General features: G+C 45.0%; 1 protein-coding gene across 4 annotated transcripts; it reads left to right on the forward strand.

Annotated features, from left to right (window-relative positions):
• Positions 1–18,904: 18,904 nt before the first annotated feature.
• On the forward strand, positions 18,905–99,432 carry ELOVL5 (ELOVL fatty acid elongase 5). Of its 4 annotated transcripts, none has more exons than XM_083177330.1 (8): positions 18,905–19,054; positions 23,975–24,041; positions 27,129–27,316; positions 74,398–74,475; positions 79,580–79,751; positions 83,145–83,269; positions 83,851–83,985; positions 96,422–99,432. In XM_083177330.1, exons 2-8 carry the CDS (start codon positions 23,984–23,986, stop codon positions 96,551–96,553), a joined length of 888 nt encoding a protein of 295 aa, XP_083033456.1. In that variant the 5' UTR covers positions 18,905–19,054; positions 23,975–23,983; the 3' UTR covers positions 96,554–99,432. The 4 variants fall into 4 exon arrangements, with proteins under 4 accessions (XP_083033456.1, XP_083033457.1, XP_083033459.1 ...); XM_083177331.1 differs by having other exon boundaries at positions 18,943–19,082; XM_083177333.1 differs by lacking the exon at positions 18,905–19,054 and adding an exon at positions 19,172–19,269.
• The last annotated feature ends 44,747 nt before the right edge of the window (positions 99,433–144,179 follow it).

Raw genomic sequence — 144,179 nt, forward strand, 5'->3', positions numbered from 1 at the left:
CCCCCTCCGGCGCCGATCGGGGCCCCCCGCGGCGAGATCGGAGGGTGCCGATCGGTTGCCATGGCAGCCAGGGGTCTAATGTAGACCCCTGTGCTGGCCATGTCAGCATTCCTATTACATCCTGCCTGAGGCAGGATGTAATAGGAAGTGCTGAAAATCACTATGTTCAGCCATAGAGCTCTATGGCTGAACCTAGTACAGGCGATCGCGCCCCCTAGTGGTCAAGTACACTAGGGGGCCTTGTAGTAAAAGTAAAAAAAAAAAAAAAGAAGTTAAAAAATAAAAAAAAAATAAAAAAAATATTAAAAGTTCAAATCACCCCCCTTTCCCCATTTCACAAATAAAAATAAATAAAAAATAAAAAAAATAAACATATTTGGTATCGCCGCGTTCCTAAAAGTCCGATCTATTAAAATATAACATTAGTTATCCCGCACGGTTAAAGGCGTAAACGGAAAAAAATTCCCAACGCCAAAACTACGTTTTTTGGTCGCATCGCCTACCCAAAAAAAAGTAACTAAAAGAGATCAAAAAGTCGCCCATATCCCATAATGGTATTAATTAAAAAGTACACTTCAGCCCGCAAAAAATGAGCCCTCACCCAGGTCCGTAGGTGGAAAAATAAAAAAGTTATAAGCCGCAGAACATGGCGACGTGACGCAAATTAGAAAAACCGTAAAATTTTCTATTTTTTTTTTTAGTGGTAAAACGTAACGAAAACTATATAAGTTTGGTATCACCGGAATCGTAACGACCCATAGAATAAAGATAACCCATCATTTTAAACGAACTATGAACTCCAAAAAAACCGTAACCAGCGCAAAATTGGGGAATTGCGTTTTTTTTAATTGCGTTTTTTTTTCCATTTTACCCCACATTGAATTATTTCCTGATTCCCCAGAATATTATACGGTATAGTAAATGGTACCATTAAAAAGTACAACTTGTCCCGCAAAAAAAAAGCCCTCATGTGTCTATATAGCCGGAAAATTAAAAAAGTTACGCTTATTTGAACGCGAGGAGAAAAAAAAAGTTAACAAAAAACGCCCCGTCGGGAAGGGGTTAAACAAATGGGGTTATGCAAATCGTATGCAAATTGTATGCAAATCATGCGGTCCGATTTGCATACAATCCGATCCCAATCGGATCCCATCTGTATTCAGATGAATGGATCTTATGCTGGGTACACACCAGGACGACTAGGGCCCGATCCCCACAATCTAGATCCAATTCCGATCAATTGGATGTAGATTGTGTGCTGATTGGGCCCTTTTCTGACCTGGTGTGGACCGATACCGATCCGATGCGCGGTCCCGCGGGTCGGTCGGTCGTTATTGAGATCCTACCTGCTGCAGGTAGGATCTCAATGACGACCATACAGCCGGGTGCGGGTCGGCATCGGATCGGACCCGCTCACGGTGCACATCGTGAGCGGGTCGTGCCCCCCCGCGTCATCGTGAGCGGGTCGGACGAGAAACTGACGACCCGCTCACGATGTGCATTGTGAGCGGGTCGTCCTGGTGTGTACCCCACATTAGACAGATCCTACCTGCAGCAGGTAGGATCGGAATCGGATCCAATTCGGATCCAACCAAACGATTTTGACCCAATCTGCATCCAATCGGTCTGAATTGGATCCAGATTGATGGGATTGTGCCCAAATCGTTTTGGTGTGTACCCAGCATTAGGCTTCGCTGCCAGTGAGCTCACAGTAATAAACTCTTTGCAATGCCTATAGGTGGGATGTGCCGATTACAGGCTATGAATTGATTGGTCCACAAGTCAGTACTGATACTCTATTGCACCGTAGATAAACCACAGGACCATATTCAGAAATACTACTTCTAAAGCAATAGCACTGAGCAACAAATTATCTGACAGCCGGCATCCCGATCAGTAAGTATACAGGGCTGGCTAGCGTGCGGCAGGGGAAGTGGGAGGGTTAGATTTTGACATGGATGAGAGCACTTAGGGGTGGCTATGGGGGGGAAGAGGGGCTAGGCTGCTTCAAGGTAGGGTTACAAGGGGCAGGATACCTACGTGACCAGTCAGGATTCTGGCCGCCTGCATCCTGAACACCTGTCATCCATATTGGGGCATCACGGTCGGTGTAATGGTTAGCATTACTGCCTCACAGCGCTGAGGTCATGGGTTCAATACCCACCATGGCCCTAACTGTGCGGAGTTTGTATATTCTCCCCGTGTTTGTGTGGGTTTACTCCGGTTTCCTCCCACAATCCAAAAATATAGTGGTAGGTCAATTGATTTCCCCCCCCAAAAAAAAATTAACCCTAGAACGTCTGTGTGTGCGTGTACATGGTTAGGGAATATAGATTGTAAGCTCCACTGGGGCAGGGACTGATGTGACTGTTCAACTATACTCTGTAAAGCGCTGCGGAATATGTATGCGCTATATAAGAAACTGTTAATAAATAAATAAATCCCACTGTCACTTCATGTTTCAGAGGTATTCGGACTTGTAGTGATCAAGGCAATAGTATCTGTGAGCAGAACCTCAGCTTGTATACCTTACTTATAGAGTTGGAGTATTCTCTGCACAAGCCCATAGTGGTCACATTCTGTGGTTGAATCTTGCACAATGGCCTTATACAACACCTATTGCTAAGGTGTATTTCCTCCTCTATAAAAGTATAACCTGTTTTTCCAGACCTACTTTTGTTATTAACTAGTGCCAATTGGCAGCATTCATCATTTGCCACGGCATCACAGTAAATTGCATACACATGGGAACTGATTTAGGGCCTTATTCTGGTTCACTCTCAGAGGCAAATTCCTTTTCAAATGGACAAAACCATGTGCACTGCAGGTGGGGAAGATGTTATTTGTGCAGATATAATTAGATTTGGGTGGGGTTTTACTTCAAAGTGAGATCTATAGTGCAGTGTAGAAATAAAGCAGTCAGTATTTTCCCTGCACAGAAACAAAATAACTCACCCAAATCTAACTCTCTCTGCACATTTTATATCTTCCCCCCCTGCAGTGCACATGGTTATTTCCATTTGAGATGGAATTTGCCTCTGAGAGTGTAATAAGGCCCTTAGTGTTTGCCACTTTAAAAAAAGTTCATCCGGCTTCCCGTACCTCTGGAGAACGCGTACGCTGTTACATACGGCCCATAGTGATGTCCGACGATGGACAGATCCCTCAATACATACTAGATACTGTAAGTACACTAGTCTGAGTGCTTACGCCTGCTCTGGAACAAGCGCAGTCAACAATCTATTTGTTGGTGCATTTGCAGTATTATAAAATTCACAGGAACGGTAAGCAGCGCCATATGCATCTAACTCATAATCAGTCCCATTGTATCTATACATGAATGCTCTGCAAAGCAATGAAAGTATATCAAAGTTCATGTATCAAGTCAATAGGCCAATATAGGTTAATAGTTTGGACTGCTGCTTGGACAATATAATGCATCAGCCAACCAGCCTCCATCGCATAAGTAGCTGTCTACTGTAATTCACCAATAAGATGCATTGAGTGTCCGGTGATTATTATTACAATTATTATTTAAGCTTCTTGAAATAGATATTTATCATACCGCTATTGGTTGTGGAAAACCATTCCCATCACCTAAACCAAATGAGATGCTGGGCTGTGACCTTCAAGAAATGTGTTGGGAAAGAACATTGATGTTAATTCCTGCCTCTAACCTGCCAATGTACAGTATCACACGGCTGAAATATTCTGCAGAGGTCCCTACATACTGTCTATATTGATGAGCCATTAATTTAAAATGAGGAGAACTATCAAACTTGGGCTGTCAGTGAGGACCAAGGATAGGTTTAAAAACCAGGTAGTTAAGGTAATGGGCCTAATATAAGTCATGCCTCTCCTCCAGCATAGTAAAGTGTTAAACAGTAGATCTAATGCATGAGGTCAGCAGTAGATCAGTATTATGCTGTACTCTGTACTTTCATGTGATTTGTCTGTTCTATAAAAAGCAATAGCATAGTAGACATTACTATTAAAGTACATAATAAAGAACATATTTTATCAAGACTGGCAACATTATGAAATTATTACATACAAAGCAAATTACAGTAACATTTACTAATGTCATGATATAATAATATATTCCTGTTCATTTAATAGTATTTTCAATTGAACTATACATGTAAATGGTCTTACTAATACATGTTGCATTTATATTTGGGTCTGATCTATAGTAGAATGTATAGTATTTATTTATAGAACTTAAGGTTGAACAATGTTAAATGCATCTGTAGAAACAATGGGGCAGATGTACAGTATTAACCAGTGTTACAGGTAAGTGCATTTATGCACTTATTGTTGGTTAACTGGGGGGGATTAGGTTTTTTATAATGTACTAACTGTGCACCTAACGTGCATTAGGGACAGCCCAACGAGTGTCGCTGGGGGGCGATGATAAGGGGAGCCGTTACCACTGGGCATTACGGCTCTCCTTATCGGCTGGGGGAGAGTAATACAGTCGGCCACTACGGGTGCCTGGTTCTCCACAATATGCAGGAGAAGCGGGACCCGTTATTTTTTAAATGTGGATAAATCTGCCCCATTGAACCTTAAATCTAGATCACAGGTTCTCAAACTTGGTCCTCAGGACCCCACACAGTACATGTTTTGCAGGCCTCCTCACAGAATCACAAGTGATACAATTAGCTTCACCTGTGTATCCTTTACAATGTGTCAATGAGTAATGAATTCTCCTGTGCACCTGCCAGGTGACCTGGAAAATGTGAACTGTGTGGGGTCCTAAGGACCGAGTTTGAAAATCCATGATCTAGATCATCCTAGAAACTTTGAATTTGATGGCAGTTAAAAACCATTTGGCCCATCTAGTCTGCCATTTTTTTTACCTTTTAATAAACCTACCCCATTTGATGCTTAGCATCAGTTTCAAAATATACACCTTGTAAATAACGCATTCCCGGACTGCTCTCTCAAATAGGTGCACTCACTCAGCATCTGCATGCTCTCAGGACTTATACAGTACATTAGCACTCCTTAATCACCTCTCCAAGCACAAGAGGCCAGAAGTGCAAGAGTCGCACACAAGGTGATTGTAGTTGTGGGCTGCCACAGAAGCCTGAATTACTACCGTATGTGGGTACTAATAGACGTACATGCATGTGCAAGTGGAAAGCTGTACCACCCATTGATTTTACACCAGCTGCAGCAACTGGCATCATTATCAGCACTTGCGCTAGTCTCATGATAAGTACTGAAGATGCCTGAAACAGGCTTCCTTCCCCATATATTGAACTCTCTTGGAGCATTACGTACAGTGCCTATACCTCCCAACATGACCCTCTCCAGGAAGGACACATTGCTCTGCTCCTGCACTTCTCTCTTGGGGCAATATTCAATGCTCCCGATTCACAGTTTTTCCGCCGAATCGGGCTGTTTTCACTCGTTGCAGTGAATTTTTTTCACTGAAAATATGATTCACACTATTCAATGTTCACTGTTCGCCGAAAGCGAACCGTGAATGCCAGCCAGTTCTCCGTTTCATGCTCGCTGCAATTCGCTGGTGTATTTCAATTGGGTTTTCACTGAGATTCACCGAGAGTGTATTCAATGCTAGGATGGAGAACTGCTTTCACCATGATTTTTGCCATGATTCACCATTTTGCATTCAACATCTTTTTAAGGTGGGTTGGGGGGAGAGGGGGTGAAGTTACCGCCTCGTGTAGGGGGCACAAAAAGATATGGGATGCTTCGCCAAGCTGCAGTGTGGGTAGGGGGTAGTCAACCTCCTATATAGTATAGAGAAGAAAAGGGGGGTACACTGCGCTAAAGAATTAGGGTGTAATAAACATTGTGTGCCAATGGAATGTAAAAATAATGTATTTATTTAAAAAGCATAAATAAGAACATGGGGTGTGACATAGAATAAAAATATATAAATTCACCAGATGGAATTGGTAGAGGGGTGTTAAAAATTGTCCAGTAGATAGGGTACCGTATTTTTGTAGCCACTAGTAGATAGGTCCGTTCCTATATTGTCTCCTTGTGAGTAGCTGGGTTATATGGTGACCAAATGTCCAGAGTCACCCGCGGTAGGAGTAGATGTGGAGTGTTAATCTCCTCTTAGAATGGATGTCCTCCGTTCGGGTTTAGTCCTGGATGGGTCCTTTGTTAGGTTCCCAATAAATATCCGTGATGTTTAAGGATAATGTAATAGGAGACTGGTCCGGATCTAGGTAATTAGAGATGGCAAGGGTATCACACCTTGATAAAGCCAATTCTTGGCGAAACGCGTTGGTGAATCAAGAGGGTGCCCTTATCCAGTTTTGGACCCTTGCCATCTCTAATTACCTAGATCCGGACCAGTCTCCTATTACATTATCCTAAAACATCACGGATATTTATTGGGAACCTAACAAAGGACCCATCCAGGACTAAACCCGAACGGAGGACATCCATTCTAAGAGGAGATTAACACTCCACATCTACTCCTACCGCGGGTGACTCTGGACATTTGGTCACCATATAACCCAGCTACTCACAAGGAGAGTCGCAAAATCGCAGGAAATATGGTCGCTGAGCGACCATATTGCCCGCAATGGGAGTGTGCACCGCGCTCCCGTTTTTGCCCCTGTGGTGATCGCTGGTCGCAGGAACATGCTCCTGCGACCAGCTGATTACCACTGCCGGGCTCCCCCCAGCAGTTTCTTTTTCATCAGCGACCATCTCTGGTCGCTGATGTAAAGTAGAAACTGAGCAATATATTGCTCAGCCATATATTGCTCAGCAATATATGGCTGAGCAATATATCTCCCCTGTGTGTACACAGCAAAACACCTTTCTTATCAATTAACTAGCTGAACACAGATGAGGGTAATAATACATTAAGAGGAAAGTCCAGGAGCAGAACATTTTTATATACAATGATTCTAGTTTGTTATTATATTAATTTACTTTTGCTACCACCTTGGGAATTGTCTTTTCCCTTTATTTCGCTGCAAGAACCCTACACGTATAGGAGACCTGTATATCTGCATATATATGTTCATATATTTTTCTCCAACTATCTATATGTAGTTTGGATGGAGTTTGTGTCATATGAAGAAATCGCTGATATAATACTGTAAAGTCTTTGTGTACAAGGGTGAATATTGAAACATTTTTTAAATATAGGTCTCATGTTTATGAGCGCTCTAAATCCTCCTTATTACTGAAATGCAAAATAGGTTTCAATGAATATGTAAAGCCCCGTACACACGGGGGGAGATATATTGCTCAGCAATATATTGCTCAGTTTCTTCTTTTCATCAGCAACCACAGATGGTCGCTGATGAAAGGGAACCTCTGCCGGCGGTACCGCAGAGGTAATCAGCTGGTCGCAGGAGCAAGCTCCTGCAACCAGCGATTATAACAGGGCTGAAAACGGGAGCGCGCACCCGGCGATTTATCGCTGGGGCACACTCCCATCACTGGCAATATGGTCGCCAGCGACCATATTTCCAGCGATTTCAGCCCCTATCGCCCCCGTGTGTACACAGCTCTAGAAGAAATGTATTTACACTTACCTTTGTAACACTACCCACCTTTATCTTTGCCCATGGACCAGACTGTGGGCCCCATTCAGACCTGATTGCACGGTTCTGAATGTCGCATAGCAGGCAATAATCAATGTACATTGCATGTGTGTGTGTGCGCAATGCTTGTGCTGCAATCAAGTCCTGCTAGTTTTTCTGTTCGCTGGTCATATGCACAGTACTTGACAGGAAGTGTGTGTTTGAGGGTGGGAACCGACCGTTTCATGGCAAAGCCAAGAAAAATGCAGGATGTGACGAAAAAAAATGCTGGGATTGTCAGAAAAGGCAGGTTTGCCAAATCCTGTTAGGGGAGGGTGTGTGACATCAGTAGCCGCGCAGATGTGCCTGTTTTCATTGCTGCAGCCGAGTAAGTCCTGGATGTGCGGCAGCTGCAGTGACTGGTGCCCAGTGTAAAAATCATTTAATGGTGAGCAGCTTCTGACTCATTTGTACCCGAGCCATATTGGTGTGCAGCTATATATATATATATATTCATCCACACAGCAAGCACATACTGTACATTTGGAAGGTGGGAGTTTACTGGAGCGGGGTGATGGCCAAACATCATATTGTACCCCTCAGAAGAAGACAATACACATTTTAGGGTCTTCCCAAGCACACCCCATTTCAAATATGGGAGGAGGCACTAATAGGTTTTGTAGCTCCCAAGTTGGATAAAGGGGCTGACAGCAGAAATGTATTCCTTACATTTGTATATCATCACATTTTGGTCAGCAATGTGACCTTTCACAAGAAGCACAGCCTTATACGGCCTACACACATGCCGATATTAAGGCATTTTCTAAGCGAAAGTCACTTAGAAAATGGCCCTACACCGGTGTATGTGCAGGGGCTATAGCTTCAGCAATGTACATCCCCGCGCGTCGCTGTTGCTGGCCGAGATTGATGAGCAGTGTCCATCAATCTCGGCATTGCCAGGGTTCTCTCACCAGAGAACATTGGCGCTGTCAGCTCGCTCAGCACATAGAGCTGACAGCTCGCTCTGTGTGTGGGCTGTCAGCTCTGTGTGCTGAGCGACAGAGGCACAGAACCGCCCAATCTAGCAAAGATAGGTCGCCCTATACACATTGGCCATGTGTGTAGGGCCCATTACACTAGAATTAGCAAAGCATTAAAGGTGCCAAACAACAGCACATGCTTTTGGCTGTAACTTTTGGTGTTTTGCTGACAGCGGTCAGGTGAATTCCTGGTGAGTGCCCGTTATTTTTATGATATACATAGATATAGATCTTGGAAGAGGTCACAGCGGTGGACACCCCAGCAGTGGAGCAGAATTGTATAGCTGTGAGTACAGGTTATCTCTACAGTAATATAGATAGATATTGTAAGTATAGTTTATGTGTAGTGCCATAGCCAAGAAAATGTTCTAGTTGTTTGCTTAGGTATTGCTACAATATTTGTTTGTGGGTCGTGATATGTATGGGCAGATCCATTTACCAAGGAATTAAAGGATATAATAAAGAATGTGGTTAATAGGGAGCGGTACTATCTTTTAGCATTGTATAATGAAGACAATAGTGTCCAAACATTTGTAATGCCAATTGTACCCCAATCAGATCAACCCCAAAGGATTTATGAGATGATGATGTGTTTTCTGCTAGGTCCTTGAAGGCTGTAAAGGCTTCCTATTATTATAGGGTACCTGAAGCACAATGTTTTACTTTCATCTGAAGTGGATTGGCAAGCAGCCTAATGCATGTTTTACCATGTTCCTAGTAAATGTGATTGTAAATCACAAATGCTCACTTGTGCATTTGGATTCCTCCCATAGCTGTTTCTCTGACATTTCCTGTATTGATACAAGACATGCCATTTTCAATGGTTATATTGGCTGCACTACAATAAGCGCTTCCCCTAGTGCTGTCACTGGTCCAAGGGACAAAGTACCATACTCTGCAAACTAATACACACAGCCGGAAATCCATCTGAAGATATATTTTAATAACCTGCTGTAATTGCAGAATTGTAATTGTAAAGCTGACAACTCCCCCCCCCTACTGTGCAAGAGACACTTATGCGCATTAAAGCCATTGTTTAGTTGGGTTTTGGATTTATATACTATATAGACTTATATACTTAAAAGTTTAAACCAGTGTCAACTTTATGAATGTCGACTTTCCCCATGTCCACCTAATGCTTGTGTCAACCTAATGACTCTGTCAACCTAACCCCATGTCGGACTTCGGTAATGTCGACCTTCATGCATGTTGACCGTCAGTGGTTGACCTAATGCTTGTCGACCTAGTGACCATGTCCCCATAAAACTGGGCTCTTACTCTGGATTGAAGAAATACTAGATGATATGACCACCCACTTCTTGCCAGTATCAGAATATGGTGAACTGAATGTTAAGTTATTGCATGGCAGGCAGTGTAATACAGATTGGACCCAATTCAAACCTGAATGCTGGGCTGCAATTCATCAGTGCCCAGCATTCAGTTAGCCGCCTCCCCGCCAGAGTGAAAATCCACCCCTGTGCACGGCTATGAATGCGAATAGGGGGAATCCATTACCATCAAATAGAATCCTCCCCCACCACCACCACAAGCCCCATCTGCAGCATCCGTGTAGTGAAATACTTACTGCGCGCTGCGATGATCACGGAGAGTTCAGGGTCGGTGCTGACATCATCAGTCCTCATTGAAAATGCCCCGGATATGTCTGCGGATGGGTGCCACCACAAAACACCGTCCGACTGTCAATCATCTAGTGAACGACCAGCGATGAAAAGCTATCACTGGCTTGTTCGAGGAGATGGCCTTGCATATGCACACACAAAGCATGCGCAGCACTGCACATGGGTCTGAACCGGGCCTATAGCCCAGCCCCTGCAGTCTAAATGTACAGAGCGGAGTACAGTCTCTAGTCAGGGGCAAATGCAGGATTTTCAGAAGGGGGTTTCCAGAGGGGCGGAGCAAAGCACGGAGATGGACACTTAGGTGACCCAGTATATGCTTTGATGTCCCGCGGGTGGTAGGGGGTATTATATCCACCGCTCAGCATGTAGGGCCTGGATCAGTAATTTCCACTAATTACCAGGGGTGGATTTAGGGATGAGGGCGCCCCTAGGCACAACAATAATGTTCACCGCCCCCCCCCCCCCCCACCACCACCACCACCACCACCTGATTTATAAAAAAGCCACTAACTGACATGTTATTTTATTATGAAAGGGGGAGAGTCCAGCTTTTGGAATATAACCTCAGAAAAACTCTAAGTCAGACAGAACCTGAAATATTTGACTGGGAAGTGCAATTAACAGGCTTGGGGACCACTGCTTTGAAGTCAGCTATCTCTGGTTCCCAAGGTCCGATTTTAAAAATTCTTGTACTCTTGGAAAGAGGGGACCCTCAGCTTTCAGCCTAGGTCCCTTAGACTCCTGGGTGGGTTTCTGGGTACTCGGAAACCCCCCTGCGTGCGCTACTGCTAGTGGCTTGGTGTATAGTTTGGAAGAAGCACAGAAAAGTAGTACAAGAAACAGAACAATTTTATCCAGCAATAGAACAGTAGAAAGTGTAAAGATAAAATGAGGCTGGCACCACTAAGAACAGCCTTAACTCCAATCCAGGATTGTGATAGTCACTGCATTGCAGCCAAGATAAAAAGAAGGGGGCTTTCCAATACATGCCCTGGGGATGGGAACAAAAGATCTCTGACCAAAAATAGAAATAATTTGCACACCGTGTACTGTACTTATATAGACATATATAATAAATGGAATTATCATGCCTACATTCCAATTGAAATTTCACGGGGTATGGGTCATTGTGTCAACAATATTTAGGTTGACATGCATTGGGCCAACCACTGAAGGTCGACACCTGAAATATGTTGACATGGCTAAGATTGATAGGGTTGGTAGGTTGAAACAAGCATTAGGTCGACAATGGGAAGGTCCACAGTCAAAATGTCGATATGAGTTTTTAAAAAATAAAATTGAGCCGACATATGCCAACAGGCGGTATTTCATGCCCTACCATCCACTACAGTGTTTTGGGAGAATAAAATAGTGTGCCGAGCACATCGAGGCACCGTGCTTGAAGCAAGCCATGCGAGGGGACGTGGTACACTCTGATGGTGTCCATGTGCACTATGATCATCATCTGGTACAAAATGTATAAAAAAATTAATGTTGACCTTTTGACTGTCGACCTTCCCAATGTCGTACACCAGGGGTGGCCAACCGGTCAGAGGTAAAGAGCCGAAAAATATCGGTAGTCAAGCTAAAGAGCCGACATCATGCGCGCGCCGAAGGCGCATGCGCCAAAAAAAGGGGCGTAGTCTATTTTGACCCCTTGGGTGGGTGTGATACAAATATGCCTCCAATAGTGCAGTGCCATATATACATATGCCCCCAATAGTGCCAGATACACATATGCCCCCCACGGTGCCAGGTATGCACCACAAACTGCTATGCCCCCACAGTGCCACAAACTGCTATGCCCCCACAGTGCAAATTTCCCAGCAGCAGCACTCACCGTTGTTGCTGCTGCTGCCAGGTGTGGAGAGGACAGTCTGGTGTCCCCCTGCAGTCCTCCTGTCATGTCACTGATGGGAGGAGAACACAGCACACCGTGCGTCTCCTTCCCCCTCACTTCCCTGTGACTGGGCCGCTCACCAATCAAAGCTTGCTGGCCGGCTCCTGATTGGCTGCTGGCCCACGAGCTCTGATTGGCGGACGGCCCAGTCACAAGGATGCACAGTAAGGGGTAGGAGAGATGCGGGATGCGCGCTCTCCTCCCCTCAGAAGGAGAAGGGATTCAGGGACCCGGCAGCAAGGGGGACTGGGACAGACGGTGGGCGGCGGGCAGCAGTGGGAGCAGGAGCCGCACTTTACAAGGGGGAGAGCCGCATGAGGCTCAAGAGCCACAGGTTGGCCACCACTGTCGTACACCATACAACCCTGTCGACCTTTGCTACGTCGACCTATTTCAGGTGTCAACTTAAGCCCTGTTGACCTCCAGTGGTTGAATCAAATCATGTTGATCTAAGTAGGGTCGACCCAGTGACTCCTACCACTTTATGACAGTGCCTGCTAATGCCTCAAACAGATAATGCCTCTATTATCTAAATTCTGTCGTATAAAACGTATCTGTTTATGATGTTATCACTCCTGTCCTCTTCGAGGAATTGTGAATTGGGTGTGAATTATTAGATAGACAGTGTCTAGGTCGACAGGGTCAAAAGGTCGACATGGGAAAGGTTAACAGGGTCAAAATGTCAACAGGGTCAAAATGTCAACATTGCCGTGGCTGGCTCTTATTGGTCGCTCCTTCGGCAGCCAGGATTGGCTCCCGAAGGCCACCATTTTAAAATGTGGGAGCTCAGCAGCCCAAATGGCGCAGAGTACGGGGAGCCACTCCACCCACTGCACTGTCTCCACCGTGTTCCACAAGCGCGTGTAACCAGTCTGAGGCCAGTAGTGCCTGTGATGACCATCCCCTCCCTCCCCCCTAGCGGGACTCCCCATCCCCTTTCCTTACAGACAGGACCGCATATAGATCCAGTGGAGGAGGAAGTGAGATACTGGGGCCATCGTCGGCTCGAAGGTAAGAGACGGAGAGTGGCGGGGTGAGTAAGTACAGCGATTTTTGGCGTAGTCCCCGCCCCCGTGCCTCTTACACATAGCACAGTGCAATTTGCACTATGTGCTATGCAATTTTGACTCTATATAAATCAATGGTTCAATGGTTTGGTTCAAAGATGGCGCTGATATTACACCAGTGCAGCCCACCTCACACACAAGACCTTCACCACATGCTTAAAATCTAGTAAATTGCAAAAAGGGATTTGTGTATATGGGCGCTTCGGTGATAAAAACAAATAGAGATCCAGTACATACACACTTTAAGGAATCCACCTGTTTGATTCAGGGTCTGATTTTAAGACCTTTAACCTGATGAGACATAAGCCAAAACAAAACCTAGTGCAATTCTGTTAGGCAAATATACAATTTATTAGTCTTGCAGGACACTTACAAACAAACAGATTAAAAAGGCATGTAACCACCGACTGTGGTAGAATATTCCTTCAATACCGGGGTTTTACCGTCCGCAGCAGGTCCCAGAATGAAATTAGGGATAGTGAGGGAGAGGGTGCCGGCTCCACTGTCCTCCACCGATACTGTGCTTCTGGTTATCTCCTCAGTATAAGGTTTCAATGTCACCAACCTGATGCATTTCGGACTTTCCTAGTCCTTCATCAGAGGCTTCTATATAAATCGACAGTGCAGATCGCCCTGTGTGTACACAGTATTACAGAGTTGAGTAGTGGTGGTATGCAACATGACCCTCCTTGTATGTTCTTGGGTGGCGCGGCGATATGGCAGGTGCCTATCAGTACCTCACCTCGCACATTCCCCTCCCTCCCCAAGTCCCCTCTCAGCCGCCCGACCAGAACACCATGCAGGGTAAGGCAGGCCTGGTGACAGGGGGGTCAAGGGGGACAGTCGTCCCGGGCCCCGCCGATCTGAGGGGCCCTGCCGCTCAGTACCACAGCTCGCACATTCCCCTCCCTCCCCGAGTCCCCTCTCAGCCAACCGGCCAGAACACCATGCGGGGCCAGGATTAAGAAAGGAACGGCAACACGGGGCTGCATGGGGCGGGGGTTCATGGGACTCGACGAGCGAGAGGCTACACGGGGCTCGGGAGGCGGAGCATTGGAAGCAGAGGAATGCTGTTCTGTGGAGGAGAGGCTGGGGAAAGAAATCCATGCATGCATCAATGTGCAGGTGAGCAGCGCTGGCCACTGTATGCCGCAGGGTAAGGGATTGCGTCAGTGTGATAGAACGCTGGGTGAAGGCTTGCATCAGTCTGATAGAATGCAGGGTAAGAGATGGCGTCAGTGTAGTAGAGCACAGGCCGCAGGGCGAGGGAATGCATCAGTGTGACAGAACACAGGCTGTAGGGTAAGGGATTGTGTCAGTGTGATAAAACGCAGGCCGTAGGGTAAGGGATTGCGTCAGTGTGATAGAGCACAGGATGAGGGAATGCGTCAGTGTGATAAAACGCAGGCCGCAGGGTGAGGGAGTGCGTCAGTGTAATAGAGCACAGGCCGCAGGGTGAGGGACTGCATCAGTGTGACAGAACACAGGCCGCAGGGTAAGGGATTGCGTCAGTGTGATAGAGCGCAGGGTGAGGGAATGCGTCAGTGTGATAAAACGCAGGCCGCAGGGTGAGGGAGTGCGTCAGTGTAATAGAGCACAGGCCGCAGGGTGAGGGACTGCATCAGTGTGATAGAACACAGGCCGCAGGGTAAGGGATTGCGTCAGTGTGATAGAGCGCAGGGTGAGGGAATGCGTCAGTGTGATAAAACGCAGGCCGCAGGGTGAGGGAGTGCGTCAGTGTAATAGAGCACAGGCCGCAGGGTGAGGGACTGCATCAGTGTGATAGAACACAGGCCGCAGGGTGAGGGATTGCGTCAGTGTGATAGAACACAGGCCGCAGAGTAAGGGATTGCATCAATGTGATAGAACACAGGATAGGGATGGCCATCGACCATCGATGATTTGAAATCATTGTTGAATACTTTTGCCATCGATGGGGAAGAATCAGATTGTTTCCCTCCATTGATGGAACAATGTTTTGCTTTTTTTTTTAAAGTGCCAGGACACTGAGCATATCTCCGCCCCGACACCCATGAAGCCCCGCCCCCATGTTTTCATTGGCCCACAGAACAAACAATCAAACACAATGGATGACCATCAATATCGATGGTCAGCCATTGCATAGTTTAGCACTATCGATGGCCAGTTGCCATCGATGGCACCCATCGATGGCAATGGCAACAATGGCGATCCCTAATGCAGGGTGAGGGATTGCAGGGTGAGGTGAGCACGGCAGTTTGATTGAGCGCAGGCTGCAGAAATAGAGCTGCTCCCAGAAATTTCTCCCAGTCTAGTATTCCATCCCAATCTAACCCTCCCTCCCTGCTCCACAGCAATCCAGTAATGGGCACAGGGCGCTTCCAGTATGTGTTCCATAATAGGGGGGGTGGGGATCCGCAGAGATATCCGTGTATGGGGCCCCAAGAATTCTGTTGCAAGCCCTGGGAACGGCAGTCAGGCAAATAGCCGCACAGCCAGGGGTCAGGAGCAGTCGGGCAGCATTTGAGCCATATACTAAAGAAGCTCAGCTCTACTCTGTATTAATTTAGACATGAGCCTACTAATCCCTGAATTGAAAGCACCAAACCGAGGACATCCCTGTGATTTTAGGCCAGAATCCAGGTAACCCAATGCTGGGATTGGCCATCCTAGGCTCATTTTACAATCTTTAAAACCATGCATAACAATTGTAATCGTGGGACACATGTACTAAGCCTTGGAGAGGGATAAAGTGGAAAGAGATGAACTATAAATGTAGTAAGAATTACATTACGGCATAGATGGGGCAGTATTCAATGAGGATAATTTGCCCTGTTTCATGGCGAATTTGTGCCATTTTTTACATTGGAAGGTGATTTTTTGGGTCAGAAAGTGAATCACCCTATTTAACGTGCACTTTTTGCCGTCTTTCTAAGTGATTTTCGCCGTGTGTCACCGTGTAGCAAATCGCCATCTTTTCATGGTGAAGTGGAAAGTGAACTTTTAAAATAAAGTTGTTGTTGTTTTACATTTAGTGTAAAAAAATCAGGAATTTTATTCTGAGAAGGGGCATGCTATTTTTATTCATGTGCTTATAGCACATGAATATATATTAAATAATAATTAAAAAAAAATTTTTTTACACAGAGCAGCCAGCAGGGGGCCGGGAGTCGAGAGCTGCTCATTAGATATTCATATATTCACTGCTCCCGATCATTACATATGCACGATCGGGTGCAGTGAATACCTGGTCCCCTGTTGGCTCTCCCGGGGGGCAGCCTGTGCTGCCTGGCTCCCGGGGAGCCCACCTCCCCCCCACATACGTTCTGGGGCAGTGTGAACCCCTGCGTCCGCCCACTCACCATCAGGAGAAGCGAGCCCCTGCGACGTTGAATAGGGGGGACAGCGAGGCTCCGGAACACGGCGGGCAGTGGCGAGTGTGCAGCGAATCCTAAACAGGATATGGCCCATGGAGTGACCAGTGTGCCAGCGGATGAGACTTGTGCATGCATATGCACACCATTCATTTCCATGATTGTCTGCCAGGCTGTGACTAGTCAAAAGTTGAATAATGAAGCCTGCTGCAACGTGTAAGCCCATGTATACAATGAGCGTAGCTGCATCTGTATCAAGCAGTTAGCATCTGTTATTTTTCAAACACAGCAGCAAATTGGTTGGTATGAGATGTACTGAAGCTGGGGTTCATCACTAACATATGCATACCTCCCAACTTTGTGGTCGCCAGACCCAGGACACTGCTGATGCGTGCCGAAATGGGGGGCGTGGCCTAATTTCAGGGGTGTGTCCTATACTCGCAGCTCTCCCGCGAGGCCACGCCTTCATTTTGCGGCTATGGGGGCATGACTCAGAGGCTCTGTGAGCCTCTAGCCATGCCCCCAGCCCCCTGGCTGCGGGAATAGACGCTGTGCGCATTCGCACAGCGTTTATTCCCCGCTGCTTACCAGCCGACAGGGGGGACTCCCAACAGCCCCCCCTCACCACGGGACACTGCCGCCCCCGGGTGGGACAGCGGGACAGGCCCTAATAATCGGGACTGTCCCGCTAAAATAGGGACTGTTGGGAGGTATGCATATGCAGACCCCCACCACAGCATATCGCAGGGAAAGGCAACTATCAGAGCCCCTGGCCGGGATGCATTAAAATCTGCAGCCCACCTTATCGATATAATCGCAAATGCTCTAACATATGCGATTAGTAACACAAAGGGCAGCTCTTGAGGATAAGAGCTGCACTTTGCGAAGCAGTCGGCAAGGGGGTGAGTGGGACCCTGGCGGTTCTCCCCTCTCCAGATGATGCTGCAGGGCTCTCCTCCCTGTACCCGGAAGGGGAAGTACGGGGCATGAGAGGAGGAGGTCACTGGTCTGCACAGCAGGAGGCAGCCCAGATACAGGTGAGGGGGGAGCGGTGGGGGTAGTGGAAGGCGGGTCATAGTAAGAAGCTAATAGGCTTTTATGGGGTATCGCCATCTTTTGCTGGAGATCCCCCCTGCCGCGGTAACCCAGCACGTGGGTTTATCTGTAAACAAAAATGCAGTAAAAACTCTGTTTTCTTTAGAGCATCCCGCCCCTGTAGGCGGGATCATCTAACATCCGTAGCCCCACTTTGCGGGCTAACACAAAAATAATAATCATATATGCCGTAACATGTACGATAATTATTGCAAAGTACAATTATTGCTTGCGCTAAGAGCTGTCCTTTGCGCTGTGCTGGCGATGTGCGGCGGGTCCCCCCTCCCTCCCTGGACCCTTACCCGGCTGCTGCTCGGCCAGGGCTCCGCCTCCTCCTCCCTGCACCTGGAACTGGGTGCAGGGAGGAGGACGTCATTGGTCCAGGCAGAACAGCAGGAGGTGCCCAGGCACAGGTGAGGGCGGCGGTGCGGATCGGCGGGGGTGGCACGGGGCGGCGGGGAACAGGAAGGGATGTCCATAGGCTTCTAGTTCCATCTAGAACTGGCGTAACCCCCTGAGGCGAAGCCCCGGCGGTGGGGCTTTGCTGCTTTTGAAAATGTGGTAAACCCCCGAAAACTGGTTTTTTATTGCATTTTTTAGTTTGTGCATCTCGTCCTGTGTCTGCAACAACATACATTCAGCTGAAAGGACCACATATTGCAATGCAATCCTAAGCGGTAGATCCTACCCAGACTGCATTGCAAATAAGATCCTATAGTAAATGAGCACCATAGAGAGGGCTATCCTTTTCTAGCTACATACGGTATGTACCCCGTAAGTGGTGGGACGATGTACCACACTGCAGATGTAATTCTTAGTACATCCCGTCCCTTAACGCTCTCCACTTTATCTCTCTCCTCCATGTCTCATCAGACAGTGCTATAGTCTAGATCCCTCCCATAGACAAGGCAGCAATAAGTATGGCTCAAATAAGCATGAGATGCGGGTACAGCGCGTCCTCCAGGGGGCAAAGCGCAACAGTTATGGAAACTTCTGACACTCGGCGCCGGTTGCGTGTCTGTGTAACCGTCACAACCGGCTCGGGGCAGCCGGTACTATTACCGCCCTGTCCTCAGCCCTCGTTGTCCCCGGCCACAGCCATCATCATCAGCTGTTGGGTTACTTCTAGCCCTCCCCTCCGCCCATCTCCTGAAGCTACTGCCTTCCTCCCCGTCTCCGCCGCCCTCTGTCTGGTCCCCACTCCCTATCATCCTGACCTGTATCACTAAGTTCTCCCTCCTCCCCTCCCCATCATCAGGCGAGCCTCCTCACGCGTCCCCGCTCCCCCGCTGTGTGTGGCTGGGAGCGGCCGTGCTCCGCCCCGGGGCGGGGCTACAGCGCAGCACACACTGCCGGCAGGCCGGGCCCCTGGGAGGGGAGAGCCGCACTCGCTAGTGACACACAGCAGCCTCCTCCGGACCCGGACACCGAGAGTGAGTCCCGCTGCCCGCACATCTAACGGTACCCGGGGGAGGGGGCGATGCCGGGGGGTGGGCAGCGGGAAGCGGGAACAGTGCCGGGACAAGTCGCCCCTAAGTCTCTATTAATCTCCATCACTTGTGACTGGGTGTGTGAGGCACAGCGCGCTGCCGGGTGACAGGAGCCCATCCGCTGCCGCTAGCAGCAGGGCGGGGGCAGACCATGGGGGGTAAGAGGTTTGGGAGAAGCAGAGGGGGCAACCTGTTGTGGGTGGGCAAATGGGGAAGCATAGTTTGGAAGGGCAAATGGGGGCAGCCTGGCAGGGTGTGGGCGGGTGTATGGGGTAACGGGATTTCCTAGGCCAAATAGGGCAACATAGTATATGTGTGTGTGTGTGTGTGTGTGTGTGTGTGTGTGTGTGTGTGTGTGTGTGTGTGTGTGTGTGTGTGTGTGTGTGTGTGTGTGTGTGTGTGTGTGTGTGTGTGTGTGTGTGTGTGTGTGTGTGTGTGCGCGGTGTTGCTGCCTGGACTCACGTGTGCGGCTGCTGGATGATGTCAGGAGCAGCCGTGCACTCGCCGCTGTATATGGCAGCAGCATTGTCATTTCCTCTGCCTTATAGGGGTCCTCCTCCCTCACCCCAGCCCTCCCCTCCCTGACTGTCGCCACTTTCTCCGTCCTGCCAGGCAGCTGGGTGTGTGACATATATCTGCCACCTGCTGTGTAACTATTGCCCCCAGCCAGGGTGACTGCAGCTGCCCGTTACTCCAGCACCACCTGTTCCGCATCCTTATTCCGGCCGCGCACTGTCACTGGGTGAGTGTGAGCGGTCATATGCAGCACTGTCACTGTGTGAGTGTGGTCATATGCGTCACTGTGTGTGTGAGTGAGTGTGAGTGCGGTCATATGCAGCACTGTCACAGTGTGAGTGAGTGTGGTCATATGCAGCACTGTCACTGTGTGAGTGAGTGTGAGTGCGGTCATATGCAGCACTGTGAGTGTGAGTGCTGTCATGTGCAGCACTGTCACTGTGTAAGTGAGTGTGAGTGTGGTCATATGCAGCCGCAGCGCTCACACTGGCAGCAGGTGTCTGCTGCCTCTGATCACCGCCACTACACAGAGGTGCCACCGGCTTCCCCTGCTCCCTGTGTCCCCTGCTCTCTATTTATTTTCACTGATATTATTCTGGAACATTCTTTGTGTCTACCTAACCAATAAGAACCACTTTTGTTTGCTTCTATCGTTACCAACATATATCCCTCTCTCCTCTCTATATAACATGTCTTTCTGACTATTACATTCAACAGGCTGTGGATGCATAAGTGTGAATGCAATTCATTTGTACAAAATCATTTTTGTGTGTGCTGTTTTTGTTCAGGGGGTTTATATATTTATTCGCAGCATTGAATTGGGTAGAATCTATATTTCCAGCCTCTTTGTATGACTGAAAGTAAACTATATCTCCGGATTGAGGTTATTGCATGGTTTATGCAACATTCATCCATTGTGCTGGGAGATGGTATTAATTCAACTTCTTCCTTTTAGCCATTATTCAGGTAATGGAAGTTGAAGTTGTCTGAGGCCAGCACACCTGCTAGGACAATGTCTTGTGCAGAAGAACACATTGTGCCTTCACAGAGGAATATACAGTATTATATGTTATCAGTGCCTGGGCAGTCATGCAGGCTGGCTGTTGTTGGACTAGCCCTTGCATATTGTGGACTTGGTACATGGAAATTCACACTTAAGATAAATACAAATATTGCTTGTCAAAACAAAAACTTACCAGCCAAAGATTTTTTTTAAAGATAGCAGAATTCCTAAAATCAACATTATTTTAATTCACTCAAAGTGCCAACTTTTATTATTATTATTATTAGAATTTTATTTATAAGGCGCCACAAGTGTTTTGCAGTGCCGTACAATGGAATTAGCCGCAGCTTCCATTATTGTGGGTTAAAAACCTATGGCCAGAACTTTTTGTTATTAAACTACAAAAGTTTGTGTTATGTTAATGCAAGTCTCAGTGAGAGTTAACAAAGATTTGAGTTTGCGCTGTGTAGGTGCAAATTAGGGGGGAAAAAATATTTTAAGCTAAAAATTTAAGGATCTGTTTCAGATCCTTTGGTATACCCCCTTGCATGGGGATTGTAGTATTCTTATCTGACACCGGTTGGGATTGCCTTCTTCAGGTCATCGGTATGTACAGTAACTTAATAAAACATTCTCTAAAATACTTTAGAACAGGAATGGCTATTGATGGTTTCCACCATCCCTGCTGGGGGAAATGTCAGACAGGAGGTCAAATCCGGGAACAAGGCAGAGCATAGTGGGCCTCCAAGCTGAGGGGGAAAAACATTGCTTCCTCATAACAATCTATGGAAGAGAACTATGGGATCTGCACCTTCAATGACAAAACCATTGATAGCTGCTTTGGGGCATCATATTGTACCAAATAATTTAGCACTTTTTTTAGCACCTAGGACCTATGTGTTGTCTTTTTTTTTTTGGTTTACCAATATAGCACTGGTGGTGGTTGTCTTTTCCTGACCTGAGGTTTCCTGTACCTTGTACTTAGGGTGCATACACATTAGACAATTTTTAAACGATATACACAATAATGACATTTTCAAGCATATTGTGTGTATGCAATATGGGCCTAATTAACACTTGACCACTGACTACAGAATTTGCAGATCAAGTGATTATGGAATGACTGTGCATATGACCTGTACAGTATGTCTCAAGCAAGTGCAAGGGGAATTATTGACAGAAAATGTGTGTGGATCGTAAATGTAATCCCTTCGCAGTTTGACTGACAGTAGGCCGGCAGTTAAGGGTGCTAGCCTGCCATTTTGTGGGTGTGTCTAAAAAAACACAGGTGTGCCCAGGCTTTGTTGAAGAGGGTCTGTGATGTCAGTAATGACCAATTCCAGCCTGTCTTATGCTGGCCACACATCAGAACAACTTTCCTCCAACCATCCAACTAGTTGCTTGGATTGAATAAAAATATGGTACTGGATTGGAGCAAAGGACAATCAGAACTGATCTCACAAACCCAGGAAAATGCACAAAAACATAGTCAAATTGTTTCAATCAAACAGGTTCAACTACAGTACCGTGTCTGAGAGACAGGTTTAGTCCTTTTCCAGATTTTGGGAGCAAATTTCTAAAGTAAATATTACATTTGCTCCCTTCCAGTACCATATTTTTATTCTATCCAAGCAACTAGTTGGATGGTTGGAGGAAAGTTGGTCTGATGTGTGGCCAGCATTAGTAGTATCAGTGGAAGCCTCTGACCTACTCACAATTGCACAGAGGACAAAAACTTTTCGATGGTTTGGGAATTGTGTATGGACGTGCGAGTGTATGGCGATTAGCGATCCATTTTCAATTGTCTCACAATTTAGCAAGAGGCATCTGAGTTGTGTCTTTCTCACAGTCCACTGCACATTCTCACATTAGCAATCAAGTCTGAATTAGGCCCTATATCATTAAGGATGCCTGCCTCCATGGGTCGTTAGTGATGTCCTTTGTCGTCTGTACATGCAGTCAATCAAAGGATATCATCAATGACAGCATACTACTGGAATGTGGCCACTAACAATATCATTTGTAAAATCTCTCTGTGCAGTGGCGGAACATGTGGGTGGTGAGCCCGGGGCAATAATATAATTTACATCGCACCTGCTGCACCAATGGTAGTTCCACCTCTGGCTCAGTGTGTGTGTGTGCACCGCATTGTTTGTCATGGACTTCCAAGCTGGGAAATTGTTGACAAAATTGCTTCATTTGCAGTGTTGTGTAATGTGTATGCGCCTATACTGTTAGGGTCCCACCACGGGAGGTCACCTGTGGCCAAAATTATGCTAAGCACCTAAAATTCTATCTGTTATATTCCAGAGTTTGATATAATTATTCTGATTAGCATTATTATGTATTTAAGCGTGTGCACCTGCATTTTCTATTTTTCTTCTGTGTAGAACTACAAGTTTCAGCATGGTGGCACTTCTCAATATTTTCAGAATTAGGGTTTGCAGTCCAAGGCCCCCACATAGGAACCATCCCTGTTTTAGAGACAAAGGTGCTTATGTGGGTTGGGATCGTTTGTTCTACAGCATGTTGGTCGACATGGTTCTAGGTCGACATGGGTTTAGGTCAATAGGTCGACACAAGCATTAGGTCGACAGTGTCTAGGTTGACAGTCAAATGGTCGACATTTTTTTTTTTTTTTTTTACCCGAATGTCGACATGGACACAGTTTCCAGTGCACCGCATCCCCTCACATCTGCAATGTTTTGGGCACGGTGCCTAGCTGCACTCGGCACAATATTTTATTCTCCCACCACGTCATATTGGATGGTAGGGCATGAAATACCGCCAGTCGGCACATGTGGGCTCAAAAAACAGTGAAAAACTGTCGACCTAATGCTTGTGTCGACCTAGACCCATGTCAACCTTGACCCATGTCAACCTATCCTCATGTCGACCTAACGGTGTCGACCTAATGCTTGTGACCAACATGCTGTAGACCATATCCTGCTTCTGTAATAGTCTGTGAGCTGCACACTGGAAATTATGGTTCGTCTGCCCATAAAGTATGCATAGCGTTTCACTTTTTCCACATTTTCTTATGTTACAGCATTATTCCAAAATGGAATTTTCCCCTCAAAATTCTACACACAATACCCCATAATGACGACATGAAAAAAACTAAGAAATAATTTGCTCAATACTTTGTTGAAGCACCTTTGGCAGCAATTACAGTCTCATGTCTTTTTGCATATGATGCCACAAGCTTAGCACACCTATATTTGGGCGGTTTGCAGACTATTAAATACGCCCCAGTTTCTTTTAGTATGGTATCTATACAATTCTTTAGAACTAGCCTGTAAATCATTACTGAACCAATTAAAACTATTTTCTGTATTCTATAGGTTGCAAATATGGAGGCCATGGACAAAGCATTAAATGAATATATAGATAATTTGCTTGGTCCTAGAGGTAAGTTTTTGTTTTCATATGTAAATACTGATTATCTATTATGTTTTATTGCTAGTTATTTACATTTCTGTCTTTGTGTATTTGTTTCATGTTCTAAAAGGTATCATTATTATGTCAGAAGTCAGCATAGAAGAGGCTGGGATAGTAGGGCTGGAAGTTACTGCATATACCTTATGGATATGGGATTCATAGTTGGGACATGCATGTGAAGCTTTAGGCACAGTAAAGCTGGCCATACATCTACAGATTTATTGTAAAGGTGCCCATACACGCACCGATCCCGGCGCTGCGATCTGTGCTTTGAGGTGCGTGCTCCCGCTGCACCTCATCGCACAGTACAAAAAGTGCTGCACATACTTTTTGTACTTGCTTTGCATCGCATTGCATGCACAACGCATGCAATGCGATGCAATGATATTATAGCCCAGAACGCACGCCGGATCGGTGCGTGTATGGGCACCTTTAGACCTGGTTGGTTGGAACAAACACCTGGTAATGGATGAGAGCAGATGACCGTTGACCATTTGCTTTGAAATGCTGAAAAACTGCCATTCAGATATTACCAGCCAGTTCAGACAATTTATTTATTAACAGTTTCTTTTATAGCGCATACATATTAAGCAGTGCTTTACAGAGAATATTTGAACATTCACATCAGTCCCTGCCCCAGTGGAGCTTACAATCTATATTCCCTACCACATGTACATGCACACACAGACATTCTAGGGTTAATTTTGTTGGAAGCCAATTAACCTACCAGTATTTTTTTTGGATTGTGGGAGGAAACCGGATTACCCGGAGTAAACCCACGCAAGCACGGGGAGAATATACAAACTCCGCACAGTTGGGCCATGGTGGGGATTGAACCCATGACCTCAGCGCTGTGAGGCAGTAATGCTAACCACTACACCATCTGTGCTGCATGGCCAGCTTTACACAAGATAGTACACAAAAAAAAGGTCAATTGAGGAGGGATAGATTTGTGTTACCATCATAGTGGTGGTAATGGGGAACAAACTATTACTCAAGAGAAGAGGAAAATGGTGGGAAAATCAAAGAATAAAAGTATTTTGTGGAAGAGAGTAGTGGAAGTGGGAAAGAGATGTGCCAGGGGTACAGATGCTTAAGCAGCACAAATGATGTGCAGGAGAAAATATTAGTCATGAATGACCTGATGTGATGCTGCCTGATGTTGATACATCCGGCAGATTTGCATCCCCCAAAGTAATCTATGGGGGATTTGGCTGAGAGCAGGGCAGGAGAGATCACATTTTATGGAAAGGTTCTATTGTGTTATAATGAGTGCAGAGGATGTGTCTACTGTTACTGAGGCAGTGAACTGAGGGTTATGGATTAAAGGGTCAACAGTGCCTAGATAGACAGCCAATAGGTCAACACCAAAAGATCGACATGCACAAGGCCGATATTGACAAAAGGTTCACACATGAAAAGGTCGACATGTGTTTTATAGTTTCTTTTTATTTTTGATGTTGAAACCTGTGCACGTGGACCCCAAATTAGTGTATCTCGTACCCTTGCATGGCTCGCTTCGTTCAACTTGTTTCAAACCACATTACCACTCCCAACCGGAGTCCACGTGGTATTAAAATATATAAAAAAATTGTGAAAAATTCATGTTGGCCTCTTAATGTTTCAACCATTGCCATGTTATTTTGACCTTATGCATGTCAACGTTTTTGTGAATTTTTGGTGTCAACCAATTAACTGTCAACCTAGATATTGTCAACCTTTCATCCAGATACCGATCGGAGGGTGTGTGTAAGAAAGTGAGTGTTTTGGCACGAGGTGATTTCTTGTTGAATGGTGCACAATCCACCTTTGAAGTAAAAGGCAGTTATGGGTTATGAGAGAAGAAGGTGCATGATAGAGTAACAAGAGATGTGAATTGGTTGGGGTGTGCATTCAGGGAATGGGGAGGATCCAGCTAATGCAGGACAGTGGATGATGTGTTGCTGGTCTACTGGCAGAGATAATGGAGTATGCAGCCTCTCATTCTTACATTTACAATTACGAGTAGGCTCCGTGGGTCCAGAGAGCGCTAACAGCAATGCGAGTTGAGCACATTGGATCCACCAACTCACTAGAGGTGGTATAAATCCTCGATACATTCTTGTTTGTGGTGCGATTAAACTCCGCAGTGAGCTTTGTCTTCATGAGGCAGCCTTGCTGCAGCCCACATCAAGCCCACATGGTATACAGTCGTTGGGTCGACACATATAAGGTCAACATGCATTGGGTTGACCACCAAATGTCCAAATGGCTTAGGTGGACACTTGAAATAGGTGAACATGCCTAAGGTCGACATGGTTGGAATGTCGACACAAGCAATAAGTCAACGGTCAAAAGGTTGACATGGGCTTTTCACTTTGTTTTTTTGAGCTGACATGTGCTGACAGACGGTAATTCATGCCTTACCATCCTCTAGGGCATGGTGGGAGAATAGTGTGTCCGAAGCATGGCGAGTGCAGCGAACCATGCAAGGGGACGCATTGCACCAATACGGTGTCCATGTCGACATTCTGGACAAAACAAAAGTCAAAACCCCATGTCGACCTAGCCATTGTCAACCGAATGCTTGTGTCAACCTAAGCCATGTCGACCCAAGGCATGTCGACCTAATATCGGTTGACCCAATGACCCATACCCCGCTGCACAGCGTTATTTCTACTTTGCGTGGATTTGTCCCTCTGAAATGTAATCTCTCTGCACGTTACATCTGCCCCACCTGTGTGCAGCATGATTTTACCAAGGTGCACAGTTACATGCTTATATTTTCTAGGCTCCTAACTCAGGATAAGCCCATAGCCTAACTACTGTATGATGTGGATTAGTCCCTAATGCTTCAGCTGTGTGCGGCCTACTTCGTCCAGACCCCTCCTCTATCGCCAATTGATATATTTATGATGTGATGCTTGTGTTGCTCTCATGCTTCCAAGAACTACTTATTTAATTATTTGAAGATATGTTGACCAGCACTGGTCTAAATACAAATATTTGCATATCCTCCACTATAAATATAATTATTATAATATTGTGTTGTAATATGGTGATTTTATTTTGTTACAGACCCTCGAGTGAAAGGATGGTTACTCCTGGATAATTACATCCCCACATTTATTTTCACTGTCCTGTATTTATTAATTGTATGGATAGGACCAAAGTACATGCAAAACAGGCAACCCGTTTCATGCCGAGGGATTCTAGTGGTTTATAACATTGGGCTTACACTGCTGTCACTGTACATGTTTTATGAGGTAAGATATTGTATGTTGCCTATTACAGAAAATCCCCATGTTATAAAGGGCAATTCCAGTCTTCACATTATTCTTTTTTGCTCAAATACCCCCTTTAATGCAGTAAATTCATAGGAAATTACTCCATTTCACGCAATGGCCACATTGTACTGCAGTAGTGTCCTCATACATTATAACTGCAGTCGTGCCAATCAGCCCCTCTCAGCTCGCCAAGTCAAGTGAGTCTCTGCTAGCACAGGGCATCTTTTTTGTGAAGACAATGCATCTTAGTCACAACATGATTATATGAAGATGCACCAGAGACTGTGCTAATTCATTTGATATGTGACAATCTGTATACCAAGTGCTATAATGCAACACTTCAGTCTTTTCCATGCCAAGTGCTGTTGTGCTTCATATATACAGACTCAGTTGCATAGAGATATACAAGTATTGCATATCAAATTACTCAGCACTGTCTCCCTCTGTCTCCAACACTGTTGTGTTGTGATTAAGACACATTTCAAAAAAAGATGTCCAGTGCTGGCAGAGTGCCAGGCACCTTGCACTTCATGGCATATTGAGGATAGATGCATGAGCACACATTTGTATCCTGGAAGGACACAAATAGTTTTTTCTGACACCCCATAGAGGGAGGGGCACAGAAAACCTTGTGATGTCAGAGGTACTTAATCTGACTGTGTGCAGCTGAGCAATGTTGTGATGCTATGTGGCACACCACTATTAACTGAATTCCCAGTATAGGAGCTTCTACCCAGAATCCATACTCGTATACCTTCTTGGAAGTCACCACTTGGTTCTGCTAGGTGGTAATAAAATACTAAAACTAGACTTGTCCTTTACGAAGTGAGCTAACAGTCTAATTTATCAGATTGACATGATCATTTAATTACAATTGTGTTATAAAGGACATCTTGGAATAATTGCATTTTATGAGAAGTAAGAGACACTGTTTGGTACACTTAGGGGGATATTCAATCGCCGTCGAGCATCTCCCGTGGGGGAGATGCTCGACGGTCCCTATTCAATGCTGTCTTCCCCGACAGCATTGAACAGGGTTTCCTGGCAGAACGAGCCCGACATCTCTAGCTGTCGGGCTCGTTCTGCCGAGAACAGCCGGGAAGTGATGAGCTGCCGGCTGCATCTCGTCACTTCCCGGCCGCAACTCGCGGCCATGCCCCCTTCTCATCCCGCCTGCATGTTCTCGGTCGAGCTGACCGAGAACGGGACTGGGTCACGGCAGTCGAGCAAGCTCGTCTGCCGTGACCAGAAGATTGAATACCCCCCTAAGTGTTATTTAATAACAATATGAAATAAATCATTTGCATCCATTTTGGCATTTTGCTTACAAAATTTAATTTATGCCAAGCATCGCTGGTTCTTTACTGACCAAAGATCAGTTTGTTTGTTTTTAAAGTGTGTGTTTTTAAAGACCCCCTGCACATTCACCCTATCACTGCTGCTAATGATTTCTGTGCAGGGTAAATACTGCTTTATTTTTATACTGAAATTTAGATTTCAGTTTCAACAAACCCCACCCAAATCTTAAACATCCCAACATCTTATGTGTACCTTTAGCATGTCATACTTTTACATTCTTATCTTACATAACTAAACCTGAAATAAAGACTCGGAGGCATAGCTTTGGCAGAAATTGTTAACTGATTTATTTGTAGCAATATTTTAAGCTAGATTGATTATTTAAATTAGATTGATTAATTAATGGTGGCCAAGAAAGAACGGCTACTACTATAACTCCACCCCAACTCTAAACATAACTGGCCTAACTCAAAAAACAAGCGGTATCCAACTCCACCCAACAGCAGTGACTACCCACCCAGCCGGGTGGGGTCGCTGTCCTCGAACGGGTGATCCAGCGAAAGGCCTAAGCCAATGAGAGGTGAGTGCACCGCAAACAAGCCATTAAAACGTCAACATCAACACGTAGTGTGAGCTAAATGATTAAATCTGCCGTTCTTTCCCGCCTATCAGCTAACGCGATTAAATCCCACCACCCTCAATAAAACAACAGGGAAGGAAGGGCGGGGAATTCTGCAGGAAGAAGAGGAAGTCTCCTCCTCTTCCTGCTATCTTAACTTCAGTCAACCTAGCCAGCCCTATGCCCCTATTGGATCACCGAGTCACATGCATCCCAGTGTGACACGCAGATGGGGATATTTAATTCACTCCATGTCAAGTGCTGGCATTACGTTACTCAACTCTGCACATTTTACATCGGCTCTATTTGCAGTGCAACATGGTTTTGCCCAATTGTGGCCTTTTTTTTTCTTTTTTTGCTATGCTAACAAAGATAATTCAGGTCCTTAATGCAGAACATTCTCAGTGTTAAAGAAACAGGTGCGATTTAAAATGTACTTTTTATCTCCTTTTCTTAATTCATAAGACAGCAGCTATACATATAAGTTTGTTTTATCATGGCAGCTTTTCAAAGCTATCTTCACACTGCTATGTATCTTATTGTTACCATTTTATCATGTCTGTTCAGATTTTTAGTATTTGATATTTTCTAAAACTGACCTTTGTTAGCATTAATAAGTAAGTATCTAAGTGCCAGTGGAATGCACTCACTCCAGAACAGTAAATATATTTGGAATTTTTGTCTTGGAAACACATTGTTCTTTGTTCCTGAAATCCAAGGGTTCACATAATATAATCTACTTACAATTGCAGTCTAGGCTTACAAGGTATCACACCATGTAACGGTATCTTTAATGGATTGGTGTAGAAACTGCCTACGTACGTTAGATTACAAAGTATATTAGATAAGTGAAATATTTGCATATCAGGGTATTTGCCACTTATGCCCCTTTCAGACCGCACTTTGTAAAGGGTATATTGCCGTTTTTTTACCGTTTTAAAACGATAATCTGTGCGGTCTGAAAGGTGCAGATCCAATTAACCGGTTTGAAAATACAGTTTTTTCAAACCGGTTAAAATGCAGGGTCCTACCCGTTTCAGACCCGGTATTTTGGGATCAAAATCGGGTCTGAAACGGTATTTAGGACCCAGCCAACGAGCTGGGTCCTAAATTCAGAGCAGCGAATATTTAATGAGCACTCATTAAATATTCGCAGCACTGGAGCCGCCCCCCGCGCGTGTCGACCCCCCGCGCATGTGTCAACACCCCCCCACACACACACGCATCGCGTGTGTCGACACCCGCCGTGCAGCCGGTACCTTCGTTGTGGATCCCGGCAGTGAAGTATGGTCGGGGAAGCACTTATGAAAAAAAAGCGTCTTTCAGAAAATGGCTGCCCCATAGGAAAACCTGTTTTAAAAAACTGTCTTTCGTATGGGGGCAGCCATTTTCCGAAAGTCACTTTTCTTATAAGAAAAGTGACTTTCGGAAAATGGCTGCCCCCATACGAAAGACAGTTTTTTAAAACTGATTTTCCTATGGGGCAGCCATTTTCTGAAAGACGCTTTTTTTCATAAGTGCTTCCCCGACCAACTGCAGTGCCGGATCACGCAACGGAGGTATCGGGGGGGGGTGTTAACCCCCAGGGGAGGGGGGGCGGCGGCGGCGCGCGCTGAAGACTGGCTTTGACCCTGTTTTTGGAAAGTTTCCTAAAACGGGTCTGCCAGTGTCAAAAAAACCGCACTTAAACGGTAATATACCGTTTAAGAGATGCGGTGTGAAAGGGGTTTTACCTGGCAGACCCGTTTTTGGAAACGTTTCCAAATACAGGGTCAAAGCCAGTTTTGTGGTCTGAAAGCAGCATTAATGTACTGTTGGTATCCTTGTTTTCTAAGGCAGCGGTTAAGATTAAGCATTAATATTAATTGCTACATATACTGTAAGTGAAATTCTCTGTACTGTGTATGCTTGGATATTATAGTTCTTCATAAAGAGAATTACCATGTTCTGTAGTTACTCGGCGCGATTCAAAGATGGACACGTTAGCACAGCCGCTGCAGCAGGCATCTTGTATTAATAGAGGCATCCTGACAGCATCAGATCACTGTGAGTGACATCTGTCATATGAGTAGTCAGATGATTCCATATAGCTGGGATGCAGCCACTGACCTCTGCGCGGCCAGAAAATACACCCCTAATTTCTGAAACATTGCTCTTGATTAACCGTTCCGCAACCCTAAATGGCTGCAGCATGTTGGTCCTGCTGTGGCTTAGGGGGCGCTGTGCCCATCATCGCATACAGAAATTACGTATGAATGCAGATCTCAACACATGAAGTTTGCATACATTACACAATCTGGTCCATTCTTTCCCCCATGGACCCATGTTTTTCCCTCCCATGAAGTCACAATACCCACGTGGCCTTATGATCGCTTTCTCTTTAACACTTAGACCTGTTGCTATTATACACTTGTTTCCCTGCTGTATGTATAATGCCTTATGTATGATTTACAACAGAGGTTCCAAACTCAGTCATCCAGGCAACCTAACAGTCCAGATTTTAAGGATAATAATGGTTGAGCATAGATGGTTAAACCAAATTGACTGAGGTATGAATTAAGTCATCTGTGCTCAAGCACAGTTATCCTTAAAACCTGTACTGTCAGCATCTTGAAGACTGAGTTTGGGAACATCTGGATTAGAATACGGTGTATTTCTAAGCATATTTGTATCTAGTTCTATTCTACAAGTTCACATTTGCTAAAAGTGAGAAGGCATATTTCAGTTCAGAAGGCAGGCAATGCATGCACATAATAAATGGCTTCTAGTGGGAGCCATTTCAATTGGAGTCCCATGTTTAGCTCTGTAAAAGTTCTTACAAGCTTGTAAATATAACTCACATCTTCTGATTTGTACATTATTTTATTAATAATAATAATAATAATAGCTAGTAGCCTTTTTCATTGAGAGTATTGGAATTATATAAATGAAACACTCGGGTCTTTTTGTTTTTTTTATTGTCTGGTCAGTAAATTGATAACGGTGTTTATAGACTGTATTGCTAACAAACCAGTTAATGAGTGCATGTGGATCCCTCCAGTAGATGTCTTACTATCATTAGTTTGGCTGCTGTGATCTGCTCACATTGTTGAATTGGTACTTATAATATGGAGAGGATTACTCTCAGAACTCGGCGACTTTTGTTATAAATTAGGACTATTAATAAATATATAATAATAAAAAGAATTTATTCAATGAGGGGGTTTTACACATTAAAAGGGATAACAAGTTCACAAAGCATGTAATAAAATTCAGGGGTTCAGGGGGTATAAGAAAAAAGTTAAAAAATCGGAATGAGAAAAAAAAAAACGTCAGTGGATACTTTTTAAAAGACACAATGCATATACTGAATAAAAGGCGTCTTTTAACATAGAGTAAGAAAGATAAAGTGCTTAGCTCATGTGCAGAAGGTGAGGTAGATTAGAAGCTTCCCAACATGTTTCGTCTGTGTGACTTCCTCAGGTACTTATAATAGTCTCGCTGTGTGAAATCATATTTCCATTTGGGTTTTTTTAATAGAAAGATAACTAATGTTTGTATTTAGAATAACTTTTATATAATTCTATAATATATTTGGTAAATGCATCCTATATTATTTATTTATAATCCAGATCTAGGACTATATAGAATTCAATATTGTAATGCTGGGCATACATCAAGGCGATTTGGTCAGATTTCGGCCGATTGCAAGCAATCGGCCCGGCCCTAACGGCGGGGGGGGGGGGGGGGGGGGGGCGCCCAAAACGTAGCTACGCCACTGTCAATATGCTTATCCCAAGCATGTTTAAATTGTACTACTGTATTTGCCTCTACCACCTCAGATGGGAGGCTATTCCACTTATCTACTACTCTTTCTGTGAAGTAATTCTTCCTCACATTTCCCCTGAATCTTCCTCCCTCTAGTGTCAGTGCATGTCCTCGTGTTCTGCTGCTCCTCTTCCTGTGAAGAATGTCTCCCACCTGTACCTTGTTAAAACCCTTGATATATTTGAAAGTTTCTATCATGTCCCCCCTTTCCCTTCTCTGCTCTAAAGTATACATATTTTAAAAAATGCAAATTTTATATATAAAATGCATCAATATTTGAAGTACAAATATTTGAATTAATATGGCTTCATTGGATATATTACAATTGCATCCATTTGAATGTGGCCAGTCCCTCAATGAACAAATTGAATGGTTTTGCACAAAGTTCCACTTGTAAGGATAATGTAGTAGGAGTGATCTCACCACTGGAGCAATGCTGGGTTTCTTGTAATCCGCTATCCAATGTATTCATAGTAGCATGGTTGTCTGTGTTTGCATGATTAGCAGGTGATCACTGGAGGAAGATCCATGGAGTCAATGTTGTGACCCGCATTGCCCCCTCTATGATATGGTGGAATTTTGCAGGTTTAAAATTGGTGGTGGAGAGTGTCATGGATCAAAGATGAAGGCTAACCGGTTGCTCTGCTAAGCCTTTTCACCTTAAAAAAGCGGTGGGAAAGACAGCACGTCTTTTCACAGGTTTATTGTCCGGTGACGTGGATTGCTGCGCGATCACATGACCAGAAGTCCTATCGACAGCATCTCATTTGAAGACAGCTACATACATGATCTGGAGGCATGTGGGTTTTGTTTACATCACATGTCCGGAAGTCAACACCGATAGCGCCCTGCGATCCCGGGTCCACGGGAGGCAGTGTACTGCGAGCGCAGTGTACTTATTAAGTTAAGACACCCGATCCCAATTGAGGGCTACAAATACTTTTGAAACTTTTAGTAGAGAAATAGGAAATCTATTTAGATGAATGGTCAGACCTGTACATCAATTCCGGTTAGGCCTATATCTGGCCGGGAGGTGGTATATATATTTATATATCACGCTAGACGCTCCCAACACTCCACCTTAAAAAAGACGCTCAGGAGTGTCGAAACATGTTGGAGGAGTGCTTGAGGCACCCAGATTCAGTGGAGACACAGTATGAACACCCAGGTTTCATCCTACTGGCTATACCATCTTGTGACACCTTATCTACAGTACGAGGACTGTGACGAATAGAAAATAAACCATTATATATACATCTCTGTACCTGTTCAAGTAATCCTGTGTGAGTATTAACACAAAGATACAGCTATAGGAGTTATCCCAAGTGTTTTCATGTAAGCACATGTAATCAATTTACTGCATGGTCATTTAACACTGCGGTGACAACCTAAGGATACCCTGATTGGAGTTCACCCACGGTTGCTTCTGTAAGCACGTATAAGTACTTACCATTTGTGGATATTTGGAGAGCCCCTCTATGTCACTGGATATACATCAGATCTTTGCCTGACCCTTCCTTTTTTGTATTTTTTTTTTACATATACATTGATACGGACAGTGGAGTCAGTTTATACTACTAAAAGGATAGTTGGAGACCTGTGCTATGGGTGTATGTATAGGGTGTTGAATTGAAACTATGGAGAGTGATGTAAGTACAGGACAATGTTGCGTAAAGTAAATCTAATTTATTGGTCACAATGCCACTAACCCCTTCCCGACATTGCCTTTTATGGTATTTTTTTTTTTTTTTTCCTCCTTGCGTTCAAATAAGCGTAACGCCTATATAGACACATGAGGGCTTTTTTTTTGCGGGACAAGTTGTACTTTCTAATGGTACCATTTACTATACCGTATAATATTCTGGGGAATCAGGAAATAATTCAATGTGGGGTAAAAAGAAAAAAAAACGCAATTCCACAATTTTGCGCTGGTTACGGTTTTTTTGGAGTTCATAGTTCGTTTAAAATGATGGGTTATCTTTATTCTATGGGTCGTTGCGATTCCGGTGATACCAAACTTCTATAGTTTTCGTTACGTTTTACGACAAAAAAAAAAAATAGAATATGTTACGGTTTTTCGAATTTGCGTCGCGTCGCCATGTTCTGCGGCTTATAACTTTTTTATTTTTCCACCTACGGACCTGGGTGAGGGCTCATTTTTTGCGGGCTGAAGTGTACTTTTTAATTAATACCATTATGGGATATGGGCGACTTTCTGATCTCTTTTAGCTATTTTTTTTTTTTGGGTAGGCGATGCGACCAAAAAACGTAGTTTTGGCGTTGGGGATTATTTTCCGCTTACGCCTTTAACCGTGCGGGATAACTAATGTTATATTTTAATAGATCGGACTTTTAGGAACGCGGCGATACCAAATATGTTTATTTTTTTTATTTTTTATTTATTTTTATTTGGGAAATGGGGAAAGGGGGGTGATTTGAACTTTTAATATTTTTTTATTTTTTTTTATTTTTAAACTTTATTTTTTTTTTTTTGTTACTTTTACTACAAGGCCCCCTAGTGTACTTGACCACTAGGGGGCGCGATCGCCTGTACTAGGTTCAGCCATAGAGCTCTATGGCTGAACGTAGTGATTTTATGCACTTCCTATTACATCCTGCCTGAGGCAGGATGTAATAGGTATGCATACACGGCCAGCACAGGGGTCTACATTAGACCCCTGGCTACCATGGCAACCGATCGGCACCCTCCGATCTCGCTGCGGGGGGCGCCGGAGGGGGGCGCCCCCCCCCCTCCGATCAGCTATTTAAGCACTGCGGGCGCTTTGCCCGCGGTGCTTAAAGGGTTAAACGGCCACGATCGGCGAACTCGCCGCTCGTGGCCGTGAGAGCAGGGACCTGGCTGTAATATACAGCCATTACCTGCTCTCTTTCAAGCCAGCTCACTCCGTGAGCTGGCTTGATTCCCCCGCAACCGACATATGACGTAAATATACGTCATATGTCGGGAAGGGGCTAAATAAAACAATAATGCTTCAGAGTAAAGTAATGCAAAAAAAAATAAATGAAAATAAATTAATGAAAAATAGCAAGTCAAGATCAGCAAGAATTGTCCATGCAAACACTGCTGATCCTGAAAAGGTGTCTGCGGTCTGTTTGCATGTCTTGCTGAATGCTAAGGTGAAAGGAGAGAAGGAAGAGTTCCCCTGTCTGCCACTGGCAGACTGCTCATAAACTGTACTCAAAAGACACCTGAGGCAGGCACTTGATGAGCCGGAGGTGTTGGAAATGTATTTGCAGGACGTGTCTGGGGCTTAGTTGCGGGGTGAGTCACAGGGGGTTAACAGTTGTGCTATAGTGGCACCAGAGGCTGGTGTCCCTAAACCCCTGGTGGTGCACTTGCACATACCTTGTGTCCCGGTGTTCTTCCTGGCCAACCATCCCTCGCCGTGTCACTCCAGAATCTTCTGCTAGCGTCTGCGATGCAGTGCAGGCTCGCCAGCTGTCGGTCCACGTTGCTTCAACGCCAACACACGCTACTTTCGGGTTACGCAATGCAGCAGTCGCTGGGAGCGCAGTGTCAGTGGAGTGATGTGCGCTCAACTCCACAGGGATGAGGAAACTCAGCTCAGTGTGACAGAGGTGTGGGTGTCTCCAACGCGTATCAACCTGTAACAGGTCTTCTTCAGGGAGAGGTGATGCAGCAGAACCATTAGAAAGCTGAAAGTACGAGTCACAGAACATATGAGAAACATCAGCAAAGGAATAAAAACTCACAGCCTGTCCCTGCATTTCAAAGACAAACATGAAAGCATCCCCAGCACATTGTCAGTAATAGGGATTAAAACAGTTTAAAATAATTGGAGAGGAGGAGACTATATCAAATCCATTAACAAAGAAGAACTTAGATGGATGTACATACTTAAAACCTTGACCCCAAGAGGCCTGAACATCAGTGATATCAGATCCATCAGTACACTATAATATTCGGAACTGAGGGCATTAAGCCCACACACAATATGGCTGCCTTAGCATCAGGTGCTGTGACCAGCATGGCACAGCACGTGTTAACCCCATTGCTGTTTAAATTATACTCTTAGAATCCTTCAATTAAGGTCACTTTAGCATACACTTCAATATTCTTTCATCCTGTACTCTTTTACCACTTTATACTGTCCTCTTTCTCACACTGAGGGCATTTACCCATAGCCAAGATGACCACCGGACGGCCACCCATAGCATGATATAAAGATTCCCCCTCCCAGCATTCTGCTGCATCACTTTCCCTGAAGAAGACCTGTTAAAGGTCGATACGCTTTGGAGACACCCACACCTCCTTCACACTGAGCTAAGTCTCCTCCCCCCTGCACTGTGTAGCGTGTGTTGGTGTTGAAGCGACATGGAATGACAGCTGGCGAGCCTGCACTGCACCACAGACGCCAGCAGAAGATCCTGTAGTGACACGGAGAGGGATGGTCGGGCCAGGAAGAACCCCGGGACACCAGGTATGTGCAAATGCACCACCTCTGGTGCCACTATAGCACCACCGTTAACCCCCTGTGACTCACCCCCGCAACCAACCCCCGGACATGTTCTGCAAATATATTTCCCGCATCTCCGGTCACCACACTCATCAGCTCATCAAGTGCCTACCTTAGGTGTCTTTTGAGTACGGAGAACTCTTCCTTCTCTTCTTTCACCTTAGAATTCAGCAAGACATGCAAACAGACTGCAGACACCTTTTAAGGCACAGCAGTTTTTCCATGGACAATTCTTGCTGATCTTGTTATCTTGCTATTTTTCATTCTTTCATTTATTTTCTTTTGGTTTTTTTTTTGCATTACTTTATTCTGAAGCATTATTGTTTTATTTAGTGGCATTGTGACCAATACATTACATTTACTTTACGCAACATTGTCCTGTACTTACATCACTCTCCATAGTTTCAATCCGGTCGGATGGAAGCTCCGGTGGATGGGAGCTCACATGCGTGCGACCATCCCCGGCCCCTGGAGAACGGGCGCACTGTGGACGGAGGAGGATGGATGGGGAGAAGGAATAGCGAGGACCTGGCGGCACAGTTACTGGCGGCACGGTGAACACACACCCCGGCCGGTACGGGCGCACCGCCACGGCCCGGCATGAGGACCACCCCCATGCAGGAGGAGTTGGAAGAGGACACAGCACGGGACCCGGCCGCTGCCTCAACACCAGAGGCGCACAGCTCGGCGCCCGAGACAACATCAGAGGCTCAGGACCCGGCCCCCGGGACGACAGCAGAGGCTCAGGACCCGGCCGCAGGCTCGGTCCCCGGCATGACCTCTGAGGCGGCGACCCCCATTGGCACCAGGCGGCGGCACCCGGCCATGACAGAGGAAGAGATCAGGCCCCAACCGCTGACCCCCAGCAACAGCAGATGCGGGAGCCCTCTATTCTGTGAAGGTGCCCCCCCAGGGAGGAGGTATGATTAGACTATCAGGAGCAGCGGTGTGGAACTCAGCCCAGGGAGGGCCCAACTCCAGCCCCAGGCCTCACTGACTCTCCCCAGGCCTCAGTGACTCTCTCCCCCCACCACCACCACCGCCCATGCTGGCTCTCCACACTGGTCCTCCTACAGGAAGTTGGCGCCGCAAATGGCTGCCTAGGGTCTGTGCACTCAGCCATATGTAACCTTGTGTCTCCTGTGTGATAACTGTACTGTCTCTGCTGTAACTGCGGTGTCTTTGCTCATACTGTTACCTGCCTGGTTGCTGCAATGACCAGTGGCATCGCTGATGGCTGCCTAGGCACTGTGCAGCTTGGCGGGTATATGTTCTCTGTGTGCCATTATACTGTCCCTGCCTATATTGTTACCTACCTGGCTGCTGAAGCCACCAGTGGCGGCATGGGTGGCTGCCTAGGCGCTGTGCAGCTCGGCGGGTATGTGTTCCCTGTGTGATACTGTACTGTCCCTGCTTATATTACCTACCTGACTGCTGCAGTGACTATTGGCGCCGCTGATGGCTGCCTAGACACTGTGCTGCTCAGCGGGCATGTGTTCCCCCGCAATTAATGTCTCAATGTAATGTATGTAGTCCCCCCCCCCTTCATCCCTGCTTGATTCTGCACTGTATATCCACAAAAAATCCCTAGTGTGCACAAGCACACATGGCCAATAAGGTTGATTCTATTCTATACATACACCCACAGTGCAGGTCTCCACCTATACTTTTATTATTGCCACCAAGAGGGTGGCCTCTCCCTTATTGGAGCCCAGCACCTGCAACTGTATACCATCCAGAGAGCGCCAACCCCCCCTGTATTCAGTTTATACTACACAGACATCGTCATCCAATTTGGACATCCAGAACTTTAGTTGTGGGACTTTCCTTTTTTATGTGAGACAAATGTTGGCGCAGTCATTCCTGTACTCTTTGTTCCATGTTATTCCATAAGTTGTGATAGTTACTTATTCCGGTTGATCTATATTATCTCTTTATCATATACAGTGCAGCCTTTTTGCTAACGCTGACACTGCTGCTGCAATTGACATCCATTCCATGTTCAAAGTCCAACAGAATGTGTCGTTTACCCATTATTTTTTAGTGGGTAGTGATACAATACATTAGTCTTTGCAAACTTTTTACTGTACTTTCCGTTCTTGTGCACATTTAGACATCCTACATCAGCATTTGTTAGTTAGTTAACTAGCTCAGTTTAAACCATAATTCTGCTTCCATAACATTCTCTGAATGGCTGCTTGCAAAGGCATCCAATGTCTTATACAATATACAAAGTATAGAGTATTTAGGAATATCACACATTTCCTACATTGATAGGGGCCAGTTGCTGTAAATATTAATTATTAGGGTTTTATCTAGCATTTGGTACTTCCTAGGATCCTCCAGTGCAGTTAAATGAAGCGGAATTCCCAAATATAGGACAATGGCCCTTATTCTGGTTGACTTGCAAAGCTGAGGATTTTGCAAGTTTTACAAGTCCACCAAAAGCTGGCTGCACGGCCACCCGTCGCCCCTTGCACGCCAAGTTCCCCGCGTGGCAGCGAATGGATGTTTAGCATAAACATCTATTTTGTAGCCTTGGATGCGAGGGAGAAATAATTTGATGGTATCCGCTGACGTGAGCTGCTAGATGCGAACGGGATGGCAAACTACCAGTCCCGTGCAAACTAGCAGTTTGCCATGCCTGCTCACACCGAGCATCTGCTCAATACGGCAACACTAGACAGTGACTTCTACAGACCATTTCTAGAAATAAAGGGCATTGGGTATGAGGCATTTTGGCTTATAAGCTCTCATGAATGGTAACTTTGCCTACAAAATTGGAAAATGTCTGTATTTATTGCTAAAATGTGAATGTCCTCATTCCGATGTGTCTAATGGCATATTTATTAACTCAACGAAAGAAATTTTGGAGCCAGTTCAGACCTATTCGTACATGTCCAAGGGCCAGCTTACTGAGTCCCAGAGTGCCCGCCCTACCGAAACACCCCCCCCCTCCCACCGCTGTATCCCTTTGCAACCATGCGAGGGGATCTGTTAGGAAAACACATACCCTTGCATGTGCCAATCAGATGGGAGGGCCCTGATAACCGGCCAGTCTTTCCAAAATATATTTTCAAATTCACCAGCCGCTTCACACTACGCCACCCGGCAAATGCTGCTACTAGCTCCCAGTCGCTACTCTGACCCCGCTTCCCGGACCTCCGCCCTTCCGAACCCCGCCGTTGCCTGGACCCCGCTGCTGCCAGCTCCCCAGGTGTTTTTTTACATACAATAAATCGCATGTGGGACAAACAGTTTGTGGGGAGCGGTAGGCAATTTATTTAAATACATGGATTGGCATCCCTAATCAGAAGTATTGTGGATGCTGCATTCTCCTGTATTTTGGAATATTTGCATGCCATAATAAAATATTGGCGATAAGCATGTGGATTTTGGGGGACTACTGGAGGGCAAGGAGTAGGTTAAGGGTCAGGCTGTTCTGGGGTTAGGGAGGGGATAAGGGTGGTTAGCTGGTGAAGTACTGGGGGAGCAAGGTGTTGGTTATGGGCCAGGCTGTTCTGGGGTTAGGGAGGGATAAGGGTGGTTAGCTGGTGCAGTACTAAGCGGGCAAGGTGTTTGTTAGGGGCCAGGTTGTTCTGGGGTTAGGGAGGGGTAAGGGTGGTTAGCTGGTGCAGTACTTGGGAGGGGGGGGCAAGGAGTGAGCTAGGATTGAGTGATTACAGATTATCTAAACCTACACCAGAAAGAAACCTCACCTGCCTGCCCACACACCACCCACTTATTAAATAATTACTATCCTACAGGTCAGGGAGTGCAGCTACGTGCAGAGCTGCCTTCACGTGGGATACTGGGTCCGCTAGCCTTCTATGTTACCGGGGTCACCTTTATGCCTGGTGCTGGAGCTGCCTGACCCTGTACTGCAAGATTCCGACTCACGCATCAGCTGCATCTGGGAAAAGCGCCAAAGAGCTGACTCCTCCTTTATAGTCCTCTCTGCAGCGGTGCTGTGGATAAGTCATTCATTTGACCAGTAGCCAATCCTAGTTGAGTGCTTTTCCAGGGACTCAGCCAATATAGGGGCTAATTCAGGACAGTTCACACTGACAATCAATTGTGCAGTTTCCAGATGATACGGAGGGCTGGGATCTGGCAGCATTTTAGGAAATAGTGGCATGTTGCCCCGTTTTCTGAGAGTGAACAGGCCAAGGACTGCATCGCAAGGCGCAGTTTCCTAAGCCTTGCAAGCCGCCCTGTGACAGACTTACTCTGGCTTAGCCGTCGCAGAGGATGTTCCTCTAGCACTGTGATTACATCGCAGACTAAAGCAATCACAGATGCAGGCAGAGGTAGTATGCGCCTCCTTCTGCATCTGCATTGCTATAGATCGCATATGATAAGCTGCTGCAAGGAGCTTATCATATACCATCCATGCTAAATATGGGCCATAGGGGATATTTGCAATCACTGCATTTCAGTCAAATAAAATAACAATTGGATTTGATTAAAAACTATATTACACAAGCAGCTGACATTTGTCCATATTTCTTATATACTGTACATATATAATGTACATTTTTGTGCACATATATATGCAATTGTATGTTGCACCTAAACAAGTTTAAAGGGGTGTAAAATACAATAATTTCATGTAAGTGTACATTTTCTTTTGTTGTTAATTAACCCTTTGAATGCCAAGTAAATTTGTCAAAATTGGCGTGAAAATTGGCAAACAAACATTTTCATTCCTCATAATGACCTGTAATATTTACCTTATATAGGAAATATAATCTTTTTTTACACATTATTTTTTAATTGAATTTATGTAACAAATGTGAGCGATTTTGGCATCTTTAGCAGATATTTTGCACATCTCTCATGGAGATGTTGGCACTAAAAGGGTTAAGCACAGTAGACCTTTCTTAAGCCAGATTGCATGTATTGTGAAATGACTATGATTTGCACTGTAGAAGTGGATTGTAATTATAGCATGTATAGTAGGACACTAATTATACATATTGTATGGTACAGGCAGATGAGTAAAATAGAAAGTCATCCTCATAGACACCGATTCAGTGCATTATCAGTATATTCACTTTACATTTCTAATATAACTATACTGGTACATACTTCTATAAATTTGCTTTTATAATTTTAATAGAATTAATGAGAATAAAAACACCCATCACCCATCTAAAATGTACTATTTGTAATTAGATCCACATATTGTTTAGGAAATTAACTCTATGGGGTGTATTCAATGTGGCCAGTGTAGAGTTCTATATGGTAACACCAGCGAGGGGGTCAATCGGCAGGGATCAAAGAATAAAGCGATCCTTGCTGTTTAACCCATGCGCCAGCCGCTCACCCAATTCAACGTTCTGGGGGAATACTCGTTGTCAGGGGACGGCAAGGATTCCCCCAAACAGTGAGGCCCGTGGCTAATGCAGGGAGTCCGCTGTATTTAGCCGCTAGTCTCGCTGTTTTGTGGGCCACATATGCCGGTTCCCCCTTGCTCCAAAATCATAGCGAGGGGGAATCGACATATGCAGGGGTTTCAGTTGACAGCTCACCAGCAGCATTGAATACTGCCCTATAGCTCTGTATTATAGTTAGTACCACTTATCACAGTGATTCTCAAACTTTTTTGAATCACAGCACCCTAGAACATCAACATTTTTCAAGGCACCCCTAAGCCAAATGTTTCTTATTGAAATTCAGGGGGAAAAACTTGAAGTACGGTACTTATGGTATACACGGCGCCCATCGCATCGTATACCATAAGCCTTACAATGGTATGCAATGTGACGCAATGGCACCCGATGTTATAGAATTTAAAATCGTATACCATTGTATATGGCATAGAAAAATGGCATACAATGCGATGGTATACGATTTTAAATTGTATAAGCACCCTAATGGGTGTTTTCAATGTTAAATGGCCCCCCTATAAGATTATTAATTGTGAAAGCACCGTAATGGGTGCTTACAATGTTAAAAGCACCCCCACGCCACCCCCAGTATCAACGCCAACCCGAAGCGTAGCGAGCCCGCGAGGGGCAGCGGTACGTGTCCTCCGACCTTTTTATACCCCCACTATCCACGTCGGCGTGGAGTTGATTTTAGATAGTGTGGCGAGCCACCGAGCCCGAAACGCGGCGAGCCAAAAGCGTGGCGAGCCCCGCGAGGGGACGCGGAATACATGTACAGTAATACGCGTCTCCGCGCGGGGCTCGCAGCGCTCGCCACGCTTCAGGCTCGATGACTTGCTGCGCTCGCCACACTATATAAAATCAACTCCACGCCGACATAGATAATGGGGGTATGAAAAGGTCGGAGGACGCGTACCGCCGCCCCTCGCGGGCTCGCTGCGCTCGCCACTCTTCGGGTTGGCGTTCATAGTGGGGGTGGCGTGGGGGTGCATTTAACATTGTAAGCACCCATTAGGGTGCTTATACAATTAAAAATCGTATAGGGGGGCCAAAATCACATCGCATGCAGCTATATGGCATGCGATGCGATCCAATGCATAAGATGCCATACGATTGAAAATCGTGGGCGCCGTGCTAGGAAACAAGTACCTGAAGTACATTGTGTTTATATATATATATATTATATATATTGTCACAGTTCTGTGGTGAGGGACAGGATTTGCTTCTGTTTGTCCACATACAATATGTGATGATTGGCAGCCACCAGCAGTGGTATCTCCTGTTATATTGCCCATAAATAATATGAATTGATCCTGGTCCACCATCCCAAGGCACCCCTGCAAGTGTCCTGAGGCACCCCAGGGTGCCTAGGCACACAATTTGGAAACCACTGACTGATCATATAGCATATAGCTATACTATGGGCTTGATTCAGACACGCTTGCTGGGCTGCCAGGAGGTAGCCCAAACAATTAACGGACAGCCGCACATGCATGAGCAGTCACACCAAAGACAGCAAGTAAAATAGTAATTTAGGTTGAAAAAAAAAGTCAGTCCATCGAGTTCAACCTGTTTAACTAGTCTAAGTCATAACTACTGTATATAATTCCCTTTATTGCCACAAATGTATCTAATTTTAGTTTAAACTCATTTACTGTAATCGCTGTTACCACATTTTCTGGCAAAGAGTTCCAGAACTTAACTGCTCTAATGGTGAAGAAACTCCTTCTTAATTCCATATGGAATTTATATTCCTTGAGCCTCAGTGCATGCCCGTGTGTACAGTCTTGATATTTAATAAGTCTTCTAGTTCATTATGATTTCCAATCCTGTATTTATATACTGATCATATCTCAACCTCTGTTTTCCATGTGTTCAGCCTGTATCTGTACATGTTTAGCCTGTATCTTTATATTCTAGTGACTCAAGACACCTTATTAGTTTAGTTGCCCTTCTCTGGAACCTGTTCCAGTTAATTTATGTATTTTTTTAAGGTGAACACAGTACTCTAAGTGTGGCTTCACCAATGATTTATAAAGGGGCACTATCACACTGGCATTCCCCTTTTAATGCATGCCATGGTCCTGTTTGCCTTTGCTACATCACTTGAGCAGTGTGCTCTATTTCTCAACCTGTCATCTATGATGACCCATAAATCCTTTTCCACTGTAGAGTTCCCCATATTAACTTAATTTAACTTAGAACTAGCATGTTCATTTTTGCTTCCATAATGAATTACTTTGCCTTTATCTACATTTATATCGCAACTTCCACCTATCTGTCCACATTTTTAGTCATTTTGCAGTGCTTCCACATCCCCTTCTGAATTAATTTCCTTACTCAATTTTGTGTCATCTGTGAATATTGCAATTTTACTTTTAAGGCCATTCCTTATATGTTTTATGAATATATTAAACAAAGTGGGACCCAATAATGATCCTTGCGGGGCTCCACTTTGGACCTTTCCACAGCTGGAGTGTTTACCATTTACCACTACACTCTGTTCACAATCATACAACCAATTTTTTATCCAAGTACAAATGATTTCACCTACCCCTAGGTTACCAAGTTTTCTCAACCTTTTATATGGCACTGTGTCAAATGTGTTTGTAAAATCAAGAAGAATTACATCCAGTGATTTCCCTGTCCAACTTCCTGCTGACTTCTTCGTAGAAACAAATTAAGTTTGTCTGGCATGATCTATTTTTAACAAACTCATGTTGAGCCTTTCTTATCACTTTGTCGTGTTCTAAGAAATCTTGGATGCTATCTCTTATTATCCCCTCTATTTTCCCCACAATGGATGTTAGGCTGAAGGGTCTATAATTTGCAGGGTTTATTTTACTACCCTTTTTCAATATTGGCACACCAGTCCCTCTTTTTTCAATATTGGCACGCCAGTCCCTTGATACCGTACCCAAAATTACTGAGTCCTTGAAGATCAGATATAATGGCAGTGCTATGACAGAGCTCAGTTCTTTTAGAACCCTTGGATGTATTTTGTCCGGGCCTGGAGATTTGTTAATATTTAGATCATGTAATCTATTTTTAACTATTTCCACACTCAAACATAAAGCTGGAGAGCTCTCAAGAGATGCGCTTTCTTTTTGTGGGAAAACATCTGAAAACTCTTCTCTTGTAAACACTGAAACAAAAAATTAATTGTATATTTCCGCTTTTTCTTCTTCCTCTATTAACTGGATACCTTGCTTCTTTTTTCAATCTTCCAATATTCTCTTTCCTTAGCCGCTTTCCATTTACATAACTGTATAATTTTTTGGGGTTTGATTTGCTATCTGAGGCTATTTTCTTTGATTATGTCTTTACATTTCTTGTTACACTCCATAGCCATTTTTAAATTTGACAAGTATGTTTTTGTAAAGTGTGCCACCTTTCTGTGGTATTTATACCTCTAAATAATTATTTCCAGTTTATGTCTTTTAAGGCTTCCTCAAACTTAGCTTAGTTAGCTTTTCTACAATTTAAAGACTTGGTCAAAACAGATATAACCATCTTTGGTAAAATTTGAATCAAACATGATCATAATTTAATCACTGTTACCCAGTGTCTCCCTTGTGGTTATGTTTGAAGGAATGTCCCCATTGTTACTTATCAAAAAGTCCAGGATGTTGATATTTTTAGTTGGTTTCTCAATAAACTGATATAAATAATGATCATTTAAAGTTTTCAATAAAACATTTCCCTTGGTGGTATTACCTATCATATCTTCCCACTTTATGGGGTGTTTTCAATGCGGCCGGCAAGGGGGTTAAATGGCGGGAATAGCAGAAAACAAGCGATCCTCACTGTTTAACCCCCGCGCCGGCTGCTCACCCTATTCAACGGCGCAGGGAAATCCTCACTGTCAGAGGACAGAGAGGATTCCCCCAAACAGCGGGGCTCGCGGGGAATGCAGGGAGCCCACTGCATTTAGCCACGAGTTTTGCGGTTTCATCTGCCGCATACGCCGTTTCTCCCTCGCTCCAAAAATGGATCAAGGGGGAAGCAGCGTATGCAGGGGGGTCAGTTGAATACTGACTCTGCGAGCTGTGACAGCAAGCAGGCAGCCCTGCAAGCTGTCACAGCTTGTAGAAAGCATTGAATATACCCCTATGTCTGGATAGTTAAAATCACCTACAATAATAACGTCCCCTAAGCTGTCTGCTTTTTCAATTTGAAATAGGAGGTCTCTTTCCTCTTCCGCATTAATGTTGGTTGGTTTATAGCATGTCCCTTTTATTCGATTTTTTGCACACTTATTATTTCCTGTAATTTCCACCCATATAGATTCTACCGACTTCCCTGTTCCCATATCTTCCCTCATCTAGGGTTTTAGGGAATGTTTAACATATAAACATGCACCCCCTCCCCTTCTGTTATCTTTTCTGAAAAGGGTATATCCCTCCAAGGTAGCCACCCAGTCATGTGATTGATTCCACTAAGTTTCTGTAATGCCAATAAGATCAAATTGTTCCTGTTAAACCAAGGCCTCTAGCTCTTTATCAGTTAAGCTCCTAGTATTTTCACAAAGAGATTTCAGAGTCCGCTTTTCCTTGCGACTTATCGAGTTACCTGTAAATGTCACATTAGATTCCTTAAAAGACAAAGCAGTTTCACTGATTTGGCCAGAAATTGGTTGTTGAACTCTCTTAAGTTGCCCATACACGGTGCAATTATTGTATGCAATTTGGACTAGATCACATTGCATAAATATTTCTAAAGCTTACCTTGCTCACCAAGTCCCCCCTTCCCCTTACTTCCTCCTTATAGCTGACTTTTCCCTCTATGCTGCCCTAGTTTGTTGCTCTATCCTTGCTTACTATTCCCTCCCTCCATGCTTTTCATGGACCTCAGTTCATCCCATTCACAAATGGAAGTTTGGTCCCCCCCACACACAAACACCTTTATAATCAGTGCTCTTAGCTGATCTATAGGGACCGTTGCCTGCACTGAATTGGCAGGGATCAAGCCATGTTGTGCGACAGCAGCCAGTGGGTCAGGATCAGACTCATAAGATTCAGCCATCTTCAATATGCAGAATCAGCGTTCAGTGGTGGGTCCCATCTCATGGTCCAGCAGAGGCAGGTGCACTGTCACTTTCTGCAGCCCAGGCTCAGCAGTACCAGGTGGGAGCAGTCATGTTTTATATTGCAGATGTTGTCAAGGCTCCTAGAAGAGAGGTGATTAAACCTGCAGTGATTGCAACACAGAGCTCCGTTGGAAGAGCAGGGATCATACTTGGATCCTACTGTGACCTACACAGTTGCTGCTGTACATGCAGATGACCCTTCAGGGCTTGGAGTCATTATACAGAAGGTGACCCGGATTTAACCCTTTGAATTGCTGGGTTGGGCAATCCAGGATATAAGCTGTGATGCTTTCACACTGCAGCACAACCTGGGTCCATACTGTACGTCACCAATCTGGCAATAACTAGGGTCCAAGGTGCGGTGTGAAAGGAGTATTAGTGAGATAGGTTGGCTGATGATGTAGCTGGGGAGGTCACTCCCTGCCTAGCAATGGTGCAGTCTTGTGACAAGAAGACCCCCAAAGAGTGTGGACACCTGACCCACAGAGCTTCTAACAAAGCGAGCAGCTGAAGGCAGTGCAGAAGCTGTGACCAGGTGGGTGACCTAGCCCCGGAGCAGAAAGATTGCCATGTAGGGTAAAGGGAGTCAATAAATTACCTGCTGTAATCATTCCTATGTTACAGTATAATCCAGCCAGAAAAGCAAGCGGTAGGAGAAGGTTAACACACAGTAGTAGATTCTCTTCTACTTAAACTGTTTTCACCCAGAGCAGGAGGTAGGATTTTTGGTTTTATTGATCGCAACTAAAAGGCACAGGCAATAAAATTAGATCTTCTTTTATCTGATTTCCAGGCAAAACAAACTGGATTCATTAAGTGGGTTGGTTTAAAGATAAGGGTAAATGCCCTTGCCTCACTGCAGTCCCGGCACCTACATTGCCTAAAGAAAATCATGGGTGTGAATTAAAAATTTTACTTTATATAAATAGACACTAAATATGTCTGCAGGGGCAAAGGGTCAACAGTTAATGGTCAACATGGATTTAGGTTAACAGGGTGAAAAGGTCTTTTTTTATTTTTATTATTTTAACCCTAAACCTACCATTTCCCCTGGTGCCTAACCCAAACCATCTGCCAAGTTGCTAAGCTGAACCATCCCTTTGACAGCCTAAACCATGACTCCAAAAATCCCCCCCAAAAAACAGTGGCACTTAAAAGAAAAACCCACCCCCTCAGAGGATGTCCTCATTTGTCACGAGAGCCGGGGGGGGGGGGGGGGGGGTCGCCATCTGGGATTGCTAGCATTAGCAGTGATTCTTGACTGCCTCGCGGCGCCCAGGAATCAGCATAATGCATTACAAAGTTAAGCCCACCCCCTGGACTCCTATTGGCTTGTAATACATTATGCTGATTCCCAAGCACCAGGATCAGCGCTGGCAGCCCCCAAGGGATCAAAAAGTGACTTAGTCCTGGAAATTTTCCTAGGTGGCCAGCAGATTTCCAGGCACAACAAATAAGTTGCAAACGGTTCTGCTTTTACAGAGTTATTGAGCGTACATATTGGGCTCATCATATTGGTTATCTGTAGGGGTGCTGGACGGGTTCCCGACAGTCGGGATCCCGACAATCATTTACCCGACGTCGGGATCCCGACTGTCAAAACGCTGACAGCCGGGTGCCCGACGGCCACCCGCTATTTTCCCTCGTGGGGGTCCACGACCCCCATAGAGGGAGAATAGAATAGGTGGCTCGCAGCGTGGCGAGCGCAGCAAGCCCGCAAGGGGCTTTTTTGCACTCGCCATGCTGTCTGACTCTGGCCAGTCGGGATAATGACTGTCGGGATCCCGACTGTCGGAGTCCCATACCACACCCATCTGTAGTGCAGTCATGATTGCAGATTCATAGTCTTAAGGGGCATATCCACATTGAGATCTGTGCTAAGCATTTTTGCTAAGCTATATAGGGTAGGCAATTTCCCAGTGTCTAGATCCCCCATAGAGAGCCCATACACAGGAAGACATAGATCAGAGCGATTTGCAGTCACTTGCTAAGCAATTTCAGTAAATAGAGGGTGATAGCAACGTGCGGGACCGCACCTCACCATTGCTTGGGGAATACATACAATGTGATATGTTCTTACTTTCTATGCAATCTAGTCTAGCCTATAAAATTGTTTCCTTGCTTCTCCTATAAAGATTTTACCACAGCGGCTGACCCTTCCATACAGATGGATGAGTCACCCTCATTGGGTGCTTGATTCTTCATTGCATATTTCAGGATTGTCTTGCTCTTCTAATGTGACATTGGCCTAATTCAGACCCAATCACAGGACAAATTCTCAAAATGGGAAAACCATGTTGCAGAGAGAGTTACATTTGGGAGAGCAAATTTGCAGGCTAAAAACTATTTTATTTTTACACTGCAATTTAGATTTCAGTTTGAATACTCTCCACCCAAATCTAACTCTGGTTGGACATGTTATATTTGCCCGACCACAAGTGCCTAAATTTGCCCAGCAATCAGGTCTTAATTAGGCTAATTGTGCCTATATTATACCTCTGACAGACGATGACTACTGTAGCTCCCTGTTCCTGACTCACCACTCTCCGAGGTCCCTGATTTGGTGGGGTTTTTCTTTTTCTTTCCAGTTTAGTTTGATGTTTCACATTTATTCTGTTTATTTATACTAGCATTATTATGTTTATTATTATATTGTTGTCAGTGTTGTTCATTGAGGGAATCCAATGTCATCACTTTATTTAGAGCTCTACTAGGAGCATCTTCTCTTCAAAAATGTATTTTCTCATTTTCTAATGTACTTTGCCTTTATAGTTAGGTGGTATTCTTTGTTTTTAGATTTTTTTTTGCAGTGAAGTATTTTGTCCCCCTATTGCTTTGATTCAGTTTACTTTGGTATTGTTGATACGACCATAGGAAAGGAATTTAAAGCTTTAATATAATATGTCTTTGTATTGTTGTGTCACTTCCTCTCCCTCCCTTACCCCTATTGTTTGTCTGTTTATTTTATTTTATCAAGCTTATGTCACTGTGCCGGTGACTTCCTCACTCATCAACTCTAATATGATTTATATGTGTTCTGTAAATTTTTGTTACCACTTCCAATATGTGACTATATTCATGTTTAGGAATTGTATTAATAAAATTCCTTGGTTGCTTTTACAGTATGTTTTAGGCTATTGTCCATCTGTACTGTGAAGCACCACAGTCCGATCAACTTTGCGAAACTTGACTGACTCCAAACAGACAGTATATATCTACACACTTGAATTAATTTGCCTGCTTTTGCCTTATGTCACATTATCTATAAACACTGGTGTTTTCGTGTCATCGGTTGCTATGGCTCCACTGTGTTTTACAGAAGATGTGGTATGTTTGAATTATGAGTCATTCCATGCCTTCTCCATACTTTTAGTCCAAGCTTTTTCCATACTTTATTTTCTTTTCATCATTCTAGTACATGTTGATCTTAGTTTCATCTGTGCAAATAATGCTGTTCCAGAACTGAGCTGGCTTTTTTAGGTTTAATTTGGCTTTTCTACTTTTGAGGCTTATGAGTATTTAGCACCTTGTGATGTACCTTCTGTATTTGCATTTGTGGGATTTTCTATTTATGTTAAACTTGGTTAATAATATCACTACCTCCTGAAGAGTGTCCTCCACTTGGCTGGATTTTGTGAAGTGTTTTTTTCTTTCCAATGGAAAGGATACAGCAATAATCCACCGCTGTTGTGAGACATGGACTTCCAGATCTTTCAGTGTTGCTGAGTTCACAGTACATTCTTTTTTTTTTTCCCCAGAATGTACCAACCTGTTGATTTGGCCACTATTTAGGTTCCTGCTATGTCTTTCTAATGAATTTTTGTGTTTATGCAGCATTAGGATGGCTTGTTTCTCTTCCATTGAGAGCTTCTTTGACCACATGTTTTGGGTTTACAGCAACAGTTCCAAATTTAGAGCCTCATTTGGGGGTTTATTCTAGTTCATTCTTTCTGACAAAATCCTTCTTAGATGGACAAAACCATGTGCACTGCAGGTGGGGCAGATGCAACATGTGCAGATAGAATTAGATTTGGGTGAGTTATTTTGTTTCTGTGCAGGGAAAATACTGACTGCTTTTTATATGTGAGTACCCTCAAAATAAAGCTGATTGTCTACACTTAATACTCCATATTAATTTTATATTTGTAACTCAAATATGGTTTTGTAAAAAGCATACAGATTGAGCCGGCCTCATTCATTGCTGGCGCCCGCCATATCCTCTCCTCTGGCGAGCGCCGGCGATAGGGACTGGGACGCACGTGCCTCTCATGCGCACGTGCATCCCATTATCACAACAGCTGGGCAGCGTCTCCCTGCCCGTCTCCGCTTCAAGGAGACAGGCAGGGTCCGGGGTGGGGCCGGCGAGGGGGACCGATGACGGGGGAGGCGGGGGGGACCCAGGGCAAGCTCCGTTGCCACGGGGCGCACAAGCGTCTCATGTGCGTGTGCCCCTGGCGTAAATTATCAAAGCAAATGTGTCAGTGTCCAAATATTTATGGACCTGATTGTACTCTTACTTCTCTTGATTGTTTGTTGAAACTCACAATTATCAGTGTGTATAGTTTAAAGCTGACTAAAGGATCTGACATTTGGGCAATGCCCTCCATGATCCTATGAATGTAAAACAGGCATGTCCAAACTATGGCCCTCCAGCTGTTGTAAAACTACACATCCCAGCATGCCTTGCCATAGTTTTAGCATTCCCTAATAGCAAAACTGTGGCAAGGCATGATGGGACTTGTAGTTTCACAACAGCTGGAGGGCCATAGTTTGGACATGCGTGATGTAAAACTTCAGATAAGTAATCTTTTGTTATGGAGTTTAACTTCATGTTTTTTGTAGAATTAGCTGAGGTACCTGGCGTTGCTTGGATTTGGTTGTGCAAATGCTTGAACTTTATCCTTCTCTTGTTTTAAGTGTGATACTTTTTCCAAAAGGTGTCAAATATGTAAAATACTAGCTGAGGCACCAGACACTGCTCGGATTCAGAACAAGCTCCCTGAGTCAAAGGTATGCCCAGTGTACACCAACTTGACATCGGACAGAGGTCCTGTCCACTCCATACACGTAGCACTTTTTGGTCCCATGGGTTGGTATTGGAGTTCGTAGTGGCCGCTAACCTAATCTGTACCAATCAAGCCACCTTGCATTGGTTTCGTCCAAATCAGTCTAAAGGTGTCCGAATTCTTACCGGACAAATAAACAAATAACAGACAACAAAATGTAAGACTACACTATAGAACTTGAGGGTTTAGTATAGAACTTGCAAACCTCACTTGCTTTGTATAAGCCACGCCATCTAATAGCTGTGCTGTATTATTGCACCTGCTGAATAGTTTACCATCATGGCTAACTTATATTGTCTTCATGTCTGTTAATATGTTAGTTATTCAATTTAATTCTGTAATGTCTTATCAAAACTCCCAGCACAAAGCCTTCCAGTTTTCAAACCTATTACTTTACCCATTTTTACTTAGAAAGATTAAAAACCGAGCATCGATTTCGGGAATCTGTGTTCTGCACTGTTTTTCAGTGCAATCTGTCTCTAGTAAGATGAATCATACTTAATGAAAGTAAACAGTGAATAGCTTCTATGCTGCCACTAACACAGGTGACTGTCTCTTTCATCCTATTGAGGTTGTAGTGTCTTAATACTTAACCAGTTGATTATTATTATTATTTTTATTATTTTATTTATAAGGCGCAACAAGGGAGACGCAACTTAGCATTACATTGAATAAATCTCAAAAATAGAGTACACAGCGCACAGTAAGAGCGCCACAGTTCAATACACATTACAGTTTAAATATAAGTAGTAAGGACTCAATCAATGTACTACTAGAGGCTTGTAGCCAATGATGGAGATGGGCAGAGCCGAATTTCCCATTAGGCACGTGAGGCACGTGCCTAGGGGCGGCAAATGTTTGGGGGCGGCACTTGGATGCCTGTGATGGTACTGTCAGCCCAAAATGTACCAATAACTGCAAAATATCCACTGTAATGTACTATATTCCTTCTTAAATAGAGTGTAAATGGATAGGACATGCAGATACTGCACCTGTAACCTGTCCTACTTAGTAAATATGTATTCATAGGTGAGTAGGGGGCGTGGCTACGACGGCAATGGAGTAGCATGTAATGTGCTGAGCTCCGTCAAGATATCCTGCTAAATATCCTGGTAGCCCCCTCCTAGGGGAGCGAATAACTTATCCACTGCTTTGGGACGGCGGGGTGCGTCCTCCGGGTCACCATCTGCGGTGCTTGTCTGGCTGGGAGACCTGCTCCTGCTCCCTGGGGAGCACGCTTCTGGGCCGGGACAGCTCGCGCCACGTGCTCCAAGCACTCCTCTCTCGGCGGCGCCTCCTGGTTCACCACATCGGAGCTCTACACCCTGCGCTGCCTGTGACGACCGCCGCATTGGGGCTCCTATCCTTTCGTCAGCAGGACTTTCTCCTTCACTGCCGCACCCGGTGCCTGTGGGGTGCGGTGACTCCCGGCGCGGCCGCCATCTTGCCTCCGGAGACCCCTGCCAGTTTGACTGACCTCTTGGGCCCCGGCGGTGATACCGCCGCAGCGGGTAAGATACTCTGTAGCTGCTGGTGGGAGTCCTTGACGGCTGGCTCTGCACTTCAGTCACGTACAGTCTGCCTGCCTTTATATATTATATGCCTGCCACTGAAGCCTACCTGAGTATTCTCCTACGTCCCCTGTGACTGGCTGTGCTGATAACCTGTGTAGGATTAGAGGTGTGCTAGCCACCTCTATCCTTTATCCAGTCTCCTTCAGCGCAGCTCACTTGTTCTCCTTTAATTTGGAACCTAGTGGGGACATCTCCTTAACAATGGACACATCAGTCCAACAAATCCTGACGGCCATCTACGCCTCTGCTGACAGGCTTCTTAATAAATTGACTGCACTGCAGGGAGATGTTTCTCCCACATTGTTTGTGTCTGGGGAATGTAGTGCCAGAGATGACAAGATTCTGCATCAGTGCCCTATACCTGTGACTCCTGCAGCAACTGTGATTGATCCTCTGTCGGCTAAATTCTATTGCAAGGTACTGCCTATTTCTGGAAACGCTTGGTATCCTAAATGTATGCAGCTGGAAGACACTGTGGTGTACTTTGGAAAGGATTCAGTTATCCTACATACACCTGCAAGATCTTGGAAACCATACTCTTTCCCTCTTGGCGGTCCCTCTGACTATCCTCCAGAACATAGACTTGCCTCTAGAATTATTGTACCTACATATATGAATCACGTTGACACCTGGCCGGACTAATTGACTCAGCTATATACATCTGCCGATCTCGACCCATATTTAAACTGTTTTACCTACATTTATATATCCTGTGTACTGACTATCACATTGTTTTTCTGTCCGATGGGTTTGGGGGACCTGCCCTTAGGTCTTAAAGTGATTTGATCCTGTCTCATAATGCACCTGTTAGGCATTCGTTCTGTTTATCCTTTATATATTCGGGGGGGGGGGGGGGGGGGAGGGGTGAATTAGGATTTTAGGCTAGATTAGCTAATATAAGCTAAAGGCCACTAATTTATCCCTCTCAGAGGAAGTAGTATAGACAGTTGGGGGGGGATAGGTTGCTCGGGATCCAGGTATACCTAGGTTGGGGTTAGGTCATACAGGGTGGGGGGTTTATGGGGAGGTTTATTTTGGGTTTTTTGGGGGGTTTTGTTTTGGGTAGTATAGGTAGATTATTCAGATAGAGGGTTACCTATATATAGTTTTAATTTCCCCTTTCGGACCAGACTATTGACATTGCAATGAAAATTTTTCCTACTATCACTACTTCTCTTAGCTGGGGAATATATTCTCCTTTCACACTTCTACATCCGTATTGATATACTTTTGCTATATTTTAGGGCGGTACAGTATTTCACTTTGTATATATAGTATGTGCCTTATTCCTGATAATACCTAGAACCCAGATGGCGCCTTTGGGCAATAGGACTAGACAATCCTGAAATCCAGAGTTTGCACTTTATATATGTACACTTACTACCCCTATTTCATTGCTGCTCATACATATCACTCTAATATCATCGCTACTCTGGCTACTCATTGTTGTATTAGTACGCCCTTGTCGTTGTGCTATTATTTGTGGTTTACAATGTCTGGGTCCACAATACCCTATATCTGTAATGGGACTCTTTTGTATATTTCAAAATCTTAATAAAAAACGACTGAATTTAAAAAAAAAAAATATGTATTCATAATAAAAGACCATGTCACAGTTAGTGGCTTTTTTTTTAAATAAATCCATTATATTGGCTATTATCAAATGAGGGCTTATAAGTAATCAATAAAAATAATATAATTAGACAGGGGGTGGGGGGCGGCATTATTGTTGTGCCTAGGGGCGCCGTCATCCCTAAATACGCCCCTGGAGATGGGTATGTGGACAAAGATGGTCACTGAGTGAGTATGGGAGAGCTCTGAGTGAAATATGAAGAGAAGTGGGGTTTGACAACAAGAGGGAAGAGGGCCCTGCTATGAGGAGCTTACATTCTAGTAGGAAGGGGAGACAGACAGATGACATGAGGTGCAAGCAAGTGGGCGGTGGCTTGATCAGGGCCGGCGCCACCACTAGGCGGCCTTAGGCATTTGCCACTGCAGGGCGCCAGTCTGGTGCAGTCCCCCCCTGGATGGAGGTCGACGGCGTCCGCAACTGAAGAGGACCTGGATGGGATACTGCAGGGGTAAGTTTCCTGCAGCTCTCTGTGGGTAGAGCAGGGGAATCCCCAGGTCCCTCCCGCGCCGCATCACCCGATGAAGATGGTGTACGGAGAGCAGTGTCTTGCAAGTGACTGCCATATCTTCTGCCCCCCCCCCCCCCCCAAAAAAAAAATCACTGGATGGTCACCGGTTAACCTGTGACATGGAAGTGAAGGAGTTTCTACATTGAAGCTATCGACTCTCCCTACACGCTGGGATCAGTGCATCATTGTCAATGGCAATTATGTGTAGTTGTCATGTTTCGCATGAACTGTAATTAAATAATTACCATAGTCTACTTTTCATTTGGGAACACCGTGTGTGTGTGTGTGTGTGTGTGTGTGTTATCAGTAATGATTGTAATAGTGCACTTTGAATCTCAGCAAGGCAGCACCTCTCATTACAGTCAGGGTGTGCTGTCTAGAGCCCTGTTTCCCATATTATGACTAAACCATACATGCGAACCCGACTCTTCAGTTTTCGCTAAGAGCTAACATTATAAATACTTATGCAATTTCAACATCTTTAACAACATTTTACCAGTTTTCTACTTATGTGATTTTAACAGAATTGGAAAATTTCAGTTAATGTAAAAAACTGTTTTCTATTTCTACATATCTGTTTATTTAGCACATGTACCTGTAGTTGTACTTTAAATGCGACAATGAAGCACAGGGCATTTTGTACAGTATGAAATGGATCATATGCTGCTATAAACTGCAGAGATCACCCCTGATCCCAGAATAGTCAGTGCAGATTGCTTACTTCATGCTTCACCTGAACAAGTCCTAACATAATGCTCATCTGAATGAGAGGTCATCATTAAGTCATGCTCTGTGTTATTTGGTTGCTGCTGACAACCCCTGCAGCAAATAAAAGATTAGTATTTGGAGGCCTCTCATAATGTATATTATGCTCCCTGCAGCTATTCTCTTTACTGTAGGCGTCCGCCACATGAACGTTTTTCGAGAACGCTCTCTGCATGCCCCCAAACTACATTCGATGTTGGCATAAGCAGTCATACAAGGAATGAGTCTCTAATGTGTCATGCACAGGGTATGTTATTTATTTATTTTTCTGAAGTTGAGATATATACAAAGCCACATTCCCCAGGGCCAAGTTCTATTCTTGAAGGAACTAAGCAAAACAGCTCTGAAACTCAACAACCTTAAACTGTTAGGAAACATTCATTATGCAGATTGTAATGGATTGAAAGGATTTTCATCAAGAAACCAGCAATGAAAGTGCACTTTTTTCTTGATGTCATGAGTTGGCTTTGTTTAGATTTTTAGCCGATAGTTTAAAAATAAATATGTGTATACTTACAACACGTAGCTCAGTACCCAAGTTGTAACTACTTTAGGTACAGGGAGTGCAGCTGCTATGAGGCCCAGTGTTGAGGGGAGCCACCTTCCTTTTGAAAGTTACATGCTAGCTACCGGTAGTCAGCCTAAGGGGCGCCCAAATGGTCACACCGCAGTGTGCCAATTATGGTCCAAGTATCCACTGAAGGAAATGAGCACTAACCTCAAAGTTTTTGTCTAAAAAACGTTTACATTTATTGCAAAAAAAAACTTTTTCAGAAAAAAAAAGTTTTAAACATACCAAGTGAAGCTGTCAGTTTTACAAACTGTCCCGACATTTCGATTCCAATCCAGGATCTTTATCAAGGGGAAGTCACCAGGGGCAATATCAGCAAGAAAGTGAAAAAAAAGCCAGCAATCCTGAGGTCTTTCTGCCACAGCACACAGAGACCAGGTCCAGCAATCCTGAGGTCTTTCTGCCACAGCACACAGAGACCAGGTCCAGCAATCCTGAGGTCCTTCTGCCACAGCACACAGAGACCAGGTCTCTGGGCAGTATTCAATGAGAAAAATTCTCCTTGTTTTATGGCGAGTTTGTGCTTTTCTCGCCTTGGACGGAGACTTTTGCTCTCAAAAAGTGAGCAACCCTATTCAACGTGCACTTCTCGCCGTCTTTCTAAGTGATTTTCGCCGTGTCTCTCAGTGTAGCAATTCTCCATCTTTTCATGGAGAAGTGGAAATGAACTTTTACAATAAAAGTTTTTTTGTTTTAATTTTGGTGTAAAAAAATCAGGAATTTTAATCTGTGAAAGGGCATGCTATTTTTATTCATGTGCTTATAGCACATGAACATATATTTAATTAAAAAATATATATTTTTTTTTTTACACAGCAGCCAGCAGGGGGCCGGGAGCCGAGCCGCTCATTAGATATTCATATATTCACTGCACCCGATCATTACATATGCACGATCGGGTGCAGTGAATACCCGGCCCCCTGTTGGCTCTCCGGGGGGGGGGGTGGGGGCTGCCTGGCTCCCGGGAAGCCCACCTCCCCCCCCACATACGTTCTGGGGCAGGCAGGGAGACTTCCATCTTCCTGCCTGCCGCCGTCCTCAGGCTCCCTGCAGCGTCACCTCATACGCTGGATTGGCTGAGACTCGCCGCGAGGGGCGGCGAGTCTCAGTCACATTGAATACTATCTATAGTGCCGTGGCAGAGAATCTCCAAACATGGAGAAGCTCCGCAAAAACACGGCGAGTGCATGGCGAGCGAAAAAAAACCGCTCGCCATGCACTGAGAATATTTTCATTGAATACTGCCCTCTGTGTGCTGTGGCAGAAGGACCTCAGGATTGCTGGCTTTTTTCACTTTCTTGCTGATATTGCCCCTGGTGACTTCCCCTTGATAAAGATACAGGATTGGGATCGAAACGTCGGGACAGTTGTGGATTTAGGCAGGGGTGATAGGGGGCGGTTGCCCTGGGGCCCCCACACACGGCGCCCGCTGCCAAATCAGTCTCTTTATCCCCCCCCCCCCCCCCCGCCACAATAGCAATAGCCCGGGGGATGCAAGCAGGACAGAGTAGCCTTCATGCGTCATGACATCAGGCACCACAGTTGTCCCGATTCCCGCCAGCGCAGCACATCGGAGTCTGCACAGGACGGGAGCAGCAGCCGCCGGAGCCCCAAACACAGATCCCTGCCTGCACGGTAACCACCTCCGTGGAAGGGGGTGGGGACCTATGTGCCATATTATCTATGTGCTATATGATCTGTGGGGGGCCCCACAAATTTGTTGTCCAGGGCCCCCACGGACCTTAATCCGGCCCTGATAGATATATACATACTCGTAATGATGGAAAATCTCAGGTTTTTCTTACTTCTCAAATACAGCGCCTCCACCCAAGTTCTAGCCTGTAGTGCAGGAGCTACTATTTAGGTTCTGTTGCATTGCACCAGTAGAATCTAAGGCCCTCCAGCTATTTTGGACCTACTAGTTCCAGCTTGCACTTTGGCAGGACATGCCTTGTTTTTCAGAATCACTAATATAACTAAATACTTATTGACAGAAAGTTCACCTTCTGTGCAGCTAGTATTGGGCAGGTAATATAAGGGCATCACAATGATTTAAAAAAAATCCCTTATTGCACAATTTCTAAAACAAAATATATTAACAGTGCACTGTTGAGTGATACTTACAGTAAAGCTGCCAGGAGCTGTAAGGGTCATTTATTTTGACAACCAGGAATGCAAGAGCATGAGTTTACTATCAGTTTATCTTCAGTGATAGTGAAATGTGTGTGTGTGTGTGTGTGTGTGTGTATATATATATATATATATATATATATATATACTGTATATATACACAATAGACAGCTCTGGCACTCACTGCTTAATTGTATAACTTGCTCCGGTGCCTTCCTACAGCTGAAGCATGCCAAGAAGAGCGCAGCTGAATATACACTTCCAGCGGCGGCACTCAGAATAAAATGAATACAGGAGCCAGCAGAACGTTTCAAATGTATTACATAATTTTCGTCAGTGCAACTAACGAAAATTGTGTAATACAATTGAAACGTTGGCGTTCTGCTGGCTCCTGTATTCATTTTATTCTGAGTGCCGCTGCTGGAAGTGTATGTATATATATATATATATATATATACATATATATATATATATTCAAAAGAGCCTGGCTTCTTCTTACATGCGAGTGCTGCAACACACACACACACACACACACACATATATATATATATATATATATATATATATTGGAAGGGAATTGAAAAGTCTGCGCCCAACTGTCAGTCACTATTGCAAAATACCAGTTAGTAGAAACCTTGTGTGACACACAGAGGGTCAATAGTACCAAAAGTCCAGTGACAATAAGGACCTGCCGCTGCTTCTTTCTCTGTGAGGAAGTCTCTGGAATCCACAGAGCAAACAAATCTAAGAAAGGGCAGAAAGAAGGCGCTTCATGGTGTAGTATATTTAAAAAACACAATTTATTTTAAAAGAATGAGCCACGGTAAGGGTTAACAGGAACTCGTACCAAATGCAAGGGCTGTGTGGACTGGGTACCACATGGCATAAGTATAAAACCAAGGCATATGCTGCTCACACTGTACCAGGTACTCGGGTGCACTCGAACGCCGCAGGGCTGGGTTGCAGAGAAGCGTGGAGAAGCACAACGGGTCCTGGATACTGGTGTCAGAAGAAAGGAGCGTCGTAGGCCACGCCCTGACGCGTTTCGTCACTGCGGACTTCGTCAGAGGGCGTGGCTACTACGTACGCTCATGGAGTTTATGTAGGGCTGTCCCTGTCAATCACTTGACCGGGTCAGCGTGCGGTAATCACCGCCGAGACGTGGGGACGGACTTAGGAACACCGCGTCACTGAGTCACGTGGTGTCAGTATCTCCGTCGGACGGAGCGGCTAATCTGGTATAGTCTGTGTACCAGTACACGCTGTACGGACCAATCACCGTCACAGCATTAAACCAGCCTACATATGAAAGAGGTCTTATTGGTTTTCTGCGAATAGAGCCGTGATTAGGCGACTAAGCTGCAAAACACGGCATACAAATACCGCTTACAGCAAAAAACTCCCAACCAGCACTGTATAGATAGAGGACTAGTTCGGCAAAAAAGCTAGAAGTAATTAATACCAACACTAATATATATTGTGCCACCGGTACAAAATATCAGTGAGAGCAGCATATCACTCCGGAGTATACATACAAGGAATTGCATAAAAATTACAGAATATACAATACGCATTTTCTTTAAAATGTATATAGACAATAACAAATATATAAGGGACATATAAAAAATACCACATAAAAATTAGCATATATAAAAGAGCAAAGAACAAGCAAATTACATGAGGGAAACTGATATGTAACCCAGTATTTATACCACATATAATATATAATACGAAAGAAGGCAACTGTTGCCACAAATCCAGTGTCGGACTGGGGCACGAAGGGCCCACCAGGGAAATGCACTCACAGGGGCCCACCAAGGGGGCGTGGTCTTTTTGAAGGGGTGTGGCAATCTGACCAGAGAGGAGTGGCTATACACTATAGAATTTTGGGCCAATTTCATCCGATTTCTGCACTTTGGGCCGATAATCGGGCAAAATTGGCCCAAAATCATAGGTGTGTGACATTTGATCCATAAATCCCCCACGTTGATAATAAAGCACATAGGTCCCATAGATAATACAGCAAATACCACCCCCCCCCCCAGATATTACAACACATAGGTCCTCCACACACAGATAATAGTACAGCACGTAGGTCCCCCCACATATAATACAGCACATAGGTCCTCCACACACAGATAATAGTACAGCATGTAGGTCCCCACACATAATACAGCACATAGGTCCCCCACTCAGATAATAGTACAGCACATAGGTGAATGTAGAAATATGGTAATGGCTGTTCCCAAATCCAAACTCACAAGCAAGGGGGACCTTTGCGCGGCGTAGCCGCGCGGCGAAAATGGGGCGTGGCGTCATAGGACGGAGGCGTGGCATCACAAAATTGTGCGTGGTATTACACTTTAGACCACAACGTAATGCCCATTGGGGGAGGGAATTGCTCGTTGCCAAGGTGGGGAGGAAATTGCTAATTGCCAAGGAGGATGTCATACTACTGGATGCACCTAAAGAAATGACAGCCGGGCAGAGAGCCGGCTGTTTAGTCTAAGGAATTGCTTGTTGCCAAGGGGGATGTCTCACGCCGCTGGACTCACCTAATTGAAATAAATGACAGCCGGGCAGAGAGCGCTGTGCTGCCCGGCTGTAGTCTAAGCAGTAACATCGATATTTTCAGTTCTCGCACTGAGGTCCGGCAGCCAATCAGGAGCAGCTACCAATACCACCAATGCCGCTCCTGATTGGCTGCCGGCGGTCCAGAGGGAAAACTGAAAATATCGATGCCACTGCTTAGACTACAGCCGGGCAGCGCACAGCGCTCTCTGCCCGGCTGTCATTTATTTCAATTAGGTGGGTTCAGCGGCGTGAGACATCCTCCTTGGCAACAAGCAATTCCTTATGGTGTGTACACACGGGGGCGATATGGATTCCGATGTTCCCGATTTAGTGAACATCGGAAGCCATATCGCATGTTGATTGGTGGCTTTTTAGGGCTAATGAGCCTGATGCGCTGCCGATGTGCGCTCCCAAGTGAGCACAAATCTGCAGCGATATAGTGAGGGCAGGCAGATCTGCACTATATAGTCTAAATTGTGCCCCTGCCGCATGCCGTGCGATGCGAGTCCGGATACCAGCTGATCGTATCGGGACTCACATAGCACGGCATATCTGCCGTCTGTACACACCTTAAGACTAGGTGGTCCGGTGCACCCCTTAGATTCGCCTTTGCCCTCCCATATAATACATTACATAGGTCCCCCACTCAGATAATAGTACAGCACATAGGCCCCCAATAAAATACATTACATAGGTCCCCCCACTCAGATAATAGTACAGCACATAGGTCCCCCCATATAGTACATTACATAGGTCCCCCCACTCAGACAATAGTACAGCACATAGGCCCCAATAAAATACATTACATAGGTCCCCCCACTCAGATAATAGTACAGCACATAGCCCCCCCCCCCCATATAGTACATTACATAGGTCCCCCACTCAGATAATAGTACAGCACATAGGCCCCCAATAAAATACATTAAATAGGTCCCCCCACTCAGATAATAGTACAGCACATAGGCCCCCCCCCATATAGTACATTACATAGGTCCCCCACTCAGATAATAGTACAGCACATAGGCCCCCCATATAGTACATTACATAGGTCCCCCCACTCAGATAATAGTACAGCACATAGGCCCCCACATATAGTACATTACATAGGTCACCCCCCACTCAAATAGTACAGCACATAGGCCCCCCCATATAGTACATAGGTCCCCCCACTCAGATAATAGTACAGCACATAGGCGGCTAATATAAAATAAAATAAAACCCAAGCCAAAGAATTAAGAAAAAACCAACACACCTACAATATTGTCAAAATATCAGCAGACAGATCAGATGGTAAAAAGCAGCTAGCCAGTGACTGCCATTCACGCACGCTTACCTGAAGCTGAAGCCTAGGTCACACGGTGCTATCCGTCCAGGCAGGCAGTGCGGGCAGGAGCCTGGTATAGGGCATCCAGGACCAGATTGCAGAGGAATGACTGACTCGTCTCCAGCAGAGCGCGGGAAGGGTGTGACACAGCACCAGTTACAACTCCCCCCCCCAGACAGTAAAGCGCGGGCAGGTCCTGGAAGGATCACCTGACATGACAGTCGTCATGTGCGTCGTGTCAGGTGACGTCAGCCCGCCCCACAGCCGCGGCCGCCTGAAATGACGCCAGCCCAGCACAGCAGCGGCCGGCAGCTGTCAATCAGACAGCCAGCAGCGCCAGCGTGAGTCTCTCACGTAATTGCCGTCCCACCCGCATCCACCGCCGGGGTCTGTCATCCGCAGCGGATGACACTGACTACCCGGCGGCGACATTGTCAGGTACTAGCCACAGCAGGCCCCTCCCCCTTTAAAAGTGGGAGGAGTTTAGAGTGCATGGGGCCCACCGGGGAATCTCCCGGTTCCCCGCCAGGCCAGTCCGAGCCTGCACAAATCGATGTTTAACTAATGGTCATTTATCGAATACATTTATCACAAATGCAGAGCCAGCACACAATAAAGTAGCAGGGAAGTGACAGTCGCATTAAATTCGGAGGCACCAACACTTTGCAAGAAACAATTCATTTTTTAGAGCATATAAAAGAAGTATATATATTTTGCAATCATTAACCAGTGAAACCAGGTACCCCATATCATTCCTCCAAGAATGTATCTGGGCATATTTATCTATTGCATATAGGTCCTTCAATGCATATCACTATATAGTTAGAATATTTACAAAGAACACGGAGACTCAAATACAAAATCAAAAACCAGTTTCAGCCAATAAAAGGTGTTATCTCATAACCCTCGTTTAAACCTCTGGGTTCCAGAGTATCAAGCCTCAGTATCCATATAGTTTCTCTTTTCAAGAGGAACCTGTCATGATCCCCACCTCTTTTGCTGTGATGAACAAGCTCAATCCCCTTACACGTCAGTGATTTAGGGTCACAGTTATGGTGTTCTTTAAAGTGTCGGGGTACACTATGATTAGTGACCCCATGTTTGTATGCCGTGTTTTGCCGCTTAGTCGCCTAATCACGGCTCTATTCGCAGAAAACCAATAAGACCTCTTTCATATGTAGGCTGGTTTAATGCTGTGACGGTGATTGGTCCGTACAGCGTGTACTGGTACACAGACTATACCAGATTAGCCGCTCCGTCCGACGGAGATACTGACACCACGTGACTCAGTGACGCGGTGTTCCTAAGTCCGTCCCCACGTCTCGGCGGTGATTACCGCACGCTGACCCGGTCAAGTGATTGACAGGGACAGCCCTACATAAACTCCATGAGCGTACGTAGTAGCCACGCCCTCTGACGAAGTCCGCAGTGACGAAACGCGTCAGGGCGTGGCCTACGACGCTCCTTTCTTCTGACACCAGTATCCAGGACCCGTTGTGCTTCTCCACGCTTCTCTGCAACCCAGCCCTGCGGCGTTCGAGTGCACCCGAGTATCTGGTACAGTGTGAGCAGCATATGCCTTGGTTTTATACTTATGCCATGTGGTACCCAGTCCACACAGCCCTTGCATTTGGTACGAGTTCCTGTTAACCCTTACCGTGGCTCATTCTTTTAAAATAAATTGTGTTTTTTAAATATACTACACCATGAAGCGCCTTCTTTCTGCCCTTTCTTAGATATATATATATATATATATATATATATATATATATATATATATATATATATATAAGATAAATAGATAGATATCCCCAACATATTGTACTGTGATGACTGGTCTCATTCAGCAGGTACAGCCTTCCCATAGACCTAACCACTATCACTGTAATATAGCTGTAGTTATTCTTGACACTGTGGGGGACATTTACCAAAATGGATTCGTAGAAAAAAGGTGTATTCGTAGGGAGAAATACACCTTTTTTTTACGAATTTGTATTTTCGGGATTTACAATCCCAAAAATACAACAATTCGTAGTCCTAAAGATGGAACATTCGTATTTGTAGTTACAAATACGAATGCCCTACACCATCGATAGGATACGACAGAAATCACCATTCAAAAGAATGGTGGTTTCTGATTTACTAAGCAGCCGTACTGACAATACGGCTGCTTAGTGGTGTGAAACACCCACGCAAATACGACAGGAAAATAGAACACCATTTTCCTGTTCTATTTGCGTTTTAGCCTGCACGGATCAGTCAGATCCGTGCAGGCTACAGTGTAAAAAAAATAGAAAAATAAATAAATAAAAAAAAAACACCGGCGTGGGGTCCCCCCCACAGCCGAAACCAGCACCAGGCTAAAGGAGCCGGGGCCGGTAATTAAAAATCAGGGAACCCGACAAATAGGGGTTCCCCGATTTTTAACAACCAGCCCCAGGCTCCAGGTCCGGGGCTGGTTCCCAAAATACGGGGGACAAAATGAGTAGGGGACCCCCGTATTTTAAGAACCAGCCCCAGGCACAACCAGCCGGCAGGGTAATGTCACAGCCGGGGGACACTTATAATATAAGGTCCCGCGGCCAAAACATTCTCCCTACCGACCAGTCAGCCTGGCCAGGGGCCCTGGGGGAGTGGGGACCCCCCCAATGAAGGGGTCCCCCCCCTCCAGGACTTACCTGACCAGGCTGAAGCCTGGTGCTGTCCTCGATGCCCCTGGGCGGTGGGCATCGAGCTGATAAATGGTGTAAAAAAAAGATGAACCTATTGTTTTTTACTGTGGCACTACAAGTGCCAGCAAGCCTCCCCAGCAAGCTGGGACTTGGAGAACCACAAGTCCCAGCCTGCTGGGCATTAAAGGGCCCGCTGGCACTTGTAGTTCTACAGTTAAAAAAATAGTGCACAAAACACACTGACACACTTTTAAAATAAAACTTTATTACACACAAAGCCCACACATACTAATACTTACCTATCTTCTTCCCATAGGTCGCCCTGGTCCTGTGTCGGCGTCTTCTGGTCCTGTGTCGTCTTCTTCCTCCATGTCGACCGTCGCTGTCGCCGTCCGGATCCGACGAAATCCATTTGGGAAGCTGTGGAAGGAAACCATACTCACCTGTCCCAGCGCGACGTAGTCCAGGTAAGGGTCTTTGCAAAAAAACAAAACGAACACCCCGAAACCAGACCGGACTGACGGAGACGCACGTGTGTTTGTTTACATCGTGCGGCTCCGCCTCCCGAATGCCGCTATTGGCCGCCTTGCGGCCTAGCGGCTCCTGATTGGCCGCTAGGCCGCAAGGCGGCCAATAGCGGCATTCGGGAGGCGGAGCCGCACGATGTAAACACCGTGCGTCTCCGTCAGTCCGGTCTGGTTTCGGGGTGTTCGTTTTGTTTTTTTGCAAAGACCCTTACCTGGACTACGTCGCGCTGGGACAGGTGAGTATGGTTTCCTTCCACAGCTTCCCAAATGGATTTCGTCGGATCCGGACGGCAACAGCGACGGTCGACATGGAGGAAGAAGACGACACAGGACCAGAAGACGCCGACACAGGACCAGGGCGACCTATGGGAAGAAGATAGGTAAGTATTAGTATGTGTGGGCTTTGTGTGTAATAAAGTTTTATTTTAAAAGTGTGTCAGTGTGTTTTGTGCACTATTTTTTTAACTGTAGAACTACAAGTGCCAGCGGGCCCTTTAATGCCCAGCAGGCTGGGACTTGTGGTTCTCCAAGTCCCAGCTTGCTGGGGAGGCTTGCTGGCACTTGTAGTGCCACAGTAAAAAACAATAGGTTCATCTTTTTTTTACACCATTTATCAGCTCGATGCCCACCGCCCAGGGGCATCGAGGACAGCACCAGGCTTCAGCCTGGTCAGGTAAGTCCTGGAGGGGGGGGACCCCTTCATTGGGGGGGTCCCCACTCCCCCAGGGCCCCTGGCCAGGCTGACTGGTCGGTAGGGAGAATGTTTTGGCCGCGGGACCTTATATTATAAGTGTCCCCCGGCTGTGACATTACCCTGCCGGCTGGTTGTGCCTGGGGCTGGTTCTTAAAATACGGGGGACCCCTACTCATTTTGTCCCCCGTATTTTGGGAACCAGCCCCGGACCTGGAGCCTGGGGCTGGTTGTTAAAAATCGGGGAACCCCTATTTGTCGGGTTCCCTGATTTTTAATTACCGGCCCCGGCTCCTTTAGCCTGGTGCTGGTTTCGGCTGTGGGGGGGACCCCACGCCGTTTTTTTTTTTATTTATTTATTTTTTCTATTTTTTTTTACACCATGCAGCCTGCACGGATCTGACTGATCCGTGCAGACTGCTAGAAATAATTCGTATTAGCGGCCGTATATACGGCCGCTAATACGAATCATTACACCATCGGAGGGTTACAAAGCAGTCGTATCTGACTGCTTTGTAAATCCCCCTCCGGAACACGACTTTGCATACGACTTAAACAGTCGTATGCAGTCGTAGGGAAACAACCAATACGAAAAACTAGGTTTTTCATATTGGTAAATTTCCCCCTGTATATCTAATGCTGCTGTTATCGTCTATCATGTCTCTAATTGTGCGTACTAAAAAAAGGCCATATAATTGTTGCATTCTCTCCCCATGGCTTTATTTCAGTATTAGCTCAGTGTGTTCCTTCAGCTTTATACAAACGTGTTTCATATGCAATGGTTTATATCTGTAGCTTTACGCAACAACGTTTCTATCATTATATAATCAAATAGAACGCAGTTAACTGGTTAGTTGTCTTAGCTCTGTCAAGTATCTTCCTACAGAATCTTGCCGGCATCAAACGTTTAATTCTTGTATAATAAGAATATGATACAAATGTTTTTTTTTTTTCTTCAATAAAATATTTTTATTAAAACACCATTCAGTACAGAAAAACCCAAAAGTACATTCCTAAAATTTGAGACAGTAAATGATAAATGTATACAGAAATATTGGTTATGAGAATTAGTGAATACATTGAATCATAAAAGATGATATATAAATATAGCAAATCCAACGGGGATGCGGTCATTTGGTCTACAGCATGATGGTCAACAGTCAATAGGTCGACATGGGGAAAGGTGGACATGGGACTAGGTCGACATGGAAAAAGGTGGACATGGTTCTAGGTCGAAAGGACATTAGTTCGACAGGTTCATTAGTTCAACAGTGTCTAGGTCGACAGTAAAAAGGTCGACATGGGGTTTTTCACTGTTTTTTAAACCGACAAGTGCAGGCAGGTGGTATTTCATGCCCTACCAGGCATGGTGGGAGAATAAAAGTGCCCGAAGCATTGCAAGCGATGAGAGGGGATGCAGTGCACTTTAAACTGTGTCCATGTCGACTGTGTTGACATTCGGGTCAAAAACAGTGAAAAACACCATGTCAACCTTTTGACTGTCGAACTAGTGACCTGTCGCCCTAGAACCATGTTGACCTAATGACTGTCGACCATCATGCTGTAGACCAAATGATCCCAACCCATCCAACGTGTATCTGTTTACTTTTATCAATATATGTCTCGCATAACAGCAAAGCCTATTAATAACCACATCCATTTCTGAAAATCTAGGTAGCCAAAACCTCCATGTTCAGTAAACAATTCTTCTATATCAGAAATTCTAGCCTAAATATCCCGTGTTTTGGCATGGAAGCACGCAAAACCCAGAATTTTAGGCAGGTGGAAACGCTCCCAGTTGAAATAACCCAAGTCGTCAAACACAGCATTTCAACCCAGGTATCAACCAGGGTTGAACAAGGGTTCAACCTGGGTCACTGTGCAGTGTAAACGGGGTAACCTGGGTTGATGTGACCCGGGTCCCGTTCACTGCAGTGCAAAAGCCGGTGCTGGGAAATGCTCTCATCTCCTAGCGCCGCCCCAACCCCGACTTCCGATGACGTCTCCTGCCCGGAATTATGCTGGGTGGAGACTCTAATGTAAAAGTATTCACAAGCCGGGTCACAAAATCCCAGGTGCACTCCTGCTAGCACCCCAGCGGAAATGGGGTATGAAAGAATCCCCTCCTTATGCTACATTATCAGGAGACAATATATATTGGGGGATCCCCCTCAATAAATCTCAAAATATGAAGGAGTTGTGTAGCTTTAACCTCACCTCAAGGGATAATGTTTTAATATAGCTCTCCCATGTATTAAAAAACTACTCGTTGGTCTTTTTTCCACAGAGATTTTATCTAATCCATATTGAATACATGGTAGAATTTTTCCTTAAAAAGTTTCATTGTAAGGGGTGTAGCATCGATCCATGTCTGCAACACAGCCTTTCTTGCCACAGCACTGATAATAAATAGTAATCTCTTACATCCTCTGGCTATTCTCTGTCCCTCAGGCAGAATACCGAAAATGGCCCAATGGTCCGTAAAGTGAACGTAGTTTACCAAGTGTTCAAGAGCAAATTTTCTAATTTGAAGCCAAAATAATTTTAATAAGGGGCAGCTTCAAAAGTAGTGATAGAGGTTGGCGTCTTTTATTGCTACCAGTACACATTATGCAACATAGTACCTCCGATTCACATTATGACATACAGTGTCTCTAGTTCTTATTTTGCCATTCCGTTAAAGTGCCCTTCTATTCATTTTATACCACATTACAATGAGTAGATCCATTAACAAAACTAGAAATGGGTGCCGGACGGGATCCCGACAGTCGTTTACCCGACGTCGGGATCCCGACTGTCAAAACGCTGACAGCCGGGTGCCCGATGGCCACCTGCTATTTTCCCTTGTGGGGGTACACGACCCCCATAGAGGGAGAAGAGAATAGGTGGCTCGCGTAGCGAGCCACCGTGCCCGCAAGGGGCTTTTGCGCTCGCCCCGCCGTCTGACTCTGGGCAGTCGGGATCCCGACGTCGGGATAATGACTGTCGGGATCCCGACTGTCGGAGTCCCATACCACACCCCTAGAAATATTGTAGGCCCTAATGCAATAGTTTGTACAGGCTTTCTTTCATCACCCAATGAGGAAAAATGTGTATAACATGCATCTTTGACAAGGAAGGTGGGTCCTTCTTAGATCTGGACCCCACATAAGCTGCACTACCTGCACCTATGGTAGATACACCCTTTGTGATATCAACTATTAATAAATTAAATGTGTGTCAAAATAGATTCCATTGTGGGGTGTATAGCTGAGCTGCTGTTCGATGAAAAACAGGATGTTAAACACAGTGTGATAATAATAACCTTTTTTAAATGCATTTAACACAAATTAACAAGGTGTGTGGATAGTCTACTGTATTGTGGTTGTTCCAAATGTGTTTTGCCACAGGTGTGAGGCTTCCTCCATAACTCCATTAGTTTTTTTTGCAAGGATTATCAGGTTGTAGCAGTAAAACACTGTGTGCGCAGATAAGTATTTTTGATGGCGTTATATGATTGGCCTTTTGGCTTAATATGGAGAAAACCTTCCACCCTGATAGATGTCCTTGCCTCGGCTGTTAGCAACACAAAGTGCATACAGGGGACTGGGGGTTCATAATAAGGCTGGGGTAGGTACATTCAACTGCTATTTACAATTATATGTTGTATTATTGCTACAGCATTGTTTTTGTTATTTGAATTGGGTGTTTCTTCCACAATAATACATATTTATAAAGGTGACTTACCTGAGGTATTTTGGCAAAGCTAATGGTAATTGTACATGGTACCAGCGACACCCCCCCTCCTCCTCCTTCACTCCGTGTATCGGGTGAGCACCCCCCAGTGGTAGTACATTGTTACATTATGATATGTTTCATCCCATACAGGGCAAATAAATGTTCTCAAAAAGCATCTGGTCTGTGGCAAGAATTGGTCCTTTGAAAGCTTCAGTATGGGTAACAGGAATTTCTGATCTAGTTCCCTATAGTCCCTGTGCAGGTGACTGCCAACTGTTAATATTATGTAACAGCAGGGCCTAAAGTGGTCATGCAGAGATGGGGGAACTTATTTCTCTATGCCACCTAATTACTCCCCCTCCCCCCATTAGGCAGAGACAGGGCCAGTGGTAGGGTTTTTGGCATCCCCCTGCAAACTAGAATGCTTTTCTTTGAGATATACTGTGCAGGGCCCATGTGGAACTTTCTCAAAAGAAAAAAATGACAGTGTAAAAGTGAATAAAGAATAAAATTGCAAACCTATGTAGATTTTCCATAGCGGATGCACCCAGATTCTTGCCAACATCCATCATTACTGTATATCTTTCCATCTTCAACGTATAGAAACTTACGTAGAAAATAAAGCATTATTATTTGATGTTAATTATTTTAGGTTTCAGTATTTCTTCCCCTGATTTGCATTTTACAGTAGTTTTATAAAATTTACGTACAGAAACTGTAGCATCAAATGTCATATTAATGTTATGGTGGAACAGGTTACAACTAGCAAAGAAAGTAATGTAACCAGCTGTCTCCACTCAGTGCATTGCATTCAAATATGATAGAGTTCTTGTGAAAATTATATGGACTCATCATAATGATTGCCATTGCTGACATTGGATTCAGTATTGAATCCCGGCGGTCGGGATCCCGGCGTTCAGAATCCTGACAGCCGAAATGCCGACAAGGGGGGGACGTGGACGGGCCCGGTGCCTCGCTACGCTCGGCACACTAATTTATTCTCCCTCCAGGGGTGTCGTGGACACCCCAGGAGGGAGAATGTGTCGGCATTTCGGCGGTCGGCAATTCGACCCCTTTACTAACAGCTGAATTCCTCCGTCATCTGGATATTCATGTTCACATCTAATGTCTTTGTGCTTTCATCTCATGCCTGGGGAGATGTAATAAGTAATAGTAAAATAAATATTTAGCATTTTAAGTTCTGCATCCTATAAGTCGTTGACAGGAATCATTACATACTAGCAGTGCACAGATGTTAGTATAGGAATAAGCAGTTGTCATCTTTAACAATAAAACTACATTGTGCGCTGTTTATTGATAATTGTTTGACACTGGTAACTATAGCGTATAGAACACTGCCACTCAGTCCTTGCTAAGGCCACCAGCTACTATATTACAGGGGCTTGGGGTATACGGGGGGTACTGGTAGGACTCGGAGCATATGCTAATTAATTCCGTACAGAGCGTAGAGATGAAAATCTACAGTCTTTACCGCTGACACACAGTAGAGGAGATGAATGCCAAGTTGTGTTATTGGCAGAGTGACATTGGTATAATCTCCCCTAGTTTTACTGCAGCTGTATTGTTTCATTATAAATGAGTACTACTGTACATTGGATTTCCTCAACTGCTTACATAGAAGGAAACCACATAGATAAACTACAGGGAGTACAGGCTGTGCAGCACATACTTTTTGTACTAGATCTCATCACAAAACCGAGATGCAATGAGATGCGATATTGTATACAATAATTGTAACGTGTATGGGCACCTTTATGCAATCCCATACTGCTTAATTTATCCTTTACATTGTTCATGAATGTGAGAAACTATATTTTAGAGTTTATTTAGCTGATCAGAGATACCTTGCACCAATCAGTAATATATATCCTGTGGTTAGATACATATGCTGTATTAAGTTAAGTCTTACAAGAAATAAACGTTGTAGATTAAATAGAATATTAATTAGTTTTATCATTGGTTCCCAAACTTTCTGAATCATGGCACCCTACAGTATCAGAATTTTTTTCACAGCACCCCTAGGCCAAAAGTTTTTTACTGAGAATTTCAGAAAAAAATATTAAGTTAAATAAGTTGCGATTAAATTTTATCCCTAGGTCCAGTTATATGGTGAGGAACAGGATTCACGGTACTTATGTAATATCTGGGCTCCCATTTTTCTTATGAGACCGCTGCGCTCGCCACGCTTCGGGCATGGTGGCTCGCTGCGCTCGCCACACTATATACAATCAACTCCATGCGTAGTTGGATAGTAGGAGTATGAAAAAATGGGGTACATTTAACATGGGAGTCCAGATAATACATAAGTACCGGATTCACTTCTGTTTACCCAAAAATTTAATTATTGGAAGCCGCAAGCACTGATTTTGCCTATTTAATTGACTATAAATAATTTGAATTGGTTCTGGACCACCAACCTGAGGCACCCCTGCAAGTGCTCTGAGGCACCCCAGGGAGCCATGGCGCACAGTTTGGGAACCAACGAGTTATATACTTCCGAATTACATTACATTTTCAACATCTGGGTGATCATTGTATCCTGGTTCTATGCTAACCACTGTGTTTTTGTGTTGTTTTTTAGCTTGTAACGGGTGTTTGGGAGGGAAGCTACAACTTTTTCTGCCAGGATACTCACAGTGGAGGAGATGCAGACATGAAGGTAAGATACCAATAGGATTATTACATTCAAATCTCTTTACAGCCTATTTTATTACTAGGCCATAAAATATTGCTGTTTTCATCACAATGGTTTCCCTATTTGTACATAGAAAATAATGTGGGAATTTTTTTTGCATTTGTTAGGTTATGATGTTCATATACAATCGGTGCATAGTGTAAGCATTATATGATGATAAGCAGCTGCTTAAATCACTGCGGGTAAAGATCGCTTATCTACAGCAATTATTGTAATATCTACAGTATGTAATGCTATATAAGCATGATGAAACCATGCCAAAATGCTAGACCCCTTATTGTTCAGCAACCCACTCTTCTAAATAATTACATTTGTTCGCAAAAGAAATACACGCAGTGAACACGGAAGTGTAACAAAAACAGGAGGTGAAAATGACAGATCTGTTCATTTTCCATCCTGCCCGTTGACTGTTTCCACACAGGTTATTTCTAGACCTGTGAATAGTGTGATCGTGAATCATTCCTGTCCTTAGCGGCTAGTGTATGCTTATGGAGTCAGTTCGGTTTGTGTGCTTAAAGTGAAACTACATTGAAAAAGTAAAAGCGCTTGTTCCAAAACTGCACAATGGGCCTTATTCTGGTTGGTTCGGATGGCTCCGAATGCGTACAGATGGCCGATGGTTGGTGTTTGCACATGTGCAGAGGCGTATCTGAGCATGTGTGAACACCGCGCACGTCCGAATACGGCGTAAATTCTGTACAATCCTTACAGGGGGTGGAGAGGGGCGTGAAGGGCTGTTTGGGCTCATTACCATATGCTTACGCCCTGCGTTTCATGGGCGTTCCCATGAAAACGCTGGGCGTACGTATGGTAATACGGCCGTGACGCACGTGTGGGGGTCAGACATATGATGCCCGCCCATATCCCTGCTTTTGCACGGAGACATGCCCGAGTGATCTGGAGCACTCGGTGCTGCCTGACCACTCGGTCCAGCATTCTATGGTCGGCGACCATCGAATGATGGGGGAGGTTCCCACAGATGGAGGAGGAGTTCACATAGAAAATCCACTCACGGTCCGTTCGGTCGGCGTCTTACCGTATTGGGACAGTGTGAGCGATCAATATGGAAGGCAGGGCTAACACTCAGTTCCAGTCTGCAAAAACGCATCCGTCCGAACCATCCAGAATAAGGCCCAATGTGCTACATGAGTTACGCAGAAGTGATACATGAGTATTTTAAAGTGACTACAATCATTGTCACACCTGACTTGGAACTATAAAGATTCGCTCTCTACAAGTAGGAGGTGGTGTTACTTTTCTAATGAGAAAAAAATTGCAGCTGTCCACTTACATGAAACTGCCATATCTGCAATTGCGAAAATAACAGCCTTCACCTATTCAATGCTGCCGACAGTATTGAGGGCAGTTTCTGACAAAGAATCTGTTTTGTCGGAAATGGCTACTGATAGTTCAATTCACGGCCGTGTTTTACTGATTTACGGACTTTCTGGCACTCAACAGTTGGTGCTTTGAATACCGACTTCAGAAGGAATGAAAAACGGCCCGTAATGCAGGACTGAATACCCCCCCTAAAGCTTTATTTGCTTCTAACATGACTGTGAGTAAAGGGTCTAATTCAGCGTTGAATGCTCATTAGCAAAAAATGTCTGCCTTCTGTTTTTATTGTGATTTTCTGAGATAAACAAACATACAAAACTCCCGACATAGACATAACGTATAATAGACCAGACAACAAATTCCACATATATCAAAATGAAGGCACAGGGTATTTATGCAGCAGATGGTACATAGGATGTCATTAATGATAAAGTGGTATTTAGAAATAGCAATAGATCAAGGGTAATATGTGTGGAGATATCAGGTAGGATCAGTTCAATACAGGATGTAGAGATTCCTGTTACCCAAAGGTGCCATCTGGGCTCCAGGAATAGCGAGTATGTGATACACATGCAATTAAAATAAGCTACCACACCGGAATATAACCGAATACCATTGTTGCAAATAAAGTATTCTGATACGACAATATATTACTCAGTAGCAACAAGAGAAACTGGTCACTGCATTAAGTAGTAAAAATGTAACATCACATAATCCATTGTCTGGTCAAACCAAGGAAATAAGAAAAAATAAATTAGCCCCCCCCCCCCCCCCCAAAAGACCCAAAGCAAACCTCCCCCATAACCCCCCACCCTGTACAACCCACCCCCAATTAGGCATACCTGGATCCCTTAACTATATCCCCTCCCCCAACTAACTAAGCTACCTGTCTAAGACCCATCCCCCCCCCCCCCCCCCCGCCCACACCCACATAGAAGGAGAGTAGCCGGATAGTAGCAGGGGCAAATATATCAGGATATAGAAGTATTTGAGCTAGGTTAAAACCAGCCTGCCGCCATCAAGCATATATACATATCAGCCAGTTCTTTCTAACATACACTAGTGGAAAAGAAAGAAGAACTTCCTCAATAATAGAGCATGGTGGAATGTTTAACATTTATCCATTCCAGAACCCAAAGTACCATTGTAAATAGGCATTATCAGAGTTAGTAAGGCACATATAAACAGTAAGAACATTTTGATGTAAGAAAATTGCTAATCTGGCCAGTATTCAGTCTCATTATAGAGCAGAAGAAGAGTCCCATAAGTAGGATCAGTTGCATGGTGGCCGCTGAGGTAGTATCCAGAGTACAAATAGTGCTGTGTAAGGAAGGCAAATGTAAGTTTCAGTAACATATCAAGGATCTGGAGACAAAGGTACAGTGTACAAAACCATCTTAGACTCAGGTAGGTCAGCAAAATAGTATGGGTCCATTGAGGTATTCAGACCCACGTCCGGACAGAACAAAGGAGCTATAGATACACAAACATCCCATGCATTGGTCAGATCGCCTCCATTGAAGTTATAGAAATAGGGTGAGTCTCGCTTCCCGACGTCACACAGGATTGCACAGTTTAGGATTATGTCAGGAGGCACCAGAGGCTCGATATGTATAGGGATATCTCCCACCGCAGCTACGTCCCGATTTTCAAGTGGACACAGGAAGGATGATTCACCTCCCCGCAAATCCTCCAGCTGCCTGCATAATCTAATGGTGGTGGCTTGAATCTCTCACAGGATATATTGTAGAGAGGAGTCCATGTTTCAACAGTAGTCTACTAAGATGTGACAGAGGAACAGTGGTAGAAATAGACTATCAATGTAGTTGCTAAACGTAGATAACTACTCTCAGTGCCGCAGCCAATCTTCTAGACAGGAGAAATGGCGTCCGCGCTCCAAAGATAGCCACCGTCACCACTCACCGCCACTTGAATCGCCGAGTATACGTTACTGTAGGGCAGAGGGCAGATATAGGGGCACTCCTGTAGTGGCAGGGTTTACAGCAAACCCCACTCTGCTGCGCCACCCGATGGATCTGTGAGCCAGGCAAGATGGCGCCGGCCCTCACCGAGCGGACCGCAGCAGCGAGTCTCAGCAAAGACCGCAAGCCGCTTCCCCGCTAATGTACTCCAGGGACAGCACCAGCGCGCATCCCCCCAGTCCACTTTACCAACCGGAATCAAGATGATACAGTCTGTGTAGAGCAGCCGACCGTGGATGACAATAGTGACCGGGAGCAAGGGCAGTAGTAGGCACAGCAGATGTCGTAGTCGGAGTGGCAGATAAAGACCGCGCCAGTGTTGCAGGAGGGGCACCAGGTGGTCAGGCAGATGTCCTGTTGTTAGTGTTGGGTGCAGAGCCGTCTGGTAGCTTAAAAAGGATATTAAACAGGATAGGGTACAGGAGCTCCAGAAAACTGCTGCCGGCACCTAGCTCGTCCAAGCCACGCCCCCCTGGTCTACCATAGTTATGTGAATGCTTCGATATCCAGCAAAGTGTTCAAGTATTAGTGCTGCGATTGCTAAATTTTGCAATCACACCATGGGGAGGAACTCATCATGCCAGACAGCCTTGTCCTGCGCCTCCCCCCCACATGCTAGTGACAACAGTTGTAGTTTTCAACTGATGCTGAATTAGGCCCAAATGCAGTAATGTGACAGCTGTGGAGGTACTACCCTGAGGACACCTGTAAAGCACCCTGCACCCCACTATAGGTCTGTTTCATATTTGTAAGTAAAGAAGAAAAATAAAGTAACTTTATTGGGTGTATTCAGTGCAACTGGCGAGGGGGTTTTTATGGCGAGGATCGCTTGTTTTCGGGGAGGATCGCCGAAAACAAGCCATCCTCGCTGTTTAACCCCCGCGCTGGGCGCTCATCCTATTCAATGTTCCGGGTGAATCCTCGCTATCAGAGGACGGCGAGGATTCCCCCAAATGGTGAGGTTCACGGCTAATGCAGGGAGCCCGCTGTATTTAGCCACGAGCTTCGCCATTTTGGCAGCCGCACACGCCATTTCCATCTCACTGTAAGAACCCAGCGAGGTGTAAACGGCGGGTGCAGGGGGGTCAGTTGAAAACTGACCTGTGAGCTGTGATGGCAAGAAATGTATTTATTATTTATTTACAGTTTCTTATATATCGCAGCAGTTCCCATGAAAACACTGGGCGTACGTATGGTAATGCGGCCGTGACGCATGTGTGGGGGGCGGACAGCTGACATAGCCGGATGTCAGCTGCCTGCCCATATCCCTGCTTTCATATGGAAACATGTCCGCTCGGTCCATCATTCGATAGTCGGCGACCATCGGAGGATGGGGGAGGTTCCCACAGATGGAGGAGGTGTTGACATGAAACATCTACTCGCGGTCCGTTCGCTCGGCATCTTGCCGCGTTCGGACAGTGTGAGCGATGCGTACGGTAGGCGGGGCTAAGAACACTTGGTTCCTGTCCGAAATACGCATCCCTCCGAATCAACTAGAATAAGGACCATAGTTCCATATAATAGAGTAATAATTTTATGATTTAAAGTAAAAACAAATCTGGAGATCTCCATATATTAGATCATTGTTCAGTTTAAAAAAAAAAAAAAACATGAGTTGCCAAATCTGACCACTTGGGTTAAGTGAATAGATCACTACTGGCATCGTTGCTGCCTGGTGACCACACACAAAAATCTTTATGCTATTTTGCCCTGACACATTGCACATGTATTCTGTTTCTCGTTCACAGATAGTTCGAGTCTTGTGGTGGTACTACTTTTCCAAACTCATTGAATTCATGGATACTTTCTTCTTCATACTCCGCAAAAACAACCACCAAATTACCGTCTTGCATGTTTACCACCATGCGTCCATGCTTACAATTTGGTGGTTTGTCATGAATTGGGTACCCTGTGGACACTGTAAGTTAATTAAGAAAGTTATTTCACCATTGGAAACTTGTATATTGCTTTTTGAATACATTGTACAAGATGCAATTAGCATATATTATAATAATTATATAGCATTTTGTTTTATTACAGTGGGCATTCTATATAGTGATCCTTCCACGCTGCTTTATAAATAGATGTGATACAGCATTTATTACACATTCATGATGCGGCTCTGTAAGGAGCAAGTCAGTGGTTTATGGGTTTGTTCAAGGGCGTAACTACCACAGGTGCAAGGGGTGCAGCTGCTATGGGGCCCAGAGCTGAAGGGGGCCCATCTTTGCAGTCTAAGTAATGTGGGGTACACACCACGACGAATGTGCATCATGAGCGGGTCGTCAGTGTTTCTGCAGACCCGCTCACGATGATGCGGGGGGGGCACGACCCGCTCACGATGTGCACCTTGAGCGGGTCCGATCCGATGGCGACCCGCACCCGGCTGTATGGTCATTATTCAGATCCTACCTGCAGCAGGTAGGATCTGAATAACGGCGGACCGACCCGCGGGACCGCGCAACGTATCGGTCCACACCAGGACAGAAAAGGGCCCAATCAGCACACAATCTACATCCAATTGGTCGGAATTGGATCTAGATTGAGGGGATCGGGCCCTAGTCGTCCTGGTGTGTACCAGGCATAATATGTTTTACATACATTTATCACCATCAGCTGCTAAATAGGGGCCCATACAAACTTTTGCTATGGGGCCCATGAATATGTAGGTACGCCTCTGGGTTTGTTACTTTTGTCTGTGCATGGAGGCTTATGTGGACTCATGAGGACCTTATGGTGATCCTTAAACTGGAGAACTATGGGTTTTGTGAAGTATTTATAATAAAAAGAAAATTGATTTGGTGTGTGTGTGTTAATACACTTGACTTTTATCTTGTAATAACATAAAATTCACCAATGATGTCTGGGTCCCATAGGAAAAAATAATCACTGTCTCTAGGGAAATACTTACTGTGCCAACTGCACTACTTGCAGTATATTGTCTTCCTCTTCCTGGAATTTGCAAAGAGGTCCTAGAAGCAAACGTATGGTGATCCAATGAAAACAGGCCCATCTTGCATCAAATACGAATGGATTACCTCAATTAGGGCCTGATTCAGAATGGATTGCATATGCTTAGTTGCACTCAAACAATACAAATGCAGGAGGAGGTGCATACACTGCCCTGCCTACATCTGTAATCGCTAAAAACTGTGATCGCATCACAGGTTTAGAGGAACATCGAAACCATTGGTCATTATGTTCCTCTTCTTGCGAGGCCAAGAAAACTGCATTCATGACGCAGTCCTTGGCCTCGCCACGCCTGAGAAATGTGGGCAACACACCCCTATTTTCCTGAGCGCTGGACACCCTCATCCCTCCCCACGTATGCCTCTGCAATCAGGAAGAGGAATGAATGCACAGCCCAAAATGAGTCCTGCATGTGTACAGATTCCCGAAAATGGGGATACTGCGCAGGTGATCACATAAACGATCCCTGTAAATTAGGCCCTTAAGGCTTCCATACACTAGTGTGAAATATCACATGCAATACCCATTTAACTCACCTGGCAGCTCCCGGGCAGCTAAATCACATATGATGCTATCCCAGTCATGCCTGCGTGATTCGATAAATCCTTGCAGCAGCACTTGAGATCTGCATCACCTCGCAATCGCAGGAAAAGGACATGCGATGTGACAGTTTTCATACGATCCATCGCAATAAATTCAAATGCATGAAAATTGCCCATTTCGCCCAAGTAGATGGGGGCCTTTAGTGTGGTAGTTTTTCTTGTTTTTAAAATGACATGTTTTTGTTGACTAGCATACAGTACAGGTTGAGTATCCCGTATCCGAGTATCCGTTATCCGAATTATTCCGAAAACCATACATTCCAGAAAGTGAAAAAAAAATATTTTTTTTGCTAAAAACTCACTGGGGACATTTGTAACAGCATCACTGGGGACATGATATGTAACTGGCACTATATATGTACAAGAAAATGATTGCTTGGCATTCAAATTCAATATCTGAGATAGTACACAAATTTTGTGTCATGTTTTGAAACCTTGTTTTTTGAACAAATAAAATATATTTGTGTGTATTTTATGTGGTAATAAAATATATTTGTGTGTATTTTATGTGTTTATACAGCAAACATGCAAGATACTTCAAAATACATAATTGAAATATTAAAATATTCCGAAATACGGAATAATCCGTTATCCAAAATTCTCCTGGTCCCAAGCATTTTGGATACGGGATACTCAACCTGTATTATCTTTACACATTATACGTATTTAAACACATTCTTTTTTGGGGGGGGGGGGGGGCAGGGTTTTTATGTAATACTGTTATATTACAAGTATAACAAGATCATAGTCTTCAGTGAGGATGCTGCACTAGGGGGGAAGTAGGCAGACCTACAGGCTTGCCTTCTTAATGCTACCTAATGTGTGCTAGCACGCCCTTACCGTACTCTGGTTACGTCACCTCGGCCCTTCCTTCTCCATTCCGCTTCTGTATGGATAGACACATTGCAGAAGTTTATGTACTTTTCATGAGCCCCAAAGTGCTTTGTTATTATATATTGCTGAACTGAAAGATCCACTTCAAGGATTAAATATAAATATATTTAAAAAAAAATTGTGATGTTAGCTAACAGTAGGGCACAAATTAAAGCCAGGGCAACAAAAAAAAACCATTGGAACTGTCTTCATAAGCCCATTTGCTCCACAATTATTTTTTAGTCATATTTTTTAGTCTTGTTTTAGTCATATTTTGCATAAGGATCCAATAGGCAGATTTTATTATCTGTTATCTAACTCTGAAGAGGTGTGAGAGCAAGTAACAATTAGTAATAGTGATCTACTGAGCTTTTCAGTAATTCAGATCTAACCTTTCCCTACAGCGCTGGCAGCCTAACGCTGCACCTGACCTCTATGGCCATCAGGTGGCACTCAGCGGAACTAGGTTTAGGCATGCACACACCCCTACATCTCAGCATGACAGAGCCTCTGCATAAGTGATGGGTAGTTCAGTAAATGCCCCCAAACAGGCAATCCCTTATAAACAACTAGTTACAATCAAATCAAATCATTTACTGAAATAGCCACACTTATTCCAAGGTTTATAGGAAGAAACTACTATGATGTAATATGGAGGAGTGGGCTAGGTTACTAATCCACTCTACTATAAGAAACCAGACTCACTATGACCAGAGTCAGGTCTGTGTCACATGATTAGTGGCCACCATAACAGGTACCCCTAAAACCATGCTAGCTAGTTCATTGGATAGATTGTTTGCTCATAGATGTAGTCCAGATGATCTTTTAATTTAGAATATGTATTTATTTACACTCTTTTTCCTTGTAGCTTACTTTGGTGCAACACTCAATAGCTTTATTCATGTCCTGATGTATTCCTACTACGGACTGTCGGCTATTCCGTCCCTGCGCCCCTATCTGTGGTGGAAGAAGTACATCACTCAGTGCCAACTGGTAAGCCTTTCATTCATCTGTCTCTTGGCAGAGCATACACAAGTAAGTGTGAATCTGCTATCTGAGCATGTTGTTTATCTCCACCGCCCACCAAGGGAATTTTCTCACGTCTCTGTCACAGATTAGATATGTAAGTAATAAACCAGATTCCTTACAGATGAAACCTGATACAGCTTACTTTACGCAATATCTGTTGTGTGTGCATTATATTATGTGGGGTGTGTGTATATAGATTCTACTGAACATTTAACAGGCCAATACCTTGGTTATATGTTTGTTCCTACGTGTAGTTTTCCTATATGAAGTAGTCATTTCCTATCTATACATTTATGTAGAATGAGATCCTGAATGAGGCACAAAATTACTGTATGCTTCTGTTGCTGGTCATGTTTGAACAGTATACCTGTAGCACCCTCTTCATTTACTAAGATTGAATCACCATCCAGACTATTTATTTTCCATAAAGTAAAGGTACATATTGAATATACGGTATGTTGCAGAGCACTTGTGTTTGATTCCCGGTACTCTGTACATAACAGAGCTTACTGTAGCTGACTGTCTCATGTTGTGTTTTGCTGCAGACTCAGTTCGTCCTGACCATGACTCAGACCAGCTGTGCGATGGTTTGGCGCTGTGCATTTCCCATGGGATGGCTGTATTTCCAGAATGGCTATATGATCTCTCTCATCATTCTCTTCACCAATTTCTACATTAAGGTAAAGGCTCCATTTTAGAAATGCCATATCTTCCCCATAGCATATAGTTATACTGGCTGTGTAGGCAATAGCGTTCTTCCTTAGCGTGCTTTAGCATTGCGAGATTGGCAGATGTCCTGAGTGATGTGCAGTTTGCTCTGTTCCAAAAATACACAAAGATACACAAAGCAGTTTTTATACAGAATACGTGAAATAACTAACTTTTACCTTTTACTTACATGGGTAGTGAAGCGATCTTAAAAATATACTTCTCAAAAACTTATGTTGGAGCCGGAGAACCCTCTTGCCTTGTGTGTCCATTTTGTAGAACTGCTTCACAACTGGATAGTTGTGTTTCAAGCATATTCTTTAGATCTTAACATTAGTATAGTGTTGGAAAAAGGGGGGAGATTGGGGTGCGCTACTCAATGTAAAATCTGTACCTCCCAAAAAACATAATTAATATAACATTTTTAAAATTTCATTTCTTTAAGTTTTCGTCCACAATGATTAGGCCCAGTCCAAGTCTGGAAAAATAGTCCTTTTATTAAAGATCAAAGGGTTTTGATCTTTAATAAAAGGACTATTATTTCAGACTTGGACTGGGCCTAATCATTGTGGACGAAAACTTAAAGAAATGAAATTTTAAAAATGTTATATTAATTATGTTTTTTGGGAGGTACAGATTTTACATTGAGTAGCGCACCCCAATCTCCCCCCCTTTTCCATTACTACACTGTTCCTCACTAACAGGAGGAATTTTGGTGGTGCTGCACACATAAATTAGCGCAATACAGAGTCAAACCCTTTCTTCTGTATTAGTATAGTGTTATTAACAGGGAAGATTAAATTAACCATGGGCTGAGTCATGCAGTCTGTTCCCTTAGATAAAGTGCTCAGAGCTGATTAATTAGAAGCCAGGGAAAAACCAGGCAGCAGTTACTGTTAATTTCTGCTTGCACCTCCATTGATTTTAGTATTCAGTGATCCTGTAAAAACATGCTGAAGGGAGAAGGAGACAGAGAGTAGAGTACTGCCCTGCCTAAAAAAATGTACATTCTAACAGCTAGAGAATTTTTTGAGTAAAATATATAGGTGGGTATTCAATGCCGGATTCCGACTGTCGGGACATTCCGACAGTTGGAATTTCTAGCAGTTTTCGTTCCTTTCAACAGAGAATCGGTATTGAATTATGTATTGACTGTTGAGTGTTGGAAAGTCCGCAAATCTGCAAAAACGGCCGCAGATTGTCAAAAAACGTCTGTGAATTTGACAATCCGTGGCCGTTTCCGACAAAACTGATCTGACTTGTTTTAAAGTCTGATCTGTTTTTTGGAATCTGAGTTCCATGCCGCTGGTAATGGCAACACTGAATAGGCGGAAATAGCGTCCGGGATTGAATACCACCCATAGTGTAGAGGAGAATTGTATAGAGTTATGGGGAGTGCTGGCGTGCTTTAATAAAAGGTACATTTTAAGCATGCATTTGATGACAGGGAAACTCATAGAGATTCTGACAGGACGAGGGAATTCTAGAGAATGAGGGCACTTTGCGCAACATCTCCAGCATGATGTTTGTACATATCCTGTAGGATCTATTTTTACCATTTGCTCCCCCCTTACAACATGTTTACACAACTGGTGAGAGGAAGGGTGGGCCAGGAAGTGAGGGAGGAGAATATGGTGTGAGAGGGAATGGGGGAAGGCGTGATGATAAAGGAGCAATGAGAATGGGCAGAGAGATAGTGATAAGAGAAAGAGGAACCACTGGGGAGCGGCATTGGTACAGAACAAAGCAATATTTTAAGTAACTACATGATAGGAGGGAACAGTTCACATGAGAGGCAAAATAAAGCAAATAAACACCGTACAAATAGGGTTAATCTATAATGATTGCAGAGTATTCAGGTTCACAAATACATAATACCTCTCTGGCATCCACACTGCATAAATATGCTTGTGCAGTACAGACATCACTGGGGGCAGTACGGATGGTGTAATGGTTAGCATTACTGCCTCACAGCACTGAGGTCATGGGTTTAATACCCACCATGGCCCTAACTGTGCGGAGTTTGTATATTCTCCCCGTACTTGCGTGGGTTTCCTCCGGGTACTCCGGTTTCCTCCCACAATCCAAAAACATACATACATACATTACAAAATTAACCCTAGAATGTCTGTGTGTGCATGTACATCTGGTAGGGAATATAGATTGTAAGCTCCACTGGGGCAGGGACTGATGTGAATGGTCAAATATTCTCTGTAAAAGTGCTGCGGAATCTGTGTGCGCTATATAAGAAACTGCTAATAAATAATAAATAAATAAACTGGAACCGTGGTGCCATCCCAGAGTCTACTGGACAACTGTGCTGCAAGAGGAGAAACTGCACATGTGCCTCCTCCTCTCTTATGGCCCCCATACACTAGGGCGACTTGTCCTTAGGACAAGTCGCCCCCGACTTCCCCCTGAGCTTCCCCGGCTGCTCCCCGGGGGAGCTTGATTAGATTGGCACTTGATGTGCCATTTTTTACATGTGATAAATCGTCTCGATTTATCACATGTAAAAAACCCGGGGAGCAGGGGGGGGGGGGCTAAGAGGTGGGAGCTGGTGGGAGCAGGGGGGCTGGGGACGCTGCGGGGGACACGTCTGTGTCCCCCGCTGCTGGGGACGCTGCGGGGGACAGCGTCTGTGCGGCGAGAAGGTAGAGGGAGCAGGGGGGGCTGGAGACGCTGCGGGGGACACAGGCTGCATAGAGCCGGGCAGGGGGAGCCGGCCGGGAGCTGTCAGTAATGAATAAAAAAAAAAAGCCCATACAATGAATGGGCAGCCTGTGATTGGCTGCTGAGCGCTCTCTCAGCCAATTGCTGACTGGCTGAGAGAGCGCTCAGCCAATCACAGGCCGCCCATTCATTGTATGGGCTTTTTTTTTTTATTCATTACTGACAGCTCCCGGCCGGCTCCCCCCTGCCCGGCTCTATGCAGCCTGTGTCCCCCGCAGCGTCTCCAGCCCCCCCTGCTCCCTCTACCTTCTCGCCGCACAGACGCTGTCCCCAGCAGCGGGGGACACAGACGTGTCCCCCGCAGCGTCCCCAGCCCCCCCTGCTCCCTCCACCGCCCCACTAGGTCCCAAGTCGGGTGGTCGGACGTGCAGCAGGTCCGACCACCCGACGCAGATCCGATGCGCACGGGACCGCGCATCGGATCTGAGGGGACATCAAAACTAGCCGATTTTGGTCCGATTTCGGCCAGATCCGACTGATCTGGCTGAAATCTGACCAAAATCGGCTAGTGTATGGGGGCCTTTAGGCCCTTTTTCAGATCTGATCGCAGTACAAATTTGTTCTCAAAATGGGCAAAACCATGTGCACTGCAGGTGGTGCAGATATATAACGTGTGCAGAGAGTTAAATTTGGGTGGGGTGTGTTGAAACTGAATCTAAATTGCAGTGTAAAAATAATGCAGCCAGAATTTACCCTGCTATTTTGTTATTTCTCACTCAGTGTGCAAATGGTATACAAAATATTTTTTCCTAACCAGAATTACTCCCTTTTAGCACCTGAGTGACATTACAATCTGATTGAGCAGCTTGCCAATAAATGTGTTGTGCAGTATTTACCCTGCACATAAACAAAATAACTCCCCCAAAACTAAAACACTCTCTATACCTGTTACATCTGCCCCACCTGCAGTGCGCATGGTTTTGCCCATTTTAAGAACAAAGTTGTACTGTGATCAGATCTGAATAAGGGCCTTAAACCATACCTGAGCCCGGCATTGACAGCAATATTAATAATGAGTCATGCTGACTCCTTACAGTATGTTGCTGCTGCGGCCAGCCTGTCAGGTCTGGGGTCTGTTGTGTTCCCGGCCCTGACCGTGGTGGACCAGTGGAGGGCGCTGTGTATCGGAAGGCTGGAGGCCTGATGAATGACATGCACAGAGGCAAGGCCTTGCGTACCAGAGTGTTGGCGGAGACCGTAAACAGAGGCGCGGTGTCTAACCTGCCAGCGGTATTCACCAGGGACCCCCGCAAGGGGATATGGACTTCGCTGCGTCTGACAGGCAGGTCGCGGCCCTCTGCCCTGGCCCTCTGGACGTAGGCTGTGAGTAGTAATGATACTGGAGACACGGGTAGGTGGAATAGTCTCTGGGAGGCTCAGTGTGAAAGTGTCAACACTGATGTCGACAGCAGGGTCGATGGGATCACTCAACTGCACGGTGGTAATTGCAGGAGGCTTCTGGAGATGGTATGCCAGGTGAGGATGTAAACAGGAGTAGTTACTCGACTGCAGAGTGGAATGGCAGGAGTCTTCTGGAGATGACAAACCAGGTAGTAACGGCAGAATCTGCGAGAGGTACACGGGGAGACCGGATAACCAGGAGCCTTTGGAAACAGCTGAACACAGGAGGTACTGAGGTCAGATGAACACAAATTCAAGGCGATGACTGAAAGTTAGAGGCCGGAATATATCCCCCTCGCTGAGTACTGATTGGCTAGCTGCAGCAGCACCAATCAGTACAGGGAAAGAGTGAGCACACCTGAGAGGTATGCAGGTGTGTGGGTCAGAGGTTACCCTGGCTGAACAGCGGGATTGGATCCTCTGGTCAGCTGAGCGCAAGTGTCATGGCGGCGCCCATGACGCGCGGAGTCCAGCGTGCCGGCATGTCGATTACACGGGTCAGCACCAGCCACACATGGGACATCCTGCCAGACACTGACAGCGACCAGAGGCCTTACTCTCAACACTGACCACCGGGAAGGTAATGGACGTGGTCTCAGACGGGGCTGAGACCCACGGTTTGTGACAGTACCCCCCCCTTTTAGGGTGGGCACCGAACACCCTTTAGGCTTGGACGGGTTCTCTTCATGGAATACTTTGAGTAAACGGGGGGCATGCACATCTTCTGCATCTGCCCAACTCCTCTCCTCAGGACCGTATCCTCTCCAATCAATAAGATACTGGAGACGCCCATACCTCCGACGAGAATCAATAATTTTGTTTATCTCGAATTCTACTCCCCTGCTGGTTCGAACTTTGGGTAATGATGGTGAAGAAGTCTGGAAGCGATTCAGGATGAGAGGACGTAACAAAGAGATGTGGAATGAGTTGGGAATGCGTAAAGATTTGGGTAACTTCAGTTTATATGCCACAGGATTGATCTTTTGTAGAACCGTGTAAGGACCGATAAATCTGGGAGCAAATTTCATAGAGGGAACTCTCAGTCTGAGATTCCGTGTAGAAAGCCAAACTCTATCCCCTGGACGCAACTCAGGAACAGCTCTCCTCTTGCGATCTGCAAAGAATTTGTACCTTGTTGAAGCTTTCTTGATGTTAGAATGAATCTCTCGCCAGATTTGAGAGAAATGGTTAACGGCTGCTGCGGCTGCAGGTACATCTATAGCAGGTAAATCTTCAAAATTGGGGACCCGGGGATTTTGTCCATAGACTATAAAGAAAGGGGAATGACCAGTGGTAGTGTGGTATCTGAAGTTATGAGCAAATTCTGCCCACGGGAGGAGTTTCGACCAGTCATCTTGAGAGGATGATATATAAAGACGTAGGAAGGTCTCCAGATCCTGGTTCACCCTTTCTGTCTGACCGTTGGACTGGGGATGATAGCCTGAAGAAAACTTTAATTTGATTTGGAATGCATCAGACAGGGCTCTCCAAAACCGTGCTACAAATTGTACCCCACGATCGGACACAATTTCGTTAGGCAAGCCATGACTTTTGAAGATATGTTGTACAAACAGCTGAGCCAGACTGGGAGCGGACGGTAGCCCGGGTAACGGGATGAATCGGGCCATCTTGGAAAATCTGTCAACTATTACCCATATGGTGTTATACTCTTGAGATTTGGGTAAGTCGCAGATAAAGTCCATTGAAATGTGAGTCCAGGGACGAGATGGAATGGACAGAAGATGGAGCTGGCCGGCTGGAGCTTGTCGGGACACTTTGTGCTGTGCACACTCTGGACATGAAGCCACAAACTCTTTCACTTCCTTGCCGATTTGCGGCCACCAATAGGATCTCTGAAGAATTTTTAATGTCCCTTGGGCGCCAGGATGCCCAGAGAATAACGACTTGTGTGCCCAGGAGAGAAGTTTCTGACGCAGTTCAGTGGGGACAAAGATTTTACCAGGAGGAGGCACAGGCGACACTTGAGTGGGAGCAAAGGCGATGGGGTCAAGAATGGGCAGATTCTCCTGCAGGTCAGAATCCTCTTGCATGGAACGAGATAAAGCATCCGCTTTCACATACTGAGTGCCTGGACGGTATAACAACTTGAAAGAGAAACGAGAGAAAAACAAGGACCAACGAGCCTGTCGAGGATTCATACACTGGGCAGACTGGAGGAATAACAGGTTTTTATGATCTGTGAAGATCGTCACGGGGAACTTGGCACCTTCTAAAAGATATCTCCATTCTTCGAGAGATAATTTGATGGCCAATAATTCTTGGTCTCCAATGGAGTAATTTCTTTCTGCTGGAAGAAACTTGCAAGAGAAGAACCCACAGGGGTGGAGTTTTTCATCATTGTTCTTTTGGGATAGTACAGCACCGACTCCTATGTGAGAGGCATCTACCTCAAGAAAAAAGGGTTTGTCGACATCAGGCTGGGACAGGATAGGAGCAGTGACAAAGGCTTGTTTTAAAAACTGGAAGGCTGCGACGGCTTCTGGAGGCCAGCTGGCTGGATTAGCCCCTTTCTTGGTGAGTGCGGTGATGGGTGCAATCAACGTGGAGAAGCCTCGAATGAATTTCCTATAGTAGTTGGAAAACCCTATAAAGCGTTGGACTGCTTTGAGGGAAGTGGGTTGTGACCACCCATTAATAGCCTCCAACTTCTCTGGATCCATACGTAAGTCGAAACCAGAAATGATGTAACCCAGGAAGGGCACGGAAGGAACTTGAAAGGTACATTTGGAAATCTTGCCATACAGTTTGTTTCGGCGAAGACGAGACAATACTTCCTTGACCTGAGTTTGATGAGAGGATAAGTCTTTTGAAAAAATGAGGATGTCATCGAGGTATACCACAAGACAAACGTAGAGCATGTCCCTGAAGACCTCATTTACAAATTGCTGGAATACTGCGGGGGCATTACAAAGGCCGAAAGGCATTACCAGATACTCGTAGTGACCATCCCGGGTGTTAAATGCGGTCTTCCACTCGTCACCTTCACGAATTCTTATCAAGTTGTATGCCCCACGGAGATCCAATTTGGTGAAGACTCGGGCACCTCTTACTCGGTCAAAAAGTTCGGTAATTAAAGGAAGCGGGTAACTATTCTTGACTGTGATATTGTTTAAACCTCGGTAGTCAATGCACGGGCGAAGGCCTCCATCTTTTTTCTTTACGAAAAAGAAACCTGCGCCTGCTGGGGAACTTGAGCGCCGGATGAAACCTTTCTGAAGATTCTCTTGTATGTATGTAGACATAGCTTGGGTCTCAGGAACAGACAATGGATAAGTTCGACCTTTAGGAGGGAATTTCCCTGGGAGGAGGTCAATTTTACAGTCCCAATTACGATGAGGAGGAAGAGTATCAGCAGACTGCTCGCAGAACACATCAGCGAATTCACTGTAGACTTCAGGGAGCCCAGGAAGAATTTTTACATTGGCTGAACGAGTGGGTACCACTGACTTGATACACTGCTGTTGGCAATGAGAACTCCATTGCTCGATCTGTAGCGTCTTCCAATTGATGTTGGGATTATGAAGACGAAACCAGGGAAGACCGAGGACGATTTCATAAGAAGATTTGGGAATGACGAGAAATTTGATCTGCTCCTGATGCAGCATGCCGACTCTAAGGGTGAGGAGGCTGGTACAGAAACGAACCTCACTGCCTGGGATTCTGCTGCCGTCAACTGCTGTAACAGCTAGGTGTGGAACTAATGGTTCCATTGGAATCTTCAGTTTAGTAACCAGGTCTTGAGAAATAAAATTCCCGGCCGAACCGGAATCTGCCAAGGCGGTGCTAGAATGGGCACCGGCAGGGGTATCCAAAGATACGGGCAAAACAAAGTCATTTTCTGGGGGAGATTTCACCACTTGACCCAACCTGACTCCTCCCTTACAGGTTAGGCTCGGTCGTTTCCCGAACGCTCGGGACAATTATTAATGAAATGACTAGGAGCAGCACAATATATGCACAGACGATTGCGCTGCCTACGGGTACGTTCTTCGGGAGTCAGTCGTGATCTACCCACTTGCATTGGTTCTTCACGCGTAGGAGACTCAGAACGAATCTTGGGAGAAACTTTGGGAATTAACTTCTTGTGTTTTTCTAGTCCTCTCTCACGAAGACGTAGATCAATCTTGACACATAGGGATACAAGATCTTCCAATTGGTCAGGAAGATCGCGAGATGCCAGCTCATCTTTAATCCGGTCAGAGACTCCTAACCAGAAGGCAGCTGTCAGGGCTTCATTGTTCCACTGTAATTCAGAAGCAAGAGTTTGAAAGTGGATTACATATTGCCCCATGGGGCGGGACCCTTGCTTAATCTGGAGGATGTCGGTAGCTGCTGACACGGGTCGACCTGGCAAGTCGAATATGCGGCGGAAGGTCTAGATGAATTGGTCATAGTCTGCCAGCAGAGGATCCGCTCTTTCCCATAAGGGTGATACCCACTTCAGGGCAGAACCAGTCAATAACGACACCATGTATGCAATTTTAATTCTGGTCGTAGGAAAGTTCTGAGGGATCAATTCAAACTGAATTTGGCACTGGTTGATAAACCCTCTGCAGGTCTTGGGGTCACCATCGTATTTGGTGGGTGCTGGCAGGTGAAGACGGGAAGGTAGGGCTGGTGTTGCTGACCCTACAGGAGAGGTTGACACAGAAGTCGACAGGGACTGTTGCAGGGTGTCCAACCGACTGGACACATCCTGTAGGAATTTAATCACCTGCTGCTGAGTGGCTTCTTGGGTCTCCATTCTGGCAGCAACATTTTGAAGAACCGCTGGTCCCACACTTGGGTCTTGAGCCGAGTCCATCGGCCTTGAATTTACTGTCAGGTCTGGGGTCTGTTGTGTTCCCGGCCCTGACCGTGGTGGACCAGTGGAGGGCGCTGTGTATCGGAAGGCTGGAGGCCTGATGAATGACATGCACAGAGGCAAGGCCTTGCGTACCAGAGTGTTGGCGGAGACCGTAAACAGAGGCGCGGAGTCTAACCTGCCAGCGGTATTCACCAGGGACCCCCGCAAGGGGATATGGACTTCGCTGCGTCTGACAGGCAGGTCGCGGCCCTCTGCCCTGGCCCTCTGGACGTAGGCTGTGAGTAGTAATGATACTGGAGACACGGGTAGGTGGAATAGTCTCTGGGAGGCTCAGTGTGAAAGTGTCAACACTGATGTCGACAGCAGGGTCAATGGGATCACTCAACTGCACGGTGGTAATTGCAGGAGGCTTCTGGAGATGGTATGCCAGGTGAGGATGGAAACAGGAGTAGTTACTCGACTGCAGAGTGGAATGGCAGGAGTCTTCTGGAGATGACAAACCAGGTAGTAACGGCAGAATCTGCGAGAGGTACACGGGGAGACCGGATAACCATGAGCCTTTGGAAACAGCTGAACACAGGAGGTACTGAGGTCAGATGAACACAAATTCAAGGCGATGACTGAAAGTTAGAGGCCGGAATATATCCCCCTCGCTGAGTACTGATTGGCTAGCTGCAGCAGCACCAATCAGTACAGGGAAAGAGTGAGCACACCTGAGAGGTATGCAGGTGTGTGGGTCAGAGGTTACCCTGGCTGAACAGCGGGATTGGATCCTCTGGTCAGCTGAGCGCAAGTGTCATGGCGGCGCCCATGACGCGCGGAGTCCAGCGTGCCGGCATGTCGATTACACGGGTCAGCACCAGCCACACATGGGACATCCTGCCAGACACTGACAGCGACCAGAGGCCTTACTCTCAACACTGACCACCGGGAAGGTAATGGACGTGGTCTCAGACGGGGCTGAGACCCACGGTTTGTGACACAGCCACCTTGACAAAACAGGATGATGCATTCCGGAAAATTTCCTCCACTACCCTACTCTTACCTCCTCCTCTCTCTGATGCCGCTTGTTGCTGGGGCTCCAACGTCACGACCCAGTGACCAGCACTAAAGGGAAATCCAGGGGAATGGACCTGCCCTGCCTGGTCTCCACCGTCGCTGCATAAGTCGGTGATTGCATGGATCAGTTACTGCTCTCTCTCTCTCGCTCTCTCTCAGGGTGGCCCACTTAGCGCGTCTTCTTAATGCAGGAACACTATTGCACAAACATTTCTACCTTTCATGCTTCATATCTAATATACGTGTATGTAACACCTTAATATCATTCGCTTTACAAACGTGGACACTTTCATTTGGAAACATGACTACTAAATCACTATAATGACTGACAATCATTGTGCAAAACTTCTTAAACCTAAACATTCTCACAACCCACTTATATGTTTAATTTGTTTAAAGTTTTAAACCACACTTGCATCAGTCTTTTTAATGGCTCTTATGTATGTTAAGATTACTAAATTAGTTCCAATAAACATAATGAAATGAGTCAAATCATGTCATTAACTAATGGCTTGAGAATGGGTTGACTGCGTGCGTATTGTTAAGAGTTGCCAATGAAATCACCCACAGAGGCTGTTCGCCCGCACAGTGCATGATCTTGCGTACACAGGAGCACACAAGTGTCCGGATACTTTGAGTCCACTCCCCTTTGGGTACTGTTGCGAATGCTCATGTTCGCATGTGTTATGTGCATAAATTTGCATGTCTGCATGCGTGCGACTACCATTTGCACGAGTGCATGTGAACGTGCATGCAAACGAATCAATCAGAATAAGGTCCATAGTCTATTATTGTTCCAATATATTCAAATCTGAAAAAACTCACAAAAAGAAACCAGACATCGAGCAATCCCATTTGGTAATTGAAAGGATGTTTAATTTCATAGATTGCACTCACATGAAAACGATTGGTAATCGCACATCTAGTATCACAATGGACATGCAGTTCTGTGAAATTCTTTTTCCAATATGAGTAACTGCAAAAAACTCAAACTGCAAATATAGAGTGCCAAGAGAGTTTTTCATGCAGAAAACATTTCTTTAAAAAAAAAACACTCACATAAAATTGTGAATAAATTGTATATAACCACTGTGTGGGTTATATATCTCACGGACACCAATCAAGGTATTGTGGGCAACAGGAATGATCTGTTACGGAAACTTTTCCACTCCCTTGCTTTTCTTTAGCGTAATGGTGCGCAGTTAAGTGATGTATCTTTGGCTTCAACGCGTTTTCAGAATAAAAACTTTTTCATCCGAAGCACAAGTACGTCTCTTCAAGGGACTGTCATTCATACCTTTGAGTGACAATGTTGCTGTGAGTGTGCAAAATATCCGCTAAAAATGCCAGGGTTGTAGTCGAGGAATATGAATCTCTTTAGTTATTGCCTGCAAATGATCTGAAGTCAATTAATTGAAGTCTAGTTAAATATTGCGCCAAAATATGTCGCTTGAGTGACGCTGGCATTTTTAGCGGATATTTCAGACATCTCTCACAGCAACGTTGGCACTCAAATGGTTAGTCTCCCAAATAATGTCCAAACAAGGACTTCTGTTTCCGTCCAAAATCCCGTAACCGGAAGTGATGTTCCGCCATTCTGGCAGCAAGTGCGGCACTGCACCTCGACGTGCTGTAGTGTTCCTCATTCTTCACTAGTGTGCATTCCATTTCCCAGTAATGCATCGCCGGAAGTGTCATTACATCATCTTGGTACATATTGATCGGAATGGAACACGGAAGTCTTTATCTGTGCCGTCCTGAGTTTTCCCCCCCCCCCCCTCCCCTCGCACGTCGAGTTTCCCCACATGCATGCAAATGGATGTTTTGCATAAACATCCATTTGCAGCTTAAGTGCGGGGATTAAATTATAGGGGGACAAATCTAAGACACTCTCTGGTGTTTTTATGGGGATGCCCATGAAATGCTGGGTGTTCCCATGGGCGTGACCCGTGCCCACCACCCCACCCCTCCTGCCCACACTGCTTTGTGTAAACGGGCCCGGCGAATTATCAATTCACCATGCCCGCTCGCAAACGGAGCCTGAACATGCGCATAAATTAACATACACCGTCCCAAACCATCGCTCCCTTGTGCGAATGCGCAGGGGAGCGAATGGGTCAGAATGAGGGCCTTGGGGCCTGGATATCTATCAACTGTGCCAGGCTGGTACACCATTTATTTTCTGGTGTATGCAATTTGGAGCCTACAGGTGAAAGACTCCTTAGTGGTACCACAGGCTGCAGTTGTAGAGGTGTGCGCATTTTAAACAGATTTGTTTGTCTCAAGTTTTTTAAGGAGAGGTGGAACTGGTATCTTGAGGCTTATACTAAGATTGGATACATCTTTTTGGGATGACTGACTCAGCATTTTATTGTTTTCTTTCACAGACTTACAGCAAGAAAACCTCTTCACGAAGGAAAGATTACCAGAATGGCTCAGCGAGTGCAGTGAATGGATACACAAATGGCTTTTCTTCCCTGGAAGACAATATCAAGCAGCGTAAACAAAGAAGGGATTGATCAGAAAATCCAGCCAGCTTTTTACCATGCCACATGATACAACATCAAATTGAAAGCACAGTATAGTCTGTGCACTGACACCCTTACAGCTACTGTAACTATTCTTAGTGAATATAATGTGATTAACATAGGCCTTAATAAATTCCACCCGTCATAGCAATGCCACAGAAACATTACAATTGCTTACAAACCTAGCGGTAGTTAATGTTATAGTCCTGCCAGCTAAATCAGGCAGTAAGACAAGCTTCGGCATGCCCTGCTGCTATCAACAAGTCCCTTCATGCTCTGCCAGCTTCTGGCGTTCAAATCTGATTCTGTCAAGGTATGACGGGACTTGCAGAGAAACAGCATCGGGAGAGTCACAGGTTGCTCCCCTCTGCTCATACTTATAAAGCACTTATTCCTCATCCCCTTAAACCACATTATCCAAAATGGAATTCAGATTTGTGGGGATGGCTTTTACCATGTTAATACAGCCTTGGATTATTCCAAAGTGAATCTGTGTATATTGTTTTTAAAAATGAATCCATATGTTTTATTGTCTGTATCACTTTTTAGATAAGCAAATCTCTATATTATGCATACCTCACAGTTTTCTGGACACCCCTGTAAGTGTCTTTCATGAGATAGAACATGGTAACAATTAGACTACATCAAGTAACATACTATCTCAGGACTGTGCGTTATGTCTCTGGGTTGTGACCAAACATAGTCATTTTTCATTTAGGAAGTGTCACCACAGTTGCATACGGTTACAGCTTGACACAAACTCTCAGTTCCACATTTAACTTGAGATTATGGGCCTAGAATAATTAAGGTTGATAAGAGCATTCCCATAAAGAGAAGCAGCATATATGTGGAAGCACTTGTATTTAGTTGTATTGCTAGATAGGTGGAGAACCCTGAACATTAACTGTGGCTGCTTAGCCCTTCTTAGTGCCCCGAAAGGTACTCTGGTATAGCAGATAACTTTGTCACTGACCTGGGTAAGGGATCAGTTATTGTGTGTTCATGTGCCCTTGAAATAGACTATGGATACAAAGAAAAGTATTATTGTAGTAAATAACACTGCTGTTGCCTTACTAGTTTCATATTCTAGGTGCTGACTAGCAATTTATAGTTAGCAAGAATTATAATTAATTTTCTAATGCAGGATACTAGTGTATTTGCATTAGTACTTGCTAGTGTATTTGTACTTGCCATTTGAATGAACTGCCTTAATAAGATAACATTTAGGTAATAGGACCCATGACTTCCTACAGGTTAGGGGAAGAAAATCTGCTTTTTTAGTAGAAATAGTTTTCTTAGACGTTATTTGTATTATACCTACATTACCTTCTAACAGTGGGGACAGTGATTTTGTGGGTTGAAACAAATATTCAATTGATCCACTAGTAACTTATATACTTTCTCATCACTTCACTGGGAACCAATATTCTGTCTTGTCACTTCACTGGGAATCAATAGTCTGTCTCATCACCTCCCTAGGCACCAATAGTATGATTTAACAGTTTATTAAAACCCAATAGTCTGTCATATTAATCCACTAAAAACCAATGTTTGGTTTTACCTATTCATTATGATCCAATATTTAGTTTTATTAACTCATTATTAAATAACAATCTATCCCACCAATTCACTAGTAAATTATATATTGTCTTCACAATAGTCTATTATTCACTAGTAACCAGTGTTTTGCTTATCTATCCAACAGTAACCATGACATCACTGATACAAAAGTGATGTAACTAGCTCCTAATGAATTCTTGGTTCTTCCCACAAAATATTGTTTCTACTCTGTGAAGGCAACAGTTACACTTTAATTTGAGGATGACTGCAAATTAGTAAAACATTTCCTGCAGATTAAAGTTTTCATTTAGTGTTATTTAATTTTAATGGAGAGTGTGTTTGCTTCCTTAATGAGTTACCCTAATAGTTTTTACTGTATCACAGTTTTGTATTTTGTTTGAATTGTGCTTAAGCTACTTGTTTGTATAATTCATGTTCAGATTTTGCACTCAAGGGAAGCTAATGGCCTAAACCATACCGGTATATATTTGGGTGCTCAAATGTATATGGGTCACCATGGCATTCACACCTAAAAAAAAATTGTTCATTAACAGCTTATGGAGTTTTTTTCAACTTAATGGACTTGTTAAAAAAACTCCCTACAGAAGACTGCTGTCTGGCCCCAGCACTAAAGACATGAACCATTTTACTCCATAGCATTTCTGCAACGTACTGCACTGAAATATTATCCTACATGGACACCAGAATTTACTTACCTTTATGTCTATTTTGCATATTGTGCATCTGTTTCATATACACTGTGGCCGCAGCCATAGGTGATGAATGAGTAATCTTGAGGTTGCAGCTTGCCAATTAACTATGAACCGATGACATCACTGACAGTTTGTGGGATTGGCAGTTGGATGGTTGGCTTTAGAGAGAAACAAGAATAAAACATTGCTTTAGTGATATCACTTGTTCAATGTGTCTTAATTGGCTAAAGTCTAGTATATTAGTACAGTTGATATAATAGCTGCCTCCACTATGAAGTTGACCGGTGCATCTTAAAATACATGTCAACTTCTGCTGTTCAATTAAGATTTTGTCTTTGTATAGTAACAGTATAATTTGACCTAGTTTTTTTTATTTTGTTCTGTTTTTATTCAACTCAGTGCAATAAGGGAGGACCAGATATGTATGTCATAGATCCTGCAGTGAGCAATTTAGTCATATTGATGCCAAGGAAGTTGTATGAACGTATTGTGTTTTTCAGTTCTTTAGTTGCCTAACGTCCACCACTGGCAAAGTCATTTATACATTAATACACATGTCAGATGTGTCTGTTAATATATTAAAAACATGAAAATATACATTGACAATGGTTGCTTTATTCAACGCTTTGCACCTTAATGTATTGGGCGGGGGTCTGCTTGAATGTTACACGGGTTAATCTGGGTCCAAGAAATATATATTATTACAAGCAGGTCTAAGTGAGTAATTATGAAATTGAAGCACTGTTTCTGGTGATCATATTTGTAACATAACTACTGAGTTTATTTTAAATAGATTTTATTATTCTTCAAATGTTATTGTTATATTTCTTTTAGGTTGTCAAAAAGTTCCACAGCACCATTCAGAGCAGTATTACACACAGGCTAAATATATTAATATAGGGGAAGATGTATCAAGATTTCTAAAGAGTGGAGAAGTGGCCCATTGCAAATAAAGAGATTCTGACTATTATTATTATTAGAGCTAATACCCTTCTTCCTAATAATTACTATAAAGACTATAGCATAATACAAAATCATAGCTCTAGTAAAAATACAAAACAAATATAGCTAGTAACAATACAAGAACTGTAACCTCAAACAATTGTAGTTTACAGAAGAAAATACAAAATATAAACCAAGGGAAGGTAGGGTAGCAATCATTGGGAAAAATATATAATCTGCTTGTGAGAGCATGCGTTCCAAGATTGGAGGGGAGAGTACAAGAGCACAACACAAAGAGAGTGTGCATATGGGGAACTAGCAAAACCATGATCACTAACGTGCTCTGGCCAAAGCTCTCAAAATGTCCCTACAACCCATATGGAGTGGTGAGGCCGTCGTGGGTACAGTGCATACAATTTGGAAGTACAGTACCTTGGTCCAGCTTCTCATCTGCTAAGCTCTTTTTTTTTCTACCAGCCTTTTTCCAAAATGGAATAAATACATTTTTTTCCTCAAAATTCTACACACATTACCCCATAATCACAATGTGAAAAGAGTTTTTTGGAGATTTTTGCTAGTTTATTAAAAATAAAAAAACTAATAAATCACAGGTACATAAGTATTCACCGCCTTTGCCATGAAGCTCAAATTGAGGTCAGGGGCATCCTGTTTCCACTGATCATCCTTGAGATGTTCCTACAGCTTAATTGGAGTCCACCTGTGGTAAATTCAGTCGATTGGACATGCTTTGGAAAGACACACACCTGTAAATATAAGGTCTCACACTTGTCAGAGCACAAACCAAGCATGAAGTCATAGGAAATGTCTGTAGACCTCCGAGACATGATTGTCTCAAGGCACAAATCTGGGGAAGAAACAGAAAAATATCTGTTGCTATGAAGGTCCCAGTGGCCTTCATCATCGGAAAATGGAAGAAATTCGGAACCACCACGACTCTTCCTAGAGATGGCCGGCCATCTAAACTAATTGGGGGGAGAAGGGCCCTAGTCAAGGACGTGACCAAGAACACGATGGTCACTCTCAGAGCTACAGCATTTCTCTGCAGCAATTCACCAAACAGGCCTGTATGGTAGAGTGGCAAGACGGAAGCCACTCCTTAGCAAAAAAAAAAGCACATGGCAGCCTGCCTGGAGTTGCCAAAATGCACCTGAAGGACTCTCCGACCATGAGAAAAAAAATTCTCTGGTCTGACGAGGCAAAGATTGAAAATAGAATAAACTAAATTTTTTTCCTCAAAATTCTACACACATAATGACAAACTGAAAAAAAGATTTTGCGAGATTTTTGTATATTTATTAAAAATAAGAAAAACAATGAGAAATAACATGGCCTCGATTTGGCATGAATTCCATGCGTCATTGTTGGTGGAAACCAGGTACCGCTTATCACCAGGCCAATACCATCCCTACAGTAAAGCATGATGGTGGTAGCATCATGTTGTGATATCTTTTTTCAGGAACTGGGAGACTAGTCAGGATAGAGGGAAAGATGAATGCAGCAATCTACGGAGACATCCTGGATGAAATCATACTCCAGAGCGCTCTTGACCTCAAACTGGGGTGACGGTTCATCCTTCAGCAGGACAGCAACCCTAACCACGCAGCCAAGATATCAAAGCAGTGCCTTCAGGACAACTCTTAATGTCCTTGAGTGGCCCAAACAGAGCCCAGACTTGTATCCGATTAAACATCTCTGGAGTGATCTGGAAATGGCTGTGCATTGATAAATCCCATCTAACCTGATGGAGCTTTAGAGGTGCTGCAAAGAGGAATAGGTGAACCTTCCAACAGATACTGTAGGTGTGCCAAGCTTGTGGCATCATATTTAAAAATACTTGAGGCTGTAATTGCTGCCAAATGTGCATCAACAAAGTATTGAGCCAAGTCTGTGAATACTTACAGTATGTACATGTGTTTTCTTAGTTATTATTTTTAATAAATTAGCAAAAATCTTCAAAAATCTTTTTTCACTTTGTCATTATGGGGTATTGTGTGTAGAATTTTTAGGTTTTGAGGGAACTAATGAATTTATTCCATTTTGAAATAAGGCTGTAACATAACAAAATGTGGAAAAAGTGAACCGCTGGGAATACTTTCCAGATGCACTGTGTATATATCTTATTAATGGTAAAGCTCACAACGCAAATATATAACTCTGAGAGGAAAGTTGTTATGTAACATTAAAGTCCAATATGCAGAAAAAAAAGTTAATAAGGTCCTTGCAAGGTAACCGAGTTATAGCTTAGTTATTTATAAACAGATGGTGCAGCCAGGCGGTGCACGGTAAGACCTTTGTACATTTCTTAGCACAGAAATACAGTCCTCCTCCATTACAGAAGGGGTCCTTTCAGTGGATAATTTTTACCGAAGATTTTGAGTCTTACTATGCAGTCACAGCAATACAATTTAATGCAAATGTGTCAGTATACGGTATATTGCAGGAGTAGAATCATTTAATGTAATTATCAGACAGTGTTTTAACAGTAATACCTCAATTATTGAGGATTCTACAATTGATTTTGATTTTAGTCTGTGAATCATTAAAAAAAAAGTCAAATAACTTGGCTAGTTCAAATAAGATTAGTCTTACTGTGAAATTAAAATCAGAGCGCATTCTAAATGCGAAGAAATGACAGAAAATGACAGACTTGCACAAGATAAGAAAGGTTACTGACATCTGGCCCTGATATCCAAGTACTTTGATATTACAATGAGCAAGCACTTTTGAAACAATTGCAAGGCAAACAAATCTGTATCAAACCACTCAGACACTGGCCCTTATTCTGATTGACGCGGACTTTACCGCGTACTTACGGATCGCGTCTTTATGGCGTCTGCGCATGCGTGGAGAACGCTACGCGCATGTGCCACGCCTTGACTCGGTACCAGTTCGGCCAAATCCCGTCCAAAACTGTTCACCGCTATCTGTCGGGAAATAGGGGCGTATTATGGGCGTCATGCGGAATGACACATGGGCGTAGTTTCAAAGTGGGCAAAACGGGGCGGAAACATGGGCGGACACGGGGGAGTACACTTATGTTGGGGGGCGTACATTCGGAAACCACTCCGAATGCACGCGATCAAAAAGGGCAGAAATGTGCGGTGTCCACAAGTGTACTATTGCTTTGCGGACACCACTCGTTCATGCGCTAGGCGAACGTACGCCTAATGACTACAACCATTAACACCTGAACCCAATAGAATCTACTCCTTTACTCATTACTCACTAATAGGACGCTTGTCAGTGCTTTAATTGAAACCATTGCACTTCAATTGCTGTAAGGGTTAATGTGTGCAATGCATGTGTTAGGCATGCTTGTAAGGATATATTGGCATCTAATTGATTCCAATTCCAAATAAGCAGTTTTTTATGAGGATAGGTAATTGAATAAGTGGGTCATGTGATGTATTGCAGAAAATACTTCATAGTGGGTTGTTTGGCGTAAATACTCCGCTTACGTGCGGTAGCACCGCTTGGCTCCCGTTCGGATGCGGTATTCCCGAGCATACCTGTAATACTCTGTAATACCGTGCCGAATCGGAGTGTTTCTCCCGCACACGCATGCTTTGTATGTCGTCCGTAAACACGCCCTGTTCTTAAAGAGTGAGTCCGTCCGAATGCGGAGGACACGTGGGCGTTTCGACGGACGATGGCCGCATGCGGCAAAACGCCGTGGCGTGCGGACCGCTCCGTAAGAATGCGGGAATTTCCGCACAGATCAGAATAAGGGCCACTGTCTGAAGAAGGCTGCCCCTCGAAACTCTGCATCGTAGTAAGGAGGCTGATACCAGAGTGAAGTTGTTCCAGTGAAGGTGCTCTACAAACATGGGAAGGTGTTTAGAAAGAAGCCATTACTGAATAATAAAAACATCAAAGCAGATTACAATATAGAGCTGATTGCACCTGTCTGCGTACATGTTTTATATATATATATATATATATATATATATATATAGTCGGGGGTATAGCGCGGCACTCAGGACTGTGTTAAGAAAGAAAACAGGAGCCAAACTTGACGTTGACGTTTCAGCCTTGCGGCTTTTATCAAAACAGCTAACATTTGATAAAAGCCGCAAGGCTGAAACGTCAACGTCAAGTTTGGCTCCTGTTTTCTTTCTTAACACTGTCCTGAGTGCCGCGCTACACCCCTGACTGTATCCAGCGTTCAGCGTTGCTGCTCGCATTGTGAAGGCACCAGGTACCTACTACTAAGAGGATTGGAGTGCCGGCATCCCTCCGCATATATATATATATATATATATATATATATATTGATGCAAGTATATAGGTGCGCTGACACTGATTAAAAAGTCCGTTCCTTTCAAGGAACCAGAAAGTTCTTTTGAAAGTCCACACCAACACCGACTGTACTGATTGCAGCTCCCCTCCAAAATGACCCGATTCCCACGGGACCTTCAATGTTTTAGGAGGTGTATATATATATATATATATATATATATATATATATATATATAAATCTAAAACTAAATACTCCATATATTTGCATGTCAAGACATATTAGTTTTAATATGTATAATATATGCCATTCTCTTTTTTGTTCAGTCTTGAATAAAAATAAATTAACAAAAAACATCAAAGCACATCAGAGTGATCCAGCTGTAATATAGGATACGACTTTATGATCAAAAGAGCTTTATTGACTCAATTTTGAACTGCAGATAGCAGATGTGGCACAAAAATAACCCTGCCCATTCCTCACAATGCACCATTCCAACAGTGGAGTATGATTTTGACAGCATCATGTCATGGGGATGGTTTTCCTCAGCAGGAACTGGGCATGTTGCTAAAATTGACTGACCGATGGATGGTATAAAATACAGGGATATACTGCAAGATGACATGCAGAGGCGGAACTAGCGAGTAGTGGGCCCAGGTGGAAAAATATGCTTTGGTCCCCCCACACTCAAAATGGGAACAGTGTGCGGCAAAGACGGGCTGCGGTGTGTGTGTAAGACTACAGTTATAGGCTGCAGGGTGTGTGTGGTTAGGGTTATAGGCTGCGGTGTGTGTGTGGTTAGGGTTATAGGCTGCGGTGTGTGTGTAAGACTACAGTTATAGGCTGCAGGGTGTGTGTATGGTTAGGTTTACAGGCTGCAGGGTGTGTGTGGTTAGGGTTATAGGCTGCAGTGTGTGTGTGGTTAGGGTTATAGGCTACGGTGTGTGTGTGGTTAGGGATATAGGCTGCAGTGTGTGTGTGGTTAGGGTTATAGGCTGCGGTGTGTGTGTGTGGTTAGGGTTATAGGCTGCGGTGTGTGTGTAAGACTACAGTTATAGGCTGCAGGGTGTGTATGGTTAGGTTTACAGGCTGCAGGGTGTGTGTGGTTAGGGTTATAGGCTGCAGTGTGTGTGTGGTTAGGGTTATAGGCTGCGGGGTGTGTGTATGGTTAGTGTTATAGGCTAAGGGTGTGTTTGTGTGGTTAGTGTTATAGGCTGTGGTAGAGGGTATATGATTAGGTTATATGCTGTGGGGTGTGTGTGTGATTAGGGTTATAGGCTGCGGGGTGTGTGTATGGTTAGTGTTATAGGCTAAGGGTGTGTTTGTGTGGTTAGTGTTATAGGCTGTGGTAGAGGGTATATGATTAGGTTATATGCTGTGGGGTGTGTGTGTGATTAGGGTTATAGGCTGCGGGGTGTGTGTATGGTTAGTGTTATAGGCTAAGGGTGTGTTTGTGTGGTTAGTGTTATAGGCTGTGGTAGAGGGTATATGATTAGGTTATATGCTGTGGGGTGTGTGTGTGATTAGGGTTATATGCTGTGGTTGTGTGTGTACATGGAAAAGGTTTATAGGATGCAGGGTGTCTGCATATGGTTAGGGTTACAGGCTGCGGGGTGTGTGTGTGTATGGTTAGGGTTATAGGCTGCGGGGTGTGTGTGTGTATGGTTAGGATTATAGGCTGCGGGGTGTGTTTGTGTATGGTTAGGGTTACAGGCTGCGGGGTGTGTGTGTATGGTTAGGGTTACAGGCTGCGGGGTGTGTGTGTGTATGGTTAGGGTTATAGGCTGCGGGTGTGTGTATGGTTAGGGTTATAGGCTGCGGGGTCTGTGTGTATGGTTAGGGTTATAGGTAGATGGATGTGTGTGTATGGTTAAGGTTACAGGCTGTGGGTGTGTATGGTTAGGTTTATAGGCTGTGGGGTGTCTGCATATGGTTAGGGTTACAGGCTGAAGGGTCTGTGTATGGTTAGGGTTATAGGCTGTGGGGTGTGTGTGTATGGAAAAGGGTTATAGGCTGCGGGGTGTGTGTGTATGGAAAAGGGTTATAGGCTGCAGGGCGTGTGTGTATGTTTAGGGTTATAGGCTGCGGGGTGTGTGTATGTTTAGGGTTACAGGCTGTGGGGTGTGTGTATAGTTAGGGTTATAGGCTGCGGGGTCTGTGTGTATGGTTAGGGTTATAGGCTGCGGGGTCTGTGTGTATGGTTAGGGTTATAGGCTGTGGGGTCTGTGTGTATGGTTAGGGTTATAGGCTGCGGGTGTGTATGATTCGGGTTATAGGCTGTGGGGTATGTGTATGGTTAGTGTTATAGGCTGTGGGGTGTGTGTATGGTTAGGGTTATAGGCTGCGGGTCTGTGTGTTTGGTTAGGGTTATAGGTAGCTGGGTGTGTGTATGGTTAGGGTTATAGGTAGCTGGGTGTGTGTGTGTATGGTTAGGGTTATAGGCTGCGGGTGTGTATGGTTAGGTTTATAAGCTGTGGGGTGTCTGCATATGGTTAGGGTTATAGGCTGTGGGTGTGTATGGTTAGGTAAATAGGCTGTGGGGTGTCTGCATATGGTTAGGGTTACAGGCTGCAGGGTGTGCGTATGGTTAGGGTTATAGGCTGTGGGGTATGTGTGTATGGAAAAGGGTTATACAGTAGGCTGCGGGGTGTGTGTGTATATGGAAAAGGGTTATATGATGCAGGGTGTCTGCATATGGTTAGGGTTACAGGCTGCGGGGTGTGTGTGTATGGTTAGGGTTATAGGATGCGGGTGTGTATGATTCGGGTTATAGGCTGTGGGGTGTGTGTATGGTTAGTGTTATAGGCTGCGGGGTGTGTGTATGGTTAGTGTTATAGGCTGCGGGGTGTGTGTATGGTTAGGGTTATAGGCTGTGGGGTCTGTGTGTATGGTTAGGGTTATAGGCTGCGGGTGTGTATGATTCGGGTTATAGGCTGTGGGGTATGTGTATGGTTAGTGTTATAGGCTGCGGGGTGTGTGTATGGTTAGGGTTATAGGCTGCGGGTCTGTGTGTTTGGTTAGGGTTATAGGTAGCTGGGTGTGTGTATGGTTAGGGTTATAGGTAGCTGGGTGTGTGTGTGTATGGTTAGGGTTATAGGCTGCGGGTGTGTATGGTTAGGTTTATAAGCTGTGGGGTGTCTGTATATGGTTAGGGTTATAGGCTGTGGGTGTGTATGGTTAGGTAAATAGGCTGTGGGGTGTCTGCATATGGTTAGGGTTACAGGCTGCAGGGTGTGCGTATGGTTAGGGTTATAGGCTGTGGGGTATGTGTGTATGGAAAAGGGTTATACAGTAGGCTGCGGGGTGTGTGTGTGTATGGAAAGGGGTTATATGATGCAGGGTGTCTGCATATGGTTAGGGTTACAGGCTGCGGGGTGTGTGTGTATGGTTAGGGTTATAGGCTGCGGGTGTGTATGATTCGGGTTATAGGCTGTGGGGTGTGTGTATGGTTAGTGTTATAGGCTGCGGGGTGTGTGTATGGTTAGTGTTATAGGCTGCGGGGTGTGTGTATGGTTAGGGTTATAGGCTGCGGGGTCTGTGTGTGTATGGTTAGGGTTATAGGCTGCGGGTCTGTGTGTTTGGTTAGGGTTATGGGTAGCTGGGTGTGTGTATGGTTAGGGTTATAGGTAGCTGGGTGTGTGTGTGTGTGTCTGGTTAGAGTTATAGGCTGTGGGCATGTATGGTTAGGTTTATAGGCTGCGGGGTCTGTGTGTGTATGGTTAGGGTTATAGGCTGCGGGTCTGTGTGTTTGGTTAGGGTTATGGGTAGCTGGGTGTGTGTATGGTTAGGGTTATAGGTAGCTGGGTGTGTGTGTGTGTGTGTGTCTGGTTAGAGTTATAGGCTGTGGGCATGTATGGTTAGGTTTATAGGCTGTGTGGTGTCTGCATGTGGTTAGGGTTATAGGCTGCAGGGTGTGTGTGTGTGTGTATGGTTAGGGTTATAGGGTGCGGGTGTGTATGATTCCAGTTATAGGCTGTGGGGTGTGTGTATGGTTAGGGTTATAGGCTGCGGGGTGTGTGTGTATGGTTAGTGTTATAGGCTACGGGGTGTGTATGGTTAGGGTTATAGGCTGCGGGGTCTGTGTGTATGGTTAGGGTTATAGGTAGCTGGGTGTGTGTGTGTGTGTGTGTGTGTGTGTGTGTGTGTGTTTGTATGGTTAGGGTTATAGGCTGTGGGCCTGTATGGTTAGGTTTATAGGCTGTGGGGTGTCTGCATATGGTTAGGGTTACAGGCTGCGGGGGGGGTGTATGGTTAGGGTTATAGGCTGCAGGGTGTGTGTGTGTGTATGGTTAGGGTTACAGGCAGCATGGTGTTTGTGTGGCTAGGGATATAGCCTGTGGTGTGTGTGTGTGTGTTTAGGTTAAAGGCTGTGGGGTGTGTGTGTAGGGTTGGTTAGGGCTATAGGCTGCGGGGTGTGTGTATGGTTAGTGCTATAGGCTCTGGAGGGGAGTGTATGATTAGGTTTAGGCTGTGGGGAGGGGGATAGTTGGGGGTTAGGCTACAAGTGGGTGGTGAATGGTTGGGCTGTGGAGGGGATGTATAGATAGGGCTAATAAATGGGGGATGTATAATTAAGGTTAGGCTGAGGGTGGGGGGTGTGTATAGTTACAGTTGAGCGGCAGGGGTTATGGGTTAGGCTGGGAGGGTTAGGATTTGTGTCCCCCTTATAATTGTAGTTTATTTCTTTGTCAAATCCCCCCCCCCCCCTTAATATATTAAATCTTTTCTGTGCCTCCATCTCCCATTTTATTTTAATATGTTTTACGCGCCCCTCCATATAATTTCCAATGTTTCAGCCGTGCCGCCCGTCCCTTTAAAGTCTTACCCCTGGCATGGCAGCAGCTGTCATTGCTGCTTTCTGTGACGCTCCTCCACTCCTGGAGCCCTCCGTGCTCAGCCTCAGTGCACACAGGAATTCACTTCCTGTCTGGACCTGGCAGCAACTTGCGATTGGCTGCCTGTTGCTATAACTGCCGAAGGAGGATGGTCATTGGACGAAGTGGATGCAGAGGTGCAGGGCACTGCTACCGCTGCCTCTGCATCCTTCTCTATCCCATACGCACCTGCCGTCCTGCCATGTACCCCCCACTGCCTACGAGCGGCGTTGCATAATATAAAAAAGGGGAACTTTGTCATGCCGGGCGGACGGCGGCACCGGGCCCCTATAGCCCCTTGGGCCCCGGTGCACTGCACCGGTGGTAGTTCTGACCCTGCTGACATGCTTCAGATCTGACTAATCTTTGAGTAATAGACACTCTGTGTTCAAATTAAATAATGACCAGGATTTTTCTCTTGCAAGGTAAACTAAAGATAATAATTGTTGCTTCTTACAAATAGGACAACTCTTCCCATCCCTGGACGTGTCTTTCCCTCTAGTTGAGGAAATGTGTTGGAAATCATTGTGATAATTTAATAGGATGAGAGATTCAGAAAGTGAGATATCTGGTAAAAAATCTCCAGGTTTTTTAAAGCGGCAATCATTTACACTGCAAAACCAGTTTTATTTTGCAGTGTAAATGATTTCCGCTTTAAAAAAAACATGGAGATTTTTTACCAAATCTCTCACTTTCTGAATCTCTCATCCTATTAAATTTTACGCAATATCTTTCCAGGCAAACAGCAATCAAGTATTGGAAGATTTTCTTTTTGGTCTGCTTTTCTAGTTATAGCTGTGATGCAGTCACTGTCCTCTGTGGTAGTACAATGACCATATCCAGAGCCGTGACTGGGTCTGTGGGAGATGGGCAGCTCCAAAGAGAATAATTCTAAAAGAGGTCACAAGAATATTTTAGATTAATTTGGTTACTTACAACTGAGGGCTTGTTGGTGCACCAAGTTTTCTTCTAGTCCCTGGCAATACAATCTCTTGTGATGGCTTTGATGATATCCAGAACCAAAGGTGTGCAATCTCTTGTTCCGCCGCCCAGACAAGGCAATCAGTGTCCAGTGATGATCAGAGATCCGTCAGAGATCAGGGAAATGAAGCATGTTAAAAAGTCCAGATTCCACAATCCCTGCCGGGATCAGAATTTTTATGCATTTAATATCCCCGTTCCCCAAACGCAACCATGGGGGCTTGCCCAAATATAAAGCTGGTAATAAATTGACAATTTAATGAAGTTGATTGACATTATCTTTTGACAGTTAATTTTAAAGATATAACCCATATTATCCAGGTGATTCAGTATAATGATCATGGGGTAATTCAAGCACCACACTACCGTGTTTGTGCCTAGTGTACCACCACAATCGTGAGTCCAGTTACAGAGATTCAGCACTCAGGCCAAATGAGCACAGGGTCTCCAAGCAAAGTGACCAGCCACATGTCCCAACAAACCTGTCTGGCATTTGGCTTTTACAGCCAACACAATCAAAATCTATTCTATAAAGATAACTTTATTGTGGAAACCATAATTATATTTAATCGTACAACAAAACTGATTTGCACTCAAAAATGTTATGAGGTATTGGCATGTACTGTGAGAAATGTGCTGTACAAAATACTGGAAAGCACAGGGTACAGTGTTACAGATTTCCAGTGAGAAAGACTGATGCTATTCTGAGAAACCTGCCAGCTCTCATTATGATACAGATTTGTTGTTTTTGGCTGGGTACAGTGACACACGGGCTGTCATCCAGTTTCATGGCTGGCTCTGCCAAAAACAGGAATTCATTTAACGCATGCACCTAATCCGTTTGCCTGTAGGCTGTCAAAAAACAAGCTGTACTCATATGTATAATGCTAATTTCTGATTCTGAAAATGTGTTATATTGTGTAATTTGTAACATTCTCTTTGATGGCTGCCACAGCTATTTTGAAAATGATTGCTTTTGTATTACATGAAAACTACAGCCCAGATGCATAGAACAGAATCACATTTAGATCATTTGTAGAGTTTTTTCTTTATATTCAGCTTGGGCTGAAAATGGCCAAGGAACTATTGTGATAAGTGCAGGGGCTGTGACTAGAAATGTGTGGGTGTGGCCAGTGCCATGTGAGCGTGACACCCTTTACATTGATTGGCCCCAATGTCTACCTAAATATGAAATGTTTAACATTTTGTGAGGCAGACAGAAATACAATTATGAAAAAAAAAAAAAAAGCAATAGCGTTGGGCATTTGGTATATAAATAATGAATCATTTAGACAGTTAAAAAACAGAATTTTAATGAAAACACATAACATTACACAGAATAACATTTAATAAATCATACTAGCTATAAAACAATTACACTAAGATGTAGGCTCAAATGGACCCTAAAATTTCTTCGGACCAGTTGGTTAGCTTTAATTGGTTCAGTTCCACGTATTACGGGTTTTTATTCCATAAATTGAAGGCCAGCTGCCCTTTAAAAGTAATTTTATGCAGTCACCAGGTGCTCACTTACAAGCAGTGTAGATGAATGTCCCCTTTTAATTTCGGTAAATTGGTGGTCGGGGGTGAACACAGGTGTAGATAGTAGTATCCACAAATGCTCTCCTCGCTGCCAGATAGTTATTACAGCTGGGTATTTTAAAGGCTCCTGAAGTGCTGAAATAGCTGTGGTTTACCCACACAGCTCCACCGGCAGTCCTGTTCTGTAAGCAAGGATCCGCTCGAAGTACTGGCAATAGTGTGCAGCCAGGGGCCACCCAGATGTCAGTCAGGCGGCCGTAAGTCCGGCTTAGTAGGCAGAGTGGCTAGGAGCACAAGTGCCGCGCTCTACAAGCCGGGTGTTTATCTGCTACTCCAGGGGATACTTCACCGAATCACCGCTCCATATCAATAGCACTAGGGGATTCCGGGAATTGTGATGGATATCGGTCCCCCAGGGTTGACGCTATGTGGAGCAGTATTGGGTCCTTAAAAGACGTGTTTCGCCGCACACAGGGCGGCTTTATCAATTTAGAAATACAATTGAAGCACGAAAGATATTTGGCCAACCGGGTGGACATTATCATTCTGTTATGATTATGGATGTATTTATTTTTATATAGTTCCTGAAACTAGTTCCATCCACCCAGGGCCGGTGCTAGGGTGTCCGGCGCCCTCCTGCAAACCATACACTTTGCGCCCTTTCCTGTTGCCATTGCAACAAGCTGCAGCCCGATTGTGGGAGCGTATGCAACTTGCGATCCTATGGAGGATCCCGGGTGCATGTACATTAGGGCGGAGTGAAAAAACTGAAATAGAGAAATTCAAAATCGGCTAGTGTGGAAAAGTTGTGACTTGACTTGAATAAGAAACGTGCAAAAGCTTTTTGATCTGAGTCAACATCTTCTGTTCTGGCAAGAGGCCTGAAGTTTCACTTTTTTGGTGAAAATTACGAAAACTATGAAGATGCTCCGATCTAGTTATAATTATGTCATGATGTCTTAGAGTGGTTCATTAATATACTTTAGCATAGTAAAAGAGAGTACGAGCTTGTCCTAGTGCAAAGTGACTGACTTTGGTGAGAGAAAAAATCCCTAATAATTGACCCATTTTCATGGTCACAATTGTGAATATTGTGTGTTTTCTCCTGAACATGTTTATAATAGAAGCACAAATACTCTAAATGCAATTTCGGTGACACTGTGTGAAATATAACACTGCATAATGGCCCTTAATCAGACCTGATCCCAGTACAAATGTGTTCTCAAAATGGGCAAAACAAATGCTGCATTGCAGGTGGGGCAGATGTAACGTGCTGAGAGAGTTAAATTTGGGTGGGGTGTGTTGAAACTGAAATCTAAATTGCAGTGTAAAAATAATGCAGCCGGTATTTACCTTGCACAGAAACAAAATAACTCACACAAATCTAAAGGTGGCCATACATCTACAGATCGATTGTCAGATTGGGCCGGTTGGAACAAACAGCTGGTAATATCTGAATGACAGTTTTTCAGCATTTCAAAGCAAATGGTCAACTGTCATTTGCTCTCATCTTTTACCAGGATTTTGTTCCAACCAGACAGATCGGACAATAAATCTGTAGATGTATGGCCACCTTAAATCTCTCTGCACATGTTACATCTGCCCCACCTTCAGTCCAGCATTTTTTTGCCCATTTTGAGAACAAATTTGTACTGCGATCAGGTCTGATTAAGGGCCATTATGCAGTGTTATATTTCACACAGTGTCACTGAAATACATGAAATTGGATTTATGCTGCTCTGTTTGCAGTGCATATACAAAGATAGACAATCCTGTGTATATAAATAAGAAATAACTGTTGCAGTCTGTTATTGAAAAACAGTAACTGTTACAATAAGTATTACAAGTAAGTGTAAACTGTCTAATGTATCATTTTACATATCACTTCTGTTTATTGACAGAAAAACAGTGTTGCATCCCCTATACTGGGAACATGATTGGGCTGCATTACAGCATATAATTATGCCAAAGATAAGCCAATATACAGTATTAACTGTTAAATACGTTGAAGTGTATTATGATGTAATAAATTGTAAGCTTGCAGCAGGGCCCTCTAACCCCCAAGTCTGTCTGTCATTACCCAGTTTGTTTTATCACTGTCTACTATTGTAAAGCGCAACGGAATCTGCTGAGCTATATAAGAAACTGTAAATAAATAAATAAACAAATACATCTAATGTTTAGGGGGGAAAAAAACAAGAACATTGATTCAAAAAATAACAGGTTAATCATTCTATGAGTGGTGTCCAGCAGTACATATATGCCAATCACTGTGTTCATTTCTAGGCAGCAGGGCCGTCTTAACAGCAGTGTGGGCACCTGGGCAAAGCAATGCACTGGGGCCCTTACCCATTCTCCCCTCCTAGGGGTGGGGGGTGGTATCAGCAGCAGCTTTGATGTCCCACGGGTGGCAGGGGGTGCTCTATCTTCCATTCAACATGTAGGACCTGGAGCAGTAATTTGTGATAATTACTCCTTTACTGCACAGGTGGTGGGAGGGTGAACACTAACGTGTGGAAGGGGGCACTGAGCTGTATGAAGGGTCCCTTGTAAATGACTTCCAGGGAGGTAGGGGGTGTTTTATACGCAGGGGAGGGTTGGATAATGATGTGGGCTTAATATTCGTCATTTTCGGGTGGAAGGGCAGCTTGTTTGACTGCAGATATCGCCATTATCTGGAAATAGATTTCTTAGCCTAGTATAAAAACCTAGAGTCCCAACTTTCAGGAGGTGCTGGGAACTTGGGTATCAGAGATCAGGAGCCAGAGCAATCCATTGACAAAAATATAAAACTGTACACGTTTGGAACCGGAGCAGGGACCGGCTGCTTGAAGGCTGATATCTCTGGTTCTGGGCATGATAGAGACAAGCCGCTAGTGTCAGAGAGAACCTGAGAAATATGACTGGAAATTGTAATTAACAGGTTGGATGTGGACTGCTGCTTTGAAGTTGGATATCTGCAGTTCCCCAGGGCCGATTTTCAAAATTCTGGTATCCCTGGAAAAAGGGGATCCTCAGCTATCAAAATAGAGCCGTTATACGCCTGGGGCCCCTGGGCAAGTGCCCATTAAGCCCATACAAAAAGACGGCCCTGCTAGGCAGGATTGATCAGCAATACTTATTACAGCATAATGCACTTTAATGTATTTAACTGTTAATATATTGGCTTATCTTTGGCATAATTATATGCTGTAATGCAGCTGCAGGTGGGGCAGATGTAACATGTGCAGAGGGAGTTAATGTGGCCATACATCTACAGATTTATTGTCCGATCTGTCTGTTTGGAACAAAATACTGGTAATGGATGAGAGCACTTTGCTTTGAAATGCTGGAAAACTGCCAAAAACTGTCATTCAGATATTACCAGGTATTTGTTCCAACCAGCCAGATCTGACAATCGATCTGTAGATGTATGGCCACCTTTAGATTTGTGTTGAGTTATTTTGTTTCTGTGCAGGGTAAATACCTGCTGCATTATTTTTACACTGCAATTTAGATTTCAGTTTCAACACACCCCACCCAAATTTAACTCTCTCAGCACGTTACATCTGCCCCACCTGCAATGCAGCATTTGTTTTGCCCATTTTGAGAACAAATTTGTACTGTGATCAGGTCTGATTAAGGGCTATTATGCAGTGTTATATTTCACACAGTGTCAATGAAATTCCATTTAGAGTATTTGTGCTTCTTCTATTATAAACACGTTCAGGAGAAAACACACAATATGCACAATTGTGACCATGAAAATGGGTCAATTATTAGGGATTTTTTCTCCCGCCAGTCAGTCACTTTGCACTAGGACAAGCTCGTACTGTTTTTTACTATGCTAAAGTATATTAATGAACAACTCTAAGACATCCTGACATAATTTTAACTAGATCGGAGCATCTTCATAGGTTTCGTCATTTTCACCTAAAAAGTGAAACTTTAGGCCTCTTGCCAGAACAGAAGATGTTGACTCAGATCAAAAAGCTTTTGCACGTTTCTTATTCAAGTCAAGTCACAACTTTCCCACACTAGCCGATTTTGAATTTCTCAATTTCAGTTTTTTCACTCCGCCCTAATGTACATGTATGCATACACCATCTCAGTGCTGTGTCCGCAAAATGTTGCAGGCACTAATAGTGCCCATACACGCTGCGAGAATCGCATACGTTTTGGGCTAGATCGCATCGCATCGTACGGCATGCATGCAATGTGTGTGCGATCCGAAAGCATTGCAGCGTGTGTGGCCACCTTTAGGCACATAACCCAGCCCATTATTTAATAAGTGTCTAAATTAATATAAAAAAATCTACAAATATTAAAACATTTGTTATAAACATGTATAATAAAAGACTCGCTGTTCTTTTGCTGTTTAAGTCTTGTGTAGTCCCTCCTCTACTATCTGCCTAGGCAGGACGCTGAGGACGCCATTACACACCTCTCGTGACTGAGGGGGAAAGGAGATGGAAGAAGAGGGGAGGAGATAGAGAGGGCAGAGTGTTGAGGACTTACAGTGGCACTGGCACAGCACACTGAGAAGAGGGAAGGAAGGGGAGGCGCCGCTGCTGCCTGTTCGTCATTTGATTGACAGCTGACAGGCACAGGGAGCAATGGGTAGGGGGCGGATCCGGACATGTCATCCAGGCATTCACAGACAACACTACATGTCTCAGCGCAAGTGGCCGTGAGGAAGAGGGGACAGGTCACAGGAGGAGGACAGTGTGTGCGCGGTGCAGGGAGCTGCTCAGCTTCTCCATACTACCCCCCGCTGTCAGACAGGCACTGCGGGCGGCGTGCAGGAGGCAGTGACAGTGAGGGCTGAGGCAGTGACAGTGAAGACTGAGGCAGCTTTAGCAGAGCATGGCGCCTCCCTGCTTTGCAGGAGCTGCTGAGTGGGTAGCGCCGGCCCTGCATCCACCCCATTGGTAACCACTTAACTGTCAAGAAATTTTCCAAACTACTCAGAAATTGTAGGTTTTCTATAATTAAATTAAGTTAAAAACATTTATATAAAACATATCTAATATATACAATTTATTAAAACAACTGAATATTGAATATATGAGTTTTTTTTCATACTTTACCATCCATGTGAATGGTACAGTGTTCCAAGCACAGCAGTAGTGGAGAAAAGGACCGTGCCTGAAGTAAGGGAATGCGGTACACCAATTTGGGGTCTATGTGATGAAATATACAAATTTAACAACCAACAAAAACATGAGAACTTATGTTGACCATTGCCACATTGATCTTTTGTCTATGTCGACCATGTGGTATTCACCTTGACTGTCGACCCTTTAAACTATAATTGTTATGCCATAAGTGCTCAAATAGTGCTACTATAATAATTGGAAAGTTGTTTAAGGCAACCACTGCAATGCTTTGCCCTAGTATTGTTTAACCAATAATTCTATCATTGGTTTTGTACAAAAGTCCTGCACACTCCTTCACTAATTCCACAGATTAATGCTCTTGTAAATTTCATGTGATGTGTAGTATTGCAAAAAATATGTTTTGTTGTTTCCACCCAGCAACCTTTCTTGCATAGGCAGGGCCAGACTGGCCATTTAAGCACTTCTGGCAAATGCCAGAGGGGCCAATCTACACTGAGCTCTCTCCTTCAGTCCTTCCGGCAGCCAGTACACTGGGCAAGGCATGAACCCACATGACTTCCAGCAGGCTCCCATGACCCATAGCCATACCCTCTTGGTGTGCGCACAGACACAGTGACATACCATTGCTGCTTTACTGTCTCAGTTCTTCCCTGTGCATAGAGATGTATTTCTGTAAATTTCACTGTTAAAGATTCCCACTGTAAGTTTTACGAAGATGTTCGGTACCACTGTAAAAAATACAGATTTGTGCTATACATAGAAATGAATGAACATGAGTATTGAGCATCATACCTACAAAGCAAAATGGTAATGCAATTAAAATCTTCTGCTCAATCTCCTGCGCCAGGGATTTATAATAATACACCAAGTCAGAGAATTGGTACAGGCTTTGCTTGTACTATTGTTCCACTTTCTGTTTAATCCTTTTTATTAATCGTCATCACTGTCTCTTTGTTTTTATTTTTATGAGCAGAGTCCTGCGAGAAATGTTGGCTTTTTAACAAATAAAATATATCTAAACTGTTAACCAATGCTACCATTCAAGTGGCCACTAGAGGACACAGTAATATTTTTTGACTTGATCAGTGAATGTGACCCAGATACACGTCAGCATTGTTGAACTCAAGCTTTAAATGTACCAGTGATTGCAGTGTTGTGAATGTGTAAGTGCAAAGGAATCCTGCAGTCAGCTTCTGTGGATTTTATAGGCACACTGATAGTGAAGGGAAAAGTGTCTGTGGGTGGGTTTTGATCTGTTAGCAACTAAATTATTAGTTACTATTCATATACTGCTATATCTAATGCAATTAGTGTACAAGGTTGATCACGTACAGCCTCTTATTGATACTGTTTTTGTTTTTTACTGAAGCATGCCATTTGCGGTGCGATGCAATACGATTTTTCATTGTATAAGAACCCATGCGATGTGATGGTACTTCATTTTAAAAGCACCCATGCACACCCCAACTATCCACGTCACCCCGAAGCATGGCGAGTGCAGCGGTTATGCATCCTCCCGACCTTTTCATACCCCCACTATCCACGTCGGCGTGGAGTTGATTTTATAAAGTGTGGCGAGTGCAGCGAGCCACCGCGCCCGAAGCATGGTGATTACTTTACATGTACATACCTCCCAACTTGTGTCCGGATGAAATAGGGACACTCGCCCCGAAAAGGGGACGGGGCGTATGCAAATGAGGGCGCGGCTTATGCTAATTAGCCGCGACCTCATTTTCATACGAGAATAGACGCTGTGCGCATGCGCACAGCGTCTATTCTACTAGATTGGGGGGTCTCCCAACTGCCACCCCCCGCAGCGGGACAATGCCTGCCGCGGGTGGGACGTCGGGACAGGACCCGAAAATCGGGACTGTCCCGACGGAATCGTGACAGTTGGGAGGTATGCATGTATTCCGCGTCCCCTCGCCACGCTTCGGGCTCGGTGGCTCGCTGTGCTCGACACACTTTATTAATATAAACTCGACACCGACTTGGATAGTGGGGGTATTATAAGGTCGGGAGGGTGCGTGACCGCGTCCCCTCGTGGGGCTCTCTGCGCTCGCCAAGCTTCAGGGTGACTTGGATTGTGAGGGTATGCATGGGTGCTTTTAAAATGAAGTACCATCTCATCGCATGGGTGCTTATACAATGAAATATCGCATCGCACCGCAAATAGCATGCGATGCGATCCGCGGGCAGGGGTGCACTAAAAATGAACTAAGAAAAATCGCAATGCACCTCAAAATTGCATGCGATGCGACTTTCCTACGGTGCCGTACATATTTAAATTGGGTGCCCTGGTACTTCTTTACTTTCACGGCGCCACTAGATTAGGACAGATAGGATATCGCGGTCATCGCGGGCATTGAATGCACTAAAAAATCGGGTGCGACGCGATGCCCGCGATGCCCGCGATTTCCCATAGGGACCAATGTTAAATTTCTCAATGGACACGATTTTCTGTTCAATGCCTCAATTGACACGATTTTTCCATAGGAAACAATGTTAAATGGCCCACAGAGGCCAAATAGGCACCCTCAAGTTGTTAACGCCACCCCACGATCAACGTCAACCCGAAGCGTGGCGAGCCCAGCGAGCCCGCGAGGGGCGGCGGTACGCGTCCTCCGACCTTTTCATGCCCTACTATCCACTAGGGCGTGGAGTGAGAATAGAATAGTGTGGCGAGCGCAGCGAGCCACCGAGCCCGAAGCGTGGCGAGCGCAGCGAGCCCCGCGAGGGGACGCGGATACCTGTGAAGCCCGCGAAGGGACGCGTTTACCTTTGAAGGTATCCGCGTCCCCTCGCGGGGCTCGCTGCGCTCGCCACGCTTCGGGCTCGGTGGCTCGCTGCGCTCGCCACACTATTCTATTCTCACTCCACGCCCTAGTGGATAGTAGGGCATGAAAAGGTCGGAGGACGCGTACCGATGTGGGGTCACTGACCATCGGGATCCCCCTGTCGGAGCGCCATACCACACCCATGGTGAGCACTGTAATCAAAAGCAGGCTGCAGACACATGATATGTATGGATGACCGGCGGTCAGCATGCCAGCGGTAAGAAACTGTTGCCGGAATCCTCATGGAGGGAATCCTGATGGGTTAGGTAAGTATACTCTCCTTCCCCCTGCCCCCACCCCCCCACTGTAACCCTGCCTTCCAGCAGTCTTACCCTCCCAACCCTGAAACCTGACCATAACCCACCCTGCTAGTGTATACTCTTAAGCCACTCACCACCTAAAGCTAACCCGTCCCACAGCCTATCCCTAACCTCCTCTTCTAGGTTCCAAGCCCTAACCTTCCCTCTCCTCATCCTAACTCTAAGCTTCCCCCGAGCAGCCTAATCCTAAGCCTCCCCTACTAGTGCCTAAACCTAACCTCCCTTCCCCAGCCGCATGGTAGCACTGCTAACAATTTTACCATTCAGCATCCTGGCAGTCAGAAATCTGGGCTCAGCATCCTAAATGATGTGGAGGTTTCGGCGCCAGTCTCCCAACTGTAGTTGGGATGACTGCATCAGTATACTGAATGATGGCATCCTTACCGCCGGGAATGCTGGCCACATCCCACAGACACAGGTAGAGTGTCAGTCTTCAGCCTGTAATGAAGGGGCAGTAGAAATACAGGCACTTGAACAAACTGTAGTTGTCCCAGTCTGAGATACAGGAAGCTTACAGGTTTACAGAAGATAGAAGTAAATGGCTGAAGTATGTGAAATATTATTGTGGCAGAAGCTGAGTGAAGCACTGTAGACAGCAGGCAATGCAGACGAGGAATACGACATGGCAGGATTAAATCACTAGGAACTGTGGAGCCAGGGAGTCATACTGTGACATGCTAGGAGTCAGAATGATTTATACACTGGCACAGAACAATAGGCGGACAAGGTGACACTACACTGTGTAAGGTAATAAAATCAGATCAGGGTGTCGCCTCTCTGTAGTGCGACTTAAATAAACTGGAGGGTTGGAAAGCAAAAATGGAAGATTAATATTGATAAATTATATTGGTTATGCATTTTGGGACCGGAAACATGCGCGCAATCTATAATTTTAATGGGAAAAATCATAGCCTCTATGCCTCTTTTATGCATGCTAATACTTTATTGGCTTTTGCTGCAGCTCCTTGACATTGAGCACTGCAGCTGAGTCTACTGTTTATGAGAACCCCCAAATCCATCTACATTGGGTTTAGAGTCATTGGATTATGATGAAAGGCTAGCCAGGTTAGGTATGTTTACATTAGAAAAGAGGCTTCTAGGAGCTGATATGATTTATAAATATATATATATATATATATATAGGTATTCAACAAAAGAGGCGGCACTCGAAGTCTTTGTGCAAGTGAAAGTTACTGTATTAGCAACAACAAATGATACATCTACGTTTCGGGGATACAATCCCCTTCATCAGGATACATAGTGCTATAATAAAGTGCAATAAATAGTGTCCTACCATAATGACGAAGGACCATCAGCTGTTCCACAGCGTCGCGGCCCTGCCGCCCCGTCACATCCGGCGCCGGCTACCTCCTTCCACTTCCGGCCCTGGTGACGTCAGCGCGCTCACCCGCGCTGCCATGGAAACACTGTAAATATAAACATGAGAACAAAAAATCAGTGCGTGCTGTGCAAACCAATAAGAACCTGTCTGAAAAAAAGACAGATATAAAGTGCAAACGTGCTAGTAAAAACATATTACATGTACAGTGTTAGGAATGGGATAAAAGCAGTGCGTGCTGCTATAAAAAACATACATCAAGATAAAAACTATTGCGTTATCATGACTGGTAAGGCTGAGGCAGAGGCTGAGTCAACCTGACTCTGTTAAAAACTGCTTTTGCTATACTGGTTAAAGAATCATATTGGGTAAATAGCAGTTTCCTAACTCATAAATGCGACAATCACTGTATAAGCTGTAGCGGTGTTTATCAAGGTGGACTAGCATACAACATTGGCTATGGCATAGAAAATACTAAAAGTGCAAAAACTACAAGGTGCTGCCCACCAATGGCCAACATATTAAATGAAATGGATCAGGCCTAATGATTCATTGAGCCCCTTGGGGCGAAGACAGTCCAGGCGAAAAATCCATCTGGATTCAAGTTGTAATAATCGCTTTGATCTGTCTCCGCCCCTTGGGGATTCCGGCACATGGTCTATGATTTTGTGTTTTAACGTTGCCATCCCATGTTTGGCATGGGCAAAATGCCTAGCCACCGGTTGATCTCCTGTTCCATTAAGTAAGGCTGTACGTATGGCAAGACGATGTTGGGCCATGCGGATTTTGAACATGCATTCCGTCTTCCCTACGTAGTAGAGCCCACACGGGCAGATGATGACATACACCACGTATTTAGTGCTGCATGTCAGTGCCCAATTGATGGCGTATTTTTTGCCCGTGTGAGGGTGATTGATGCTATCGCCTATGGCCATGTAGTTGCACGTTGTGCAACCCAGGCACTTAAAGCATCCATTCTTTCTGGACAGAAAGTGTTTTTGTGGGATAGGTTTAGGGTCACTGACATTGATTTTTACTAAATGATCTCGGATGCTTCTGCCACGAGTGTAGCTGGGCAAGATGTGGGTATTACGTAGGCATTTGAGCTCCAGATCAGTTGACACTATTGGCCACAATTGTTTAGCTCTTTTAGTAGTGAACCTGCTGTTTGCATTATATGCATTCACCCAAGGGAAAGCATTGGCCTGGTTTTTCTTAGATTTGTTGTTATATGACAGAAGTTGTTCTCTAGGGCATGCCAGAGCTCTCTGTTTTGCCTGTGCCAGAATTTGCTCAGGATACCCTCGGTCTCTAAATTTTTCTGTCATTGTATCCAACTGTGCATCCCTTTCCGTGGTGGAACTGTTGGATCTGCATACTCGCAAAAATTGCGAGTATGGTAGTCCTCGAGTTGTAGCAATAGGGTGAAAACTGTTGTACCGCAGCAGGGTATTCCTGTCTGTGAGCTTTGAATAAAGACAGGTTTCAATTTTACCGGCTGATATTTTGATTTTTAAATCTAAAAAGCAGATTTCAGTGTCACTGTAGGACAGTGTTAGTTTAATGGGGGATGCTGATACATTTTGTTCCTCTACGATTGATGCTAATTCCTCAGTGGACTTTACCCAGATTAGGAATAGGTCATCTATGTAGCGGTAATACATATAGATGCCCTCTGCCACCTCTGGTTTTAAGAAGAAGATGTTTCTCTCCACTAGCCACATGTAGGCGTTCGCTAATGACGGTGCCACGGGAGAACCCATGGCACAACCAATGAGTTGTTTGTAAAACCGCCCATTAAACAAGAAGTAGTTGTATTTAAGTGTAAATTGTAGTAGTGCCAGAAAGAAAGAAATGTCTGGCCCTGTATAAGCATCATTGCCAGTGAGTAATAATCGTACAGCTTCTATTCCAGCAGCATGTGGAATACATGTGTATAAGCTGGCTACATCTAGAGTAGCCAGCTTAGCGTCACCAGGTACATACGGGTTCAGGACACATTTTTGTAATAGTGTGCTGGAATCCTTAAGATGCCTGGGTTGCACAACGTGCAACTACATGGCCATAGGCGATAGCATCAATCACCCTCACACGGGCAAAAAATACGCCATCAATTGGGCACTGACATGCAGCACTAAATACGTGGTGTATGTCATCATCTGCCCGTGTGGGCTCTACTACGTAGGGAAGACGGAATGCATGTTCAAAATCCGCATGGCCCAACATCGTCTTGCCATACGTACAGCCTTACTTAATGGAACAGGAGATCAACCGGTGGCTAGGCATTTTGCCCATGCCAAACATGGGATGGCAACGTTAAAACACAAAATCATAGACCATGTGCCGGAATCCCCAAGGGGCGGAGACAGATCAAAGCGATTATTACAACTTGAATCCAGATGGATTTTTTGCCTGGACTGTCTTCGCCCCAAGGGGCTCAATGAATCATTAGGCCTGATCCATTTCATTTAATATGTTGGCCATTGGTGGGCAGCACCTTGTAGTTTTTGCACTTTTAGTATTTTCTATGCCATAGCCAATGTTGTATGCTAGTCCACCTTGATAAACACCGCTACAGCTTATACAGTGATTGTCGCATTTATGAGTTAGGAAACTGCTATTTACCCAATATGATTCTTTAACCAGTATAGCAAAAGCAGTTTTTAACAGAGTCAGGTTGACTCAGCCTCTGCCTCAGCCTTACCAGTCATGATAACGCAATAGTTTTTATCTTGATGTATGTTTTTTATAGCAGCACGCACTGCTTTTATCCCATTCCTAACACTGTACATGTAATATGTTTTTACTAGCACGTTTGCACTTTATATCTGTCTTTTTTTCAGACAGGTTCTTATTGGTTTGCACAGCACGCACTGATTTTTTGTTCTCATGTTTATATTTACAGTGTTTCCATGGCAGCGCGGCTGAGCGCGCTGACGTCACCAGGGCCGGAAGTGAAAGGAGGTAGCCGGCGCCGGATGTGACGGGGCGGCAGGGCCGCGACGCCGTGGAACAGCTGATGGTCCTTCGTCATTATGGTAGGACACTATTTATTGCACTTTATTATAGCACTATGTATCCTGATGAAGGGGATTGTATCCCCGAAACGTAGATGTATCATTTGTTGTTGCTAATACAGTAACTTTCACTTGCACAAAGACTTCGAGTGCCGCCTCTTTTGTTGAATACCTGTTTATGGCTGCTAGCCCTGCGGAAGGCACCGGAGCACAGCAACCCCTCGGGGGACCCAGGAGTGCCGGGGCCACACCAGTGAATACGTTTGTTCCCAGTGCCCGTCTGGATACAGGGAATCGCTCAAGGCACCCGGATTGTTTCTCTTTCCTAATGAGAAACTCTTTACATTGGTGTACATCCACGCTACCATCTGCCGGGATCATCACAGCACTTCACTTTCTTCACCAAACACGGCTTTTTAAACCTATTGGCGGATCATGACCACTGCAGCTGCAGCAGAGAGTGATGCACCCTCCTTTCCTCAACAATGTGACAACACTGATTGCTTTAGCTATTCTGATGTAGAAGCCGATCATATTCTACACAAAGAGCCAACTTTTGATCAAGACTACTCAGCATCTGATGAGGATGTCTACAGAGAGATCTTTAAATTAAGGAAGCGTGAATTAGACTTCCTGTATCACAGCAGGACATTATCGGATTATTACAGAGCGAAGCAGATCCCCCGGGGCTTTCGGGTCCATAATATGCCCACTATAGGACGGTACAACACGGGGTTCTGCAGAAAGTGGATTTCAATCCTCAATAAATGCTCTATGGATTTAATGCTCCTTGTGATCGAGGAATCCACAAGGGAGCATGCTGTGACCAAAGAAAAGATCCTCAAATATGCGGGAGAAAACCACACACCTGAGGTATTCTCCACCACATCTGCAGCTCATGCCAAATTGCAGCAGCAACTTGAGTCGTACAAAACAGAATTGCTAAAATTCAAAAAAAGCAAACTGAACCGGGTCCAACAGGACTATGCCAATCACACTGTTTATGCCTGGTTGAATGCCACACCTGGGGGATCCAATCCTCGACCACCACAGTTCCGGAGGAGACAACGTGGAGGTCCTAGAGGTGACTATGGGTCAAGCACATCAGCCAGCGAAGTCGAAGAATCGACACGCCGCCCCCCCAGAGCACGTCAACAGCTGCCCCCTTTAGGGGTTACGACGCGGGCCATTACATCGGGCCGCGGCGGAAACCAACGAGGAGAGGCGGACAAGCAACAAGGCAAAAGGGGAGGCAGAGCTCCCAGGGGCAAGAGAACTTAACGTTCAATCTGTCCCCTACGCCCTTGACCCCCACAGAACTCAGTGTCCTGAACAAAGGCCTATCATTTGTTCCGACACATGGGCCGGACAAATTTCAATGGAAAATTGACTTGTATAAATTAAATCGGGGCCTAAAAATCAAAGAACACTTTGAAAAGAATCCCACACAAGTCGCCAGTCAGCCTTTGGGGACATATTCCAAAAAATTAAAGAAAAAATCCTGTTTCGACCCAGTATCCGTGAACCCGTCCATCAAGACGTTTTCAAGGATGTTGGAGGCATCGGGAAAAGTGGAACATGCACCGGTCCGACACAACCTCACCAGAGAAGAATCACTTGCACTAAAAGCCCTGTCTAAGCGGGAGGACATTACCATCCGCGGCGCGGATAAAGGCGGCGCAGTGGTGGTGTTGGACACGAAAGATTACATCCGTGAGTGCAATAGATTACTCAGTGATGGGGACACTTATTGTTGTTTGGACTCAGATCCCACGGTGGGGTTCCAAAAAGAATTAAGCAGCATATTACAACAGGCAGTTAGTGATAGTTTCATCACTACAGACACGTACAGAATTCTGTACACTGAACATCCCGTTACCCCTGCTTTTTATAGCATACCCAAGATACACAAGGACGCCCAGAGGCCCCCTGGACGACCGATTATTTCGGCCCGGGGGTCTCTGTGCGAACCTATAGCAGTATACTTGGATATGTTCTTGCAACCATGTGTGCAGAAAACTTTTACGTATCTTAAGGATTCCAGCACACTATTACAAAAATTTGTCCTGAACCCGTATGTACCTGGTGACGCTAAGCTGGCTACTCTAGATGTAGCCAGCTTATACACATGTATTCCACATGCTGCTGGAATAGAAGCTGTACGATTATTACTCACTGGCAATGATGCTTATACAGGGCCAGACATTTCTTTCTTTCTGGCACTACTACAATTTACACTTAAATACAACTACTTCTTGTTTAATGGGCGGTTTTACAAACAACTCATTGGTTGTGCCATGGGTTCTCCCGTGGCACCATCATTAGCGAACGCCTACATGTGGCTAGTGGAGAGAAACATCTTCTTCTTAAAACCAGAGGTGGCAGAGGGCATCTATATGTATTACCGCTACATAGATGACCCATCATTGCCAGTGAGAAATAATCGTACAGCTTCTATTCCAGCAGCATGTGGAATACATGTGTATAAGCTGGCTACATCTAGAGTAGCCAGCTTAGCGTCACCAGGTACATACGGGTTCAGGACAAATTTTTGTAATAGTGTGCTGGAATCCTTAAGATGCCTGGGTTGCACAACGTGCAACTACATGGCCATAGGCGATAGCATCAATCACCCTCACACGGGCAAAAAATACGCCATCAATTGGGCACTGACATGCAGCACTAAATACGTGGTGTATGTCATCATCTGCCCGTGTGGGCTCTACTACGTAGGGAAGACGGAATGCATGTTCAAAATCCGCATGGCCCAACATCGTCTTGCCATACGTACAGCCTTACTTAATGGAACAGGAGATCAACCGGTGGCTAGGCATTTTGCCCATGCCAAACATGGGATGGCAATGTTAAAACACAAAATCATAGACCATGTGCCGGAATCCCCAAGGGGCGGAGACAGATCAAAGCGATTATTACAACTTGAATCCAGATGGATTTTTCGCCTGGACTGTCTTCGCCCCAAGGGGCTCAATGAATCATTAGGCCTGATCCATTTCATTTAATATGTTGGCCATTGGTGGGCAGCACCTTGTAGTTTTTGCACTTTTAGTATTTTCTATGCCATAGCCAATGTTGTATGCTAGTCCACCTTGATAAACACCGCTACAGCTTATACAGTGATTGTCGCATTTAAGAGTTAGGAAACTGCTATTTACCCAATATGATTCTTTAACCAGTATAGCAAAAGCAGTTTTTAACAGAGTCAGGTTGACTCAGCCTCTGCCTCAGCCTTACCAGTCATGATAACGCAATAGTTTTTATCTTGATGTATGTTTTTTATAGCAGCACGCACTGCTTTTATCCCATTCCTAACACTGTACATGTAATATGTTTTTACTAGCACGTTTGCACTTTATATCTGTCTTTTTTTCAGACAGGTTCTTATTGGTTTGCACAGCACGCACTGATTTGTTGTTCTCATGTTTATATTTACAGTGTTTCCATGGCAGCGCGGCTGAGCGCGCTGACGTCACCAGGGCCGGAAGTAGAAGGAGGTAGCCGGCGCCGGATGTGACGGGGCGGCAGGGCCGCGACGCCGTGGAACAGCTGATGGTCCTTCGTCATTATGGTAGGACACTATTTATTGCACTTTATTATAGCACTATGTATCCTGATGAAGGGGATTGTATCCCCGAAACGTAGATGTATCATTTGTTGTTGCTAATACAGTAACTTTCACTTGCACAAAGACTTCGAGTGCCGCCTCTTTTGTTGAATACCTGTTTATGGCTGCTAGCCCTGCGGAAGGCACCGGAGCACAGCAACCCCTCGGGGGACCCAGGAGTGCCGGGGCCACACCAGTGAATACGTTTGTTCCCAGTGCCCGTCTGGATACAGGGAATCGCTCAAGGCACCCGGATTGTTTCTCTTTCCTAATGAGAAACTCTTTACATTGGTGTACATCCACGCTACCATCTGCCGGGATCATCACAGCACTTCACTTTCTTCACCAAACACGGCTTTTTAAACCTATTGGCGGATCATGACCACTGCAACTGCAGCAGAGAGTGATGCACCCTCCTTTCCTCAACAATGTGACAACACTGATTGCTTTAGCTATTCTGATGTAGAAGCCAATCATATTCTACACAAAGAGCCAACTTTTGATCAAGACTACTCAGCATCTGATGAGGATGTCTACAGAGAGATCTTTAAATTAAGGAAGCGTGAATTAGACTTCCTGTATCACAGCAGGACATTATCGGATTATTACAGAGCGAAGCAGATCCCCCGGGGCTTTCGGGTCCATAATATGCCCACTATAGGACGGTACAACACGGGGTTCTGCAGAAAGTGGATTTCAATCCTCAATAAATGCTCTATGGATTTAATGCTCCTTGTGATCGAGGAATCCACAAGGGAGCATGCTGTGACCAAAGAAAAGATCCTCAAATATGCGGGAGAAAACCACACACCTGAGGTATTCTCCACCACATCTGCAGCTCATGCCAAATTGCAGCAGCAACTTGAGTCGTACAAAACAGAATTGCTAAAATTCAAAAAAAGCAAACTGAACCGGGTCCAACAGGACTATGCCAATCACACTGTTTATGCCTGGTTGAATGCCACACCTGGGGGATCCAATCCTCGACCACCACAGTTCCGGAGGAGACAACGTGGAGGTCCTAGAGGTGACTATGGGTCAAGCACATCAGCCAGCGAAGTCGAAGAATCGACACGCCGCCCCCCCAGAGCACGTCAACAGCTGCCCCCTTTAGGGGTTACGACGCGGGCCATTACATCGGGCCGCGGCGGAAACCAACGAGGAGAGGCGGACAAGCAACAAGGCAAAAGGGGAGGCAGAGCTCCCAGGGGCAAGAGAACTTAACGTTCAATCTGTCCCCTACGCCCTTGACCCCCACAGAACTCAGTGTCCTGAACAAAGGCCTATCATTTGTTCCGACACATGGGCCGGACAAATTTCAATGGAAAATTGACTTGTATAAATTAAATCGGGGCCTAAAAATCAAAGAACACTTTGAAAAGAATCCCACACAAGTCGCCAGTCAGCCTTTGGGGACATATTCCAAAAAATTAAAGAAAAAATCCCGTTTCGACCCAGTATCCGTGAACCCGTCCATCAAGACGTTTTCAAGGATGTTGGAGGCATCGGGAAAAGTGGAACATGCACCGGTCCGACACAACCTCACCAGAGAAGAATCACTTGCACTAAAAGCCCTGTCTAAGCGGGAGGACATTACCATCCGCGGCGCGGATAAAGGCGGCGCAGTGGTGGTGTTGGACACGAAAGATTACATCCGTGAGTGCAATAGATTACTCAGTGATGGGGACACTTATTGTTGTTTGGACTCAGATCCCACGGTGGGGTTCCAAAAAGAATTAAGCAGCATATTACAACAGGCAGTTAGTGATAGTTTCATCACTACAGACACGTACAGAATTCTGTACACTGAACATCCCGTTACCCCTGCTTTTTATAGCATACCCAAGATACACAAGGACGCCCAGAGGCCCCCTGGACGACCGATTATTTCGGCCCGGGGGTCTCTGTGCGAACCTATAGCAGTATACTTGGATATGTTCTTGCAACCATGTGTGCAGAAAACTTTTACGTATCTTAAGGATTCCAGCACACTATTACAAAAATTTGTCCTGAACCCGTATGTACCTGGTGACGCTAAGCTGGCTACTCTAGATGTAGCCAGCTTATACACATGTATTCCACATGCTGCTGGAATAGAAGCTGTACGATTATTACTCACTGGCAATGATGCTTATACAGGGCCAGACATTTCTTTCTTTCTGGCACTACTACAATTTACACTTAAATACAACTACTTCTTGTTTAATGGGCGGTTTTACAAACAACTCATTGGTTGTGCCATGGGTTCTCCCGTGGCACCGTCATTAGCGAACGCCTACATGTGGCTAGTGGAGAGAAACATCTTCTTCTTAAAACCAGAGGTGGCAGAGGGCATCTATATGTATTACCGCTACATAGATGACCCATCATTGCCAGTGAGTAATAATCGTACAGCTTCTATTCCAGCAGCATGTGGAATACATGTGTATAAGCTGGCTACATCTAGAGTAGCCAGCTTAGCGTCACCAGGTACATACGGGTTCAGGACAAATTTTTGTAATAGTGTGCTGGAATCCTTAAGATGCCTGGGTTGCACAACGTGCAACTACATGGCCATAGGCGATAGCATCAATCACCCTCACACGGGCAAAAAATACGCCATCAATTGGGCACTGACATGCAGCACTAAATACGTGGTGTATGTCATCATCTGCCCGTGTGGGCTCTACTACGTAGGGAAGACGGAATGCATGTTCAAAATCCGCATGGCCCAACATCGTCTTGCCATACGTACAGCCTTACTTAATGGAACAGGAGATCAACCGGTGGCTAGGCATTTTGCCCATGCCAAACATGGGATGGCAATGTTAAAACACAAAATCATAGACCATGTGCCGGAATCCCCAAGGGGCGGAGACAGATCAAAGCGATTATTACAACTTGAATCCAGATGGATTTTTCGCCTGGACTGTCTTCGCCCCAAGGGGCTCAATGAATCATTAGGCCTGATCCATTTCATTTAATATGTTGGCCATTGGTGGGCAGCACCTTGTAGTTTTTGCACTTTTAGTATTTTCTATGCCATAGCCAATGTTGTATGCTAGTCCACCTTGATAAACACCGCTACAGCTTATACAGTGATTGTCGCATTTATGAGTTAGGAAACTGCTATTTACCCAATATGATTCTTTAACCAGTATAGCAAAAGCAGTTTTTAACAGAGTCAGGTTGACTCAGCCTCTGCCTCAGCCTTACCAGTCATGATAACGCAATAGTTTTTATCTTGATGTATGTTTTTTATAGCAGCACGCACTGCTTTTATCCCATTCCTAACACTGTACATGTAATATGTTTTTACTAGCACGTTTGCACTTTATATCTGTCTTTTTTTCAGACAGGTTCTTATTGGTTTGCACAGCACGCACTGATTTTTTGTTCTCATGTTTATATTTACAGTGTTTCCATGGCAGCGCGGCTGAGCGCGCTGACGTCACCAGGGCCGGAAGTGGAAGGAGGTAGCCGGCGCCGGATGTGACAGGGCGGCAGGGCCGCGGCGCTGTGGAACAGCTGATGGTCCTTCGTCATTATGGTAGGACACTATTTATTGCACTTTATTATAGCACTATGTATCCTGATGAAGGGGATTGTATCCCCGAAACGTAGATGTATCATTTGTTGTTGCTAATACAGTAACTTTCACTTGCACAAAGACTTCGAGTGCCGCCTCTTTTGTTGAATACCTGTTTATGGCTGCTAGCCCTGCGGAAGGCACCGGAGCACAGCAACCCCTCGGGGGACCCAGGAGTGCCGGGGCCACACCAGTGAATACGTTTGTTCCCAGTGCCCGTCTGGATACAGGGAATCGCTCAAGGCACCCGGATTGTTTCTCTTTCCTAATGAGAAACTCTTTACATTGGTGTACATCCACGCTACCATCTGCCGGGATCATCACAGCACTTCACTTTCTTCACCAAACACGGCTTTTTAAACCTATTGGCGGATCATGACCACTGCAACTGCAGCAGAGAGTGATGCACCCTCCTTTCCTCAACAATGTGACAACACTGATTGCTTTAGCTATTCTGATGTAGAAGCCGATCATATTCTACACAAAGAGCCAACTTTTGATCAAGACTACTCAGCATCTGATGAGGATGTCTACAGAGAGATCTTTAAATTAAGGAAGCGTGAATTAGACTTCCTGTATCACAGCAGGACATTATCGGATTATTACAGAGCGAAGCAGATCCCCCGGGGCTTTCGGGTCCATAATATGCCCACTATAGGACGGTACAACACGGGGTTCTGCAGAAAGTGGATTTCAATCCTCAATAAATGCTCTATGGATTTAATGCTCCTTGTGATCGAGGAATCCACAAGGGAGCATGCTGTGACCAAAGAAAAGATCCTCAAATATGCGGGAGAAAACCACACACCTGAGGTATTCTCCACCACATCTGCAGCTCATGCCAAATTGCAGCAGCAACTTGAGTCGTACAAAACAGAATTGCTAAAATTCAAAAAAAGCAAACTGAACCGGGTCCAACAGGACTAAGCCAATCACACTGTTTATGCCTGGTTGAATGCCACACCTGGGGGATCCAATCCTCGACCACCACAGTTCCGGAGGAGACAACGTGGAGGTCCTAGAGGTGACTATGGTTCAAGCACATCAGCCAGCGAAGTCGAAGAATCGACACGCCGCCCCCCCAGAGCACGTCAACAGCTGCCCCCTTTAGTGGTTACGACGCGGGCCATTACATCGGGCCGCGGCGGAAACCAACGAGGAGAGGCGGACAAGCAACAAGGCAAAAGGGGAGGCAGAGCTCCCAGGGGCAAGAGAACTTAACGTTCAATCTGTCCCCTACGCCCTTGACCCCCACAGAACTCAGTGTCCTGAACAAAGGCCTATCATTTGTTCCGACACATGGGCCGGACAAATTTCAATGGAAAATTGACTTGTATAAATTAAATCGGGGCCTAAAAATCAAAGAACACTTTGAAAAGAATCCCACACAAGTCGCCAGTCAGCCTTTGGGGACATATTCCAAAAAATTAAAGAAAAAATCCCGTTTCGACTCAGTATCCGTGAACCCGTCCATCAAGACGTTTTCAAGGATGTTGGAGGCATCGGGAAAAGTGGAACATGCACCGGTCCGACACAACCTCACCAGAGAAGAATCACTTGCACTAAAAGCCCTGTCTAAGCGGGAGGACATTACCATCCGCGGCGCGGATAAAGGCGGCGCAGTGGTGGTGTTGGACACGAAAGATTACATCCGTGAGTGCAATAGATTACTCAGTGATGGGGACACTTATTGTTGTTTGGACTCAGATCCCACGGTGGGGTTCCAAAAAGAATTAAGCAGCATATTACAACAGGCAGTGAGTGATAGTTTCATCACTACAGACACGTACAGAATTCTGTACACTGAACATCCCATTACCCCTGCTTTTTATAGCATACCCAAGATACACAAGGACGCCCAGAAGCCCCCTGGACGACCGATTATTTCGGCCCGGGGGTCTCTGTGCGAACCTATAGCAGTATACTTGGATATGTTCTTGCAACCATGTGTGCAGAAAACTTTTACGTATCTTAAGGATTCCAGCACACTATTACAAAAATTTGTCCTGAACCCGTATGTACCTGGTGACGCTAAGCTGGCTACTCTAGATGTAGCCAGCTTATACACATGTATTCCACATGCTGCTGGAATAGAAGCTGTACGATTATTACTCACTGGCAATGATGCTTATACAGGGCCAGACATTTCTTTCTTTCTGGCACTACTACAATTTACACTTAAATACAACTACTTCTTGTTTAATGGGCGGTTTTACAAACAACTCATTGGTTGTGCCATGGGTTCTCCCGTGGCACCGTCATTAGCGAACGCCTACATGTGGCTAGTGGAGAGAAACATCTTCTTAAAACCAGAGGTGGCAGAGGGCATCTATATGTATTACCGCTACATAGATGACCTATTCCTAATATGGGTAAAGTCCACTGAGGAATTAGCATCAATCGTAGAGGAACAAAATGTATCACCATCCCCCATTAAACTAACACTGACCTACAGTGACACTGAAATCTGCTTTTTAGATTTAAAAATCAAAATATCAGCCGGTAAAATTGAAACCTGTCTTTATTCAAAGCCCACAGACAGGAATACCCTGCTGCGGTACAACAGTTTTCACCCTATTGCTACAACTCGAGGACTACCATACTCGCAATTTTTGCGAGTATGCAGATCCAACAGTTCCACCATGGAAAGGGATGCACAGTTGGATACAATGACAGAAAAATTTAGAGACCGAGGGTATCCTGAGCAAATTCTGGCACAGGCAAAACAGAGAGCTCTGGCATGCCCTAGAGAACAACTTCTGTCATATAACAACAAATCTAAGAAAAACCAGGCCAATGCTTTCCCTTGGGTGAATGCATATAATTCAAACAGCAGGTTCACTACTAAAAGAGCTAAACAATTGTGGCCAATAGTGTCAACTGATCCGGAGCTCAAATGCCTACGTAATACCCACATCTTGCCCAGCTACACTCGTGGCAGAAGCATCCGAGATCATTTAGTAAAAATCAATGTCAGTGACCCTAAACCTATCCCACAAAAACACTTTCTGTCCAGAAAGAATGGATGCTTTAAGTGCCTGGGTTGCACAACGTGCAACTACATGGCCATAGGCGATAGCATCAATCACCCTCACACGGGCAAAAAATACGCCATCAATTGGGCACTGACATGCAGCACTAAATACGTGGTGTATGTCATCATCTGCCCGTGTGGGCTCTACTACGTAGGGAAGACGGAATGCATGTTCAAAATCCGCATGGCCCAACATCGTCTTGCCATACGTACAGCCTTACTTAATGGAACAGGAGATCAACCGGTGGCTAGGCATTTTGCCCATGCCAAACATGGGATGGCAACGTTAAAACACAAAATCATAGACCATGTGCCGGAATCCCCAAGGGGCGGAGACAGATCAAAGCGATTATTACAACTTGAATCCAGATGGATTTTTCGCCTGGACTGTCTTCGCCCCAAGGGGCTCAATGAATCATTAGGCCTGATCCATTTCATTTAATATGTTGGCCATTGGTGGGCAGCACCTTGTAGTTTTTGCACTTTTAGTATTTTCTATGCCATAGCCAATGTTGTATGCTAGTCCACCTTGATAAACACCGCTACAGCTTATACAGTGATTGTCGCATTTATGAGTTAGGAAACTGCTATTTACCCAATATGATTCTTTAACCAGTATAGCAAAAGCAGTTTTTAACAGAGTCAGGTTGACTCAGCCTCTGCCTCAGCCTTACCAGTCATGATAACGCAATAGTTTTTATCTTGATGTATGTTTTTTATAGCAGCACGCACTGCTTTTATCCCATTCCTAACACTGTACATGTAATATGTTTTTACTAGCACGTTTGCACTTTATATCTGTCTTTTTTTCAGACAGGTTCTTATTGGTTTGCACAGCACGCACTGATTTTTTGTTCTCATGTTTATATTTACAGTGTTTCCATGGCAGCGCGGCTGAGCGTGCTGACGTCACCAGGGCCGGAAGTGGAAGGAGGTAGCTGGCGCCGGATGTGACGGGGCGGCAGGGCCGCGACGCCGTGGAACAGCTGATGGTCCTTCGTCATTATGGTAGGACACTATTTATTGCACTTTATTATAGCACTATGTATCCTGATGAAGGGGATTGTATCCCCGAAACGTAGATGTATCATTTGTTGTTGCTAATACAGTAACTTTCACTTGCACAAAGACTTCGAGTGCCGCCTCTTTTGTTGAATACCTGTTTATGGCTGCTAGCCCTGCGGAAGGCACCGGAGCACAGCAACCCCTCGGGGGACCCAGGAGTGCCGGGGCCACACCAGTGAATATATATATATATATATATATATATATATACACTTGTAGAAAAAAATCGCACAACGCTCCACAGGGTAATATTCAATGACTGTGCACGGTCAAACAATCAATATATTAACAGCTTCCCTTAGCATAGGGAGACCAGCACCAGTCCAAAAAATTTGTTTGATTTTCAATTCATTTAATCTTTAGAAAGATAATGCATCCTCATGCCAAAAAGATAGATGACACCCAACAGGCTATACATTACATCACATCATCTGAGATTCGTCTTCCTCGACTGCCATTTCGGTGCTATGTAGCACCTTCATCAAGAGGAGTCATTAAGAATATGCACAAAGGACAGGCATTAAATAGGGTCCCCACATGTACAATCACCTGCTGTAATCAGCGCCGCTCTCCGTCATAGTGCACAAGCTCTCCCGCCTCTCTGCCACCCGCCGTCATCTCGGAGTCCCCGCACCGAAAGTGACGCCAGAGGCAGAACCAAAGTGCCGGCCGGATTGCAGGGGGAAGGAGGAAAGGTTCCACTTACCCGGAAGTGTGCGTCATCAAAGCTAGGGTTGTCATGGTGACCTGAAACAACACTCTATGAATACATTGCGCTCACCATGTTTACTTATAAACAAAAGCAATTACAAACACAACAAAGAGACATACAACATATAAGACATAAAGGGCAAACATTATTTACTACTAATTGTCAGAGGCATTCAGTGCAGTGCTGCTAACTAATTGTCAGTAAAACTACAGAAAAGAAACAAGGGTAAACTCCTCATTGAGGCCAATATACCAAGTCCGTAGTATCGGCACTCGCCCCTCCTTTAGTTGCTGAGATCCCGGGTGACTTCCTGGGTATGCAGTTTAGATAGATTACAATGGTTGGTGGCACTCACGGCAAATAAAACACAAACACAGCTTAGAAGCTTAACGTTTCAATTCTTATTAAGAATTTTCATCAGAAGCAAATGATATCAAAGACAAACAAAGATTAAATACCTTATCCCGTGAAGTGCACGACTGCCCCCATGCTTCAGCTTCCGCCGGCGTCCACGTGCGTGTTGTGGCGCCCCATGATGACATAATCATTATCCTTCGGTCACTAGGCATCAGCAGGGTCACAACATCCCCCACTGTTAAGTCCATATTGATGTGTTCGCCCATGATACATGGATTAGCCGAATCCACTCACATGAACCCCCCCCCCCCCCCCCCGTCATTCACCAGTTGCTAGGGAGCAGTCCTGTAAACAAACATATCAAATAATTAAAAGGGAAAGGGGAACATTGTAGATGCATGTGGTAAAGAAGTCACAGACACCTGTGTAGCATGAAGGTAATGAGCGTCTTTACTTAGCATGCAGTAACTAACAACTGGAAGTGAACCCCCGTGCCACAGGAAGTGAGTCACCCGGCAAGACTGCATCTCCCAAGATGCACGGCATGCATTTACATCCCCCCTTTTAACTGGTAGGACATGACATGCATGAATTACTACAGCAATGTGAACCAAGACAAAAGAAAGATTAAACAATAAAGTCTTGAAACCTGGGATTGGGTTTGGACACTCGGCCCGACCAGTATACTGTGAGCCAATGAGAATGTCCTCAGTGTTCTGAGAGGGCTCTGTCACCAGTGTGGTCTCTGGGGAGGGATTGTCCACATGATGCAAATCATCACTGACATTGGTTGCAGCTGTGGTAGAAACTGATGGACCCGGCTGTGCAGAGTCCTCTCCATCCACACTCAGCAAGTGGCGACGGTTTCATAAAGTGCATTATCAGACTGTACTACATAATTGTTCGGACGTTCTGCAGGGCGCTGGACTACTGCCATTTTGTCTAATCCTTGTTCGGTATGCAAGCGCAACACTTTTGTTGGTAAGCTGCTCAATCAGAGGTGTGTCATTTAGGTACCAAAAGGGAGGGGCAATTCTGTCTAGGAAAAAACATTTGGTATCCCAATTGCACACTGAGTGAAACATAACTACATAATAATCAGATAACACAGAGATTTTGGTTGCGTATATCTGCAGATATAGGGCTAAGCCCCCAGGACGGACTGGCTGGCCTGGAGATAGTGGTGGCAGGCGGTGTGCCGATCTGTCATAAGAGGTTGTGGCAGTCAATATACGCCTGTTAATGCTGTTCCGCACCTGTGACTCCACTCTGGGTAGCAGGAGCTGTTTTGCCATTGGGATAGCTGTGCGGGTGCGTCGTGCTAGCATGCACTGTGCAGGGGATGGGAATCCATCTCTGGGTGTGTTTCGCAAATTCAGCAAATGCCAGGTATATGTCTGAACCATCTTGTCCACATTTTTCCATTAAGTGTTTTGCAGAGCGGACAGCGCGCTCTGCCAACCCATTGGACTGCGGGTAGAGCAGACTGCTAGTAATGTGCTGGAAGTCCCATGTGTTTGCAAAGTCTATGAACTCTCTGCTCTTGAACTGCATGGCTTTGTCGGTGATCAGCTGTTGTGGAGTGCCGTGTGCTGCAAAGTGTCTTTTTAGTTTCGAGATTACCATGAGGCTTGTGGTGCTGTGCAGGTACTGTAGTTAATCTCAAACCATCCTGAGTAGGAGTTAACGAGCACCATGTAGTCCTTCCCCCTCCATTCGAATAGGTCAGCTGCTAGGAAAGACCATGGGAGGTCAGAAATGTCATGGAGCAGCATGGGCTCACGTGGTTGATGTGGGCATAAAGCATTGCAAGGAGCACAGAGTGCAAGGAGGCCAGAATTCAGTTTCACAGGCCCTGCGCTTGGTGGCCTCCAGGCCGGCATGACCCTGGTGCATTTGCTGTGTGTAGGATGTCTGGAGGGCAGCCGGGATCACAAAGCGGTGACCCCGCATGGTGAGCACATCCCTCATGCAATAAAAAGGACGCAGGCAGTGGGGCAGCTCCTAGGAAGAGGATGTCCAACCATTGAGGATGATGGCAGAAAGATGCTGGGAGAGCTCGTCCTCAAGTGTGGCTGCACACAGCTCCTCCAGCCGCTTGGTGGGGAGCACCTCCCCGGCCATGACCTCGTAGTCGTCCTCTGTACTGCCCGCATCAGTAGATGACAGGAAGGCTCTGGATAGGGCATCAGCAACATACATTTCTTTGCCTGGCTTGTAGATGACGTCCAAGTTGTATCGCTGGAGCTTGAGCATCATAGATGAAATCATGAAAACGGTTGCAGGCAAAAACGAGGGCCAGCAGTTCCTTATCGATCTGTGCATACCTGGTTTCTGCGTCGGTGAGAGGCCTGGAAGTGAAGGCCACAGGTCTGCGGTGTTGGAGGCATACAGCTCCTAGACCACTCTGTGAAGCATCGGCAGAGAGAACAACTGGATCATGCACATTGAAGTATCGCAGGACCGGTGGGTTTGTCATCAAGGTCTTCAGGCTGTTGACAGCAGCCGTGTGAGTGTCCAACCAGCACCATTCTGAGTCCTGGTGTAGTAGATGGCGTAGAGGCATAGTGGTTTCACTGTATTGCAGGACAAATTTGGACGGGTAGTTGGTCATCCACAGGAAGCGCTGTAGTGCCTGTTGATCTGCTGGAAGAGGCATCTGTAGGACAGCAGAGACTTTGTTTGGGTCTGGCATGACACCCTTGCTGGTGAGTACGTGGCCCACGTACGCAACTTCTGTGACTCTGAACTTGCACTTGTCTGGGTTGTGCTTGAGGTTTAGAGCGCAAGTCCGTTCAAGTACCCGGTGTAGACGCAGGTCATGTTCTTCCATGGTGCGGCCCCAGACCAGGATGTCGTCAACGATGATGTCACAGGGGTAGCCAGCAAACAGCTGTTCCATGCAACGCTGGAAGACCTCACTGCCTATTGGGGTCATGAAAGCAGTGAGCCGGGAGGAGTCTCTGTCCAGAGGAATTTGCCAGAAGCCGCACTTTGCATCCAGAGTGCTGGAGACTGTGGCACCTGGCATGTCAGCAATCACCTGCTCGATGGTGCGGAGAGGGTGATATGGACGTAAAAGTGCTTTGGTCATGTGCACTGGGTCAATGCAGAGACGTACAGTTCCATCTTTTTTTGATGCAGCCACCATGGCGGACACCCATTGTGTTGCTTCCTCTATGGGGGCAATGACACCCAGTTGAGTCATTCTGTGTATTTCTTGGATGATCTTGTCCTTCATTGCAATGGGGACCCTCCGGGGGGCACAGACAGTAGGAACGATGGAGTCATCTAGCCTCATGTGGTATGTGACTGGATGCTTGCCCAGTGTGCTGCAATCCAATAAGTCTTGAAAGTCTCTCATTTCCGGAATGCTCACCTGAATTGCATGCACATCAGGCCCCAGTTGGAGCAGGCCTACTCTCATGCTGTCAGGGAGGCCAAGCAGTGATTTGACCTGTTGGTCCACAATGTGGAATAGTAAGTCAGCCTGAGTGAACTTTATCTGCATGGTGCCCAGTGTGCTGATGACTTGGCCACCATATGCTATTAAATTGATCTTGTCCTGTGAAATTATCTGTGCAGCAGGATCTATTTCACGCAGTTGCCTGTGTGACATGACATTGCATTTTGCTCCTGAGTCTATCTTGACCGTGGCCACTTTGTTTGTGTTCTTTGTCTTGAGCTTAATAAATATTTCGCCCTTCTCATCTAAGTAGTCCACGCTGTCACAGACTGTTGCGCGGGTTATGTCGCACCCTGGGTCCGTCTCTACCTAGTTGACCTGCCGGGGTGAACGGTTGTATGGTGACTCAGTCTGCCGCTTCCTGGGGGCTCGATCTTTGGAGTGACAGCACCTTGCAAAATGATTCCACCTGCCACATGCATTACAGCGTTCATCATATGCAGGCAGTTCTGTTTGCTTGGGGGGTGCTGTGCTGCGCAGTTCCCACATGTGGGTGATCGGGGTGGAATGGCCGCCAGGACGCACACCTCAGCGTCCTTTTTTAACTCCCTTGTGCCCTTTTCCACCTGTTCATGGAGCATGCAAATGCTTATGGTAGTCTCTAGTGTGAGGCCTTTTTCCCGTAATAGCTGTTCACGTACCTTGTCATTGCGTATGCCGCATACAATCCTGTCACAGATGAGCTCATCTGTGAGGGTGCCAAAGTTGCATTTCTTTGCTAGCAGCTTTAACGTGGATGCATATGACTGTATGGTGTCGTCTCCCTTCTGGTTTGTGCCTATCCATAATGACATTTTTTACTGGCATGCAGATTTCTTCAAACTTTGCGACAAGGACATCAGGATCCTCTCTGTTCTCCGTGTCTGCGTATGTGAAGTCCACTGATTTGTCCACCCGCGAGGTTCAGCAGCGTGTAAGCCAGGACCTTTTTCGACTTGTCTGAGAGGCCGGCTATGCAGTACACGTGCCATTCCCTTTTGAACCTGAGCCAGTTGTCAGCGGTGTTTTCGGCGAATACCAGCGGATCTATTCTTCTCAGTCTGTGTGCCATGTTCATCCCGCTTCTGACACCATGTAGATGCATGTGGTAAAGAAGTCACAGACACCTGTGTAGCATGAAGGTAATGAGCGTCTTCACTTAGCATGCAGTAACTAACAACTGGAAGTGAACCCCCGTGCCACAGGAAGTGAGTCATCCGGCAAGACTGCATCTCCCAAGATGCACGGCATGCATCTACAAATATGTTTACACAAACAATTTGGTCAGGTCTAGTATTACTCACAAAGCATATATATATATAAATTCTGACACTCGGTATACCACAGATGGAATCATGACTTTTACAGCCCGACAGTCAGAATCCCAACTTACAGGGGCTATTCTCTCTCGTTATTGAGAATTTAACTTGTGGTGAGAGCCGCAAGCCACCGAGCCAACATGGTGAGCGTAGTGAGCCTGCAAGGCGCTTCTTGGTCTATTGACCATCGTACTCCCATACCACACTCCTAGATAGGCATTTACCTTATACAGGTCATTACACTGCTAGAGATCATATATAGGTTGAATTGAGGGACTAAAGTTGTTTTTCAACCTCAACTAAGTTACTATGTAAGTATGTATGGTATACATATGAATTAGGTCGACATTGACAAAAGGTCGACACAAGCAAAAGTTTTTCTCTTATTTTGTGTTGATGTCGACACCTGAGCACGTGGACCCCCAATTAATGTAGTGCATACTCTTGCATGGCTCACTGTGCTTGCCATGCTTCATTTCCAACTGTAGTACACATGGATCATAAAGAATGAAAAAAAAACGTGCCCGAAGCATGGCAAGTACACTTACACTTACAGTATACAATGTCCATATCAGCAGATTTCCACCAGACACCCCAAAAAGTGAAAAACTCATGTCGACCCTTTTTTATGTGGACCAGTTCTATGTCCACATTTTCCTTGTATTGAAATTATGTCAATGTCGACATATTGCATGTCGAACTTTTTCATGTGTCGACCAATAGTGGTCAACCTAATGACTGTCGACCTAGACACTGTCTACCATTTGATACGGAATCGGTTCCATAGAGATACTTCCAGAAATTTCCTGGGTTGGTTTTCAATCTTTATCCACCCCGGTACTGACTACACCTGTGGAAGGTGCCAGCTGTGTATGCACAGAGCTAAACCACAAAACCATCAATGACTTACAGCAGATTGTTAAATTCCATTAACCATCTATAGCAAAGTGTGGCAGGTCATCCATTGTTAGAGAATGGTCAATCAAAGCTAAAATGATATTTTATGATTTAAAGAGAACATTACATTCAGAGGGTTATCCAAAGCCAGACCCTTAGCAGTTCTTTTCTACCAATGCCCAATCTACAGAAATTCTCATTTTACTTGATGGTCTAATACTGTATACAATAATAGGTACTTTTATGTTAGTTGGGCGCCCACTAAGTTATTTGCTTCGTTTTCCGCGTCCCCGCAAGGCACGCTACACTCGCCACGCTTCGGGCTCGGTGGCTCGCTGCGCTCGCCACACTATATTAGATCAACTCCATGCCAACATGGATAGTGGGGTTATGAGCGTACTAACTATAGTGGGCGCCCAACTAACATATAAGTACCCAATAATACAATACCAATAACTATGTGTAGACTGGTTCAAGGGTGTAGCTACCATAGGTGCAGGGAGTGCAGTTGCTATGGGACCCAGGACAGAGAGTAGTCCACTTTCTCTGTCAAAGCTACATGTGTCAAACATGTTTTTCGCTATTGGGTGGTACATACTGTAGGGGCCATTACAAAGTATTGCCCTGGGCTCTACAATATATCTAGTTATGCCCTTGGACCTGTTCATTGTAATATGGTCAGTGGTGTAGCTAGGTTCCACGGTGCCCGGAGCAAGGGCATGTTCTGCGCGCCCCCCCAACCCTAACACCCACCCCGATTTGTAGTAGGTGGGACCCTTGCGCGTCAAAAAGGGGGTGCGGACTAACATTATACCACACACCGTAATGCCCACTACACATTAAGCAACACACCATAATGCCCACTACACACTATGCTGCAAACTGTACTGCCCATCATACAATATGCTGCACACTGTGATGCCCATTACACCACACATTGTTGAATGTAATGCCCCAGTACTCCTGCTTATAAATGTAATGCCAACAGTAGTGCAACTTTCACAATGCCCCTCAAAAGTGCCACTTACATTTTGTTCCCAGTCAAGCCAGGCCGACAAACATTCGCTGCCTTCACTGCTGCTGTGGTGATGGAAGGAGAGCAGAGCAGCTACACAGAGTAGAGATGTGCTGCAGCTGTCTCCTTTGCTCGGTGTGTGTGGGGGGGGGAGTGGGGGAGAAAAGAGGCAGCTTCCCTGCTCCGTGCTGCTGCCAGCAATGGGGGGGGGGGGTCTGTCGCCAGAGGGATGGTGTTGGGGGGGAGAAAGGAGGGAAGGAGCCGCTTGTGCTCCCTGGTGGGATGGGAGGCAGTTTCCGTCTTTTTGGCAGCAGCGGGGGGCACAGTGCAGTAACAGTCCGGGACATCTGCCGCTACTCCAACCTACACGGGAGTCGAAGCTCCGGAGGTGGACTCCCGGCCGACACATGTCTATGTACCGGGGTACATCATTCAAAAGTGTGCGGGCCTCCGCTGTCACTGTTAGAGGCGTGCCCCAACTGCGGAGATCCTGGGCTTCCTTACATCCCCCGAAGTCTCCCTTGCATTCACGCACACTGGCTGACTGGCTGTTTTAGCATGGAGCTGGTAAACGGGCTAAAACAGCCTAGCGGGAACACTAGACTGATGCCGGGCACAGTGGGCAAGCAGGGCGGGGGAGCCAGCGGCAGAGCTCAGGCGCCAGGTGTCATGTCGGCGCCCGGAGCTGGTGCTCCGCGGGCTCCGCCCTAGCTACGCCTCTGAATGTGGTATAAAATTAACTGGAGGATATCACGTAATAACTTACATAATATGAACTACAGCACTGTAATACTGCACAATATGAAGTGACGGCACTATAGTGTGGCAAAATATGAACTGGGGGTCCTTTAATGTGGCATACTGTACAATGAACTGGGCACACTGTATGTCATAACGTGAATTGGGGGTACTGTGTTGCATAATGTTTATGGGCAGTCAAACAATTTGACTTAATGTAAACTAGGGAACTACTTTAGTTTAACAATATAAACTAGGCTGAACATTAACTAAGGCACTACTTTAGTCCAGAAAGGGAACTAGGACTCTATTGTTAAATGTACAACTATTTGTTTTACTGCATTGTATTTACATTTTTCTTGG

This window comes from Crinia signifera, chromosome 3 (genome assembly GCF_055691185.1).
Source record: "Crinia signifera chromosome 3, ASM5569118v1, whole genome shotgun sequence".
Classification (NCBI taxonomy): Eukaryota; Metazoa; Chordata; class Amphibia; order Anura; family Myobatrachidae; genus Crinia; species Crinia signifera.

Excerpts from the sequence above, each read along its gene's own strand:
- ELOVL5 (XM_083177330.1), top strand. The coding sequence starts at position 23,984 with ATGGAGGCCATGGACAAAGCATTAAATGAATATATAGATAATTTGCTT. Across the intron at positions 79,752-83,144 it reads TTGGGTACCCTGTGGACACT|CTTACTTTGGTGCAACACTC; the intron begins GTAAGTTAATTA and ends TTTTCCTTGTAG. Across the intron at positions 83,270-83,850 it reads ACATCACTCAGTGCCAACTG|ACTCAGTTCGTCCTGACCAT; the intron begins GTAAGCCTTTCA and ends GTTTTGCTGCAG.